The sequence below is a fragment of the Sorex fumeus genome, unplaced genomic scaffold (assembly GCF_029834395.1).
Source record: "Sorex fumeus unplaced genomic scaffold, SorFum_2.1 ptg000042l, whole genome shotgun sequence".
Taxonomy (NCBI): Eukaryota; Metazoa; Chordata; class Mammalia; order Eulipotyphla; family Soricidae; genus Sorex; species Sorex fumeus.
Genome location: NW_026606099.1, coordinates 7,138,192 through 7,280,651, shown reverse-complemented (window position 1 = coordinate 7,280,651; position 142,460 = coordinate 7,138,192). Strand labels below are relative to the sequence as shown.

The 142,460-nt window shown below is 49.6% G+C and overlaps 3 protein-coding genes and 1 non-coding gene across 4 annotated transcripts; all 4 read left to right on the top strand.

Moving 5' to 3' along the window:
• The first annotated feature begins 13,337 nt into the window (after window positions 1-13,337).
• Window positions 13,338-36,980, top strand: GALNT6 (polypeptide N-acetylgalactosaminyltransferase 6). The gene is made up of 10 exons (XM_056120203.1): window positions 13,338-13,828; window positions 15,575-15,747; window positions 25,657-25,806; window positions 26,753-26,987; window positions 30,636-30,753; window positions 32,127-32,327; window positions 32,762-32,893; window positions 33,314-33,415; window positions 35,831-35,983; window positions 36,847-36,980. Exons 1-10 carry the CDS (start codon window positions 13,338-13,340, stop codon window positions 36,958-36,960), a joined length of 1,869 nt encoding a protein of 622 aa, XP_055976178.1. The 3' UTR covers window positions 36,961-36,980.
• A 12,964-nt stretch (window positions 36,981-49,944) lies between these two features.
• Window positions 49,945-67,639, top strand: CELA1 (chymotrypsin like elastase 1). Its single transcript, XM_056120162.1, has 8 exons — window positions 49,945-49,984; window positions 50,622-50,704; window positions 53,793-53,893; window positions 55,050-55,175; window positions 55,923-56,059; window positions 58,035-58,180; window positions 66,735-66,884; window positions 67,502-67,639. Exons 1-8 carry the CDS (start codon window positions 49,945-49,947, stop codon window positions 67,517-67,519), a joined length of 801 nt encoding a protein of 266 aa, XP_055976137.1. The 3' UTR covers window positions 67,520-67,639.
• Window positions 67,640-71,686: 4,047 nt separating this feature from the next.
• Window positions 71,687-112,592, top strand: BIN2 (bridging integrator 2). The gene is made up of 12 exons (XM_056120161.1): window positions 71,687-71,778; window positions 85,519-85,599; window positions 94,668-94,722; window positions 95,297-95,391; window positions 95,931-96,026; window positions 97,870-97,977; window positions 98,511-98,596; window positions 100,738-100,813; window positions 102,216-102,298; window positions 103,823-104,609; window positions 110,317-110,391; window positions 112,418-112,592. Exons 1-12 carry the CDS (start codon window positions 71,698-71,700, stop codon window positions 112,445-112,447), a joined length of 1,653 nt encoding a protein of 550 aa, XP_055976136.1. The 5' UTR covers window positions 71,687-71,697; the 3' UTR covers window positions 112,448-112,592.
• Window positions 76,450-76,553, top strand: LOC130029377 (U6 spliceosomal RNA). The gene has a single exon (XR_008793330.1). It is a non-coding gene; the product is annotated as a U6 spliceosomal RNA (small nuclear RNA).
• Window positions 112,593-142,460: the final 29,868 nt, after the last annotated feature.

Sequence of the window (142,460 nt, the reverse complement as noted above, 5' to 3'; positions counted from 1 at the left end):
ACTAGTGATGGCCAAGGGTCACGGGTACCCGGGCTGTAGTGCTCCCTGGCAGTCCTGTGCGAGACTGCGGTGCTCACACACAGTCCTGCAGCGCTCACAGAGGTTTGCACTCCCTTAGCTGGGGCTCACACACACACTTCACCACACTGAATGGTTGTGGTACTCTCCAAGGGTCACTGAGGTGCTCTTATGAGTAATTACCAGAGGTCACACTTCCTGCCTGGGGTGCTCACTTTCTTCGTTAGTTGTAGCATCTGCTGGGGGTTCCACCCCTCTTGGTGGTGCCTACACGTGAATTCCTGTCTACAGAGCTGCCCGGGATCACACTTAACACATGTGGGGCACCAGGGATTTGGACTCATAACCAAACAGCTTACAAGGCGGGTGCTGTGAGCCACTAGCTCCCAGGGCCTACTGAGGGTTTGGGACAGATCACCTTAACCCTCTGGTTAACATTTCATGGGAGCTTGTGGGCTGTGGCTACTCTGAAACTTGCATTAGACTTTGCAGGCAATAAAAGAAGGTGAAGGTGAGAAACAGAAACGCCTCTAACAGCACCGTAGGCTGTGATGAGGCCAGAGCAGAAGCAGCAACAGGATGCTAGGAAGCGCAGGAGTGTGAGGTAGCCCTGACGCTTCTGGGAGTGGGGCTTAGCCGTAGTGGAAAATGAGAGCACATCTCTGACTTTCAGACTTCTGTGATTCCACCTAAGTGACAAAAACCTTTTACAATGAGACTTCGGGCCCATTTCCCAGTGTCAGTATCTCAACAAAGGTCTGAGGTCAATTTTATGCTTTATTCATGTCAGAAAGATGAATTCTCTACAGTGCCACAATGCACTGGGAACATAATCATGAAATTTCTTTTCTGTTTACTTAGGTTCATTGGGGTTTGGGGGCTCTCTTGGCTTGATATGTGATGTCCCCCGGGTGTCCCCAGAGCCATGCAGTGTCGGGAATCCAAATCCCAGGGCTGTCACATGCAAAGCATGCATTCCCGCATTTTGAGCCCTCTTAATTTCAGAGTCCTTGACCCCCTTAATTTAGTTGTATGCATTTTGAATTACAGACAATCTCATTTTAGTTTCGTAACAGGACATACTTTAGTGTGTTGAGGCTAATATTAAAATTAAAATGTTGGTGCTGGAGCAGTAACACAACACTTGCCTTGCATGTGGCTGACCTGGCTGAACCCATCAGGTCACCTCATCTCTGACACAACATATGGTCCCCAGAACCTCTCAAGGAGTGAGCACAGAGTCAGGAGTAATCCCTTCGCACTGCTGATGTGGACCCCAAAATTAAAATAAAATGTAGTACTGTAGCATTGTAGCACTGTCTTCCCGTTGTTCACCGATTTGCTAGAGCGGGCACCAGTAACGTCTCACAACAAATTTTAAGACTTGTTGCTACTGTTTTTGGCATATCAAATACGTCACGGGTAGCTTGGCAGGCTTTGCCGTGTGGGCGAGATACTCTCGGTAGCTGGGCTTTCCGAGGGCTGGAGTGATAATAGGTAAGGAGAGCGTTTGCCTTACGCGGCCGACCCGGGTCGATCCCTGGCTTCCCATATGGACCCTCAAGCACCACCAGGAATAATTTCTGTGTGCAGATCTAGGAGTGACCTCTGAGCACTGTCAGGTGTGACCCCAAAGAGAAAAAATATTTATTAAAACTAAGATAAAAAAATAAAAAAGGTATCCAAGATATGATAATTCTCTGCTCCCCATTATTAGAATTACTACTGTTTATTGGGGGAGTTGGTAATAAGAAAAAAATCATACTACATTAAAAACTAAGGTGTCACTGTATCACTGTGTCATTGTCATCCCGTTGATCGTCGAATTACTCAAGCGGGTGCCAGTAACGTCTCTGTTCCTCCCATCCCTGAGATTTTAGCAGCCTCTTCTTACTCGTCTTTTCCCAACGATTGGAGGCTCTTTCAGGGCCAGGGGAATGAGAACTGTTGTTGTTACTATATTTGGCCTATCAAATACGCCACGGGGAGCTTGCCAGGCTCTGCCCATGCAGGCGGGATATTCTCTGTAGCTTGCCGGGCTCTCCAAGAGGCATATATTTATATATTTTTCTCTATTATTTGTTGCTGACTATCTGAACCCCATCAGATATGGTGTAGTAATAGTGGAAAATGGATAGGAAGTGTCTTTAATGTGTCGCGTGGCCGCTTCATGGCTGCGCGGTACAGAAAGCGGCCTGGAGTGTGGCGGTGGTTGGGTAGTGGAGGTCGGCTGCTGGGGCTGGGTCCCTTGGGGCAGGGAGGGCTCTCACCCATCCCACAGCCTGATGCGAAGTTAGGGTAAGAAATAAAAATAAAAAACTAAGGTAGGAAATAAAAATTAGGGTATTCAAGATGTGACTCACTGGTAAAACACATGTCTTGCATGCATAAGACCTAGGTTTGATGCTTAGCTCCTGAAATTACATACATGCTGGAGCGATAGCACAGCGGTAGGGCGTTTGCCTTGCACGCAGCCAACATGGCCGACCCGAGTTCGATTCCTCCGCCCCTCTCGGAGAGCCCGGCAAGCTACCGAGAGCATGTCGCCCGCACGGCAGAGCCTGGCAAGCTCCCCGTGACGTATTCGATATGCCAGACACAGTAACAACAAAGTCGCCAATGGAGACGTTACTGGGCCCGCTCGAGCAAATCGATGAACAACGGGAGGACAGTGACAGTGACAGTGACAGACAGTGACACTGTCACTGTCACTGTCCTCCCATTGTTAATTGATTTGCTCAAGTGGGCTCAGTAACATTGTGAGACTTGTTGTTACTGTGTTTGGCATATCGAATACATCACAGGTAGCTTGCCGGGCTCTGCCATGCAGGTGAGATACTCTCGGTAGCTTGCTGGGCTCTCCGAAAGGGGAAGAGGAATCAAACTCAGGTCAGCCGTGTCGGCCACATGCATGGCAAACGCCCTACCCACTGTGCTATCGCTCCAGCCCTACCTATATACATACATATATATATATATATATATATAGTTTTGTTTGGGGACCATACCCAGCTGTGTGGGGCTGGAGCGATAGCACAGCGGGTAGGGCGTTCGCCTTACACGCGGCCAACATGGCCGACCCGAGTTCGATTCCTCCGCCCCTCTCGGAGAGCCCGGCAAGCTACCGAGAGTATTCGATATGCCAGACACAGTAACAACAAAGTCTCCAATGGAGACGTTACTGGGCCCGCTCGAGCAAATCGACGATCAACGGGAGGGCCTTTACCTTTACCTTTACCCAGCTGTGCTAAGGGCTTACTCCTGGCTCTGTGCTCAGAAATTACTTCTGGTAGTGCTTAGGGGACCATATGGGATACCAGGGATTGAAACTGGTTGGTCATGTGCAAGGCAAACGTCCTACCCACTGTACTATTGATCTGGCGCCTATATACATAATTTCAAATTTTGTTCATTCAAATTCTTTAGCATTTATATTATTAAAGATTAAAACTACACTAAGACATTTGGTGTACTTGATATATATCACTTAATCACTTAACTTCCCGTTAGTCGTCGATTTGCTCAAGCGGGCGCCAGTAACGTCTCCATTTGTCCCTGTCGCGTGCTAGTGTAGCCCAATGGCATCTTTTCGCTCCGGGAACATGGAGGGCCTCAAACCGATCGTTCATGACCTTGACAAAGAAGTCTGACCATCTGGTAGGTGGGCGGCCACGCGGTCTCTTGACATCCCGTGGAATCCAATCAGTAACAGCTCTAGTCCAACGGTCGTCTTTAAATCTCATTACGTGACCAGCCCATCTCATTACGTGACCAGCGAAACAATTCTTATCCATGTGAATGTGCTATACTTTGATATATTTTCTGTTTTGATATTTTTGGTTCCTTTATTATTATGGGGTGAAAGGGCACATCAGGGGCTGGAGTGATAGCACAGCGGGTAGGGCGTTTGCCTTGCACGCGGCCAACCCAGGTTCAATTCCCAGCATCCCATATGGTCCCCTGAGCACCGCCAGGAGTGACTCCTGAGTGCAGAGCCAGGAGTAACCCCTGTGAATTGCTAGGTGTGACCCAAAAAGCAAAAAAAAAGAAAAAGAAAAAGAGAGAAAACTTCAGAAAACAACTCTGTAGACAGCATATGGGACATTAATATTGGTAAGAATTGCTCTAATTGAGAATAAAGATAAACCACCATAATTATAATCAAACTTTAAAAAAAGGGCACATCAGCAGTACTCAGAAGTTATTCTTGGCTCTATGCTCAGGAGTCACTCCTGGCAGTGTTGGGGAAAAGCATGTGGTACCAGAGAGTAGAACCAGGGTTGGTAGGATGCAAGGCAAGTGTTTTAACTCCTGTACTAACTCTCCGCTCCCCATAATTATTATTGCTGTTTATTGGGGGAGTTGGGACCACACCCAGCAGTGCTCAGTAGCTAGTCTTTGTTCTGTGCTCAGGAGTGACCCCGGCAGTGTTCAGGGGGCCGTAGGCTCTACTGGGGATCGAGTGCTTTATCTCCTGTAGCTCTGGAGCACTGTCCTCCCATTGTTCATCGATTTCCTCGAGCGGGCACCAGCAACGTCTCCATTGTGAGACTTGGAGTTACTGTTTTTGGCATATAGAATATGTCACGGGGAGCTTGCCGTGTAGACGGGATACTCTCAGTAGCTTGCCAGGCTCTCCGAGAGGGACCTAGGAATCGAACCCGGGCTGGCTGCATGCAAGGTAAATGCCCTACCCTCTGTGCTATCTCTTGACCTGGCCTCAGAGAAAAGAAAAAGAAAGAAAGAAAGAAAGCAAAACTAGTCTAGTCTAAATCTACTTTACACAAGAAGGATTGTGTGAATTTAGCAGATTTTCCCTTCAAATTGAACCTAAGTAGAAATTCTTGGTTATCTGACAATAAGCTCTGTGAAAAGATTCTGAAAGAGATTCTGAAACCATAAAAATTTTCCTAACTAGATCTAAAGTGTTTCAAAATACAAAACTCAAATAGCATAATAGTATCTTCTGCTTAAGATAGTAAGATCTTTGTAAGATAGAATGATGACTTCTCTGAAGAGCCCTGGTGAACATTTGTGAATAAAATTGTTTCTTGGACATTTGGAAAACACATTAGTAAGATTCAGTAAAATTTAAAATTCTTTCATGGTGATGCCTAACTGCTTCTGTCGTCATATCAGGAAAGTCATGTGATGAGATAGATTTATACACAGTTGTTTCCGAATGAAGAATATATGTACCAAATGAAGAATTATTAAAAACTGAAAAAGATTACTTCCAACCATTTGAAATGTGAATGTGTTTCAAAGGAGCCTCATCTTCTGTGTGAAATTTATGGCAATAAGGCACTATTATAAAATTATGAACATCCTGATTGGAAGTAACATGAAAATACTCAAAGAATATAAATATATGAATCTAAATATTTTAAGGAATTAAACTAACTTTAGTTTTTCTCCACATCAGACTGATGAAAACCTATGGAAATACGCACCATGAAAGAATCTTATCTCCTGTATTTTTTCTTTTCTTTCTTGTGTGAATATTGGTTTACATGAGTGTAGATGGCTGCAATGTTAGCATACCGCTTCTTTATTTTTTTTTTAATTTTTATTAGTGAAACACCATGAGGTACAGTTGTAGACTTACACATTTTTGTGCTTGGGTTTCAGTTATACAATGATCCCTCCCTCCACCAGTGCCCATTTTTCACCACCACGGGTCCCAGTGTCCCTCCCACCCCCCAATTCCCCCATCCCACCCTGCCTCTGTGGCAGGGCATTCCCTTTTGTTCTCTCTCCTTTTGGGTGTTGTGGTTTGCAAAAGAGGCATTGAGTGGCAATCTTGTTTGGTCTATAGTATACTTTCAGCATGCTTCTCCCATCCTGGGAGGATCCTCCCAACACCCTTTATTTGGTGCTCCCTTCTCTATCTGAGCTCCCTTTTCCCCTAGCATGTGTGGCTGGCCTTCAAGCCATGGAGCAAAATTCCTGGTACTAATCTCGGCCACTCTTGGGTGTTAGTCTCCTATTTTTGTTACTTTATGTCCCCCAGATGAATGCACTCTTTCTATGTCTGTCCCTCTCTTTCTGACTCATTTCACTTAGCATGATACTTTCCATGTAGTACCACTTGTATGTAAATTTCATGACTTCGTCTTTTCTAACAGCTACATAGTACTCCATTGCGTAAATGTACCAAAGTTTCTTTAACCAGTCATCTGTTCTCGGGCACTCAGGTTTTTTCCAGATTCTGAAATGAACAATGAACATTCTGCAATGAACAAACAAGTGCAGATGTCACTTCGACTATAATTTTTTGCCTCTCTGGGATATATTCGCAGGAGTAGCATACTGCTTCTTTAAAGAATTTTTTCATGTTATATAAGTTTCAATTTATTTTACAATTCTATAATGGACGGTTATTAGCAGAGTGATAGACACTGGTCTAGATAAAGCTGTGATATACCAGCAGGGGAAGATAAATCAGTGTTCCCGCTAGCCAAGCCAGGAAAGCAGATCTCATTCGTTCAATCTACGAAGGCTTCCTGGGGGAAGAGGAATTCTGCCATCATTTCTAAACTGAAACCGGGATTATGGAGGTGCTGTGATGCCAAGAGTGGGAATGATTGCTCCGCTGTAGCCGGTAGACATGGGTGAGGGTGGAGATGGCACCTGCAGAGGAGTTGGAGGCCAGGTCAAGAGCACCCAAAGGTGTGAAAGCTGCACCGGGCGCTGGGGTAGGAGTATCATGTTAGGGGCTCCGCCTTCAGCTAACCTCCTCCGCCTGGCTCACCGCACTTCTGGGAACTGTGACCCACACAGAGACCAGGAACTGTCCACCAAATCATCCCGGCTCCCAGCGGACTAACTGCTCTCCCAGGGACTTCTGTCCTCCTGCCAGCAGCACACTGGGCAAACAAACTGGGAACAGAGTCCTGAGTCCCCATACTGGCAGGGACAATCGCTAGTGTCGCGTTTCATTTCAGGATGTAGTTAGTGCCTTGAGGAACTGCACACTTCTGAGAGAAAGCCCAAGACATGGAGGGTAGAGAAAGTAAATACCTGGGAAAGGACTCGAATTGAACCCTCTCTAGGAGAAAGAAAAGGAACAAAGGTGAACTCCACCTTTGAGGGACCCAAGTCTAAACACAGAACAAGGGACTCGGAGTCACCTGAGTGATTCTGAGTACTTGGCAGCTGCTGACAATGAGTCCATAACCATGCCTTTAGTTCTGAGTTCCCTCTTCCTTGTTGGAGTGGGAAGGCTAACAGAACGGATGGGGAGGACACAGCCTCCAGGAAGGCTCAATACTATTGTGGAGAACATTCCCCCCCCCCCCATGCTGTGACTTGTACTTAGCTGGGTCAGTTCCACCATCAAAGAGGGGCCTGAACTGAACAGAACCCCTGTATTGGCGGGGGTGCTTCAATCCAGGATACAGGATGACCTCTATCCACTCTCTCCGCCCCTTTTTTTTTGCAGGTGGGGGGTTGGGCACCCAGCAGTGCTCAGCGTACTCCTGAGTCTGTGCTCAGGGACCACTCCTAGTGGACTTGGGGACCATCTGGGGTTCTGGGGATTGGATCTGGGTCAGCTGTGTGTAGGCCAGCGCTCTCCCCGCTGTCCCCACAGCCTGCTCCGACCCACAGGACCCCTCCCCTTCATTGCTCCGCAGCCCCTAGGTCCATGGCCCGGTCAGTTGGTTGCACCTCTCTCTCCTGCCCATCACACCTCATCCTCCCGCATCCCAGGTCCCTCGCCCCTTCGTGTATGTGCTGTTCCCTCTGCCTGAAAGACGCGTCCTGCACTGACCCACTTCCGCTGTGGGTCGGTCTCAGTCCCAGCATCGTCCCTGTGAGGTGTCACAAAGGTCCCCCTCCCCACTGCTGCTGTGTTGTGTGCTCCCTCCCTCAGTACCTGAGGTGGCCTCTCCTGCGTGTCTTCTCCATGGGGGTCTCCCCGAAATAGCTGATCCCCCAGCAATGCGCTGGCCTCCAGGTGTCCAGAGGCACCTGAGCTGTCCTGGAGGAGGGACTGAAACTCCTCACCCTCGCTGCCTAGTGATGTGGGACCGACGTTCCAAGCAGTTGCGTCCCGTTGGGCTTGATGCTGCTGCTGAGCTGATATTAGGAAAGAAAACCACATTTCAGGCCCATCTAACGTGGGCCTGGAGACCGTGACCACGCGGTTCCCACACCCATGGCCCTGCCTTCTCCACAGACAGAAGCTTCTAGTTTTAGGTTTTGGGGCCACACTGGGCAGTGTTTGGGGATCACTCCTAGTACTGTTGCATGATGTGGAGCAAAACGCAGGCGTCCTGCATGCAGAGCATGAGCTGTCTCTCTGGCCTGGACGCTTGCTTTAAAAAATTCTTATAGGCAGGGTGGGATGGGGGGGATGGGGGGTGGGAGGGATACTGGGATCCGTGGTGGTGGAGGATGGGCGCTGGTGGAGGGATGGGTATTTGATCATTGTATAACTGAAACCCAAGCACAAAATATGTAAGTCTACAACTGTACCTCATGGTGTCTCACTAATAAAATTTTTTTTAAATTCTTATTAAAAAATTGAGGTAGCTTTAGAATATTTAGGCAGTGTTTACAATACTGCTAATGGTAGGGTTTCATGTGTGAAACATGCCAGCATCACACCCTCACCAGAGTGTCCACTTCCCGCTGCTGTTGTCCAGGTGTCTCCCAGCTTTTTCGCTCCCCCATGCCCCGCTGTAGTAAGCTCCCTACTATAGCCCAGAAAAGTTGATTTTTTAATAGCAGCATTCAATGGGTGAGCTAGAGTTACCTTTAAGTTACTTTTAAGAAAGACTTGCCATAAAGTGAGGCTGCAGTGATAGTATAGCAAGGAGGACACTTGCCTGCCGGTCAACCCAGGTTCGATCCCTGACACCCCACATGGACCCCCATGGCCAACAAGAGTGATCAATGAGTGTAGAGGCAGTAATACCACTGGGTGGGACCCCAAAACAAACAAACAAATAAAACCATGCCACAAGGTAGTGACTGTGGCTTTGGCCAAAGCCCAGGTGCTTAAGGAGAACTGCTGGGAAGCTGAGTGGGGAATTAATTTTACTCACATAAATCACTGATACCATTTATTGAGGACTTACATTGCCAGGCGTCCTGCAAAGTGTTTTATATACATTAGCTCCAAATCAAATCCTCACCCAGTCCTGTAACCACTTTATTAATGAGAAAATGGAGCCTAGGAGAGATTGTGTAAGGCTCATGGCTACTTATACAAAATTACATTTCTGGAATACAACAGTGTGAAGCTGCTGAGTTTTTTCCAGGAGTTACTTCACTGAACTCTATCCTTTATCTGGGAGGCAGGTTCTATTATGACTAGGAGGGTAGGGCTGAGATCTGTCCACAGTTCTACTGATCAACTTCCACAAAAAAAATGTTGCAAATATTTTTTCTCTTTGCAGTGGGAGCCCATGTTTCATGAGTAATCAAGCACAGTTCTGTCTAAAAGAATCTTACGTGGTCTGGGGCCGGAGCGATAGTACGGCGGGTAGGGCGTTTGCCTTGCACGCGGCTGACCGGGGTTCTATCCCCGGCATCCCATATGGTCTCCCCAGCACCACCAGGAGTAACTCCTGAGTGCAGAGTCAGGAGTAACCCCTGAGCATCACTGGGTGTCACCCAAAAAAGAAAAAAAATGAATCTTACATGGTCTTCTTCCTCTCTCCCTCCCTCCCTCCCTCCCTCCCTCCCTCCCTCCCTCCCTCCCTTCCTTCCTTCCTTCCTTCCTTCCTTCCTCTTTCTCTTTCTTTCTTTATTTCTCTTTTTTCTTCCCTTTTTTCTCCTCCTCCTCTTCCTCCTTCTCCTCTTCCTCTTCTTCTTCCTCTTCTCTCCTCCTCCTCCTCCTTCTCCTCTTCTCTCCTCCTCCTCCTCCTCCTCCTCTTCTTGTTCTTCTTGTTCTTGTTCTTGTTCTTGTTCTTCTTCTTCTTCTTCTTCTCCTCCTCCTCCTTCTCCTCTTCCTCCTCCATCCTTTTCCTCCTCCTCCTCCTTCTTTTCCTTTACTTCTTCCTCCTTCTCTTCCACCTCCTCCTCCTCCTCCTCCTCCTCCTTTTTTTTTTGAGCCACACCTGGTGATGCTTAGGGCTTACTCCTGGCTCTGCATCAGGGGTCACTCCTGGCAGTGCTAGGGCCCCATATGGATGCCAGGGATCAAACTTGGGTCAGCTGCATGCAGAGCAAGAGCTCCACCCACTCTCTTATCTCTCTAGTCCCAGAACCTTCCAGTTTAAAATTTTTTTTAAATTAAGATAAGTACATACAGAAGAATGTTTATGAAATACAGGCTAGGAACCAGGAGATGACTCAAAGGGTTGAAGCACAGGGTTTGCATGAATGATCTCTGGGTTTGCTGCCTGGCACTGAATTGTCCCCTGAGCACCACCAGGAGTGATCCTGGAGCATCAAGCCATGTGTGGTCCCAAAATAAAAACAAAAAAATGCATAGACTATAAAGAGTAGCAGTGTCACTAGCCTCTGCCACCCACTTTAAGAAAGAGCATTCTGGAGCTCAGAGATAGTACAGTAATACGGCGCTTGCTTTGCATTTGGCTGACCTGGGTTCTATCCTTGGCACCAATATGATTCCCTGAGCCAGAAGTAGGCACTGCATCTAAGGACCAAAAAACATGGGGCTGGAGCGATAGCACAGCAGGTAGGGCGTTTGCCTTGCACACGGCCAACCCAGGTTCGATTCCCAGCATCCCATATGGTCGCCTGAACATCGCCAGGGGTAATTCCTGAGTGCATGACCCAGGAAGGAGTAACCCCTGTGCATCACCGGGTGTGACCCAACAAGAAAAAAAAAAGGACCAAAAACAAAACCAAACTAAATAAAATAAAATAAAGGAAAATCACTTTCTCTTAAGTCCCACGTGCTTCTGTCCCCGTCCCTTTCCCTTCCTCTGAGGAAACTCTGATTCCGTTGTTCCCTGGGTTTCTTTACAGCATCACCACATCGTCATTAATCATTCAGCTCTGCATTAAAAAGGCATTCTATCATTTCATTTTACATGTTTTAATTTTTCGGCTGGAGCGATAGCACAGCGGTAGGGCGTTTGCCTTGCACGCAGCCAACACGGCCGACCCGAGTTCGATTCCTCCGCCCCTCTCGGAGAGCCCAGCAAGCTACCGAGAGTATCTCGCCCGCACGGCAGAGCCTGGCAAGCTCCCCGTGACGTATTCGATATGCCAGACACAGTAACAACAAAGTCTCCAATGGAGACATTACTGGGCCTGCTCGAGCAAATTGATGAATTTTTCTGCAAATGAAATCCTTTCCTCTGCCTTTTCTGAAGCACGGGCTGTACTTTTGTTTGTTTTCCGCCTTGCCTCTGTGCTGCTGAGGCTGCCTGGCCCATCCCTGACCTAGCAGATAAGTCCTCCAGGGTTTGGAAATTTCACACTCTATTTATGCACCTGCCAAAGAGGGACCTTTGGATGGTTCCTGGATTTTCTTTTATTCGTGAAACACCATGAGGTACAGTTGTAGACTTACAAATTTTTGTGCTTGGGTTTCAGTTAAACAATGGGATTTTTGCCATTGTAGTCAATGCTGCTAAGAACGTCCTGGCATGTGTCTCCTGGTTCATGTGCACGAGTTCATTCAGGAGTCGGAGAGGAACAGAGGGGAGGGGAGGTGCCTAGTGTGTGCGTATTTTTATATGGGGAATCCACACTGGCGGTACTTAGGGTTTACTCCTGGCTCTGTGCTGAGGAATTACTCCTGACAGTCAGTGCTCAGGTGACCATATGATGAGGATCGAACCTGAATCAGCCACTTGCAAGGAAAGCACTCTATCCACTATACCAGTTCTCTGGCCCTAGTGTACATTTTAGACTCCATCATGTCAAAATGATTATTTCAATGAAATCTCTTCGTGTAGAGTGTCAGTGTTCCAGTTATTCTAAACCCAGGAACGTCAGAGTCTTAGAGCAGCGGAATGTCAGAATCTTGCAGCAGAGGAAAAACACTGAGTCCAGGGCCAGAGAGCACATCAGGCTCATCAGGGGTCCAGGCTTTGCTTGGGGGAAGTCCAGTGTCAATAGCACCACAGGGTCCCCCAGCACCCTCGCCAGCACAGAGCTGGGTATAATCCCTGAGCACCTCGAGGCATAACCCCTTCTAGGAGACTTGCTCTTCAAGCCTGTGTTGTCCTTTGAACATGTAGCTCACTTGCTTGTCTCTATATTTTTGGTTTTTTCCTCTTTCTCTCCCCTCACATCTTTCTCTTCTTTTTCTTTTTTTTTTAAAAATTTTTATTAGTGAGACACCATGAGGTACAGTTGTAGACTTACAAATTTTTGTGCTTGGGTTTCAATTATACAATGATCAAATACCCACCCCTCCACCAGTGCCCATTTCCCACCACCACGGATCCCAGGATCCCTCCCACCCCCCATCCTCCCCATCCCACCCTGCCTCTGTGGCAGGGCATTCCCTTTTGTTCTCTCTCTCCTTTTGGGTGTTGTGGTTTGCAAAAGAGGCATTGAGTGGCGATCATGTTTGGTCTATAGTCTACTTTCAGCATGCTTCTTCCATCCTGGGAGGATCCTCCCAACACCCTTTATTTGGTGCTCCCTTCTCTATCTGAGCTGCCTTTTCCCCTAGCATGTGTGGCTGGCCTCCAAGCCATGGAGCAAAACTCCTGGTACTAATCCTGGCCACTCTTGGGTGTTAGTCTCCTATTTTGTTACTTTACCCTCACATCTTTCTAAGGAAGTTTCACTCAATAAAAACCATCCTGCTTTATAAAAAAAAAAAAAGAAGAAGAAAAGATAAAAAAAGAGGAAAGGGAGGGAGGGATGGAGGGATGAAGGAAGGAAGGAAGGAAGGAAGGAAGGAAGGAAGGAAGGAAGGAAGGAAGGAGAAGGAGGGAAGGAAGGGATGGAGGGAGGAAGGAAGGGGGAAGGGAGGGAGGGAGGGAGGGATGAAGGAAGGAAGGAAGGAAGGAAGGAAGGAAGGAAGGAAGGAAGGAAGGAAGGAAGGGGAAGGGAGGGAGGGAGGAAGGAAGGGAGGGAGCGAGGGAGGGAGCGAGGGAGGGAGGGAGGGAGGGAGGGAGGGAGGGAGGGAGGGAGGGAGGGAGGGAGGGAGTTAGTTTCGAGTGTGGTGGCTGTGTGGAAGAGGACACTCAGGGGCAGGCACTGTGAAGGACTGAGGCAGGGGCTGGTGCAGTTGGGAACAGCCTAGACACAGCCGCCACGTGTAACTCACCACACCTCTGCCCGGTGGTCCAGTTCATTTCTCTGCTCCCTTCTCAGGCTTCTGTGTGGCCGCCGCAGCTCCGAGGGCTGGGCCCAGTGCCCGCTGGTTCCAGAGGATGCGGCTGCTGGGCAGACGCCACATGCCCCTCCGCCTGGCCCTGGTGGGCTGTGCCTTTGTGCTCTTCATCTTCGTCCTGCAGAGGGACTTGAGCAGCAAGGAGCAGGCCCCGAAGAAGCCCTGGCTGAATTCCTTAGTCAACCAGAAGAATCAGCTCCTGGGCCTCGTGCAGGGCGCTGTGAACAACCTGCGGGACGGGAAGCCCAAACTCCAGATCAGGGCGCCCGAGCCCCAGGCCCTGCTCGTCTCCATGAACCACTCCTGTGTGCCTGGATTCTACAGCCCGGAAGATCTGAAACCCCTGTTGGAACGGCCACCCCAGGACCCTGACAGCCCGGGGGCAGACGGGAAAGCGTTTCACAAGGCCACGTGGACCCCCCAGGAGACCCAGGAGAAGGAAAAGGGCTATAAGAAACACTGCTTCAATGCCTTCGCCAGTGACCGCATCTCCTTGCACCGGGCCCTGGGGCCAGACACACGACCCCCGGAGTGAGTAGCACCGGCCGAGCCCGCCTGGGGGACTGTGCAGCCAGTCTCGGCCACATGCCAGCAACAGCTCAGAAAGGGGGTTATTTATTTATTTATTTATTTATTTGACTGGTTTGGGGCCACCCTCGGCAGTGCTGAAGGCTAACTCCTGCCTCTGCACTCAGGGAGCACTCCTGGCCAGCTCAGAGGATCATATGTGGTCCTGGGGATCGAACCCTGGGTAGTCACATTCGAGGCAAATGCCCTACCTGCTGCTGCACTATCTCTTTGACCCCTTTTGGGGTGTTTTGGGGACACACAGTGAGGCAAGGACTGAGGGGGAGACTGACCATCTGCATGCGTGAGGCTTTGAGTTTGATTCCCAGAGCTGTAAACAATGGGGAAAAAATCAATGAGTTAATGAAATAGAATAAGGGTCGGCATTTCCACCAAGCCCGCTCTTTCCTGACCCTCTGCCCTTCTCCCAGAACTGGGGTTCAAAGTCTCCTGGTCATGGACCAGAGAGATACTGCAGAAAATAAGGCACTTGCCTGGCAATCCCAGTTCACTCCCCAGCACTGCCAAGAGTAAGCCCCGAGCACCACTGGGTCTGGTCCCCTCCCCATCCACCAAACACGGGTCTCCTGGTCGGGCTAAGCTGATAGTGACATCAAGGGCTGAAGGTGACTCGAGACACAGGAGGGAGACTCATGGCCTGGACAGCTTGGTATAGGGACACGTGAGGGGGGCTACAGGCTGCAGAGTAGGTGGTCTTACCCCATGGGGGCCATGGGACCTGAATGCTGAGCTCATGAAAGGAACTTTACTCCAGTGGGCCAGGTGGTCAGGGGGGTCCCCACAAAGGCTCAGGGTTCCCTTCGTGGTGGCCCAGGGCTGTGCATTCATTCCAAGTTGTATTCAAAGCTACCCCTATGTTTGAGCCCCGGCCAGCGGCCCAGCACTTAGATCTCTGACCTGCAACCGTGTCCTCGATGTGGGCGTGTTCTTGCTATTCCCTGGCTAAGGCCTTTATGACTGTCTCGCTTAGGCCTTGTCCTTTCCAACTCAGGAGTCAGACCCGCCGTGGCGGCAGTCTCCACCCCCCTGGATCCTGGAGACAGAGTTCCTGTGCCCTTGGGCAGGAGCAGGCCCTGGACACAGCGGCCACAGTGAGGGGCTCGAGTCTCCCCCCCACCCCCAGGCTCCATGGGGAATCTCCGGCTGGCAGAAGCGGGCGAGGAAGGGGTGAGGGTGTTTGGGGCACGTGATTCCTCGAGATCCAGGATTCAGAGCCCCACTCCCACCCGACACAGGGTCTCCAGGGCGGGCAACAGAGAAAAAGGAGAACAGAGAAAAAGATCAGAGCAGACGTTGGGTCACAGGGAACTGCCACGGAGATGAGAGAGCTGTGAGGGAGCGCTGTCCTCCGCCTAGGAGCTGGTCCCAGACTCTTCTCTGACGTCACATTCATCACGGTCCCCTCGGGGGCCTCTGCCCTGAATCCTGCTCCTTGTGTGTTGCTGCCGGGCACTCCTTGTGATAAGGCCAGTGAGGGGCCAGGGCACCGACGGGAGGCAGCTCTGGGAACGGGCCTGAGTGGCCGAGTCAGCTGCAGACGTGGGGTGCTTGGGGAGCAGAGAGCATTTATTTGCGACGGAGAAGGACTCCGAGGAGCGGAGGGTGGTGATGGGAATCCGAGGACAGAGGCTGCTCCACCCCCGGAATGCCAGGGCCCTCCAGGCTGACTCTCTCCTTTCATCCCCGTAGATGTGTCAAACAGAAGTTCCGCCGCTGCCCCCCGCTGCCCACCACCAGTGTCATCATCGTGTTCCACAACGAGGCCTGGTCCACGCTGCTGCGAACCGTGTACAGCGTGTTGCACACCTCCCCGGCCCTCCTGCTGCGGGAGATCATCCTGGTGGACGACGCCAGCACCGAGGGTGAGTGGGAGGGGCCCTACGAAGGGGACAGGGCAGGCAGGAGCACCCCCAGAGGTCACCCTGCAGCTCAGGGGGAGCAGGGTGTGAGCAGGAAGGCAGCGCCCCGGGCCCCGAGACTGAATTTCTACTGTCTGGAATGGACATTTCACCATGAACGTGGCAGCTACTAGGACTCTTTTTTTTTTATTATTTTTTTTTTTTTTTAGCTTTTTGGGTCACACCCGGTGATGCACAGGGTTTACTCCTGGCTCATACACTCAGGAATTACTCCTCTCAGTGCTCGGGAGACCATATGGGATGCTGGGAATTGAACCTAGATCGGCCACATGCAAGGCAAATGCTCTACCCGCCGTGCTATTGCTCCAGCCCCCCCCCCTTTTTTTTAATTAATTATCTTTTTTCACACGTAGTTCAGTGGAGAAAGACCAAAAATCTTCACAATATGGTTTGGAATCTAGGCAGAGCAGGATGAAGTCTGACACTCACTTTGATCAGATTAACCAGCTCTTATCACTTGGTACGGCGATGCACAGGGGTTACTCCTGGCTCTGCACTCAGGAATTACCCCTGGTGATGCTCAGGGGACCATATGGGATGCTGGGAATTGAACCCAGGTCTTGAACCCAGGTCGGCCGCGTGCAAGGCAAACGCCCTACCCGCTGTGCTATCATCGCTCCAGCCCCGCTACTAGGACTCTTAAAGGAGTTGCCCATCCCGGTCCCAAGTCAGAAATGCTGAGAAGATGGGGCTGGAGAGTCCAGTGGGGAGGGCATTTGCCTGGCACAGAACTGAGCTGGGATCAGTCCCCGGCATCCCAGATGGTCCCTGACCCCCACCAGGAGTGAGGCCTAAGCACAGAGCCAGGAGTAAGCCCTGAGCAGCCAGGTGTGGCCCCCAACAAACACGAGTTGAGAATCCCGGGCCGGAGCTGGGGGTGGGCTTCCCGTTGCCCCCTCCCCCTTTCGCTCTAGCTGTTCCACCTGCAAAGGTCTTCATGGCTGTGGTTGGTTATGTTAGTGAGCTGCTCGCCCAGCCTCCCACCCTTCAGACCAGTCTCACCTGAGAATTGCCTGAGTGCTCTGTGTCTAGCCCTGACAGAGGACAAATACCACAGAGTTTCTGTGGGAAAGACTGACCCTCACAGGCCAGGCCAGAAGCTGAGTCAGACACAAAAAAACGTGGAGTGGACTTCGGTGTCCAGCACCCACCCAGGGTTCAGGCCCCCCCAGCTCAGACTCTCCGGATCCCCATGGCCTTGGACCAGGCCCTCCACCTCTCTCAAGCTATTTCCAAGATAGTGGACTCCCTCTTGTGGCTGGCCAGTGGCCAGACGGGTGGCCAAAGGGCTCGCTGGAGCTCAGCAGAGAACTTGGCATTGGGCAAGTTCTTCTCAGAAGCATCTGCTTAGCTCTGTTCTTTGGAGGAGAACAAAGTACTGAGGGTGGAGTGGCCTGCCCTGCCAGAGGACATGTGTCCATCTGCGTGCTGAGTCTGGGGCACTGCACAGCTGACATCCCCTTAGAGCCGGACAGGTATCCCAGGAGAGGGATATGGGGGCAGCGGTGTGGCCAGCCTGGAGGAGAGAGGATGAAACAGACGTAGGATAGGTGTGTTAGTGAAGAATAGAGAGCGTCTTCTCTTGTTTTGTTTTGTGGCTTTCAGGCCACACCCAGCAGTGCTCAGGGCTTTCTCCTGGCCCTGCACTCAGGGATCACTCCTGGCAGGGCTTAGAGGGCCATATGGGACCCCGGGGATCATACCCAGGTCAGCCACATGCAAGGCCAGCACCCTACCTGCTGTCCTATCTCTCCAGCTGCCCAGAGAGAGCTTGGGTGTGGCTAAAACGCTGCTTTGCTGTAGAAAATGACACTAAAAGGGTGATAAAATGAGGACTGAGGAAACGGTTAAGAGGACTAGAACCCTGCGTTGGGGGTGCAGGGACAGGGAGGTGCAGTTTGACCCCCAGCAGGGTAGGATGGTCCCCTAGATACCAAGCGAGAGATAACCCCATGTGCATCTTCTGCTGTGACTCCTGAGTCAAAACAAACAGAAAGATGTTGATTCTGATGCTGGCGTACCACAAGTATGTTTGCTCAGGAAAAGCAAGTGAACGTGATGGAAGGCTTGTAGGTGAGAAGTGCCCTGTAGGAATGCCAGTGACTCTGGCTGGTCCTGGCAACGGTTGGCCAGTGTGTCAGCTGCCCCCCCTCACGCTGACTCCCTTGGACCCTTGGCCCCCAACCCTACGCTGTCTGTCCCTTCAAAGTTTCTTCCCTTGAGGAACACATGGAAGAAATTCTAGCTGTTTCAAATTGTCCCCCAGAAGTGGGATATAGTCCCTAAGGTACACGCAGCCCATGGCCATTCTGAACGGTCACCCGGGCCAGCACGGGTAGCCTCTGTGGCTCAGGGACGTGCCCTCATCCTTTGTAGCCCTGAAACACAGGATTTTGTCTCTGGATGCCCCAGACACTTTTTCTGAAGACCATGGCCAGTGTCCCAGAGTCTCACCTCATTAAAAAAACCTGGACAGGGGACTGGAAAGGTAGGACAGCAGGTGACATACGGCCGCCCTGGGTTTGATCCCTGACACCATATAAGGTCTCTGGAGAACTGCTAGGAGTGAGCACAGAGCCAAGAATCAGCCCGGCATGACCCTCAAACCAAAGCCACAAAGAAAAGTCTCCGAAGTGCGTCCTCCTCATTTCTCGGGGTTTGGGCCTCCTTTGAAAAGATGGTCCAAGCGATGACCATTACCTTTGTGCATCTAACCCAGGGGATTTGTGATCCTCGGGATAAATCAGCCTACCTGAAGTCTTGGGGCTTTTTGATGAACTTTCAGCCACACATAGTTCAGCGGAGAAAGACCAAAAATCTTCACAATATGGTTGGGAATCTAGGCAGGACAGGATGAAGTCTGACACTCACTTTGATCAGATTAACCAGCTCTTATCACACACACAAAGGGCCTCACTGTAGTACAGTATCCATGCTCTGTCCTCCTGTCCAGGAGCCAGACAGATGCTCTGTGACCTTCAGTCCTTGGCTACTTGGTACTGGGAGTATCACGAGGCCCAGGGTCAGGCTGGGGAGCTTTTTCTCCTCCACATCCAAGTCTATAACCAGGCATGGCCCCTGGAGAGAGGCTCACAGGCTGAGTGCACGTTTGACATGCTGGATCCCGGTTCAGTCCCGGGCACTACTGGTCTCCCACCTCTGCTGGGAGTGATCCCTAAGTACTAAACCACAAATAGCCCCTAAGAATCAGCAGAGATGGCCCCAGAACAAATAGCACTGCCCTCCCGTAGTTCATCCTTATGCTCGAGCGGGCCCAGTAACGTCTCCGTTGTGAGACTTGTTGTTACTGTGTTTGGCATATCGAATACATCACGGGTAGCTTGCCAGGCTTTGCCGTGCGGGCGAGATACTCTCGGTAGCTTGCTGGGCTCTCTGAGAGGGGCGGAGGATTGAACCCAGGTTGGCCAAGTCGGCTGAGTGCAAGGCAAACGCCTTACCCACTGTGCTATCACTCCAGCCCCAGAACAAATAGAAATAACAAAAAAAAAATACCCGGTCAGACTTCATCTCTCTGTGGCGAAGTCAATCAAGCCTGGGCCTCCTGCATGCAAAGCATACACTCAAGCCTGTTAAATTATTTTTCTGTTGTCTTGGGGTGGGGGGGCCATACCTGGCAATGCACAGGGCTTACTCCTGGCTCTGTGCTCAGAGATCACACCTGGTGTGGTGTGGGGACCACGTGGGATGCTGCGGATTGAACCCAATCAGCCATATGCAAAATAAGAGTCTTACCCACTGTACAACCTTTTTCAGCCTGTGACCTCCTAAATTCTTTTATTGGTGGGGAGGGGTTGGGCCACACCCAGAAGTGCTCAGGCTTTATTCCTGGCCCCATGCTCAGGAACCTATCAGGGCTTGGGGGACTATATGAGACGCCGGGGATCGAGCATAGAGGTGGTAAAGCAGATTTATCTGTTGGAATACCATCACTGGAAGTTGTAATTCATCGAAAATCAAGAGTTTTGGACAATTTCTGATTTGCATTACTGGTACCTCTTAAGAATTCAGGAGTAAAAGTAAAGTAAAGGTAAAGGCCCTCCCGTTGATCGTCGATTTGCTCGAGCGGGCCCAGTAATGTCTCCATTGGAGACTTTGTTATTAATGTGTCTGGCATATCGAATATGTCATGGGGAGCTTGCCAGGCTCTGCCGTGCGGGCAAGCTTGCCGGGCTCTCCAAGAGGGGCTTGCCGTCTCGGTAGCTTGCCGGGCTCTCCGAGAGGGGCCGAGGAATCGAACTCGGTTCGGCCATGTTGGCTGCGTGCAAGGCAAACGCCCTACCACTGTGCTATCGCTCCAGCCCTAAGAATTCAGGAGTAAAAAAAGAAAAAAAGAATTCAGGAGGTTGGGACTGGAGCACTAGTACAGTGAATAAGGCACTTGCCTTGCATGCAGCCAATTCATTCCATACCTGGAACCCACATATGGTTTCACAGATCCTGCCAGGAGTGATCCTTGAGCACAGAGTAAGCCCTGAACATTGCTGAGTGGGGCCACACACACACACACACACACACACACACACACACACACACACACACACACCAAACATAGCAACAGACCTTGCTGCCTGCCCTGGTCACTATTGGGCCCCTGGCCTGCACTCATGAGATAAATGAGGAATCCTGACCCTGTCTTAATTTGCCCCTCTCATGGATTGCCCCTCCTCTTCCTTAAATTCTCAAAAAATTAAACAAAGAAAACCAGAAAAGGCTTCATTGTCACATTGTCAGAAGGACTCCGCTAATATTTTCTGGTTTGTTTTTGTTCTGTTTTCATGCCCATCTACGTTCTATTCAGCGCTGAATCTAACTGCAAAAGGGCATGTTTTCATAACTGATCCATTTGGAAAGATGAAAGGAGGAAGAAGTGTAACACCCTCTAATATTGAATTTATTCACTCATATTTGGATAACAGCCATAGTTTTTATGGTTTTTTTGTTGGTTTGTTTTTGGGTTTGGGGCCCACACTCAGCATTGCTCAGGGGCTATTCCTGGCTCTGTGTTCCAGGAGTGATCCCAGGGGTGCTCGGGGACCACCCCTGTGAGGGATTTGAATGGGGTCAGCAGCATGTAGGGCAAAGGACTTAACTCCTGTATTATCTCTGGTGTGTGTGTGTGTGTGTGTGTGTGTGTGTGTGTGTGAACCCAGGTCTCCTATATGTAGAATACCACTGGCCACTCTTTCTTTTCTTTTTTTAAAATTTCCCTTCCCCAGGGCCAGGAAGATAATTCAAAGGGCAAGAGAGCATGCAGAAGGTCTTGGGATTATTCTGAACACCCTATGTAATCCCCCAAGTAATGCCAGGAGCGACCCCTAAGCACCAGCTAAGAGTAACCATCAGCACTTCCAGATGTGGTACCAAAACAACCAGAAGTGCCTCAGCCCCCCCCCAGCCCCCCCCACACACACACCCGGCTTCCTTTGTGTTGGTGCTATGGCTGTGAGGGCCAGAATCCACACACCACCTCACTGAGCTGCCCTCTTCTCTTTGGTGCTCTCACACATGCTCGTCAGAGGATCTGGGAACTCTGGGTGCAGTGCTAACACCTCTTAAAATTTTTTTGCTTGGTTTTTGTTGTTTTTTTGGGAGGAACCACACCCAGCAATGCTCAGGAGTTATTCCTGGCTCTGTCTGTATTCAGGAATTACTTCTGGCGATGCTTGGGTCACAATATGGGCTGCTGAGAATCAAACCCAGGTCAGCCTTGTGCAAGGCAAACTCCCTACCTACTGTAATATCAAATCAGCCCCCTCTTTAAAAAATTATTTTTAAGGACTGGAGAGATAGTATAAGGGAAAGACCTTGCATTGCATGCAGCCTACCCAGGTTTTCTCCTGAGAACTACATCTGTTCCCTTGAGCCTCGCCACGAGTGACCCTTGAGCACAGAGCCAAGAGTAAGCCCTGAATACCACCGGGTGTGGCCCCAAAACAAGGAAAAAAAATTTTTTGGCCAAAGGGTCCACACCTGGCAGTGCCTTAGGACCACACCACATGCTCGGCATGCTATCTCTCTGGCCCAGACACTTTCTTTTTCAGTGCAGTACTCACAAGATATTAAACGTTCTGTGTGTCAGCAGAAGTCCCAAATAACAGATCTGCTGCCAGGGACCATGCCCTGCTCCAGACATGAGGATGTCACCATGGCCTTACGTTAACAAGGCAGGGATTTTTGCCACTAAGTCACTCTTGGTACCTGGGTCTTACCTTTTCAGTAGGAAAGGCAGAAAGTAAATAATTTAAAGTATGTCCCATGGGGGTCTGAGAGATCGTGCAGGGATTAGGGCATTTTCCTTGCACACATCCTTCCCCTGTTCAATCCCTGGCACCATATACGGTCCCCTGAGCACTGCCAGGTGGGAATAACAACGAAAATTTATCATCTCCACCATTTTATTTTAGTTTGAACATTAGGTACCTGTATTTGTCTAATGGGAAATGAGTTCACTGTAGTTGTTTGGACAGGAACAAACTCCTAACATGCCCACAGGTGCCCCCTTTATGCCTAAATTCAGGTAACTTCCAATTTTCAATGCAACTAAATACTATAAAGAGCTTATAATATTCTTAACATTTCTATATGGGCTTTTGTTCCTGAACTAGCAAATGTTTACATGTTTTTTGTCACTTACCCGGATATTCAGTCAAAAGATCAGTGACATTCCTGAGGTCACTGCACTGTTGTTCACAGGGTTCCTTGCACAAGAGCACTTGTGGGGCACTTGAGCCACCGAGGCTGTTGCTTCATTTGAAAAATGGGATATTAGTAACTTTAGTATCTGTCACTGTCCTCCTGTTGTTCATCCATTTGCCTGAGTGGGCCCAGTAACGTCTCCATTGTGACAATTGTTACTGTCTTTGGCATATCGAATACATCATGGGTAGCTTGCCAGGCTTTGCCATGCGGGCGAGATACTCTCAGTACCTTGCCGGGCTCTCCGAGAGGGGCAGAGGAATCGAACTCGGGTCGGCCGTGTTGGCCGCATGCAAGGCAAATGCCCTACCTGTTGTGCTATTGCTCCAGCCCAACTTTAGTATGTTTCTAAGAATCTAAAGAAGAAAATATAGCACATGGTTCAATGGCCTAGTGGCCATAGGCATTGTCCCCACGCTTGACCCCTGCAGTGTGGCCAGGGGGATTATGTAAGATCATGTGACAGCCATTCCCTCAGCATGGTGTAAGTCAATGAAAATACCAGCATTGAGCACACCAGCTTCCCTGGCTCGTGTCTGTAGTTTTCAGCCTGTGCTTAGAACCAGCCTGCACTTCACCTCTGAAGACACTGAACAACCCAGGCCCAAAGTGAGTCTGGAACCAGATCTGCCACTGAAGCTGTTACAGGGTCACCAAACATAAAGCAGAGACACTGGGAGGCTGGTGGCGTGAGGGTCCATCTTCACCATTTTAAAGTGTTCCAGGTGATCGCATTAAACACATTCATACTGGGCCAGAGGGGTGGTCCAGTAGGTAGGGCGCTTGCCTTGCCCGGGTTTGATCCCCGTCATCCCCTATGGTCCCCTGAGCAGCACCAGGAGTAATTTCTGAGAGCAAAGCCAGGAGAAACCCCTGAGCACTGCTGAGTTTGGTCCCAAAAGAGATCAACACCATGTACTGAGTCTGGGAGGTGGGACAGACTGGATGGAACCCTGGAGTCTCATCTCAGGCTTCAAAGATGCGTGGTTCTATGAGGCCTCCAAGTGAAGGGCGAGGCCAGGGAGCCCTCAAGCATTAGTGTTGTGTTTGACCATGACCTCGGGAACTGTGTACAGGGATCACAGAGTCCTGGAAACTCCAGGCTTAAAGAATGAAGCTGCCTTAGAATCTTTAGGTTCAGGTGCTAGATCAATAGTTCAGTGGGCAGGGTGTTTGCCTTGCATGCAGCCGACCAGGGTTCAATACCCAGCACCCCATATGGTCCTCTGAGCACCGCCAGGAGTGATTCCTGATTACAGAACCAGGAATAACCCCTGAGCACCACCAGATGTCACACCTGCCCCTCTTCCCCTGCAAAAAAATCTTCAGGTCCAGTCACCTGAAGTGAGGGAGAAGGGCTTTGTAGAGTTCTGAGGTTCACGGTTTGGCACTTTGCAGTCTCAACCCAAAATCCACTGCCTATATTTCTTCAGGATTTCCTCGGGGTGGGGTGGGGGGTATCTTCACCACCAGGAGCTCCTTGAGAAAACAGTCTAAAAATCATCTAAAGAGAAAACAGGGGAAACAGCAGCCACACTGCCCAGGTGAGGCTGTCAGTTGGGCCTCTCCTTCCTGTTGAGGCTGGCATGGGGCTGTCCATTGAATTAGGAGGCCAAGAGTGACTTGAGGACTGGGCAGGCAAGGCACCTCCCTGGCTCAGTGTCTGACACCTGGATAGTGTGACAGCAGGTGTTTGCTCAGCGAGTTCAGCTGAAGCGGCCATCAGAGGCTGATGCTGGCTTATAAGTATTGGGGGAGGGGGTTCCTGCTTGATCTTTTAATAAAAGAACATGTGACTCTGTGTGAGGCTACATGAGTCCATGTGTGCATGTGTAAGTTGATATGTGCGTGTGAGCACAGATGCAGCAAAACTACTCGCCAACTCCAGTCTCCGCAGCTGGGAACAGAATAGTAGAACAGACCAATCAAAATGCCACTTAATAAAACATTAATAAGGTTTGAAATACGTTTCCAGGTAGATTGCCTCAAAACAAAGCCGTTGTGAATGCACTGAGGTTCTAAAGGAGTAACCAAGTCATGAAGTATGCTTGCACTTGGGAGCTAGCAGCCCTGGGCCGCAGCAGTAGTACAGAGGGTAGGGCACTCGCCCTACACACAGCGACCCGGCATCCCATGTCCCTGAGCACCACCAGGAGTAATTCCTGAGTGCAGAGCCAGGCGTAACCTCTGAGCACCACCTGGCGTGGTCCAAAAGCAAAACCAGAAGGGAAGTGGCAGTCTCAGAAGAAACCCTGCCTACAGAACTCCCTCCAATGGCCTCCGTCTACGTCCATGGCCACTCTGTCCCACTGATGGCAAAACCCCTGTCACCCACCTGGCAATCTCCTGCTTCCCGGTAGGCAGCACCTGGTACATGTTTCTTAATTTCATTAAAAATCCACTTGGCAACTTTTCAGCTTCTTGAAGAAGTTCCTCTGCAGAGGATGAGGAAGGATGAGGAAGACTTCTTGCCGCTGGTCCCGCCAGCAATAATGAGCCTTTGTCGGTGTTCCATCGAGCTCCTTAGACTGGGGGCCACGAGCTCAAGGGGGCTGCAGTTGAAGGAGGGAACACAACAATGAAAGGATTCTTTGTTGTTGTTGTTATATTTATTTATTGAATCACTGTGGGAAAAGTTGCAAAGCTTTCAGGCTTCAGTTTCAGTCATGCAATCATCAAACACATTTCCCTTCACCAGTACTCATTTTTCACCACCAAGAACCCCAATAAACCCCCCTCCCACCCCTCCCAATGCCTGTGAGGCAGATGATTTCTACTTAACTCTCTCTCTCTACTTTGATTACATTCATTATTTCGACAAAAAATGCATCACCATTATTGCTTAGACTTTCCACCCAACAATCAGAACTGCTAAAAAGGCCTTGTAAAATTATTTGTTTTCTATAGCTGGTTATGAGAACCATATGATGCACGGCCGCGCGATTAACAATGAAAGGATTCTGGAGGCAAAATGACCAGCAATGAATCCAAAATCAGCGGCACAGTGAACCCGAGGCAAGGCTCACCCCTGCTGCATTCCTCGCCGCCCATCCCCTACAACTGGGCTTGGCTCTGGGGCCAGCCTTAGCTTTGCCACCAAGTGCTGAGCTGGCCACAATGACCTGCTCCTTCCAGGGTACCTAAAGGAGCCACTGGAGCAGTACGTGAAGCCGCTGAAGGTGGTTCGCGTGCTTCGGCAGAAAGAACGGAAGGGCTTGATCACCGCCCGGCTGCTGGGGGCCAGCGCGGCGCAGGCCGAGGTGCTCACCTTCCTGGACGCCCACTGTGAGTAAGCTGTCGCGGGCACCCGCTCCCGCCTCGCCCTCCCCTTCCTCATCCTAGTCCGCAGAGGCCCCACATCAGAGAGACCTCCTGTGAGTCCTGGGAACTAATTTATGGAGCTTTCCTACAAGGCCACTCGGGGTTAGAATGGTTTCCCCCAGAATACCCTCCTCCCCGCTGTCAAGATAAACCATGTACCCGCAAGTCACTAGGATAAATCTGGGATTGGGGCCCCTGGCTTTGTGGTCTGGGATCATTTGGGGTCCCTGGCTTACATGGTTTGGGGTCAGTTGGGGCCCCTGGCTTTGTGGTCTGGGGTGAGTTGGAGGCCCTGCCTTTGTGGTCTGGGGTCAGTTGGGGACCCTGGCTTTGTGGTCTGGCTGTCACTTCCTGGACTCCAGTTTCCTGTTTGCGAAATGGGGGTGAGGCACCCCACCCTACCCATCAAAGGACCCCAGTTTCCTGTTTGCGAGACGAGGTTGAGGCACTCCACCCCACTCACCTAACAGAATTACCCAGAGGGCCAGGTGAAGTCAGAAGTGCAGTTCATGGAGCATCTCACAGGGTCCCAATGAAGGGGCTGGCCACACAGCGCTGAGACTGGGACTGCCGGACCTCTGGCGCTGTGCCCACTTCTCAAACCCACACTTGGTGGCAAGGGCTGGGACAGCAGATGCCCTGGGCTCCAAAGACTCCAACCTGGGACCTCCCTGTGCACTGGGTCACCTGAGTTGACTTTGTTACCCTGGAGACCTCCATCCTCCCCTCCAAAACTGTGCCCCCTTTCCTCTCGGCGGGAGACAGGGAGCTGTGTGTTGGGGGTGGGGTGTCCCAAAGATCTCACTCTGCCTCAGACCAGGGAGTGGGTAGTGGGTTCCTGGGTCCCCTGGGTCGCCCCTGAGCGGCCTCGGGCAGGGCTGGGGACGACCCTGACTGTGGCCTCCCGCAGGTGAATGCTTTCATGGCTGGCTGGAACCCCTCCTGGCTCGCATTGCTGAGGACGAGACGGCAGTGGTGAGCCCGGACATCGTCACCATCAACCTTAACACGTTCCAGTTCTCTTGGCCTGTCCAGAAGGGCAAAGTCCACAGCCGTGGGAACTTTGACTGGAGTTTGACCTTCGGCTGGGAGATTCTCCCTCCTCACGAAACCCGGAGGCGCAGAGATGAGACCTACCCCATCAAGTAAGCACCACTGCCCGGGAGGCCTGGCCTGGCTCGTGATGCCCCCGCCTAGGTCCAAGTTTATTAGGCATGTGACACCTTTGACTGAAGCCCACCTGCCTTGAGGTGGGCACTGTGATGGGCCTGGTTTCTAGGTGAGGACACAGCGACTCCCCCAGAGGAACAGCTCGCCTCAGATGACTCTAGGTGGAAGAGCAAGGCCATTAGGCTGCCTGGCCATGCTCCTGGTGGGGCCCCACGCTGCCTCGGGCTATAGCAACTTGTCTTACCGCTTTCTGCCTGCCAGAAGCTTACTTAGGGCGTTATATATTTTATTTATTTATTTATTTATTTATTTTTGCTTTTTGGGTCACACCCAGCAATATTCAGGGGTTATTCCTGGCTCTGTACTCAGGAATCACTCCCAGAGGTGCTTGGGGGACCATATGGGATGCCGGGGATTGAACCTAGGTCGGCTGCATGCAAGGCAAACGCCCTACCCGCTGTGCTATCGCTCTGGCCCTTTTTTATCTCTTTTATTTCATGTCTACCCAGAGAAGGATGCAACCAGTGTTTCCAGAGGTATTGGAAGAAGGTGGGCAGAATCTGTGCCTCAGTGGCCTTCATGATCAAAGAGGTTGGCATGGACTCGTGCTCTTGGAAAGACTGAGAACAGAGCTGGGGGGTAGTACAGTGCTAACTCCCCAGTTCAAGTCCCCAGCACCATTTAAGGACCCCAAGGACGGTCAGGGCTCACTCTTTTTTATTTTTTTTATTTTTATTAGTGAAACACCATGAGGTACAGTTGTAGACTTGGGTTTCGATTATACAATGATCAAATATCCATCCCTCCACCAATGCCCATTTCCCACCACCACGGATCCCAGTATCCCTCCCACCCCCCTTCCCCCAATCCCACCCTGCCTCTGTGGCAGGGCATTCCCTTTTGTTCTCTCTCTCCTTTTGGGTACTGTGGTCTGCAAAAGAGGCACTGAGTGGCAGTCATGTTCGGTCCATAGTCTACTTTCAACATGCATCTCCCATCCTGGGAGGATCCTCCAAACACCCTTTATTTGGTGCTCCCTTCTCTATCTGAGCTAGGGCTCACTCTTAAGCCCAGAGCCAAGAATAACCCCTGAGCACCTCTGGGTTGGCTGAACCTCCCTCACCCCACCAACCCCCCCATGCCCCCCCACACACACACCACCCCTCATCCAAACACACAGAAACACACTAAGAAGAAGAAAAGATCGAGAACATAGTAAAAGAAAACGATTGGTTGCCAGTTGCCCTGAACTTTTTCAGTCACTGTCACACTGTCACTGTCCTCCCATTGTTCATCGATTTGCTCGAGCGGGCACCAGTAACATCTCCATTGTGAGAATTGTTGTTACTGTTTTTGGCATATGGAATACGCCATGGGGAGTTTGCCAGGCTCTGCGGTGCGGGCGGGATACTCTCGGTAGCTTGCCAGGCTCTCCAAGAGCAACAGAGGAATCGAACACTGGTCGGCTGCGTGCAAGGCCAACGCTCTACCCGCTGTGTTATTGCTCCAGCCCCTAGATTAATCTGGTGCAAATTTTTGCCTGTTATCCCCTGTGCCATGCTTTGAAACATCTCTTTAGTTTGTTGAAGCCAGAGAGATAGTACAGCTGATGGGGTACTTGCCTTCCATGTACCAACCCAGTGTTTGATCCTTAGCCCCCACATGGTCTGAGCCCTGCTGGGAATGATCCCTGGGCACAGAACAAGCAATAAGCCCTGAGCACCCCTAGATGTGGCCCAAAACCAAAAACAAGCAAAAAATACATGTTTGTTGCCCTCGGAGTCTTATAAAGCCATGTTAAATTTGACCCACCAGTTAGAGTTTGCCAGTTCCTCACCTATGAGGTGATACCTGAAAGTTCGTTATTTAGGGGCTGGAGTGATAGCACAGCAGGTCGGGCGTTTGCCTTGCACGCGGCCGACCCGGGTTCGATTCCCAGCATCCCGTATGGTCCCCCAAGCCAAGGAGTGATTCCTGAGTGCATGAGCCAGGAGCAACCCCTGTGCATCGCCGGGTGTGACCCAAAAAGCAAAAAAAAAAAAGTTATTTAATGTGCATCTGGGTTTGTCTTCTGATCAACCACCTACTCTATCCTTCTCTCTTGGGTTTAGGCTGGAGAGAGAGAGAGAGAGAGAGTCCCAAGACTGAGTGCATGTTTTGCAAGTGGGACGCCTGGACTCCACCACATGATTGGTCCTCTGAGCACTGCCTGGAATGACCCCTAAGCACAGAGGAAAGAAAAAGACAGAAAGATAGCAGGAAAGAAGGAAGGAAGGAAGGAAGGAAGAAAGAAAGAAAGAAAGAAAGAAAGAAAGAAAGAAAGAAAGAAAGAAAGAGGTTGGGAGGGAGAGAAGGAGGGAGGGAGGGGAAATTTGTGATTACAAACGCATTTTATCTGTTTGGGGAAGGGAGCCCATGCCCAGCAATGCTCAAAGGATTTGAGACTCTGTGCTAAGGTGGGCGATGGGGTGGGGGGCGTTGCTCTTGGCAGTGCTGGGTAACCATGAAGAGACAGGATGAAAGCCAGGCTTCCTCATGCAGACCATGTGCTCATCCCATTGAGCAATCTCCACAGCCTCGTGAGTTTTTTTTTTTTTAACAGCAGTCTGTCTCAGACTATCATATTGGATTGTGGCAAATTTAAACTGGCCAGGAAATGTATGATTATATATTAGGGATAAAGGGAACCAGAGGTTGGGGTACAGTGAGCAGAGATAAGATGGGAGACTTGAGAGGAGAAAAGGATTAATCTCTCTCTCTCTCTCTCTCTCTCTCTCTCTGCTAAGAAATGTACCCACAGGGGTCCAAGTGATAGTACAGATGTAGGACATTTGCCTTGCACATGGCCAATCCATTTCAATCCCTGGCACCCCATATGGTTCTCTGAGCCCCTCCAGGAGTGATACCTGAGCACAGAGCCAGGAGTTAGCCCTGAATACCCATGGGTGTGCCCTCCCATGCCCCCCCAATAAAGAAAAAAGAAAAAGAAATACACTCACAGGAACTAGAGCAATAGCACAATGGGTAGGACACTTGCCTTGCACACAGCCAACCTGGGTTCTGGCACCCCATATGGTCCCTCCCCGCCAGGAGAGATCTCTGAGTGCAGAGCCAGGAATAAGCCCCGAGCTCTGGGTGTAACCCAAGAACCAAAGGGAAAGGGAGACTCAGCTCTCATACTGGGCAGGAAGACTTGGGTGCCTAACACGAGGGTCTGTCTCATGGCGCTGAACAGCTGCTCTGTCGACCGCTGAAGGAGGAGGAGAAGCAACAGAAGGTGGGGGAGAAGAGAAGGCAGAGAAAGAGAGAGTGACACTGCCAGCTGTCCCTCAGCTTGTGGTTTGCAGGACAGCAGAGCCCCCAATCAGCAGCTGTAGCAGCAACAGCCAGGACCCAGGCACATGGGCACAGTGAGGATGGCTACAGCTCTCCCTGAGCTGGTCCCTCAAGGGGACGAGGACACCGTAAACCGTCAACATTGGCTGAGTGCATGACAGTCTGCCCTGAGCAGAAAAGAGGCAGCAGGATGGTGGTGGCCGGCTCAGCCTGCAGCTCCCATGTTGGCTGGCTGCCACCCCCGCCCCCCCCAGAAGATGCACATGCTTCTCCCTCTGTCTCTCCAGATCCCCGACGTTTGCTGGTGGCCTCTTCTCCATCTCCAAGTCCTACTTTGAACACATCGGTACCTATGATAATCAGATGGAGATCTGGGGAGGGGAGAACGTGGAAATGTCCTTCCGGGTGAGAGTGAAGAGGGCTTCTTGGGGGACCCACAGCTTCCCCAGGGGCTGCCCTGGCCTGTCTGAGGCAGCAACTTGCTCAGGGCTATCTCTTCTGCAACAGAAACTTGAAGGGTGACTGTTCCTGCCATGGCTGCGTGTGCCTGGCAGTGGGATCTGGGGGGACAGTTCGGGGAAACTGGGACAGGTTTCTGGGGGCTGGAGAGACAGTCCAGGAATTAGCCATAACTGACCTTGCATCCTGTCAACTCTGGTGCAAATTCTGGCACCACATCTAGTTCCCCAAACGCTGCCAGGGGAGACTCCAAGCACAGTGCTAAGAATAATTCCCGAGCATGACTGGGTATAGCCCCCAAACAAAACCAACCAAAACCAAAACCAGGCCTCTGGGAAGAACTCAGAGGGAAGGGGTTACCGGCAGCACAGGGTCTAGGGCTGCCTTTCATGAGATATGTAGGGAAAGGACCGGAAAGAAGAGGAAAAAGACAGGAGCAATCATCATTTTTTTCTGGAAAGATCCATTACCCCTTTCCGGCTCAGAGACAAAGTCTTTGGAGTTTCCTAAGCCTGTGCTCAGCCAGCCTCTCACAGCTGCAGAAGTCGGTGGTCCCAACTCCGATGGACCCCAGAAATTAGGTAAAATAGGATCAGGTTGGAAGAAAGAACTGAGTCTGTGAGAAGCCCAGAGGACTCCCCGTGCTGGGGGGCGTAGGAAACACTCAGGATGCCTGCTCCTTGGCAGGCCAAGGGCTGTGAGGACCATGTCTCTCTGAGCAACAGCACATGTCCCGAACCCAAAACCCTAAAGAGAAAGGACGCAAAGAAATGCCTTAAACCCGCCCAGCAGCATAGCCATTGGCTTATCCACCAGGGGTCGGCCTCTCTGCTCTTCCTCTGCCCCAGCTCCTTGAGGAAATGTGTAGAGGTCCAGAATCAGAGGCCCCTGGCAGTTGACCATTCTTGCTAGTGACCGGTGGCTGAGGTTCTGCGTGGGTCGCAAGACTGTCATGACTTGGGGAAACTTGAGTTTCCAGGGTTATAGAAACCCCATTTCCAGGTCAGGAAACCTCCAGGACTGGAGTCCATCCCAGACACAAAGTCAGGCTGCCGTCTTTTCCGTAGTGGACCCTGGTCGCTCGCGGGAGCGCGCACATTTCTGTCTGCTGGAGCAGCATGAAGCCACATCAGATGCTTGGTCAGGCTGGGGATGCTTAGTCATGGTCTAGGAGGACTGTTCAATGTGCTTCTGTCCAGACCAGTGGGTTTCCCTGAGTCCTTGGACCTGGGCTCTGGCATCCTGAGAACAGAACAGAGCCCTGGGGTAGAGGTGCCCCCCACAGGCTCTAAAGGCCCCTGCCCTCTCCTCTGCGGCAGGTCTGGCAGTGTGGGGGTCAGCTGGAAATCATCCCTTGCTCTGTGGTTGGACACGTGTTCCGGACCAAGAGCCCTCACACCTTCCCCAAGGGTATCAGTGTCATCGCGCGGAACCAGGTGCGCCTGGCTGAGGTGTGGATGGACGGCTACAAGGAGATTTTCTACCGGAGAAACCAGCAGGCAGAAAAGATAGCCAGAGAGGTGAGAGGAAAAGTGCTCGGGAGATGTTGGGGTGCAGAGATTCGCAGCCTCGGGGCAAGGACAGGGAGGTCGAGGCTCCCCACCTTGTCCACTCTCCAGCGTCTCCCTTCAGCCCTGGTGAACTTGAGAGAGTCAGAGGGAATGGCAAGGGCAGCCCTGTCGCTCCCTGAACTTTGGGGAAACTGGCTCAGAATTGGGCCGAAAACTGACAGGAAGTCCATGAGGAGTTGGTGGGAGGGTCCTGACGCTAAGGTGGAGTCTGGGCTCGATGGGGCGGCAAAGCCCCCGCCCCCCGCCCTAAGCATCGGTGAGCAGGAGGCTTGCCCTGGGAAGACATGGGCCCCCCGCCCCGAGCCCACATCCAGGGACCCTCCCCCCAGACAGGGAGGCTATGGCAGGTGGCACTGACCCTTGGGGTCTGGCTCGGTTGACAGAAATCCTTCGGTGACATCTCGGAGCGCCTGCAGCTGAGGGAAAAACTCCACTGCCAGAACTTTTCCTGGTATCTGAACAACATCTACCCTGAGATCTTTGTTCCTGACCTGACACCCACCTTCTTCGGATCAGTGAGTCTCCAGGGCCATCGTGTCCCCCATTTCCCCGGGCATGGCAGGGGCTGCTTTTGCATCCTTTATCCCAGAGGGTGGAGAAGCCCTGTGGGGGCTTGAAAGGAAGAAACATCAGAGCACCTTTCTGGGGTTCACTAGGAGAGGGGGACAGCCCTGGGTTCAGGGAGTCCTGAGAGATGGACTTTGGCGATTGAAGCTATTCGGGGATCTTCTGAGAGCCTGGCAGTCACAGGGTGCCCTTCCTGCCCTAGCCAGCTGCTGGGCTCTGCCTGCCATTTTGCAGTGAGCACAGACATCTGGGTGAGTGAGCAGAGGAGAAAATTCAGAGAGGGGCCCTGGTTCGCAGTGGGTCCTTCTGGGCCCCGCTGGTTTCCTTACTGACTTGTCCTGGTTGTTTCTTGGCTTACTGTGCTGCAGATCAGGAACCTGCAGATCAACCAGTGCCTCGATGTGGGGGAGAACAACAAGGGAGAGAAGCCCCTCATCATGTACCCCTGCCACGGCCTTGGCGGCAACCAGGTACCCACCCTCCTGCCTCAAGCCCACAGCTCCTCCCTCCGTGGCCTCTCTCCTCTCAGCGGTCTTTCCTGAGGTCCAGGGGGTAAGTCCACAGGCAGTGAGAGGGGCCCACTCTCACTGCACTCCATGCTGAGGAGGGTGTAGGACACAGACAGCCAAGATCTGGCTCTGAACGAGGTATCTTCAGGGGGTACTGAGTTTGGGAGGGTCTGGAATGAGGATCTTTGATGGTGAATGGGCACTTTTTCTTTTTTGGCTTTTTGGCGATGCTCAAGGGTTCCTCCTGGCTTTGCACTCAAGAATCACTCCTGGCGGTGCTTGGGGGACCATATGGGATGCTGGGATCCGAACCCGGGTCGGCCGCGTGCAAGGCAGACGCCCTACCCGCTGTGCTATCGCTCCAGTCCCCATATGTAACGCTTTTATTTTATTTATTTATTTTTTGCTTTTTGGGTCACACCCGGCGATGCACAGGGGTTACTCCTGGCTCTGCACTCAGGAATTACTCCTGGCAGTGCTCAGGAGACCATATGGGATGCTGGGAATCGAACCCAGTTCCGCCGCGTGCAAGGCAAATGCCCTACCTGCTGTGCTATCGCTCCAGCCCCCTGCACATGGTGTTTAATCCTTCCCTCCCCCCATCCCCATCACTACATGTGACCTCTGTCTTTGGTGCCTTGTGACCCGAGTACTCTACAGTGGCCCCCAAACAACCACCTGTTGACATCCTGGCATTTCCCTGAGGAATCTCTCACAGCTGCCTGTCTGGGTGTCTGAGCCTACCCTAACTATCCTGGGTCAGGAAGAGATGCAAAAGGAATTGCCTGGCATGCGGCTAATCTGCTACCCTCCCCTCGCCCCCCCCCCCCCCCGGAGTATGGTTCCCTGAACACCCTGGGACTGGGATGTAAATGCCTACTAGCCAACCAGATGATCCTAGGGGCTACAGGCTACATTAGTGAACTTGTGTTTGGGGGTGGGCACACCCAGCAGTGTTCAGGCTTACTCCTAGCTCTGTGCTCAAGGTCACTCCTGGTGGACTTGGGGGAATCATTTGGGGTGCCAAGGATTCAACATGGGTTGACCATGTGCAAGGCACTTGCCCTACTGGCTGTACTATCACTCTGGCCCTGATTTTTTTTAAAAATCTTAATCATTATCGTTATCAGCGGTAGGGCGTTTGCCTTGCACACAGCCAGCCCTGTCGAGCCGGGTTCGATTCTTCCGCCCCTCTCGAAGAGCCTGGCAAGCTACCGAGAGTATTCAACATGCCAAACACAGTAACAAGAAGTCTCACAATGGAGACGTTACTGGGCCTGCTCGAGCAAATCGATGAATGACGGGAGTACAGTGGACAATCATTATCAGTTAGCCAATTAAAAAATAAACAAGAGTCACCCGATTACACAGATTATGCTTCAAATGAGGTGAAATCAGAGGCCAGGGAGACCATGCGCAGAGCTGGTTCAATCTCCAGCACAGCCCCCTCAGCATCCTGGTGGCCCCCAAGGACCCCTAAGCACCCTGGGGAGGCCCCCCAAATGAGCCTAAAGTTTGATTTGAGGAGTATGCCAAGCAATGCCACTCCCACCTCCAGCAGCACCAGGCCAGAGGGGGCAGTGACGCAGAGCTGCTCCAGGACCCTGTGTGGGTGGGCCACACCCAGTGTGATCCTGGGGCACAGACCAGGGGCTGGCACATGCAAAGATACAACCCTGACCACTGAGCTATCTCCCCAGCCACTAATGAATGCCTAGGGGAAGCCACACCCGGCAGTGCCCATGACAAAGTCTTGGTCCTGTGCTCAGGAATCGCTCCTGGTACCCAGCCCCTACTTAATTTAAAGCCAGGGGGGTTGGAAAGGTAGTTCAGTGTGTGAGTAACTTGCCTTGTGTACAACCAACATAGACTCGATTCGCTGGCACCCCACATGGTGCCCTGAGCACAGCCAGAAGTGATTCTTTTTTTTTTCTTTTTGGGTCACACCTGGCGATGCACAGGGGTTACAATTGGCTCTGCACTCAGGAGTTACTCCTGGCAGTGCTCAGGGGACCATATGGGATGCTGGGAATCGAACCCGGGTTGGCCGTGAGCAAGGCAAACGCCCTACCCACTGTGCTATCACTCCAGCCCAAGGAGAGATTCTTGAGTGCAGAGCCAGGAATGCGCCCTCAGCATGACCCGGTGAGGCCCTCCTAAAAAAACGGACCAAGCATTCACTGTGATTCCCGTATAAACGGAGGCTGTACAGTCCACAGGGGGACCCTGAATGCTGCCGCTGGTGTGGCCTCCCCCCGCCCCACTCCCCACCTCAGAGCGTGTCACTGGCTGTTGGCATCTGAGGGCAGTGGCTTTGGCAGAGCGCGGGCACACACTCGGCCACTCCCCGACACCTCCTCTTGTCCCGACTTCTAGTACTTTGAGTACACGACCAAGAGGGAAATCCGCCACAACATCGCGAAACAGCTGTGTCTACACGTCAGCAGGGGCACCCTGCGCCTTCACAACTGTCACTTCACTGGCAGGAACAGCCACGTGCCCAAGGCCGAGGAATGGGAACTGACCCAGGTGAGCTGCGGCCACTGCTCCGCGCCGTGTTCCTGTCTCCGGTCAGAGAGGGAAGAGAGGGAAGGGTGGCCTCAGAGAAGCACTGTGTGGTGACTGGTTGGGAGGTGGCTGGGGGTGGCCGGTGGCTCCCCATTTGCAATTCACCCCAAGGTGAACTTGTCATCTCTGTACCAGCTGCCGTGTGCGTGCCAGGACCAGCTTTGCACTGACATGTGTGGAGTCAGGTTCAAGCAGACGGTGTCCTTGTGTCTAGAGACGGTCTCGTGATACTCAGCAGGATGGACACTGGCTCCCAACCTGTCACCAGTCATTGACAGGCCTGGGATGGCTTCTCTGAGCTCGTGCTGATCTGGGATGTCAGCACAATCAGGTCCCGAGCCAGACCTCCAGGGAGCAGCCCTGCCCTGCCTTGCAGACAGTGGGGGTTCGTGGGGGTCTGCTCTGAGACCCGCCCGCTAGAGGAGGGGCCACTGCAGTCCGACCTTGGCCTGCCTTCCTCTGCACCAACCACTCAGGGGTGAAGTTGGGGTCCCAGCCCCAACACAGACACAGACTCAGGAACACATCCCTCGGAGGCTCTGATGTTGGCAGTGGGTAGGGCACTTGCCTTGCACATGGCCAACCCTAGTCTGATCCCCAGCACCATTTATGGTTCCTTGAGCCTTACCAGGAGTGACCGGAGAGCAGAGACAGGAGTAAGCCCTGAGCATCACGGGGTGTGCCCCCCACACACACATCTCTGGATGTATCTGACATCTAGAGAAAGAACTCTCTGCCCCTTGTGGCCTTTGCCTTGTGAACCCCCTCTAGTAGCACTGTGGAACTTGAGGCCCAGGCTGACCCTTCATGGTATCATCTTTTAGGACCAACTCTTCAGGAACTCCGGATCCGGTACCTGCCTGACATCTAAGAACCAAACTCCAGCCATGGCCCCCTGCGATCCCAGTGACCCCCACCAGCACTGGGTCTTCAACTAGTCCTGGCCTGCTAGCTTTCCTGGCAGTCTAAGAGATGGACCACCCCTCCCCCGCCCCATGTCATGGTTGCTCAGACAGGACCTCCCTGCTCCCTGAGCAGCACTGGAACTGCTTTCTGACGCCCACATGGATGGACAGAGGGACCACTCGGACACGAGCTGCCTGGCCCGGAGCTTCCCTTCCATCGGAAAAGAGGAAACCTCCTCAGCACACTGGCCACTGCGGCAAGGCCTAGGACTACCATAATGGACTCAGGGAAACACCCCCCCAACCCCACCCTCCCGCAGCCTGACCTGAATTCCCTTCCAGCATAGCTCGACCCTTTCCTGCCCATAGCCCCTTCCCGCCTTGGTTCCTTCCTGTGGCCCCTTGTCCTACTGATTGCAGCCGGCCTTGTGCCCTGGTCCTCCATGAACACAATTTTCACCTGTAGTCCTTGGAGCAATATCCTGGGGGGTTCCACATGGCCCCCAGTTGAGAACCGCTGCTCTGTGGCACCCACAGAACCTAGTGGAGTAACATGTTCTTTTATTTTTTTTTATTTTTTATTTTTTTGCTTTTTGGGTCACACCCAGTGATGCTCAAGGGTTACTCCTGGCTCTGCACTCAGGAATTACTCCTGGCGGTGCTCGGGGGACCATCGGGGATGCTGGGAATCGAACCTGGGCTGGCCACGTGCAAGGCAAATGCCCTACCCGCTGTGCTATTGCTCCAGTGACATGTTCTAAAAGGAGGATTGGGAGCCTGAGAATGCTGGTGGGTGTTGCCTGAACTTTCTAGATTTTTTCCATTTACAGAAGCACTCTAAGAGGAACCCTTCATTTTTACCGCTTCTGCACAATGACAGAATCCCTTTTTACAGATAAGAAAGCTGAGGTAGGGATAGGAGATGGTATACAGGCTAGAGCATGGGCTTTGCATAGGCTAGCTCCGGCTTCAGGCCTCAGCCCCTCACGGGACCCCAAGCACCAAGCCAGGTGTAATCCTTTAGCACCACTGGGTAGCGCTGTAGCACTGTCCTCTCGTTGTTCATCGATTTGCTCGAGCGGGCCCAGTAACGTCTCCATTGTGACACTTGTTACTGTTTTTGGCATATCGAATACGTCATGGGGAGCTTGCCAGGCTTTGCCGTGCTGGCGAGATACTGTCCGTAGCTTGCCAGGCTCTCCGAGTGGGGCAGAGAAATCGAACCTGGGTCTGCCGCATGCAAGGCAAATGCCCTACCACTGTGCTATCGCTCCAGCCCAGCACCACCCAAAAAACAAAGAGGAGGGAGAGACAGAGAGGGGTCAAGGCGCTCGTCTGTTGTCCTGCAGATGGTGGACTGAGACAGGCTGGTGAAGCAGATTCTGGCACTTTCTGCTACGCTGGAGAGCGGCCACCAGTCCCCTGGCCTTTCTACCCTCCACCCTGATCCTTTCTGGCTGGCTGATCTCCAGTAAGCCTAGAACCCTGGAGGCAGGGAGCTATAAAGGAGACCACATTGGGGGTCCTAGAACATTAGAGAGGAAACTCATGGGCAGGCCGGAAGATAGCACAGGAACATACCTGCCTTATATGCAGCTGCAGTGACTGTGACCAAGGTTCAAACCCCAGTGCCACATGTGAACACTGCCAGGGGTCACTGCTGAGCACCCAGCCAGAGCACCGTGGGGTGTGTCCCAAACCCCCATCCCCTCCAAACAAGATTATTTTTTTGTTTCAATTCTGAGCCATACCCTAGAGTGCTTACTCCTTGCTCTGCACTCAGGGATCACTCCTGGTGGTGCTGGAAGGGATTGAACCGGATGGGCCACGTGCAAGGCAAAGGCCCTACCCATTGTACAATCACTCCATCACCCATCATATTTTTTCGAAATAAACAATAAAAGAAGCACATGGAGCCAGTGATTCTTGGGTCTATTCCGGAGCCTGTCCGTGACACATGTCTCCTAAGCAAAGTAGCCACGGAGGAGGAGAACACCCCTCTGCACCCGGTACTTCCCCAGGTCTCTAAACACAATTTTTAAATGTTTTTGGCTAACTCTTACCATTTACACATGAGGGGAAACTGAGGCCAAATGAATGATGCAGTTTGGACTGGCAGCTCCCAGGTGGGGTTCTCTGTGGAGGCCAGGAGAATGGCAGAGTGCGCGACTTGGCCTTGGCTAAGCTCGTAAGAACCCACACATGGTGCAGAACCAACACTCAGGTCAGCTGCCCTCCAGCAAGCTGGGCCGGGCCACACAGGTCAGCTGGCCTGAGTTAGAAGCCCAGGGCCCTGACAACTCAAATCCTTTCACACAGACTTCATACATTCAGGAGCAGGTTATCATCTTGGGCATCACCACGTGGGGGCGCCATAGCACCACAGCTGCCTCCTGATCCCCAAGAGGGACCGTGACAGTGTCTTGGCCCAGCCAAACGGAGCAAATAGGGCCAAGATGGGACCTGGGGTAGGGGGGTGAAGGGCTCTGCCAGAGTGGGACCTAAGAACCCAGTGGAAATAAGGGCTTTTGCGACTTTGGCGAAGCTGATGTGTGTTGGTCCCTCCTCCCTTGCTCTGCCCCTTGGCTGATGGCCCCTGTGGAGAATCGGTTGGATGGAGAGAACCACACACATCTGAGTCCTGCCACTTCGTTGTCTGTCATCCCCAGAGATCCTGTCTCCCACCTGGCCTCCACAGTGTGTGTGTCCAGCCTCTCCCGACGACATCAAGAATGAGGTCGTAGTCAGAAAGAGAGAGACAGACATAGAAAGATTGCATTCATCTGGGGAACATAAAGTAACAAAATAGGAGATTAGCACCCAAGAATAGCCGAGATAAGTACCAGGAGGTTTACTCCATGGCTTGGAGGCCAGCTGCACGTGCTAGGGGAAAGGGCAGCTCAGACAGAGAAGGGAGCACCAAATAAAGGGTGTTGGGAGGATCCTCCCAGGATGGGAGATGCATGCTGAAAATAGACTCTAGACCAAACATGATTGCCACTCAATTCCTCTTTTGCAAACCAAGCACCCAAAAGGAGAGAGAGAACAAAAGGGAATGCCCTGCCACAGAGGCAGGGTGGGATGGGGGGGTGGGGGGTGGGAGGGATACTGGGATCCGTGGTGGTGGGAAATGGGCACTGGTGGAGGGATGGGTACTCGATCATTGTATAACTGAGACCCAAGCACAAAAATTTGTAAGTCTACAACTGTACCTCATGGTGTTTCACTAATAAAATGTTTGAAAAAAATTTAATAAAAATTTTTTAAAAAAGAAAAAAAAAGAATGAGGTCATTCCCTTACAGGACTTACAGCCATGCTGGGAAGATAGAAGTGTGAGCAGGTCAGGAGGAAGCTGGGGCTATCTGGAAACACCAAGGCGGGAGGCACAATCTCATCCCCATGGAGGGGACCCAGGGAAGGCCTCGCAAAGACATGTCCTTTGAGCTTAGACACAGAGGATGAATCCTCCCATGGGAATCACTCCATAAGCAAAGCGATCACACAGCAGTCATCTAGCAGGAGGCAAGTTCTGGTCAGCTCAGTGGTAAAGGGCCTGCCCTGAAATGTGAGGCCTCGAGTTGGATCCCTTGCATCATCCCACATACCCAGGGGTTCACTATTTCCAGCGCCATTTTTTTAAAAAAAGTGAGCACTGGTGCATGGCAATGAAGTTCATGCTCTGGGTATCACAACCACCACCACAAACCCCCAGAAAGGGGAAGGGAAAAAAAAAAAGAAACTTCACAGGGGGAAAATGGTGCCAGTGGTCTGGAAAACCAAGAGGACCCTGGGGTTGTGGAAACTAGAAGTTCTGACTTTCCTGGGCCTATACACGGTTGCAGGAACCCTCGCAGCATCACACACTCACACCACACACTACTTCACACATACACACATTTTCATACATACAACACACTATATATTCACATACGCACCACATGCACACCCACTCTCACACATACAGACACACTCACATATATACACACTCTCTTACACACACACACACACACACACACACACACACACAAAGAAGTATGTTTCTAACCCCATGGGTAAAAAGGTGAATGTAAATCCAGGCTGGTAGTATTATTCTTTTTAAAAAAAAACCTTTATTTTATTTATTTATTTATTTATTTTTTCTTTTTGGGTCACACCTGGCAATGCACAGGGATTACTCCTGGCCCAGCACTCGGGAATTACCCCTAGCGGTGCTCAGGGGACCATATGGGATGCTGGGAATCGAACCCGGGTCAGCCGTGTGCAAGGCAAATGCCCTACCTGCTGTGCTATCACTCCAGCCCCGTATTATTCTTTCTGAGGCCCTAACAGAACCATGTCTCCAGGCTTCCTAGGGAAACCGGCCCTGTAGAACAGTGCACTGGAGGCCGACTGAGAAGGTATTGAATGTCATACTAATAAACAGGGTGCACTTTCGTGAGCCATTCTCTACCCCTGTCTCTACTCTTGGCTGCATGAAACGTTTCTCAGCCATTAACCGCTTACCATTTCGCCTCACTTCCTCCCTACCGCCTAGATCCCTATCCAAGTCCTGCCCTATGCCAGTGCCAGGGTTCCCCATCCCTCTCCCCAAACTCTCCAGACAGCTGAAAGGAACTGCCAGGGAGGGAGAGATGGGCAGAGGGAAAAGAGACTATAGACCTGCCTAGAGACTAGCTCGGGTCAGGGAGTCCGTGGCTAGAGAGTAGCTCAGGTCAGGGAGTTGGGGCACGAGGAAGGGACGTGGTGAAGAAGAGGGAGAAGATACTGATGAGTGGGGAAGAGACTCAGGAAACCAGCTTTGTGGGACCGGAGAGACAACACTGCGAGTAGGGCATTTGCCTTGCGTGCAGCCAACCCAAGTTTGATCCCTGGCTCCCCATTTGGTCCCCCAAGTCTGCCAGGAGTAATTCCCGAGTGCAGAACCCCTGAGCACCACCTGGTGTGACCCCACAGCAAAGGGAGAAAGGGAAGAAAGAGAGAGGAAGAAAGAGAAGAGAGGGAGGGAGAGGAGAGAGAGAGAGAGAGAGAGAGAGAGAGAGAGAGAGAGAGAGAGAGAGAGAGAGCAAACAGCTTTGGGCTGGTACAGCAACTCCCAGTCCATCCCTAGCACTGCATATGATCTTCCCCAGCACCGTCAGGGATCTCCGCTAAGCACAGGTCCGGGAATAGCCCCTGAGCACTGTTGGGTGCGACTTGAACATTCCCTCCACCAAGAAAAAGAAACCAACTTCTTCATACTTACTTGTCCCTTGGATAGAGCTGAGAGTGTTGAGCACCTGCTTTGCTGCAAAAAACCCAGTGGCGGTGGGTCCCCAGCTCCACATGGTGTCCCAGGCATGACCGGAAGTGTTTCCCAAGCACAGAGCCAGTACTACTGGGTTCGCACAAACCAAAAACAAGCAAGCAAGCAAGCAAACAAACAAACAAAAAATTATTACTTAGCCATTCTCAGAGCTGACCTGACTTGTTAACAATCTTGCTTAGGGGGCTGGAGCAATAGCACTGCAGGTAGGCATTTGTCTGGCACGAGGCCGACCTGGGTTCGATTTCCAGCAACCCATATGGTCCCCCGAGCACCACCAGGAGTAATTCCTGAGTGCACAGCCAGGAGTAACCCCTGTGCTTCGCCAGGTATAAACCAAAAAGAAAAAAGAAAAAAAAATCTTGCTTAGTCGGGGCTGGAGAGATAGTTCAGCAGATCAGGCGCTTGCCTTGCGTGAAGATGACCCGGGTTTAGGGCTGGAGCGCTAGCACAACAGGGAGGGCGTTTGCCTTGCACGTGGCCGACCCAGGTTTGATTCCCAGCAACCCATATGGTCCCCCGAGCACCACCAGGAGTAATTCCTGAGTGCACAGCCAGGAGTAACCCCTGTGTATCACCGGGTGTAACCCAAAAAAGAAAAAATCACTTAATCACTTAACTTCCCGTTAGTCGTCGATATTTGCTCGAGCGGGCGCCAGTAACGTCTCCATTTGTCCCTGTCGCGTGCTAGTGTAGCCCAATGACATCTGTTCGCTCTGGGAACATGAAAAGCCTCAAACCGATAGTTCATGATCTTGACGAAGAAGTCTGACCATCTGGTAGGTGGGCGGCCACGCGGTCTTTTGACATCCCGTGGAATCCAGTCAGTAACAGCTCTAGTCCAGCGGTCGTCTTTAAATCTCATTACGTGACCAGCCCATCTGATTTTCCGACACCTTGGCAAATGAGACAGCGTCCCTGATTCTTGATCGTCGACAGATGTCAGAACTCCGGATTCTTTCTCTCATTTGAGTGAAACGTGATGTTCCAAGCATAGCTCTTTCTATTCTTCTTTGGGAGACCTGAATAGCGTTCTCATCCTGTTTGCGTAGGGCCCAGGTCTCTGAGGCATATGTTAATGCAGGAAGAACAGTGGAATCAAAGAGATGTGCCAGGAGCCGGAGGTTCTTCGTCCTCTTAGCTATTTCTTCGACGTTCTTGAAGGCGTTCCAAGCCGCTCTCTTCCTCCTGCGCAGCTCGGGTGCCAGGTCATTTGTCATGTTGACCTCTCGACCTAGGTACACATAGCTGTTGCATTCGGAGATGGTCATTCCGTTGAGAGCGAATGGGGCGTCAGGAACAAGGCTGTTTCTCATAAACATTGTCTTCGTAAGATTCAGCTGTAGTCCTACCTTTCCACACTCACGGTCAAAGTCGGCCAGCATTTGTGCCGCTTGGCTGATGTTTGGTGTTATTAAAACAATGTCATCAGCAAAGCGGAGGTGGTGTAGTTGCCGACCATCTATCTTCACTCCCATTCCTTCCCATTCCAGTCGTCGCATGATGTTCTCGAGGGTGGCACTGAAGAGTTTTGGTGAAATGGTATCACCCTGCCGCATCCCTCTCTTGACATCAACGATCACTTCTTTGTAGAATGGTGAGATCCTGGTAGTGAATCTGCAATACAGCTCACGGAGGATCCTGATGTATTGGGCTTGAATGCCCTGATTGGCTAGGGCTTCAATGACCGCTTCCGTCTCAACAGAATCAAAGGCCTTCTTTAAATCAATAGAACGTTAGACAGAGCGGCATCTTGAACTCCCGAGAAACCTCAATGAGCTTGGTTATCGTGTGGATATGGTCGATGGTGCTGAATCCTTTGCGGAACCCAGCTTGCTCGCATGGTTGTCCTCCATCTAGTGTTCTGCCAATCCTATTTAGGATGACTTGAGTGAACAACTTGCAGATGACAGACAATAGGCAGATCGGGCGATAGTTGCCAATGTCATGGATGTCTCCCTTCTTGAACAGTAGTACGGTCCTGCTGGTTTTCCACTGGGACGGAACCTTGCATTCAGACAGGTAGCAAGTGAAGAGCCGAGCCAGTGTATTGATGAGTACTGACGGCAGGTTCTTCAGGTGTTCAGGTCTGACCTTGTCTGGGCCGGGTGCTGTTTGTTTCTTTACCGATGAAATGGCGTGTCGGATTTCAGAAGGGAGAACGTTGGGAACGACATATCCATCCTGTGGAATTTGGTATGTCGGCAAGTGGACATGGCTATCGAAGAGATTTGAGTAGAAGTCATGGATAATCTTCTCCATTGCCGTTCTGGAGGATGTGATGGATCCATCAGGACATCGGAGGGCAGTCATCTTGGTCTTGTAGTTGGCGAAGGACAGGCGGGCGTTACGAATACTTTTCCCGGCTTCTGCCGCATCTACCAGTACTTCTGCTCTTCTCTCTTTGAGGTCGATATGCCAAAACCAGTAACTACAACTGGTCTCATTCACCTGACCCTGAAGGCTTCACTAACATGGCAGCACTGAGAAGGATGAGAAAGGAGAGGCCGACAAAATCTCAAGGCCGACCTAGGCTGCCACAACGAAGGAAGACAAAAATGATCGTCTGTACTTTCAATGCACGTACGCTAGCATCAGATGCATCCATCGAGGACCTGATGGTACAAGCGCGAATGATCAAGTATGACATCATTGGTCTGACTGAGACAAGAAGGCACGAATCTCACCATGCCGTTTTCGACACTGGAGAAGAATTGTTCCTCGAAACATGCGATAAAAGAGGTGTTGGAGGTGTCGATGTCCTTGTCAACACAAACTTGGCCAAGAGCATTGATTCATTCGAATGCCTAACAACCCCAATCGGACGTTTACATTTGAATAGATGTGGCTCACTGCCTGCAGTTTCTATCTTCGTTGTCTACGCACCAACATCTCATTATGATGAAAGAGAAATCGAGAAGTTCTACATGGAGCTGTGAAGTTCTATAAAGAAGACCACACCTTCTACAAGATCATTGTGGGTGATTTTAATGCCAAGATAGGACCGAGAAGATCAGCTGAAGAACTTCACATCGGGACCCATGGCCTAGAATGGAACGAACAGGGTGAGAGACTGTCTGAGTTCATCATGTCGACCAAGACCATTCATGGTAACTCACAGTTCCAGAAGGCAGAATCTAAACGATGGACATGGGAGTCTCCCGGTGGACGATTCCACAACGAAATAGACCACATCATGTTCAATCGACGGTTTTGCCTGACTGATGTCGCTGTTGTCCCAAAATTTCGAATGGGATCGGACCACCGTCTCCTTCGTGCAAAATTCTACTTCACAGAGCGGGGAGAAAGGGCTGCAAAGTTCAAAAAGAGAACTCCCAGAATGACCACCAACTGGGAACTCTTTGGTACTGTTGCGGCAACATGGGAAGATGCCATTGTTGACAACATTGACGAGGAATACGATCGACTGGTTCAGCACCTCCATGAATGTGCGAGGAACGCCAAGAGAGAGATAGCCACAAAAAATCGCCTATCTTCGAAAACTCTTGAGCTAATTCGCCAGCGTGGTTTGGCGCATGCCTCAGGCAACCGCAAGCTAACGTCCGAGCTCGCAAAGCAGTGCAGAGATGCGATCAAGGAAGACCTCAAAGAGAGAAGAGCAGAAGTACTGGTGAAAAAGAAAAAAAAAAAAAGGACACAGTTTTGATTCCCAGGACCTGCTATGTTTCCCTGAGTCCCCTGAGCATTGCCATGAGTGATCGCTGAGTGTCTGAGTGTAGAGCCAGGAGTAACCCTGAGCACTGCCTGGTGTGAGTCCCACCCCCTGCACCCGCTGCACACCCTGAGCTGTCTCCTAGCTCCAGAGGCCTCTAACCTCAGTACTGAGGGGCTGATCCCCTCTGGAGATGTTCTGCCCTTGAACAGTATTGCAGTATTGGTGTCATTGCGCCCAAACAGTCAACTGTCCCCGACTTATTCTTCACTTCTTTAGAGTTGCAAATATAATGCTGTAGTAGGGCCGGAGATAATACTGGAGGGAAGGCCTTGCACATGGTGGAGCCTGGTTTAATCCCAGCACTGCATATGGTTCCCTGAGCACAGATCCAGGAGTAAGCCCTAAGTACAACTGGGCTTGACCCAAAAACCAAAACAAAACAAAACAAAATTCATTCGTAGACAACACAAAAAAGCGTTATCTGTAGAGTGGGGGTTGGATGTAGACAGAGAGTAGAGAGGTTAACTGCAGCTACAAGCCTGGTTCAAATCCCATCTCTGCTTTCCAGATGTGACCCTAAGCACAGAGCTGGGAGTAGCCCCTGGAAAGTGTGACATCCCCCTAAATTAAAAAAATATATATTTTTTAATGAATCACTGTGAGATAGTTACAGACTTAAAACTTTTCGTGATTGGGGCTAGAGAGCACAGCAGGTAGGGCGTTTGCCTCGCATGCAGCCGACCCGGGTTCTATTCCCAACATCCCATATGGTCCCCTGAGCACCGCCAGGAGTAACTCCTGAGTACAGAGCCAGGAGTAACCCCTGTGCATAGCCAGGTGTGACCCAAAAAGCAAAATAATAATAAATAAAACTTTCCATGATTTTTTAAAACATTTTTAATTTATGCTTTATTTTTTAAATGATAATCCCCCTAAATTTTTAAGTGCTACCTAGGGCTGGCATATCGAATATTCGATATGCCAAACACAGTAACAACAAAGTCTCCAATGGAGACGTTACTGGGCCCGCTCGAGCAAATCGACGATCAACGGGAGGGCCTTTATCTTTTTATCTTTATCTTACCTAGGGCTGGAGTTGTATCTTGGTGAGCTGAAACACCTTTTTTGCTCGTTTTGCCCCAGTTAGAATCACCAGCTCCATATGGTATCCTTATTATTGCCAGGAGCAATCCCTGAGCACAGAGCCAGGAGTAGCCACCAAGAACCACCAGATGTGGCCCCACATCCAACTCACAAAGTGAATATCTAGGGGACAGAGCAATTGCACAGCATGTAGGGCGCCTGCCTTGCATGCAGCTGACCCAGGTTGAATCCCTGGCAACCCATACGGTCTTCGAGCCTTGTCAGGAGTAGTTACTGAGTGCAGAGCCAGAAGTAACTCATGAGCACTGCAGGGTGTGGTCCAAAAACTGAAGAAAAAAAAAAGATATCTAGGGATAAGATAAGATATCTAGGGATAAAAAAGATATCCAGAGCAATTGTACAGCATGTAGGGCACTTGCCTTGCGTGTGGCTGACCCAGATTCCATCCCTGGCACCCCGTATGATCCCCTGAATCCCATATGGTTTCCTGAATCCCCTCAGGAGTAAGCCCTGAGTACTAGCAGTGCGGACCAAAAAGAAACAAAAAAGTGCTATCTAGCCTCACAGCAGTACCATACCTATAGATTATTCTCTAAAATAAGCTGTGGTGAGTTTGCAGGATGGTACCTCTTCGGTACCTATACACATACAAGTACGACGTTATTTGCAAGCAATTTGGTTTCTTTCCTTTTTTCTTTCCTTCTCTCTTTCTTTCATTTGTTTGGGGGCCACATCCAGCCGTGTTCAGGGCTTACTCCTGGCTCGCACTCAGGGATCATTCCTGGCAGTACTCTGGGGGGTTGGGGGGGGACATACAGGATATGGAATGGGACCAGGGTCAGCCATGTACAAGACAAGCACCCTACTCATTGTACTATTGCTCCAGCCTGACTTTATTTCATTTGTTAAGGATTTCTTTAACACACCTGGCAGTGCTCGGAAGCTACTCCCAATTCTGTGCTCAGGAATCCTCCTGGCAGTGCTCGGGAGAATGTGTCATACCTGGGCCTCTGGCACTCAGAGCCTGTCCTTGGCTCAGTCCATTGAGCTTTCTCTGGTCCCAGGGAATATTTTTTTTTAATCTCAATTCATTTAATTTTTCTTACTTTTTAATTAACTTTTTCTCTTTCCATCTTGTTTGGGGGGCTGGGGGCACACCTAGTAATGTCACTTAGCGCTTATTCCTGGTCCTGTGTTCAGGGATAACTCCTGGTGGGGTTTGGGGGACCACGTGCAATGTGGAATTCAACCCAGGTTGGCTGCCTGCAAGCCCCCCACCCACTGTACTTTCTCTCCAGCCCTCATTCATTTTTCTTGTCTGTCTGTTCTTTTTTCTCCCTCTTTTTCTTTTTGTTTGTGGTGCTGAAAATCGAATTCAGGGCTCACACGTGTAGAGCAAGCACACCCCACCTCTGGGCTCTGCCCCTGGCCCTGACTCATTCTTCCATAAATCGCTTAAATTCTATTGATTTGCCCTTCCCCTATTAATACTTGCTTTTGTGATCAAGTTGGTGACAAAGTACAATAAACTAAAACATGCTTGCAGATTAGTTGCCATGCTCGCGTCTGTTATGAAAAGATGAATTTCCAGAATGAGAATGACTTCATCAGAAGAAATAAGAGTTCTTGGAACGGAAGCCAAGTCTGTGACCCCCAAGAGTGGGGCCCCCAGAGGCCCCAAGTGAGGCTGTGGTGCCACCCAGATGCCCACAGAGGGTCTAAGGCTTGTCTTGAACATCTTCTCTGGAGGAAGGTGGTGCTGGCCTTGCCCCGAAAGGTTCACCGTAGGGGTTGTAATACAGGAGATCCCAAAGGCCTCTCTTAAACTCCACCTGCTGGAGTCCTCCCTGGGTCAAGGGACTGGGAGTGGGCAGGACAGAGGAAAGAGACTCTGGCTTCTGGCTGCCCCAGCCACTTCCGGAGGCCTCGTTAGAAATGCAGTGACCAGTGGAGGAGTGGAGGAAGGTGCCCAGGTTTCCCAAGCATCACAGTGCAACTCCCCGGAATAGCTCAGAAAGCCCAAAAGTAGGGTTAGGGAGAGGACCAGAGGGCCAGAGCATACACTGCACGGGGTCAATCCCCAGCACCTCACAGTCCCCAGTACTAAGCAAGGTGTGGGAGTGACTCAGAAACAAAACAGAAGCAAAGGCCGGAAAGGTGTTGATCTACACCTAGATCCTGCCCACAGCCGTTCCTGGCCGGCTTCACACCTGCGGCCACAGCTTGACTTCTGGGAGGTGAGACCAACAGCAACCCTGGGGAGGGGGGGGGGGGGACGGTGACTTTGCTGCAGCCCTCAGCTCTGGGGCCTGCGGGAAGGATGCTCCCAGCTGCCTGGTCCCTCGGCCTGGCCCGCACAGCCCCTCGGGCTTTCCCTGCCCCACCGTACCAGCCCTCGCCCGTTCTCCTCCCTGGGATCAGTCTCTCTGGTCTGCATCTGACTCTGCTTCTCAGAAAACACTGGTCACCAGAACCCTCAGCCCTGACAGCCACTCGGCTTTGGTCTCCACGTTCCCACCACATCTGTGTCCTGTGGGGACGGCCACCTACCTCCGGGCAGGAAAGGTGGCCCTGAACCCTTTCTCACGCCACCACTCTCCCCGCCAGCTCTGGGTGCAGGCAAGGCTGTTGCCCTGCCTCGGGCAGACCCAAACCGAGGGGAGCGTGCTGAGGGGAACCCTCGGTCTTGTTTCTGAGAATTCCCTGGGTGCTTTTCAAGAGAAAGCAGATGATTAATTCCGGCCTGGCCTTGTTCTGTCTTTGAACAACAGATAAATGAGTTTACCTGAAAAGAAACTTTTGCATTTGTATTTCCATGTCACCTGTGACTTTCCCTGCCCTGCACCACTGCCCTGCCAAGAGGCGGCTGATAAGCGGAGTATAAAGAGGGCTCGGCTCTAGGGCACAGGGATCGTGGGCTACTTTGCCGGCAAGATGCTGCGTTTCCTGGTGTTCGCCACCCTGGTCCTTTGCGGTAAGGGAGTCACCCGGCCCAAAATCTCTAGGGATAGGGAGCTGAACGGGAGGGTGGGGAAGCTGTCCCTGGGCCCAAGTTGCCCCCAGTCCGAGGGCAGGCAGCGCCCACCATGCTCCCGAGCCAGTTCCCCGTGTGTGCAGATGCCTCCATGGCAAAGCCTCTAAGTCATGAAGTTGAGCGGGCAGTGAGCGGAAGCTCCCTCGGGCGCCACAAGGCCCCTGGGCAGGGAGTCCTCCCCGCGGGTCCCTGCTGAGATGCACACAGCTGCCCCCAGAGAATCCTACCGGAGCACAGTGGGCATGGGGGACACAGGCTAAGGGGTAACCGCAAGCACAGCTGAGAGCCAAGCTGGATGTTCTGTGTTCTGTGTCTCGCCAGAGTCCTCGTGACTCCAGGGAAGCAGATTCTGGGCTTCCACAGGCACCTGGAATGCTTAGCCGGGCCCCTCAGCCGCTGGGTTAGAACTGGGATCTGCAGACAAAGCTCCTTTAACCAGCCCACACACACACACACACAAACACACACGCACATGTACACACACATGCACACACACACGCACAAACACACATGCGCGTGCACACACATACAGTGACCTGCACTCAGTCATCATTCACTTTTCTTCTCATTCACAAAGGACACAGTGCAGAGGACTTTCCCGAAACCAATACCCGGGTGGTTGGTGGAATCGAGGCACGGAGGAACTCCTGGCCCTCTCAGGTGAGTGTCCCTCTCAGCTCCGGCCTTCCACAAAGTGAGTCACCTGTGCATGGATACACAAACTGCACCAAAAGTGTAGATTCTAGATTTTAAGGGTGAATGTGTGTGTGATTTTGTGGAGCCCGAGGTGTGAGTGAGGCTCATGGTCTCTCTGGTGCTGGGAGTGCACACAGATGTGTACGGGGCTGTACTGGGGTGTGTGCCTACAAGAGAGTGTGGTTGGTGTGTGAGTTCCCTTCCTCTGAGCCTTTTGCACTTAGATAAACCACCTGCATTTGGTTCCATTCACCCTTAAAATCTAGAATCTACACTTTTGGTGCAGTTTGTGTATCTGTGCCTTATTTGGGGGCACATAAAAACCAGCTCCCGGAAGTGCGTGGCCGCATTTACAGCCGCGCGACATCTTATTGTCTAGTTCTTACTCTGGAGAACCCGGCAGCCTACCGAAAGTATCCTGCCCACACGGCAGAGTCTGGCAAACTCCCTGTGTCGTACCCAATATGCCAAATACCAGTAACAATGAAGGGTCTCATTCTCCTAACCCTGAAAGAGCCTTGAATGTGGCACTTTCTAAAATCTCAGGGCTAGGACAAAGGAGACATTACTGGTGCCTGCTCGAGGAAATCAATGAACAACAGGATGACAGTGACACAGTGATTTGGGGGAATAGAAGGTTGAGCCCGATTTCCCCACATCTGGCAATGCCCAGGGCTTACTGCTGGCTCTGCACTTAGGAATTCCTCCTGGCAGTGCTCAGGTGACCACATGGGATGTTGAGGATGAAACCTGGTTCAGCCAAATGCAAAGTAAGCTTTATACTATCACTCACCGGCCCCTGCCCACCAGTCCCCATGTTGCTTATTTGACAAAAGAGTTTCCACTTTCCTAACGAGGCAGTTAGGCTCCAATTTAAACAATACAAAATGTGAAACTGGTGATTAAATTCGAAGTTGTAGTCCCGGTTTTCAGCAGTAGAACTCGTTGCTCAAAGAGGCAAAAAAAAAAAAAAAAAAAAACAAGCCACTGGAGAGTGATTCTGAGTCTTCCCCAAGAGGGGGCTCATACCCGAGCATCTCGGAGAGGAGCTCTGGGAGCCCATCTGTGGTGCTTCGGTGATGGAGCAACTCGGTGCCTTCTCTTCCTTCCCATGTGGAAGTAGAGGTTGAAGGGCCTGATCCTAGGCAACAGCCTGGAGGAGGCGTGTACAGCCCCCGTCACAGACACCCCCCACCCACGCGGGCCTTCCCTCACCTGCTGACAAGTTGGAAAAGTCTTCCCTGCTGATCCTTCTCCTCACTGCTCATCCACTGCCACCAGTCAATCCTTTGTACTTGATGGGTGCTAGGATGAACCGTCTTTGCCATGAAACATCTATGGCCCAGAAAGCTGGAGAGGTTTTTTTTTTTGCAGGATGGCAGGAATTTAAGGAGGTAACATGTGGGCGCCAGAGAAATAGTACAGTGGGTCGTCAGTTTCATGTCAACCCTAGATCACGAGGGTTGATCCCCCAAGTCCGTCAGGAGTGATAGCTGAACACAACCAGGAGTAAGCCCTGAGCACCACCGAGTGTGGTCCCAAAACAACAACAACAACAAGGAAGCTTATAATGTGGTTCTGGGCAAGACCTTTTAAGAAACACCACTGCGGGGGAGAGGGGCACCGGGGAGAGTCATAGGGTGCTTGCCTTGCATGCCACCGACCTGGGCTTGATCCCCGGCATTCCATATGATCCCCTAAGCCTAGTCAGGAATGATCCCTGATTGCAGAGCCAGGTGTAAGCCCTGAGCACTGCCAGTTGTGTCATATTCCCCCCCCCATAAGCACACAAGCACACTCATACACACACACACACACACACACACACACACACACACACACGCACGCACCATTAGGGGCAGAGAGATAGCACAGCAGATAAAGTGCTTGCCTTCATGATCCAGAGACACACAAAAGAATCTCTGAACCTAGCAGCTCGCTGCAGAGATGCCTCTGGACTTTAAGCCAGACCGACTACACCAGGGTGCCTCGAACAGGGGCAGGCGTCACCCCTTCACCTGCCCCCTAAAAACCCTGGCGGTCGCCAACTTTCCGAACTCAATATAGAAGTGCAGGCTCATGGGTTCAGTTTCAGATGGCAAACTCCAGGTGTCAAGGGACAGAGGATGGGCTGGTCCCTCTCATCCTGGCTGTCACCATGGGACCCTGTGGAGGTCACGCCCACAAACTGCCTTCAGATGCTACTTAAACTCCTTAAACGCCATAATCCAGAGACACACAAAAGAATCTCCGAACCAAACAGCTCGTTGCAGAGATTTCTCTAGGCCCTAATTATCTAAGATTTTAGAATTCCAGGAGTACACAGCTGCTCTTGAGGCCCTGCGACATCTTATGCTATTCATAACAAGCAATACAAAAGAGAGTATGGGGGAGACTGTCTGCCATAGAGACAGGGGGAGGGGTGGGATGGGGGGGATACTGGGGACATTGGTGGTGGAGGATGTGCACTGGTGGAGGGTTGGGTGTCCGCTCATTGTATGACTGAAACTCAAACATGAAAGCTTTGTAACTGTATCTCATGGTGAGTCACAAAAAATAAAAAATAAAAATAAAGTAATGTGGAGTTCATGCCCAATTCAATCAGTTTAACCAATGGCTGAATAAATAAATAATTACTCCTACATTTAAAAAAAAAAGTGCTTGCCTTGTACATGGAGGGCCTAGGTTCAATCCCCAACACCATATTCAGTCTCTGGAGCACTTCCTGGAGAGCAGAACCAGGAGTAAGCCCTAAGCACCACTGGCTGTGCCTCTTCCCTAAAAGAGAATAAAGAGAGGAGTAGGAGTAATAGTTCACCATGTAGGGCACTTGCTTTGCACACGGCCAACCCGGGTTCCATCCCTGGCATCCTATATGTTCCCCCAAACACCTCCAGGAGTAATTACTGAGTGCAGTGTCAGGAGCAACCCCTCTTCATTGCTGAGTGTGACCCAAAAAGCAAAAAAACAAACAACAACAAAACCAAAGAGAGAAGGAAAAGAAGAGAAGAATAAACACTAAGCTACGCCCCGTCTCCTTCTCCCCATCTAGATTTCCCTGCAGTACCTGTCCGGAGGTAACTGGTACCACACCTGTGGAGGAACCCTCGTCAGACAGAACTGGGTGATGACAGCTGCTCACTGCGTGGACAGGTGAGAGAAACCACCACCCGCCTTCCTGAGGCTTCAGTGGGGGAGGAGACCGGTGTCCTGGCGGGATGTGACTTCTTGACCTCCCTCCGCGAGATGCCTGGTGGCTTGATAGGGCACTGTGGGCAATTGGAGGATGTACTGGAAAGGATCAATTTTGGAGCTGGGCAAGTCAGCCTCTTCTGGCTATGTGAGCTCGGGCAACTTCACTTCCCCAAGCCCTCATTCTCTTATCTCTCAAGAGGGATAACAACCGCTTTGTAGAGTTCTTGTGAGAACAAAGTGGGTAAATATTTAAGCGCCGAGTCAGTGCTTGGCTGAGAACCGTCTTGCATATTTGTCTTGAAATGGTTCTCAAATGTGTGCCGGCACTTGAATCTCCTGGAAGGCCAGCCGCTGGCCTGCCTTCGTGAAATTGCCCATTTGACAGATTCAGGGCCAGTAACAAGCCTTTCTAACACGTCTCCAGCTTCTCCTGCGGCTACTGGTCTGGGACCCGTGATTTAGGACCCAAGGGCCCGAGCCTCTCTGTTCCTCCAAATCCATTTGTGGCTGGGAGCCACGGTTTTATTTGTGCTCACCCCACCTCTTCCAGGTTATGAGATATTAAGTCTATGATGTTTAGTGAATAAACAGGGGAAATGGGGCCAGAGAGATAGTAACAGGGGTTAAGGCACTTGCCTTCTATGTGGCTGACCTTGATTGGATCCCTGGTACCACAGATGGTCCCCAGGGCACCACCGGGAGTGACCCTTCAGCACCACTGGTTGTGACCCTAAATCCAAAAGCAAATTAGGGGGGCTGAAGAGATAGCACAGCGAGTGGGGCGTTTGCCTTGCACGCGGCCGACCCGGGTTCGATTCCCAGCATCCCATATGGTCCCCTGAGCACCACCAGGAGTAACTCCTGAGTGCAGAGCCAGGAGTAACCCCTGTGCATCGCCAGATGTGACCCCCCCAAAAAAAAAGCAAATTAGGTTGGGAATAAAGGAAGAGTGGTTGCATTCACCCCACCCATGAGTCAGTCACGAGGGAGAAAGAGCACGTTACCCCTCTGCCTGGGCCCAGTGAGGGCTCCTGACATGTGAGATGGGCTCCCCCCTCTCTCCGTGGGGGAGAGAAGGCCGGAGCCCCTCACTTGGGCTCCTTTTCTCCCACAGCAAAATGACCTTCCGTGTGGTGGTGGGCGACCACAACCTGAGCCAGAACGACGGCACCGAGCAGTACGTGAACGTGCAGAAGATCGTGGTGCATCCCTACTGGAACTCCAACAACGTGGCTGCCGGGTAGGGCCCTGCAGGCTGCCCAGGACTTTAGGACTGGTTTGACCGAGGCTATTTTGCACGATTAGGTCACTCCTCTATCGGATGTCATTTTTTTTTCGGTTTTTAATCACTATTTATTATTATTTTTACGGAATAGATTCCAACCTAAATTTCTTAAAATGACCCTTGTACACACCTGAAATGGGTTTAATCCGCAGCACTACAGGAACGCTGATCACTAGGCGTGATCCCAGAGCACAGAAGCAGGCGCAAGCCATGATCGGGCATGTTCCCCAAACCAAAAAAAGAGAATAATAAAAATATAATGAAATCTTAGACAACTCCTGCAAGACTGAGGCCTCACGTTAGGAAGGGAGTAATTAATACAGTGATCCAGTCTGTAGAGTGCGGCCCAGGGGCGGGTTCAAGTTTTGGGGAGGTGTTTCTGTAGCTCTCTTCTTTCCATTCTTGTTCTTCTTTTCATTCGTGTTCTTTTCATTCCTCACTAGCTCTTTCTCCGTTCTGCGTTCAGGACTGAAAAGAGGGAAGCGCCACTTTGTGGTGCAATACCCAGATGTTACCTGCAGGTGGTGCTGTTCAACACACCTTGTCCCCAAATCCAAGCCCGTGAACTTGGAGGTGGGGCGAGTCAGCCCTCTCCTCCTTCATTCAAAGTCCTTAGCTTCTAGTCTCTGGGGACACCACGGTCTCCAGGGGGGCGTCCTTGGATTGGCCTTGAGTCGGCTGCCTTCTTTCCCCCCACCGCAGCTATGACATCGCCCTGCTGCGCCTGGCCCAGAGTGTCAGCCTCAACAGCTACGTCCAGCTGGGAGTTCTGCCCAAGGAGGGAACCATCCTGCCCAACGACAGCCCCTGCTACATCACAGGCTGGGGCAGGACCAGAAGTAAGTCGTCCTCGTGGGCACCTTCCACCATGGGCCTCTTGAGAAGTGGCTGAGCTACTGGGGAGGTTTTTCAGTGGGTCCTAGGACTCACGGTCAGAGACTAGGAACCAAGGGGAAAAAAAGATGCATGAAATCAGGCTAAGAACGGAATCGTTGAGAGCCGGGGGTGGGTAGCTCTGTGGTAGAGCACCTGCCTTGCATGTGTGAAGCCCTGGGTTTGATTCCTAGCAACAAAAGAGCAAGAATGGAATAGTCAAGTCGAAGATTCATAAGCTGTGACCAGAGTGATATACAGCCGCTAGGGTGTTTGCCTTGCATGCGGCCGACCACCCTGGCATCCCATATGGTCAACAGAGTAGTGCCAGGAGTAATTCCTGAATCCAGAGCCGGGAGTAACCTCTGAGCATCTCTGAGTGTGACCCCCCCGCAAAAAAAATCAAACAAACAAATAAACAAAATATTCATAAACTCTGGGGGCTGGAGCAATAGCAAGCGGGTAGGGCGTTTGCCTTGCATGTGGCTGGACCTGGGTTCGATCCCCGGCGTCCCATATGGTTCCTCCAAGCACCGCCAGAAGTAATTCCTGAGTGCAGAGCCAGGAATAACCCCTGAGCATCGCTGGGTGTGACCCCCCAAAAAGCAAAAATATATATTCATAAACTCTTATAAGTTAAAACAAGGGGTCAGGGCTGGGGCAATAGCACAGCGGGCAGGGTGTTTGCCTTGCATGCAGACAAACCAGGTTCGATTCCCAGCATCCCATATGGTCCCCTGAGCACTGCCAGGGGTAATTCCTAAGTGCAGAGCCAGGAGTAACCCCTGTGCATTGCCAGGTGTGACCCAAAAAGCCAAAATAAATAAATAAAATAAAACAAGGGGTGGAGGGGGGGTCCTGGATCAGTAGTACTGCAGGTCATTTGCCTTGCACATGACTGGACCAGTTTCAATCCCTGGCACCCGTATGGTCCTCCGAGTATCAGACTAAGCACAGAGCCAGGAGTAACCCCTGAGCACCATAGGGTGTGGCCCCCGAAGAAAACATGTGGGAGCTCCAGGTAAGAGCCCCAGATTGGGGCTGGAGCAATAGCACAGCGGGTAGGGCGTTTGCCGTGCATAAGGCCGACCCGGGGTTCAGCATCCCATATGGTTCCCCAAGCACCGCCAGGAGTAATTCCTGAATGCATGAACCAGGAGTAACTCCTGTGCATCACCATGTGTGACCCAAAAAGAAAAAAAAAGAGCCCCAGACTGCAAGGTCCCCTGGGCACTGAGCTGGGAGTAGCCTCTGCAAACTGTCGGCATGCCCCCCCCCCCAAAAAAAAAGGGGGTTGAGGCTCAGAGATATTAAGATCTGTCACAAAAGTTTGCCAACAGTACTTGGATTGTGGAGGAAAGACAAAATAACCGGAAGAACCTGGAAAGAGAGAGAGAGAGACCCACTTCTAATCTACCTGTAGTCTCTGCTCCCTTAAGAGCACTGGGGTTCGATTTCCTAATCTTTAACACAAAAGGGTTGTTGTAAGGACCTGAAGAAATAGCTTGTGGGCTTTGAAAAGTCCAAAGCGCCCGATAAAGGAAAGCTGCAAAGAGCTCTTAAGAAAGAGAGACAAGGGTGCCCAGTGCCAGCTCTGCACCCCAGTTTACACTGTAAAAAGGAAGCAGAGTGGCCGATAAGTAATCAACAGAAAAGACCATACTGGTTACTTAACAGCCATGAAGAAAAGTGGAGGCGGGGGAAGGGAGAACAGCAGGAGCAGGATCGGGGCCTTGAAGCCTGGGAAGAGTCATCAAGGAGGACTTCCTGAAGGAAGGGACCTCTGGCTTCCCCGGAAAGAGAGCACAGATGAGGGGCTATGACAGCAAGGGGCAGAGAGAGAGAGAGAAGCTTGCCGAGTTCAGCTTTCACTGGGGCTTGGGAGGCTTTTTCTCGGGAAAACGACTGAAGCTAATCTCTGCTCCTCTGTGCCCTACGCAGCCAACGGCCAGCTGGCACAGACCCTGCAGCAGGCCTACCTGCCCACCGTGGACTATGCCACCTGTTCCAGCCCTTCCTTCTGGGGCAGCACTGTGAAGAACACCATGGTCTGCGCTGGTGGGGACGGAGCCCGCTCTGGATGCCAGGTGAGCCTGCTCAGGCCATGCCCACCTTCCACCCTCACCCTCGCCTGGGCCCGACTCCACACCTGTGGGCCTTATTCCCCCCCCCCCCCACCCCATGCGGCATCGGCAACGGTCGGTCGACTCTGGTCTGAATGAGGAAGTTTCTGGGCTGGCAACCTCTAGACTCAGAATCTCAAAATTGAACAGGGGGGGCTGGGACAATAGCACAGCGGGTAGGGCGTTTGCCTTGCACGTGGCCAGCCCGGGTTCGATTCCCAGTATCCCATATGGTCCCCTGAGCACCTCCAGGGGTAATTTCTGAGTGCAGAGCCAGGAGTAAACCCTGTGCATCGCCGGGTGTGACCCAAAAAGAAAAAAAAAAAATTGGACAGGGATTTAAAATCCAAGGGGCCTGAGCGGTAGCACAGTTTGCCTTGCATGCAGCTGATCCGGGTTCAATTCTGGCTTCTCATATGGTCCCCTTGAGTACTGCCAGGACTGATTGCTGAGTACAGAGCCAGTAGTAAGCCCTGAGTATTACCAAGTGTGGTCCAAAACAAAACCAAAGAAAACAAACAAGCAAAAATTCATCTTGCCTAAACCCTGCACTTAAAAATTTCAGTTGCGGGGCTGGAGCAATAGCACAGCGGGTAGGGCGTTTGCCTCTCACTTGGCCAACCCGGGTTTGATTCCCAGCATCCCATATGGTTCCCTGAGTACCGCCAGAGGTAATTCCTGAGCGCAGAGCCAAGAGTAACCTCTGTGCATCGCTGGGTGTGACCCAAAAAGAAAAAAAAAAGTTCAGTTGTGGGGGCTGGAGTGATAGCACAGCGGGTAGGGCATTTGCCTTGCACGCAGCTGACCCGGGTTCGATTCCCAGCATTCCATATGGTCCCCTGAGCACCGCCAGGAGAAATTCCTGAGTGCAGAGCCAGGAGTAACCCCTGTGCATTTGTCAGGTGTGACCCAAAAAGCAAGAAAAAGAAAAAAGTTCAGTTGTGGGTCAGGACCAGGAGAATAAGGGAGACTGCTCCCCAGTTTCACCCATGCACCCCTGAAAGTGTTTACAGCTGGGCTGGACTGGAGGTTCCCTAGTGCTGCTGCTCAGGCCCTTTGGGAGTAACCCTAAGCATCCCCAAACCAAAGCCCCCAAAACTGGGTAGTGACCCAACATCTGCGTGTTGGTGTGCACAGCTGTTCTTTATTTATTTAGTTTTGCTTTTTTTGGTCACACCCGGCGATGCACAGGGGTTACTCCTGGCTTATGCACTCAGGAATTACTCCTGGTGCCGCTTGGGGGACCCTATGGGATGCTGGGAATCGAACCCGGGTCAGCCACATGCAAGGCAAACGCCCCACCTGCTGTGCTATCGCTCCAGCCCCACAGCTGTTCTTTTTTTGGTTTTTGGGTCACACCCGGCGATGCTCAGGGGTTACTCCTGGCTCATGCACTCAGGAATTGCTCCTGGCGGTGCTCGGGGGACCATATGGGGTGCTGGGAATCGAACCTGTGTCGGTCATGTTGGCTGCGTGCAAGGCAAACGCCCTACCCGCTATGCTATCGGTCCAGCCCCCACAGCTGTTCTTTATAAGTTGTAGCCTTGATTGTTTACATTGTGGGGCTGGGCCTAGACTGGCGGTGTGTGAGCAGCTCCCGCCCATCAAGCCAATGCCCCCTCCCACACACACACACACACACACAGACACCCTTTACCCCAGCAGTATTGACAGAGCTACGTGCAAGTGAATACGGCAAGGGAAGGAACTCAGAATTATCTTATGAGATAAGATGATGAGATGATTATCTTATCTCATAAGAGAATTATCTCAGAATTATCTTATTATATTATGTGCAGAGTCTGCACGTAGAATAACAGAATCCTCTTACGGATGTCTTACTGTAGTTCAACCCATGTTCTCGGTTATCAACTGCATGCCAGCCACTGTGCTAAGTGTAGGGATCCAAAGGTGAACTGAGGGGCTGGACAGATCGTGCAGCGGGCCAGGTGCTTGCCGTGCCTGCAGCCCACTTGGGCCAATCCCTGGAACCCACTATTGTGCCCCGAAGCAAGCAGGAGTGATCCTTGAGCACTGTTGGGTCAATCCCTGGAACTCATTATTGTGCCTTAAAGCAAGCAGGAGTGATCCTTGAGCAGTGCTGGGTGTGGCCCAAAACTGAAAAACCAAAAACACAAAGATGAAGAGAAGCCATCATCCGGAGGAGGAATGTGTTGGGGCGAAACTTTGAGTCCACACAGGGGTGCAGAGTAGTTTGACGTTCCGATGGACACGTGCAGAGGGTGATGAGGACCCCGAAGGGCCCGTGTAAGACTTGCCTTCCCTGACACCATAGCATTGTTGAACAAGAAAAAGAGGCAAAAAGAGGAACAGATATTCTGCATCAGGAAACAGCCTAATTAAAGTCATTTGCCAGGAAAGAACCAGAAACACACAGGGAGCGTTGCCAATAGCTAGAGTAGTGGTCAGAAGCCAAAGCCAGCCAACTTTCTGTTTTCATACGTTTCTGACTTGGGGGGGGTGGGGGGTGGGGTTCCCGAGTGCTGCTGCTCAGGCCCTTTGACCACCAGTGCTGTTATGCGACATAGGGAAACAAGGGGATCAATCAACTGGGACAGACTCCATGCACGGCATGTGTCTTAGCTTATCATGAATCCAGACCTGTCACTGCATTTTTTTCAATGGCTATGAGGAAATGAGGGGGGAGGGGAGGAATGTTGGGCCAGAGAAATAGCTCAATGGGCTGCGTGCGTGCTTAGCATAAGGGAGACCCGAGTTTGACACCCAACACAGTTTCCCCAAATATCTCCTGGAACACTGACATACTGTTCCTTTACGTTATTGTTAGAACTGCCTTTGCAGAGCTCACCAACAGCCACAGTGATTATTTGGCCTGCAAAGTCTAAGATACAATTTGGTTCTTATTCACACCATTTTAGGGGCTGATAAATAATGAGGCAGGAAAGCGCTATCAAAGTTAGGGCTTCACAGTGCCATATTTGTTGAGAACTTTATTTATTTATTTATTTTTGCTTTTTGGGTTATACCCGGCGATGCACAGGGGTTCCTCCTGGCTCATGCACTCAGGAATTACTCCTGGCGGTGCTCGGGGGACCATATGGGATGCTGGGAATCGAACCCGGGATAGCAAACACCCTACCCGCTGTGCTATCGCTCCAACCCCTTGTCGAGAACTTTAAACAGGCGAAGAGCAAGGTCAGATTTGCCTTTTAAAAGTATTCTCAGATGATAAGGTACGCACATTTTGGAAGAGGACAAGATCAGCAGGAGAGAGATTAGCAATTATCGAGGCAAGAAACATGGATGCATGAATGAAGGCAGAGAGGAGGAAGAAAGAATTGCTTCTAGACTTTGGGGTTCATGGATGTTATGGAAGGGTTTCTCACCCCAGATGAAACAAGACATGTGGGATTTGGAGGGGGGGAATAAGTATAGTCTTGCACAAGCTGTGTCTGAGATCCCACTGGGATATTTGAGTCTAGCTAGCCAGTAAGAAATTAGATCTAGGGGCTGGAGCAATAGCACAGCGGGTAGGGCATTTGCCTTGCACGCGGCCGACCTGAGTTCGATTCCCAGCATCCCATATGGTCCCCTGAGCACCGCCAGGGGTAATTCCTGAGCACAGAGCCAGGAGGAACCCCTGTGTATTGCCGGGCGTGACCCAAAAAGCAAAAAAAAAAGAAAATTAGATCTCTAAGAAGGCTGAAGAGATAGTGCAGCGGGTAGGGCCCCTACATTGCACGTAATTGACCTGGGTTTGATTCTTAGAACCTCATACAGTCCCCTGAACGCTGCCAGGAGTGATCTCTGAGCACAGAGCCAGGAGTAAGCCCCAAGCACTGCTAAGCATGGCTCAACAACAAAAATTAAAATAATTAGATATATGAACGGGAAGGACTGGCGAGATAGCATAAGAGTTCAAGCACTTGTCTTGCATGCAGCCAACTTTTGCTCAATCCAAGGCACCACATATGGTTCCCTGGGCAACACAGGGGATGATCCCTGAGCACAGAGTGAGGAGTAAGTCCTGAGCAGCCCCGAGTGTGCCCTTTCCCCCCAAACGTCGAGTAGGTTTAAGGAGAATGACATTTCACAAAGAGAGAAGGTGTTAGTAGTCTGAAAGGAAGGAGCTGTGGCCTGGGAGAATGGGAATCGCGAATGGTACAGGTCCCAGAGGAGGAAGAGATGGAACGAAGAGCACGCAGGGAGGCACCCCAGAGCGTATGTGTGGCCGGAGAGATAGTACAGCAGGTAGAGCGCTTGCCTTGCACGCAGTCAATCCGGGTTCGATTCCCAGTATCCCATATGGTCCCCTGAGTACAGCCAGAAGTGGTTCTTGAACACAGAGCCAGGAGTTACCCATGAGCGTTGCTGGGTGTGGCCAAAAACAAAACCTAAAAAAACAAAAAAACCCAGAATGTGTATGGATGTGAGCACTGTGCTGCAAATCCAGGTGTTCTTCTATTTACCCATGAAGTGGGAGACTTGGGTGTCCAGGTCTGGATTAACTACAGTGAATGGGAGAAGAGGCTCATCGGAGGGGTTAGAGACCACCTAGGACCTAGTCAGTAGAGAATTCATTCTATTTTTGCCCCAAAACCCAGTTGAAGGAAATGGGTTAATCAAAGACTGGGTTTTCCTGCATTATTGAGACAAAAGGACAAGACTGTAGATCATACTCAAGGTCCAAAATAAATAGAGGAGGAAGAGAAGTCAGCAGGAGGGTGCGTGTTTGGCTGAAATAGAGTCAAAGGATTCAAATGACTTTTTTGAAGGCAAGGAGAATCAAGGGAGTGATGATTTCATCATACCAGTTTGCCCCAAACTCAAACCTAAAAGTTGAGTTGGGGCTGGAGCAATAGCACAGCAGGTAGGGCGTTTGCCTTACACGCGGCCAACCCGGGTTCGATTCAGCATACCATATGGTCCCCTGAGCACCGCCAGGGGTAATTCCTGAGCGCAGAGCCAGGAGTAACCCCTGTGCATTGCCGGGTGTGACCCAAAAAACAAAAAACAAACCAAAAAAAAGTTGAGTATACTGGGACCACATGCAAGCTGGTGAGGAAGAGGGCAAGAGAGGACAGAAAGAGAGAGAGGAGGGAGGAAGGAGATATTAGGGCATAGAGGCAGCTCTTTCTGAGTCCTCTTCAGCCAGCTTCACTAGAGCCTTCCATTTTATTTCGTTTTGGGGCCACATTGGGTGGTGCTCAGGATTTACTCCTGGCTCTGTGCTCAGGGATCACTCCAGGTGGGCCTCAGGGACCACAAGGGGTGCTGGGAATCAAACTCATTCTGGCTGTGTGCAAGGCAAGTGCCTTCCCCTCCACTATCTTTCCAGTCCAAGCTGTTAAGGTCGAATATTTCTCATTATTTTCCCTCCTCTCTCCCAAGACCTTGCGCTAAAAACCCAGAGTGCTTTTCTTCGGGCTGTCACTCCAAAAACAATTCTCGGAGGCAGTCGTGTCTCTCAGTCCCTGCCCACTGGGATTTCCTAGAGTCATCTGGGTTATAGACTTCGGAGCCTTCACCCAATCTCAGAGGAAATTCTCTGAGCTCACCCCCAGCTCACCCAATCTCTCTGATCTTTTCCAGTGCACCCCTCGGCCCTGCTCACACCCCCCACCTCTCCTGTAACTCCTTTTCTTCCGCATCAAGAGAGTGGTATTATTCTCAAATCCCTCTTTAAATTTGGGGGAAGGAAATTTAGGTTATTTGTTTGTGTTGAGTATAATAATATAATAAAACCCCGAGCACATAAGAAGTAGTTGGGGTGGGGTACAGATAGTTCCTTTTCACAAGAACCACCCCCAATTTGAATTTTTTTTTTTTTTTTTGCTTTTTGAGTCACACCTGGCCATGCACAGGGGTTACTCCTGGCTCTGCACTCAGGAATTATCCCTGGCGGTGCTCAGGGGACCATATGGGATGCTGGGAATCGAACCAGGGTCGGCCGCGTGCAAGGCAGACGCCCTACCCACTGTGCTATTGCTCCAGCCCCCCAATTTGAATTTTTGGTCTTTTTCTCTAATTCTTCTTTTTTGCTCGAGCGGGCCCAGTAACGTCTCCATTGGAGACTTTGTTGTTACTGTGTCTGGCATATCGAATACTCTCGGTAGCTTGCCGGGCTCTCCGAGAGGGGCGGAGGAATCGAACTCGGGTCGGCCATGTTGGCCGCTTGTAAGGCGAACGCCCTACCACTGTGTTGACACTATACGTATTATATTGAGTCACATTAAAACTCTGCAACTTGAAAATGGAAACGAACAGTGATTGTGTTCTTATATGCCTGGAGGTCTCCTGCCCCAAATGCAGCCACTTCCAACCCTTTTGAGCTGATTCATTTGGTGACCATCTCCAACTCTCTGAAAATATATACTTAGTTGCTACCTGATTTTTCACTTCAGGTATTAGGAAGCTGTGGAACTCTCTCTTACACTTTATTTGGGGGAGTTGTGTGGGGAGACCACGCTATGCAGTGCTCAGGGGTTACTCCTGCCTGGCTCTGAGCACAGAGAATTGATCGACTGTTCAGTACTCTTGGCAATACTCAGGGGATCACAGGGGGTGCTGGGAATCAAACCTGGCTCGACCACATGCAAGGCAAGCACCTTACCCACTGAACTGTTGCTCCAGCCCCACCTTTATTTTTGTGTATGTGTCTTTGTTTTAATCTTTATTTTTCATCCACGGCTTTTATCAGATATGGGGTAGCATTGACCCTTAGATGAAGTTCATTGATGGCTCTGCCAGGTGGATCTTCCAAGCCACTGCTCTGGGGTCCCCCCAATGTCTTTTGAGGTCTTTCCTTCTTTGCCGATCAAATTCTTCAGAGAATTATTATCTCATTTTATGTCTGGAATTACAAAACTGGGAACCTGGGTGCTCTCAAATAGAAGAGTTTCAAAGCCTCATTTATGACCTGGTTCCTCTGATTCGGAGCCCATCACTGCTCCCCAAAGCATCATTTTATCTTCTCACCATTCCTGTTTAGTCTAATCGGTGTCTACCTGCCTAAATCGAAGTTTAATTTAAAATGCTGGGGGTAAAAAATACGTATCATTAGAACACTCAGTTCTTCTACTTTTAGTCAGTAAAAGCTATTGGGCTTAAGCAGTTGGAAGCGTTGGAAGCTGGGGCCAGAGTGATAGTACAGCAGGTAGGGCTTTTGCCTTGCACACGGCAGACCCGGGTTCAATCCCCGGCATCTCATATGGCTTCCCCAGCACCGCCAGGAGTAATTCCTGAGTGCAGAGCCAGGAGCAACCCCTGTGCATCACTGGGTATGTCCCAAAAAGCAATTGATCAATCAATAAATCAATAAATAAGAACAAAAAAGGGGAAAATAATCCTCAAATTTTAAAAAATAAGCAAGTTGGAAGCTCTATGCTAGCACTGTGAAAAGAAAAAATATTAATAATAGGGGCCAGAGTGATAGTAGAGTGGGTAGGGTTCTTGCCTTGCATGTGGCCAACTTGGTTGATCCTTGACATCTCATATAGTTCCTTAAGCACTGCAGGGGGAACTATATGGGATGTAACTCCTGAGCACAGAGTCAGGAGTAACCCTTGAGCACTGCTAGGTATGGCCTAAAAACTAAAAAAAAAAAAATCAATAGGACATACTTCCTGTCTTGAGAAGTTCATGGATATGTGTAGAAGGTAAAAACAAATTGTGAAACGGAAACTACAGGGCAGAATATGACATGAATAGTACAAAAGTACACGATCATTTAGAAAGGAAGAAATTCATCTGGATGCGAAGCTGTGGAGGAAGTAGGGCTTTGAATCGGAGCTTTGAAACTACAGGACTATGGAGAGATAGCACAGTAGGTTATCTTGCATTTGCCTTGCATGTCGCCAACATGAGTTTGATCCCCAGCATCCCATGTGGTTCCCCAAGCCCACCAGGAGTAGGTTCTGAGCACAGAGCCTGGAGTAACTCCTGTGCACTGCTGGTTTGACCCCAAAACAAAACCAAGACCAAAAAAAATCTATGGGTCTGTGCCTACCTGAGGCAGGGTATGGGGTGGAATAGACAAAAAAATTTTTTTAACGAAAAACTGGACTTTAGAAACATTGATGGATTTTACATATGAGATACAAGCTAAAGCAAAAAACTTAACTATTAAAAGATTTTGATAGGGGGTCGGAGTGATAGCACAACGGGTAGAGCGTTTGCCTTGCACGCGGACGACCCGGATTTGATTCCCGGCATCCCATATGGTCCCCTGAGCACCACCAGGAGAAAATTTCTGAGTGTAATGCCAGGAATAACCCCTGAGCATCGCGAGGTGTGACCCCCCCAAAAAAATTTTGATAGGCCAAAAAGATAGTACAGCAGATTGAGCATTTGCCTTGCATGTGGCCAATCTGGGTACAATCCCACCAGCTCAGCACCAGCACCCTGGCACCCAAGCACTGCCAGAAGTGAACACAGAGAGTCAGGCGTAAGCCCTGAGCACAGTCAGGTGTAACCCCCAAAACTGAATAAAACCAAAGAGATTTGAGTTTCAGGACTCTGTTTTTCTTTCCTACAGGGTGACTCCGGAGGCCCTCTCCATTGCTTGGTGAATGGACAGTACACTGTCCACGGAGTGACCAGCTTTGTGTCCAGCCAGGGCTGCAATGTCTCCAGGAAGCCTACTGTCTTCACCCGTGTCTCTGCCTACATCACTTGGATGAACAATGTGAGTCCTCTCAAAGGATGGGTTTAAAGGGTCCCCAGGACAATGGCTGGACAGGGGAAACCACCATACTCCCCACACTTGGCTATGTATCCCTTCCCTGGCCTCTTCTGTCCACTTCCCCTGAGTTCGCTTTCACATACCCATAAGCGGGTTTCACCATATTGGCTGAATCACTTACTCAGACCATAACAATTTGAACAAGCCACTTATCAGGCTATGGGAAAGTGAAGAGATAATAACAGCCACTTTCACAAGCTCTTTCTAAGAGCACTGTGCAAATTTGATCTACGCTTTTACAATAAGCTGTACACATCCTTGAGGGTTAGGTAAGAACTACCTGGACTAACCTAGTTAGTGGCAGAAACACAATTATCCCACCAATGCCTTCGGCAAATACACTCTGGAGTCTCGGAGTGTATTTGGCTCACAACGGTTTCCAAGTCTATCCCTGTCATTAAGTCCTGGGCATGTTCCTATGTCATTGACTTGTTCTGACAGTGGAGACCCACTTCCTGCCCCACCTCTCAACTCTTCACAAAACCATCAGAGAAAACTGATGAAAAAGAAGGCAGGTGAATCTGAGTTACTGGCTTTGAAATAACTGTTTTTTTCTTTAGGTCATTGCCTACAACTGAACATTTTCCTGAGAACAGCGGTGGTCTTCCCAAGAGGATTTTAGACTCACGGCAGGATTTGGAACCATCAAGGAAAAACCATTTCTAAGAGACCACTGAGGCAGACACAGAAAATAAAGCTTGAAAATACATCCTCGCCCTGTGTTCGTAACTAAACCCTCTCGCCCTCATTTATTTCTACAGGAAATTCAGATAATTCAGAAATTCAGGCCCAAATTGGATTTCACCACTTTTCTGAACTGGCTCTTCCTGTTGCTGCCACTTTTATACTTCACAAACTAAGCAAAGCAGGAGTGCATTTTCTTTTTTGAATTATTCTAGGACCCATCTAAATGTATCTACCCATTAATGTGCTTATCTGTTGGCTGCTATATTCAAAGGCCAAAAATCATTGCAAACCATCCCAAGTGTGATTCCCAAGGATGTCAAGTCTTCCCCAAACTAAATGTGTCCTGACTCTCTAGGAAGACTGTGGCAGCATTCTTTCTGTTTGGTTTTGGGCCACATCCAGTCGTGTTCAGGGTTTACTCCTGGCTCTGCACTCAGGGTCTGGTGGGTTTAGGGGACCATATGTGGTGCCAGGGATTAAGCTGTATCACTGGGTGCGAGAGAACAATCCTACCAGCTGTCCTATGGCTCTGGCCCCATCTTTTATTTTCCTTTAATTGCCTACCAGGTGGGGGAAGGGGGCTCACACCAGGGTTCCCGGAGTTGTCAGCAGGATTATGTGATCAGATGGAAGGTGAGATACCAGGGGACAAAGACAATGACAAATTTCAAAGGAGGCTAGAGAGGAAAGAATAGAAAGGAGGAGGGTGTGTGTGTGGGTGGGGGTGGGGAACACTTTGAACAAAGGAAGAAAAGTACTGAGAGAAAGAGGAGAACAGAGGGAGAGGAGACAATATGGGTGGGTTAGTGTGAGTCAGCACTTCCAGGTCAGCCCTTAATTAGGCAACCGGATCCAGGGTTCTATAAACAACAGAGAACCGTGGGGCTGATGATTCTGCCCTATCTTGCCCAAGGCTCTGTGTGTGTGAGAGAGCCCTGAACTGAACCCAGAGGGAACTGAAAGGAGAAGTTAAGAGAATGAGCCGCAGACTTTCATGGCAGTGACTGAGAACCAGACAAGACAAGAGCCCCGGGGTGGTGAAGACTGGAGCAGAAGAAACAGGCGAAGAGTGGGGAGAATTTATAGGTTCCTGTGTCAGCAGCGGGCTGGAGTCAGGATGCGTGGCCTCACTCCTCACTTCCACCACCCTGAGCAAGTTGCCCGCCAGCTCTGGGGCTCGGTTTCTTCCGCTAGTCAACCTCTAAAGCTGGTCCCTGTTCGAAAACGACCTGTTTTAGTGACAGCAAATTTCGGTTGCCAAGAGAAGCCACCAAAGGCAGTGGCTGGCCTGCATCGTAGAGGACACTGTGGGCTCAGGGGAGCGACACAGTCTCCTGCCAAAGACAGAGCTGCTGGTGTCACTTCTCCCTGTTTCCGCTTGGCTTTCCTCTCAGATAACCAACATCAAATATTTCCATTTTCTTCACCCTGCCCTACCAGACCATCCCCACAGTGAGCATCCAAAGTGAACCCCCGAGGGGCTGGAGCAATAGCACAGCGGGGTAGGGCGTTTGCCTTGCATGCAGCCGACCTGAGTTCAATTCCCGGCATCCCATATGGGTCCCCTGAGCACCGCCAGGAGTAATTCCTGAGTGCAGAGCCAGGAATAACCCCTGTGCATTGCTGGGTGTGACCCAAAAAGCAAAAAAAAAAAAAAAAAAAAGTGAACCCCCCCCTCCCCAAGCTAGGGAGAGAGGAGGTGGTGATAGTGGTAATAGTGGGAGTGGTGGGGTGTGTGGGGAGGGGGCTGCAGAGGGGAGAGGGGTGCAGTAAGGATCGAACGCCTCCTTTGCATACAAGAGCCCTGAGTTCAATACCCAGCACCACCGGGTCTAATCCCCCAAGCAAACCTCACACACACACAGAAAATGTATTTTGACCCTCTCCCACTCCTTCAGTGTGTTTTGCCTCCACTGTAAAATCCTTGAAGAAGGGGCTGGAGCGATAGCACAGCGGGTGGGGCGTTTGCCTTGCACGCGGCCAACCCGGGTTCGATTCCCAGCATCCCATATGGTCCCCTGAGCACCCCCTGTGCATTCATTGCCAGGTGTGATCCAAAAAGAAAAAAAAATCCCCGAAGAAACGGTTCCTCTTGACCTAGTGCACTGATTCCATCTCTCCCCTCCCACAGATAGGGAGTCATTTCCTTGTGGAGACCTTTTCCCTAGAGAAGCAACAGCTGTAAAGGCGGCAGCCACGCCCCAACTTGCACAAGCCTGAGTCTGTTTTCCCATGTCCTCACTACTCCAGGAAAACAGCCCCCCGGTCACCAGCTTCCGCTCTCTGCTCCTCGGCCCTTTGAAAGGAAGAGGCTTTCCTCTCCCACGTAGCCCGTTTCTTCCTCTAGCTCGGTGGCTCCTTTCAACGCCACCCTTGGAGGCCTGTCTACCTTCTGCCCTCTGTTGCTACGATTTTGAGGCTCCCAGCCCTCTTGGCGGAGGTTTTCTTGTCTTCAAACAAACAAACAACAAACCCTCAAGCTGGGTCCAGTGCAAGTGGGTAGGGTGTTTTCCTTGCACGCTGTTGACCTGCGTCTGATCCCCAGCATCCCATGTGGGCCCCCAGAGCACCGCCAGGAGTGATGAGCCAAGGTAAGTAAGCCCTGAGCATCACCGGGTGTAACCCCCAAAACCAAACCAAGAAAAAGCTGCGAGCTGAGACAGGAGCTATAGTACATTGGGTAAGGGGCTTGCCTTGCATGCAGCCAAGCCGGGTTCAGTCTCAGACATGCCAGATAGTCCCCCAAACGCCGCCGGAAGTGATCCCTGAGCACAGAGCTAGGAGTCAGCCCTAAGCACTGCCAGCCCCCAAACGAAACTACAAACCAACCAAAAACAAAACCCTGGCAAGCTGGGGAAGAAACGTGGTCTATTCAGCAAACTGGTGTCCATACTAAGAGAAACCTGCAGCTGCGATCAACAAACAAGCTCTCTGAGCAAGCATCACCCACCCTTCCTGATGGACCCAACAGGCACCTCAGTCCACGTGGGGAAAAGGCTTTGTGTGGGGACGGCTGCTTTCAATGCTCTGCAGTGACCCTTGAAGGGGCCACGCCTGAGGGCAGGCCGGTGGCCTCCTAGCCAGCTCCTGTTGGGCCCAGAGTCTGGGGTGGGCGTGGGTCCCTGCAGGCCGGGGGTAGTCACGGAGGGGGACAGCGGGGTGGGCTTGGGTGTGAGTGCATGCAGGAAGGGGTGGGCCCCGGGGCCAGCAGAGTGGACGAGGGTGTGGGTGTGTGCAGGGCGTTGTCCGAAAAGGGTGTGGGTGCGTGCAGGGGGGTGTTGGCCGAGGTGTGGGTGCGTGCAGGGGGGGGTTGGCCGAGGTGTGGGTGCGTGCAGGGGGGGTGGCCGAAGTGTGGGTGCGTTTGGGGGGGTGGAGGCGGCGGCGGTCTGGGTGCGTGCGGAGGGCGTGGCCTTGGCGTGGGTGCGTGCAGGGTGGGGGGGGGTGGCCGAGGTGTGGGTGCGTGCAGGGTGGGGTTGGCCGAGGTGTGGGTGCGTGCAGGGGGGGTGGCCGAGGTGTGGGTGCGTTTGGGGGGGGTGGAGGCGGCGGCGGTCTGGGTGCGTGCGGAGGGCGTGGCCTTGGCGTGGGTGCGTGCAGGGTGGGGGGGGTGGCCGAGGTGTGGGTGCGTGCAGGGTGGGGTTGGCCGAGGTGTGGGTGCGTGCAGGGGGGGTGGCCGAGGTGTGGGTGCGTGCAGGGGGGGGTGGAGGCGGCCGCGGTCTGGGTGCGTGCAGAGGGCGTGGCCTTGGCGTGGGTGCGTGCAGGGTGGGGGGGGTGGCCGAGGTGTGGGTGCGTGCAGGGGGGGTTGGCCGAGGTGTGGGTGCGTGCAGGGGGGGAGGCCAAAGTGTGGGTGCGTTTGGGGGGGTGGAGGCGGCGGCGGTCTGGGTGCGTGCGGAGGGCGTGGCCTTGGCGTGGGTGCGTGCAGGGGGGCGGCCGAGGGTGTGGGTGCGCGCAGGCCGGCGGGGGCGGCCCCGGGAGGGGCGTGGGGGCGGCGCGGGGCGCGGGGCACGCCGGGAGGCCGCACTTCCCCCCTGCCCGCCAGAAACCACAGGGCGGTGGCGGGGGCGCCGGCAGGATGGCCGAGGGCAAGGCGGGCGGCGCGGCGGGCCTGTTCGCCAAGCAGGTGCAGAAGAAGCTCAGCAGGGCCCAGGAGAAGGTGGGTGCCCGGGAGCCGCGGGCGCGGGCGCGGGTCCCGCCCGCCCGCCCGCCGGGGGATGCTCGGGCGCGGGTCCGAGGGGGCGGCGCGGCCGAGGCGCGGGCACGGGGGTCCCCGGGAAGGCGGCGTGCTGGGGGGCCCAGGCCCGGGCCGGGGGGCGCGCAGGGGCGCGCAGGGGCGGGCAGCGGCGGCCGTTGGCCGGTCGAACCCGGGCGCTGACCCCGACGGCCCCTGACCCCAGGCTGGCCGTTTGCCCGATGCCCAGGACTCCTCCGGCCTCGAGGCGGGCGCGGGGTGGGAGTGTGATTTGGGGGGCCGGGGTGGGGGCACACACCCAACGATGCGCACGGGAGACTCCTGACTCTGCGCCCAAGGGTCACCCCGCAGTGCTCGGGGGCGGTGTGGGAGGCGGGGACCCCCGGGTCGCGCTGCCCACTGTGCGCTCTCGCCACGCTGGACACGGGTGTCGCCCCAAGGCAGCACTAGCTTCAGGCAGGCTGGTCCCCCCGGAACTCACCCACGGGGTCGACAGCACCCACACCCCTCTACTAAGCGTTTTCCAGAAAATCCGCATCCGTCCTCCTGGTAGATGAGCTGTCACACGGAGATGGTCAGCCCGGAGAAAGGGGCGGAGGGGGACAAAGGCCCTGGGGTCCAGTTTTGGTTTTCTAAGGGGCTGTGGCCTTCGGAACATTTGGATGAACCCCGGATGCTTAAGAACTGAACTATTCCTATCATCTTCCAAATGCAGGCCGCCAGCCCCCCAAATTGGGAGACCCTACAGAGAATGGATAGATGGTAGGGACAATATATTTAAGAAGACTGTGGAAGGGGTGTGTGTGTGTGTGTGTGTGTGTGTGTGTGTGTGTGTGTGTTTTTAAAAAGAAAAAAAAATCTGGGCTGGAGCAATAGCACAGCGGGTAGGGCATTAGGTTTGCATGCGGCCAACCCAGGTTCGATTCCCAGCATCCCATAGGGTCCCCTGAGCACCGCCAGGGGTGATTTCTGAGTGCAGAGCTAGGAGTAACCCCTGTGCATCGCCAGGTGTGACCCAAAAAGAAAAAAAAAACAACAGATAAAAGAAAGCTCTAAACACTAAGTTGTGGATAATAGTTTTGGTTTTTTTTTTTGCTTTTTGGGTCACACCTGGCGATGCACAGGGGTTACTCCTGGCTCTGCACTCAGGAGTCACTTGGCGGTGCTCGGGGGACCATATGGGATGCTGGGGATCGAACCCGGGTCGGCCGCGTGCAAGGCAAACGCCCTCCCCACTGTGCTATCACTCCAGCCCCCTATATATATATATATATATATATATATATATATATATATAGGTAAAGGTAAAGGCCCTCCCGTTGATCGTCGATTTGCTCGAGCGGGCCCAGTAATGTCTCCATTGGAGACTTTGTTGTTACTGTGTCTGGCATATCGAATACTCTTGGTAGCTTGCCGGGCTCTCCGAGAGGGGCGGAGGAATCGAACTCGGGTCGGCCATGTTGGCCGCGTATAAGGCAAACGCCCTACCGCTGTGCTATCGCTCCAGCCTTATTTTTTTTTTTTTTAAGAACACATTTTTCTTCACTCTTTCATGACCTGTTCTCATCTAACCTGTCATTAACACTGTTTCCGTACTTTGAAATTTTTCTTCTTTTCTAAGCATGGACTCCGAAGTCTTGGGGAAACAGCGTGCCTGCCCTTGGTTTCAGATTCTGCATCAGTAAGATTAGAGAGTTGGGGCCAGAGCGATAGCAAAGTGGGTAAGGCCCGTACTTGCCTTGCACCTAACCAACCTGGGTTCAATCTCTGACACCCCATATGGTCCCCTAAGCACTGCCAGGAGTAATTCTTGAATGCAGAGCCAGGAATAACCCCTTTCGGGTGTGGCCCCCCAAAAAAACAAACAAGCAAACAGAAAACCTCAAAAGATTAAGAGAGAGTTGATGTTCAGTGATTTGGGGCATCAGAATGGTGACAGACTGAAGTGAGATGGGGGAGGGGCAGCAGAGGAGGGTGGGCCCCTTCAACTCAGAATCAGTTCTTTCCGAAGGGGAGAATCAGTTACCCAGATATTCCCAATACAAAAAAGCAAATGCAGAAGACGCAAACAAAAGAAGGACTAAATTCAAATTTACCCAGGGGAATTCCCACGTTGTGGCAGAGGACTAAGTTCTCAGAACTCAGAGAGGCACGAGCCTGGTGCATGCAGCTGGTGCCCTGCATCCCAAAAAACAAAACCCAAAAAACAGAACAAGAAAAAAGGACTTCCTGGGACATTTCACAATTTTTTTTCTTTTTGGGTCACGTCCGGCGATGTTCAGGGGTTACTCCTGCCTCTGCACTCAGGAATTACTCCTGGCAGTGCTTGGGGGACCATATGGGATGTTGGGAATCAAACCCAGGTCGCCACGTGCAAGGCTAATGCCCTACCCGCTGTGCTATTGCTCCAGCCTCTCATAATGTTTTTTCTAGGCAGTTGGCTGTAATCATCTGAGTAGCATATAATACTCTGTCAAATATCAAGTGCCTAATATGAGAAACAGGAATATTGGTAAGACAAAAATCTCTCTGTTATGGGGCTGGAGCAATAGCACAGTGGATAGGGTGTTTGCCTTGCACGCGGCCGACCCAGGTTCAATCCCCAGCATCCCATATGGTCCCCCGAGCACCGCCAGGAGAGATTCCTGAGTGCAGAGCCAGGAGTAACCCCTGTGCATCACTGGGTGTGACCCAAAAAGGAAAAAAAAAGTCTCTCTTTTTGTGGATTCAACATTTTCATGTTATAATCTCACTTTATCTTTTCTTTCTTTGGGACCAAATTTTGCAAGGGTTAGAGCTTACTCCTGGCTCTGCACTCAGGAATCACTCCTGGCTGACTCTGGGACCATGGGGTCACTGTCGCACTGTCCTCCCGTTGTTCATCGATTTGCTCGAGTGGGCCCAGTAACGTCTCCATTGTGAGACTTGCTGTTACTGTCCCATGGGGTATTAGGGATTAAAGCTGGGTCAGCCGTGTACGAGGCAAGCTCCCTTTCCTGCTATCCCATCTTTCCAGCTCCTTTATCTTGTCAAGCCCTTAAACATCTTTTTGTATCCCAGTTTTGGAAATGAGGAAACAGGGCTCGAGTGAAATTGACAAGTGGCAGGACTGTCACTGAAACCTAAGTGAGTCCTGCCTTTGGGCACCAAGCCCAGGCTGCTCGCTTCATGGGGTTCTGATAAATCGAGCAGATATCTGCACCTCCACCCTTCCTGCTATGCCTCCCCACTTCCTGCTGGTGTCTCAGATCAAAGCAGGGTACAGAGACACCTTTTGCTCACGTCTCAAGTTCAAAACTCCGAGTATGGGGCTGGAGAGATGGTAGAGCTGATGGGACACTTGCCTTGCCTGCAGCTGACCGGATTTGACACCCCGACCTCCTCCCCCCAGCCCTGCCCCTGTGATTCCTGAGCACAAAGCCAGAGTAAATTCTGAGCACAGCCTCAAAACCAGAAGAACAAAACAAACAGAGAAGAACCAGGAGTAAAGGTCAAGTTAAACACCATGAAGCTTAAGTATTTGTCTTGTTTCATTTCTAATTCCCACTCTGGACTCAACATGAGGTTTCTTCCAACTGACTTTATTGTGTTTTTACAGTGTACTGGAGCGATAGCACAGCGGTAGGGCGTTCGCCTTACAAGCGGCCAACATGGCCGACCCGAGTTCGATTCCTCCGCCCCTCTCGGAGAGCCCAGCAAGCTACCGAGAGTATTCGATATGCCAGACACAGTAACAACAAAGTCTCCGATGGAGACGTTACTGGGCCTGCTCGAGCAAATCGACGATCAACGGGAGGGCCTCTACAGTGTGCTACATCTGCACATTTCAGACCAGGGCTTGTGCCATTTTTTTTTTTTTTGCCATCTCTCAATGCCAGGCCTCTCAGAAGGGCATTGCTTATTATTATTATTATTATTATTATTATTTTGCTTTTTGGGTCACACCTGGCAATGCACAGGGGTTCCTCCTGGCTCTGTGCTCAGGAATTACCCCTGGCGGTGCTCAGGGAACCATATGGGATGCTGGGAATCGAACCCCGGTCGGCCGCGTGCAAGGCAAACGCCCTACCCGCTGTGCTATTGCTCCAGCCCCTGTTTATTATTCTTTTACTGATCTTTTACTTTGTTGCCTTTGGGGGAGGATTCACACCCCCAAGGTGCTCAGGGGCTACTTCTGGCTTGGTGCATGGGGTCAATCCCACTGGTGTTGGGGTGCCATGCAGTGCCAGGGATCAAACCAGGGCCTCCCAAGCTCAAAGGAACACACGCCAGCCCAGTGAGCTATCTGGGCGCCTCTGTGGACTTTTAGCCAGCTGATATCTTAGTGAATATTCAGTGAATATTTACAGAAAAATTCCTTTGTCCAGGATACAGGAGCCAATTTAGAGACGAATAAGAGAAATTCTTACCTGCTAACAGAAACACCATCAAAAAAGACTAAAGTGGTGGGCCAGAGTGATAGCATATCGGGCAGGGTGCCTGCCTTGTAAGCGGCGGACCCAGGCTCCAGCCGCAGCACCCCAGTTGGTCCCCAAGCTGGCCAGGAGTCATCCCTGAGTGCAGAGCCAGTACTAAGCCCTGAGCACTGCTGGTTGTGGACCCCATCAAACAAGAACAAAAATAGAAAGTGAGGCTCATTTAGGCAGCACATATGCTAAAAAACTTAGAGTGATACTGAGAAAATTAGCTGGCCCTTACTCAAGGATGACACGCAAAATCATGAAGTGTTCTGTATTTTAAAAAAGTAAAAATAGGGGCTGGAGAGATAGCACAGCGGGTAGGGCGTTTGCCTTGCACGCGGCCGACCCGGATTCAATTCCCAGCATCCCAGATGGTCCCCTGGGCACCGCCAGGAGTGACTCCTGAGTGCAGAGCCAGGAGGAACCCCTGTGCATCGCCAGGTGTGACCCAAAATGCAAAAAAAAAAAAGCAAAAATAAAGTGGGCCAAGTTTGTACGGTGGTAACGCACATACTTTGCATATATGAGGCCCAGGCTAACTCATTCACATACACACTCACACCCAGAAAATAAACAACCTAAAGATCTGCATAACTACAAGAACTTGGAGGACAGAAGGTTTGGGAGAATCGAAGCAGGTTTTATAATGGAGGCTGTACTTAAGAAAAGAACTTGAGAAGGACAAGGACGCTTCCTCAGGCCAGCGGTAAGAGAAGCTTCCAGCTGAGATGGACCCTCACGAACTAGGAAAGGAGTCTGGAAATTCTCTTCAGCAGAATAGTGAGAACTACAGCTGAACTAAAGCACAAGGAGTAACGGGGGAAAGGCTGGATGTTACATTAGGGCCATGTTAAGAAGAATTTACTTGCATATAATCTTAAAACAAGACTTTCTTATATAACTGTAGTTTCACACCTGAGAAGAATTTACTGAATTATAGTACGTGATTTTTGGCGAGGACCTGTAAACTTCCAAACATGGGTGCAGGCCTTTTGTTGGCCGACCTTTATCCTTCCACCCCAACCTATACCAACATTTAAATTGGTCAGTGAGCACTGGGATATTGTACCGATCAAGTCTTCATATTTTATCCCATTTTCTTTCTCTCTTGTCCTTTTTATGTAGTCTTAACTTTTCAGTGGTCATAATAGGCCTACTGGGTGCAGCACACTCAAAGATTTAGAAATTGGCATTGGCTGGGCTTTCATTTAGAAATAATCCTGGAGTCAAAGGTTCTCATTCTTTTGGTGACCATCTGTGCACTATCTGGGATGTTCCTTCTTCAAGGGACCCTGGTTCATGTGCAGTGTGTGAAGTTTGACATGTAGTCCTGTTGCTTTTGGCAACAGATAACTTGGGGCCCAGGGTAACTTGGATTATGCTTCAAGGATGGGAAGACACCCCTCTTCACTTTCAGAATTGAAGACGGGAGTGTCTCAACATACACACACACACACACACACACACACACACACACTCACAAACACACATCCCTCCAATCCATTTTCCCTTGATTCTTTTGTGAACTGGGGAGATTGATTGATCTGCCCTTGGCCGTGCCACATTGACGCTAACAAGAGTTGATTTCTAGCCTTTCAAGTCGCTTCACCTAAGAAGAACCAAATCTTTGGCAAAGGAAGGGAGGGGTAGCAGGAAGGAAGTGAGAACTGCATTTACATCACACAAGGTAGTTTTGCAACTGTATAGGAGACGGGAGTGTTTCTGGGGGGGGGGATGGGGAAACCAGAGAAGGAGTTGGTGTTTCTGGGGGGTTGGGGAAACCGGAGAAGGAGTTGGCTTCACACAGAGAAGGAGAAGACAACACACTCAGAGTCCAGTGTTGAGTGAGATGTTGTCTAGAAACACAGACATATGTGGGGTAAACTGAAAAGTGAATAGAAATTTATTTGTAGGGAAGGAATTAGAACTAGATCAAAAGGCAGTGGATTTGTCTATTTTACTCACTGTAGGGTTGTTCTGTGAAAGCAATTTACATGTTTAATATATTTAATTATCCCCAACTATTCCAGAAGATAATATCTTTACGCAGTGGGGGAAGATGAGTTATGCCTACTGAGGTTTAAGTAATTTGCCCAAAGGCTTATGGGCCAAGATGGGGCATATGTCGGTCTGATTCCATAACCTCTACTCAAGCATTATTCAGAGACCTCTGAAAATGAGAGATACGAACTCTAGGATTAAGAATGGAAGACTTGGGGCCAGAGAGGCAATGCAACGGGTAAGGCAGTTGCCTTACAAGTGGCTGATGCGGGTTTGATCCCTCACTCCCCATAGGGTCTCCCAATGGAGTGATCCCTAAGCATTAGAGCCAGGAGTAAACCCTGAGCCCCCAGGTGTGGCCATAAATCGACAGTAAGAAGGTGACTCGAGACCTGGGCAGGAGACATAGTACAGGGTTGGTAAAGCGCTTGCTTTGCATGTGGCCAACTCATTTGATTTCTTGCACCACATATGGTTCCCTATCACTTCAGTGTCGTAATAAGCCCTGAACACTTCTGGGTAGGGCCCCCAAATCAAACCCAAATAAAGGAAGATAGATAGTAAGGTGCTTGCCCTCCTTCCAAGTGGCTGACCCCGGTTTGATCCCCAGTATTGACCCTGAGCACAGAGCACCCGAGTACACCAAAAAAAAAAGGGGGGGGGTGGGGAATGGAAAGAATATAGGTCCCCCTGCTGGGGAGATAGTTTAAAGGGCTGGAGTGCTTCTCTGCTGGAGCCCACAGGGTTCCCTGAGCATGGTGGCCCCCCCAAGCACACCAATGTGGGGGCCAAAATCAAAGGCCCCAGAGAAAGAACTCAAAGGCTTTGCGTTTTCAGAGTCATACATTCAATCCTGAGCATGGCCCAGAGCCGGCTGGGGGCCAGAATGAAGGACCAGGGATATAGCTCACAGTCAAGGAGGTGCTTGGATCAGTTTCTGCAGAAAAATCTTCCTCACTCACAAGACTTCGGACTGTGCTTGGTTTAGTAGCACTCACACTGAGTCACTGATCTCCACCTAACTCCCTTACCCACCATGCCCATAGCACACCCCTAAGCAGATGTGCTGAGCCTTCTTGTGAAGCTGCAGGTGGTGGTGTTTTTTTCTTTTCTTTTTTGGGGTCACACTCGGCGATGCACAGGAGTTACTCCTGGCTCATGCACTCAGGAATCACTCCTGGCAGTGCTCAGGGGACCATATGGGATGCCGGGAATCGAACCTGGGTCAGCTGCGTGCAAGGCAAACGCCCTACCGGCTGTGCTATTGCTCCAGCCCCCCTGCAAGTGGCTTTTACATACTCCCGTGACTGTGTGCAAGTGGTATGCCTGGAATTCGTTCGACCCCTCTCACTCCTTACACTGTATTCCCATCTAACAAAATTTCATTTCAAGTCTCAGTCCATTATTTATTTTTTATCAGTCTCCCCTTCCTGTTGTAAGAGTGAAATGTTTTGGATACTGTGACATCTATGTCAGTAAAACAAGTGCCCAGCTACCAAGGAGCTCACAGTTAACTTTTTTGTTTTGGGGACACACCCAGTGAGCTCAGGAACTAGCTGTGTACTCCTAGCTCTGTACCTCGGAGTTGCTTTGGTGGTGCTCGAATGTTCTCATAGTGTGGAGGATTGAATCTAGCAAGGCATGACCCTCTATGCTCACCTCTTTGCGCCATCTACTGACTCCAAGACCTTATAATTTTCAAGGACTCAAAGAGGGACTGAAGAGAGAGTACTGGGGGTAGGGCACTTTGCGTGCTGCTGATCCAGGTTCAATTCTTGGCACTGCTTATGGTTTGAGCACTGCCAGGAATGATCCCTGAGTGCAGAGCCAGGAGTAAACCCCGAACACATCTGGGTGTGGTCCCAGGGAACAAAAAGAGATGTAGATAAATAATAAAAGTTTTAGATAAGTGGCTGGAGCGATAGCACAGCGGGTAGTGCATTTGCCTTGCACGCAGCCTGCCCAGCCAAGCCGAGTTCGATTCCTCCGCCCCTCTCGAAGAGCCCGGCAAGCTACCGAGAGTATCTCGCCCGCACGGCAAAGCCTGGCAAGCTCCCCGGGACGTATTCGATATGCCCGACACAGTAACAACAAGTCTCACAATGGAGACGTTACTGGGCCCGCTCGAGCAAATCGATGATCAACGGGAGGACCGTGACAGTGACATAGATGCGGGGCTGGAGCGATAGCGCAGCGGGTAGAGCATTTGCCTTGAACTCCAGAGTTATTCTGTTAGGGTCCGAGCTCAGGACAGCCTCACCTGTCAAGGAAAACTCTGAGAGACCAAGTCCATGAGAAATCAAGAGGTTTATTCGAGCATGCTCAGGCTCACAGCATGACTGCAAACCGTCAGTGACTGAGAGCCCGGAGCCTCTTCAAAGGGGGCTTTTTATAGGGCATCTTCCCGCGCATTTCAGAAAGCCCGCGCACAAATCACCCAATACATTTGAATTTTCACATTAGATGCTGCACGCAGGCAGCCAATCATTTTGCAACAAGCCATCAGCACCAGCCACTCTCTTCTGTACCTGTCACCAGGCCCTCCCAGCGGGCAGTCAATTAGGCCTTTTCATTAGGCCTTCTCCGGCCTTGTGGCCTTATCTGGCGAATTCCAGGTGCAAGGAGGAGAGGGAGGTACTTGGTGTTGGGCCTTGTTAGGTGGATTCCAGGACAAGGAGATGCCTCATTAGGCCTTCTCCAGCCTTGTGGCCTTATCTGGCGAATTCCAGGTGCAGGGAGGATTTGGGGGTACTTGATGTTGCTAGCCTGCCGCAGCTGCAGGACGGGACATGGGCTGGGACTTGCTTTGCTAGGGCCCAATTGCCATGGGTCTCTCTTTCAGTTCTAATAGTGGCATAGATCCCCATTGTTTCCCGTCTAGGGGATTTTAGAAAAGACAAGTGCGTTCAATATGGTGTATTTAGAACATGATATTTTCATTTTGGTGGGTGTCCCATTTATACTTCACCCCATTTCTTTAGTCCTAAGGTTATGTTCCTGTTTCTAGAGTTCAACGGTCAGTTTCATTTAGACTCTCAATTCCCAGAATAAACACAATGTCTCAGGGCAAGCCCAGGGTCCCTGGCTTACTAATATCACAGATTTACCCATTTTTTTGTTGACATGGCTTTTGTCTCAGTTTTTGCTTTTATTTTCTGGCAGATAAGTCAGGCATTTTATTGGGCATTTTAGATGTTCTACAGAGGAGGAACTTTATCTTTGATTCCCAGCATCCCATAGGGTCCCCCGAGCACCGCCAGGAGTAATTCCTGAGTGCAGAGCCAGGAGGAACCCCTGTGCATTGCCAGGTGTGACCCAAAAAGCAAAAAATAAAAGATAAAAGTTATAGATGTATATGTTTGGTATAGAAGTTGTATCTTAGTTAACAGAATGAATAAATGTCTTAGTCACAAGAGATGTACAGAGGAACTGGGTGGTTTTAACGTTTCCCTGAAAGATAAGGTGGCAAGGGGCTGTCCAGAAAGAGAGAACCCCATCCGTTACAGACAATGCTGTGGCTTGTCTAGTAACTAGAGAAAATGTCAAGGAGGGCAACCGGCAGGAAGGAGGGATAATGGGAGCTGAGGCTTCCTGAAGGGTGTGCTTAAGGAGACCTATTGTGTGGTCCAGCTTGAACTATAATTTGCAGCTACATAATGGCATTTATCAAAAATGTACGGATTAGGGCTGGAGAGATAGCACAGCGGGCAGGGCGTTTGCCTTGCATGCGGCCGACCTGGGTTCGATTCCCAGCATCCCATATGGTCCCCTGAGCACCGCCAGGAGTAACTCCTGAGTGCAGAGCCAGGAGGAATCCCTGTGCATCGCCAGGTGCATTGCCCAAAAGCAAAAGAAAAAAAAATGTACGGATTAAGCGAATGGGGAAGATCATCAAAAGGTTGTGTTTGGTTGCTTTGTTTTGCTGCTCTGGGATCCATACCTGTCTGTGCTCAGGCTGACCCCTGCTCTGTGCCCAGGCATCATTCCTGGCAGTGCTTGAGGCATCATGTGTGGTGCTGAGGATTCATCATGCCTGGATCTGCTGCATGCTGGGCAAGCCAAGTCCCTCACCCACTGTAATATCACTCTGCCCTCATCAAAAGCTTGTGCGCTCCAGTGTGGGGCCAGGAAAGATAGCTTGGAAAGCTGGAGTGCTGGCTTTGCATGTACAAGGCCCATGTTGGATCCTTGACGCTGATTTTCCCCAGCCTCTCTGGGAGGGTCTGCTTAAAGGAAAACAAGAACCAGACAGTGGATAAAGAAGTGATGGTACATCTACCTCTATGGAATACTATGCAGCCATGAGGGGGGAAAATGAAAGTCATGAAATTTGCAACATGGATGGACATGCAGAGTGTCATGCTGAGTGAAATGAATCAGAGGAGATGGACAGACGTTCATTTGTGGGAAAGAAACACAGAAGGAGACTAATACCTAAAGACTAGAAGAACTAAGGCCAGAAGGACTGGTCCTTAATAGATAGCTTGCCACGGTTGGGGGAGGGTGGGTAGGTCAGAGAAGTAATGGTGAGAAGTGATCGCCCTGGACCGGAACTGAGTGCTGAGCTAACACTCAGTAACAGTATTGTAAACTCCAGTGCCTAGAAGGAAGAAAGAAAAGTGCCTGCCCTAGAGGCAGGCTGGGGAGTGGGAGAAAAACTGGGGGCATTGGTGGAGGGAAGTGGACACTGGGGAAGGGATGGGTGTTGGGATGTTGTATAACTGAAACTCAAGCATGAACAACTTCATAATTCTGTATCTCACACTAGAATTCAATCAAGTTTGTAAAAAAAATTTTTTTTTCTTTTTTTGCTTTTTGGGTCACACCCAGCTGATGCTCAGAGGTTACTCCTGGTTCTGCACTCAGGAATCACTCCTGGCGGTGCTTGGTGCTTGGGGGACCATATGGAGTGCTGGGAATCGAACCCAGGTTGGCCGCATGCAAGGCAAACGCCCTACCCGCTGTGCTATTGCTCCAGCCCCAAAAAAATTTTTAAAAAGCAAAAGTTTGGCAATAAAGCAATAAGAGGTCCATTGGAACAAGCCATGTGAGAACAATAAAGGCCCACACTAAAACTACAGCAGTGGGACTGGCGAGCATCAGTGGGAATAGTGAGGGATTTGATGGAGGCAGGTGAGGGCAACTCCTGGGATTCTGACTCACAGGACTCGGGGGAATGGGGGAACGAGAGTCCCTTTTTCCAAAAACAGCTTACATGTAGAAGCATTGGGAGTTTGTTACTATGTTAAATCGTTTGTTTATAAGTGATTGTTCCCTGTGAGAGCAAATACTGGATCTTCCTCATTTCCAGGTCTTTTGCGTTGCACCAGGATCCCGGGTGGAGAGGAAGTGGACATGGATAGCATTTATTTTAGCTGAGATTCAAATATCAGGACTTGTCAGCGTTTCCCATAGTGGCCTGTCTACGTTTTGTTTGGTTTTGGGCCACACCTCGTGGTGCTCAGGGGTTCCTCCTGGCTCCGTGTTCCTTGCCATGCTCGGGGGACCATGTGGGATGCTGAGGATTCAACCTGAGTTGGCACCTGCAAGGCAAGCGCCCTCCCCACTGTTCTGTGGCTCCGCCCCCTCTAAGAGGTTTCTGCCCAGCTCTCTAACGTAACATTTTATAGAGGAATTTGCTGGAACACCTGCAAGTGGGTTTCAAGTGAGACATCACTTCAAGTCCCTTTTATTGTGTTTGGTTTGGGAGCCACAGCTGGCTGTACTCAGGCTTACTCCTAACTCTGTGCTCAGGGACATTCCTGGTAGTGCTGCAGGTATCGTATGTGGTGCTGGGAATCAAACATAGGTCGACAGTATGCAAGGCAAGTGCCTTACCTGCTGTACTGTCTCTCCAGCCCCTGCCCCCATGGGTGTTTTTATTAATTATTTTTTAATTTTTTGGTTTTTTTTTTTTGCTACACTTGGCAATGCTCAGGTGGTAACTCCTGGCTCTGCGTTCAAGAATTGGGGTCAGAGTGATGGTACAGTGGGTAGGGCATTTGCCTTGCACACATCTGATCCGGGTTCAGTCTTCGGCATCCCAGATGGTTCCCCGAGCACCGCCAGGAGCAATTCCAAGAGTAAATTGGGTAAATTTGGGTCACACCAGAGCATCACCAGGTGTGACCCGAAAAGCAAAAAAAAAAAAAATGAAATAAAAATTATTCCTGGAGGTTCTTGGAATTATTCCAATATAGTGGATCCTCTGATCCCTCTCTCCCTTGGGAGACCAAAGGGATGCTGGGAATTGAACCTGGGCCAGCCACGTGCAAGGCAAGCATCCTACTTGTTTTTTGTTTTTTATTTTTTATTTTTTGCTCTTTGGGTCACACCCAGTGATGCACAGGGGTTACTCCTGCTTCATGCACTCAGGAATTACTCCTGGCCGTGCTTGGGGGACCATATGGGATGCTGGGACTCGAACCCAGGTCAGGCTGCATGCAAGGCAAACGCCTTACCCTCTGTGCTATCACTCCAGCCCCGCTTTTTATTTTTAAAAGCCAATATACATTTTACATTCTTCTTATTATGCTTCATTTTACGTGGCATTCCCCTCCCCCCCTCAAAAAAAAGAAAAGCCCCTTGTCAATAATACTGCATTCCAGGAAAATCTACCATGTATTTTCGGAACCTTTTATATACTTCCTCACATTCTGCTTCATATCCCTAAAATGTCCTCAATGTGAAAACAACCACTAAACGTTATTTTTCCCCCAACTAAGCGTTAATTTCTCTTTTTCCCCCTCCGTGTTGGAGGCTTGCTCATACCTGGCAGTACTCATGGGCCCCTCCTGGCTCTGTGCTCAGTGGTAGGAGACTTGCAGCCCCAGGGATTGAACCTGGGCTTCCTGTGAGCGAGGCAAGTACTTCGCCCACTGAGCTACCTCCCCAGGCCACAGTGTTGCCTTGCTAATTATGGAAGGCTGATGCAACCATGGCCTTCTGTTCCTTTCGGTCCCTTCTAAAACTCAGGGCCATGGGACTGGAGTGATGGCACAGCAGGGAGGGCGTTTGCCTTGCGCGCAGCCAACCCAGGTTCAATTCCCAGCATCCCATAGGGTCCCCCGAGCACCGCCAGGAGTGATTCCTGAGTGCAGAGCCAGGAGTAACCCCTGTGCATCGCCAGGTGTGACCCAAAAAAAGGCAAAACCAAAGCAAACATAAAACTCAGGGCCTTGTGATGCTGATCGATGGGAGAGCCTTGACTGTAACTTACGGGACTTTCTGACTTACATCCCAGGTACTGCAGAAGTTGGGGAAAGCTGTGGAAACCAAAGATGAACGCTTTGAACAAAATGCCCACAACTTCTACCATCAACAGGTAAATCGGGAGTGTGGGGAAGGGCTGCTTGGAGGCGGAGAGAAGATACTGGCTAAGTGGCAGGTGGACAGAGGGTTCTGCAAACCAGCCAGCGACCCTGACTCACCCTTCCTCAGGGATCAGGGCCCAGGGCGACTTTCTGCTCTTTCCTACCTTGGGGCCAGAGAGACTCTCTTTTCCTGTTCCTGCTGACTTGAGTTTTGAGTCTGTCACGTGTCTTCTCCTAGTAGTTCCCCAAGATACAGTGACACCCTAACACTTCACTGTCTGTCACTGTCATCCTATTGTTCTTTGATTGCCTTGAGCAGGCCCCATTAACATCTCCTTTGTCCTAGCCCTGAGATTTTAAAAGTACTACATTCGAGGCTTCTTCAGGGTCAGGAGAATGAGATCCATCATTGTTACTGGCTTTTGGCATATTGAATACACCACAGGGAGTTTGCCAGACTCTGCCGTGTGGACAGGATACTTTTGGTAGCCTGCCAGGTTCTCCAGAGTAAGAACAGATAATAAGATGTCATGTGGCTGCAGATGTGACCGCGTGCTTCCGGGAGTAGGGTTTTATAGTCTCTGGGTCTTGGCTGTTGATGGGATCACACAGCACCGGGGACAGTTGGTGGGTGTAATGCCTACATACTGGAAGATGGGGGATCTGGGTGGAGGAGGCCCCAGTCCCGATCCGAGCAAGCTTGGAGATCCGGATCCCGCACACCTCGGTTACTCTGCCGGTTCCTTCACGCGTGAGGCTCATCTGAACATGTGGAGAGTGGTCTTAAGCATGGCTTTGGCTGGGTCCCGGAGGTCTTCAGCTGCTGGGGCTCTGCTCGGGGTGGGGAGGGAAACTCAACCCACCCTCCTCCAAGGGACCCCGGTGAGGATAGCCAGGTACGGAGGCAGGAGACTCTGCACTGTTCTCTTCTAACACTTCATTGTGAGCAAATTCATTTCCTGCAGGGCCCTCCTCCTTCTCCAAGGGCTCTTCCTATCTCAGCCACCTTGCTCTCTCTGCTTCCCATGCTGCCTCTCCGTTGACATTCATCCTAAAGTATTACCTCCATTGTTCACCTGTCACTCTCATCACACACCTATTCTCACTTTTTTCCCCTCCTATTCTCATTCTTTCCTTGATTTGCACTCGACTGTCACTGTCACTATCCTCCTGTTGTTCATCGATTTGCTCAAGTGGGCCCAGTAACATTGCAAGACTTTTTGTTACTGTATTTGACATATCCAGTACACCACGGGGAGCTTGCCAGGCTCTGCCGTGCGGGCGAGATACTCTTGGTAGCTTGCCAGGCTCTCCGAGAGGGGCGGAGGAATCGAACTCAGGTCAGCCAGGTTGGCTGCATGCAAGGCAAATGCCTTACCCGCTGTGCTATTGCTCCAGCCCTTGCACTGGACATCAGAGGTAATTATATATAAAATATTTTACATGGTCCTCCAGGCTATCAGTGGGGAAACGTTACTGCAAAGAAAAAGAAGTAGGTAATTGGCAATGTCTATGCCAAAACAGCAGCAAGAGAATGAAGTTATCTCTTGGGCCTGAGCAATAGTGTAGCGCATAGGACTTGCCTTGCATGTGGTTGACCCAGGTTTAATCCCTGGCACTACAGATGGTCCCCTAAGCACAGAGCCAGGAGTAAGCCGTGAACAAAGCCCACAGTGGCCCAGAAACATAAATAAATAAATAAATAAATAAATAAATAAATAAATAAAGTCTTCTATCTGCTTTTTAAAAAGTGGGAGTGTGGTGAGATAGGACAGGGGTTGAGGTGCTTGCCTTGTACATAGCTGGGCTGGCACCACGTATGTTTCCCCAAAAACTGCCGAGAGTAATCCCTGAGCACAGAACCGGGGTAAGCCCTGAGCCCTGCTGGGTATTCCCCCCCACACACACACACACATACACACATTCGTTATTCCATCTCCATATCTCCATGTGCCTGACACGCATTTCTTCTATCAGTCCTAGATGTTGTGATCCTCACTAGAGAATTATAAACTTACCCAGTTCCAGGGCAGTGATTGCAAAACTGACTTCCCAGAGTCGGGTCCCATTTCACAGCACATCCCTCACTGCTTCACTTCAGACACCAGCCACTAGCTCCAATTCCCAAATCACCAGCTTGCTACACATGGAGCTAGAAGGCCCTAAACTGCCATAAGTTAGGCTTTAGAAAAGCCCATCGTTACCATGGTAATTGCATTAGAAAGAATTCCAATTCATATCAGCACATGAAGGAACAGTGGAGGTGAAATCTGGGAGGATCCGCATTTTTAAAAATTATTTATTTATTTATTTATTTATGTTTGCTTTTTGGGTCACACCTGGCAATGCACAGGGGTTACTCCTAGCTCTTCACTCAGGAGTTACTCCTGGCGGTGCTCAGGGGACCATATGGGATGCTGTGAATCGAACCCGGGTCAGCCGCATGCAAGGCAAACGCCTTCCCCGCTTTGCTATCTCTCCAGCCCCAGGATCCGCGTTTTTAGCACTTCAACCTTCCAGCACACTTACAACCTTACAGCTCACCATGCAGGGGAGACATTGAGCCTGGCTGCGATCTCCTTACACAGAGACTCTGTTTGTTTTAGGGCCACACCCGAAGATGCTCAGGGGTTTCTCCTCTAGTGGTGCTGGGAGAACATAGCGGATGTCAGGGATCTAGTCCCCGTGGGCTGCATGCAAAGTGGAAATGAGCACCCTCCTGGGTCTACCATCCCACAGGTCTCCTTGCTCCAGTGCTCACAAGGTTGTCTTCACAAGACCAGCCTCCCTCCAGAGGAGTCATTTGTTTAGGGACCGCCTATGAATAACAGAGACACCTTTATTGCTCAGAAAAATCCAAGGATTTACATTTTTTATTATTATTATTATTTTTTTTTTTTGCTTTTTGGGTCACACCCAGCGATGCTCAGGGGTTATTCCTGACTCTGCACTCAGGAATTACTCCTTGCAGTGCTGGGGGAACCACATGGGATGCCGGGGATTGAACCCAGGTTGGCTGCGTGCAAGGCAAACACGCTATCTGATGTACAATCGCTCCGGCCCTGGAAAGTAATTCTTAAAAATCATAATAATATTAGCTATCATCTAATTCAGTAGCTGACTGATCAAAATCATGGGTGGGGTGGTGGGGGAGTGGGGAGCGGCCCTGCTCACTGAACAGTCTCTCTAAATGAGTATTTGGTTTTGGGGCCACACCCTGTTGTGCTCAGGGTTTATTCCTGGCTTGGTGCTTACGGCAGTGCTGGGATTTATCCAGGACTGGCCACGTACAAGGCAAGAGCCTTTCATCCTGTACTATCTTCTAGGCCTTCTAGATGACTTTTAAAATATAATCGCAGGGCTGGAGAGATGGCTCAAAGAAGGCATTTGCCTTGCATTCAGACCTGGGTTCAGTCCCAGTTATGGTCACTCAGGCAGGTCCAGGATTGATCCTGTTGGAGCAGGCACAGACATTCAGGTTCTTGTCCTCCAGCAGTCAAAACTGGAAGCAAAGGTCTGGAAGACAAAGTTTTCTGTAAAATGAAGAGCAAGTAGCTCTTTAAAAGACTTCAGGGGAAAAAAGGAAGGGAGAGTAAGGCTCGGATGATAGGGTCTCCAAAAGTAGGATTTAGAAGAAGGTTTTCCCTTTTATACGTTTTTAACAAAAGTGGGTGGGTGAGTATTTCTTTATCAAGCTCTAAGAATGTGGGCCATTAAAACTGGAGAGAGGGAGGCTGGAGAGATAGCACAGCGGGTAGGACGTTTGCCTTGCACGCGGCTGACCCGGGTTCGATTCCCAGCATCCCATATGGTCCCCTGAGCACCGCCAGGAGTAATTTCTGAGTGCAGAGCCAGGAGTAAGCCCTGTGCATTGCCAGGTGTGACCCAAAAAGCAAAAAAAAACCCCATAAAACTGGAGAGAGGATGCTGAGATGATTCTCTCCTGGTGTCTAGAAGGGTTTCCATCACCCAGGTTACCAGGCACCACTAGGCCTCCTTTGCAGCCTTCCAGACCAGTGATGACTTTCTGTGAAGGACCATACAAGGATTAACCCCCAAGCGCTGGCAGATGTGGCTGCCAAACCCAAACAAACCAAGCTAAATAAAATAGAACCATGGGCTGGAGCGATAGCACAGCGGGTAGGGCGATCGCCTTACAAGCGGCCAACATGGCCGACCCGAGTTCAATTCCTCCGCCCCTCTCGGAGAGCCCGGCAAGCTACCGAGAGTATTCGATATGCCAGACACAGTAACAACAAAGTCTCCAATGGAGACGTTACTGGGCCCGCTCGAGCAAATCGACGATCAACGGGAGGGCCTTTACCTTTTACCTTTATGGTACAACTTATGCCTAACTTGTGCAAGGCCCTGAGTTTGATCCCTGGTGCCATGTGTCCCTCCAGACACTGCTGGTGTGATCCTGGTCATCCTCTCTGACACCACCCCACCCCTGAGCTGGGTCAAGCTCTGTTCCAGAGTGGTGCTGGGTTTGCAGCAGTAGTGGGCACGGCCCCTGTAAAAGGAAACAGGCTGGAATGATGGAGCCACTGGGTCGGAGCACACACTTTGAATGCCTGAAGCCTTGATCTGATCCCCACTGCTGAGTGGTCTCCTTAGAAGTGACCCCTGAGCACCAAGCCAGGAGTAGCCCTCAGCACTGCTAGGTGTGGCCCCAGAACCATAAAATAGAACCTCAAGGCCATTGTGATACCTAAAACTAGCTTTTCTACTCATTCCAACAAATCGGAAAATCACGATCACGATCACGATCATCCTGTTGTTCGTCGATTGCCTCGAGCAGGCACCAGTAACGTCTCCTTCGTCCTAGCCCTGAGACTCTAAAAAGTGCCACATTCAAGGCTCTTTCAGGGTTAGGAGAATGAGACCCATCATTGTTACTGGTATTTGGCATATTTAGTATGCCACGGGGAGTTTTCCAGACTCTGTCGTGTGGGCAGTTTCCATTCGGTGCCCTGACAGGTTGTCAAAAGCAAGAATGAGATAATAAGGCATTTGCGGCCGCGCACTTCCGGGAGCTGGGTTTTATAGTCTCTGGGTCTTGTCCGTTGATGGGATTACACGGCCCCAGGGGGCCAGTTGGTGGGTGTGACCCCCGCCTACTGGAAGATGGAAGATCTGGGTGGAGGATGCTCAGCCCCGATCTGAGCAGGCTTGGAGATCTCAGCCGCGGGACCCACATGCCTTTGTTCCTCTGCCGGTACCTTCATGCGTGTGGAGAGTGGTCTCAGCATGGTGGTGGCTGGTTCTGGAGGTCTTTGACTGCCGGGCCCTGGTGAGGACAGTCAGGCACGGGGTAGGAGACTCTACTTTGTTCTCTTCCGGGAGCTTAGTGTGATAATCTCTGGATCCTGGTCGTTGTTGGGGTTACAAAAAATCATAACCACAACCATCCTGTTATTCGTCAATTGCCTCGAGCAGGCCCCAGTAACGTCTCCTTCGTCCTAGCCCTGAGATTTTTTTTAAAAAGTGCCATATTCAAGGCTCTTTCAGAGTTAGGAGAATGATAAGATGTCACGCGGCCGCAAATGCGGCCGCATGCTTCCGGGAGCTGAGTGTGATAATCTCTGGATCCTGGCCGTTATTGGGGTTACACGGCAGTTGGTGGGTATAACTGTCTAGCTACTGGCAGGTCCAGTCCCAAACCGCGCAGGCTTGGAGATCTCAGCCCCGGGTCCCACACACCTGGGTTCCTCTGCCAGTTCTTTTATGCGTGAGGCTCATCCAAGTGTGTGGAGAGTGGTCCCAGCATAGCCTTGGCTGGGGCCCGGAGGTCTTCAGCTCTTGGGCCCTGGTGAGGACAGTCAGGCACAGGGTAGGAGACTCTGCCTTGTTCTCTCCCAGGAGCTGAGTGTGATAATCTCTGGATCCTGGCCGTTGTTGGGGTTACACGACAGTTGGTGGGTGTAACTGTCTAGCTACGAAAAATGTAATTGGAAAATATACCAAGAAAAAATGGAATTAGAAAGCTGGACTGGAGCGACAGTATAGGGGTAATACCTTGCACTGGCTGACCCCAGTCTGTTCCCTGCACCACATCTAGCCCACAAGCATCACCAGGAGTGATCCCTGAGCACAGCCAGGAGAAAGACCTGAGCACTGCGGAGTGTGCCCTCCCCCCCAGTTAGTCATGGGCAGTGACCCCTGAGCTGTGCAGGAATAGCTCCTGATCACCTGGGGTGTGGTTCTAAAACCAATTAACAATCACTTAAAGTAAGCATTTTATACCCTCTCATGCTCCAACCATGTTTTGGGTTTTTGTTTTAAAGCTTTATTTCTCATTCATTTTTTTCTTTCTGGGTCTCACCCGGTGATGCTCAGGGATTAGTCCTTGCTCTGCACTGTTACTCCTGGTGGTGCTCGAGGGACCACATGGGATGGCAGAGCTCAAACCTGGGTTGTCTGCTTGCAAAGCAAATGCCCTCCCAGCTGTACTGTTGCTCCAGCCCCTCTCCCATTTTTTTGTTTTGTTTTGCTTTGGGACCACACTGGGCAGTGTTCAGGGGTTTGATCCCCACAGGGGATTAAACCTGAAAGTCACCTGGGGGCAAAGTCACCTGCTCAGCCTACAGAACTCTCTTTTTCTCTCTCTCTCTCTGGCCTACATTCACAATTGTGTTTTTGTACCCCTCAAAGTAATTTTTTTTTTGCTTTTTGGGTCACACTCGGCAATGCACAGGGGTTACTCTTGGCTTATGCAGTCAGGAATTACCCCTGGCAGTGTTCGGGGGACCATACGGGATGCTGGGGATCAGACCCAGGTTGGCTGCATGCAATGCAGACACCCTATCTGCTGTGCTATTGCTCCAGCCCCAACTCAAAGTAATTTTTAATTAATATTACTTTCAGAACTTCCTAGTGTTGGACTGGAGAGATGACTTAATGGGCTGAGCACATACTTTGCATGAGAGACGCAGGTTCAGTTTCTAGTATCACATAGTCTCCTGGACATTGAGTTGGAACCCATGAGCACAGAGCTGTGAGGCTCACTGGAGGCCGCAACACCAAACTTTCTTGGTCTGATTTCACAGTCTCGCAACTTAACTCGGATCCTGATCAAAGTTCTCTAGACAGTGTCTTTTTGGGTGCTCTGCTTTCATTTTCTTTTCCTTTCCTTAAAACCAAAATTGTGGTTTCTTTTTTTTTTTTTTTGCTTCATTCTGCTTTGGGGACACACCCAGCAGTGCTCAGGGCTTATTCCTGGCTCTGTGCTCAGTGATCACTCCTGGTGGGCTTGGGGGATCATTTATGGTGCTGGGGATTAAACTGGGCTGACTTTGCAAGGCAAGTACCCTACCTGCTGTACTATTGCTCTGGCCCGCCTATAGTACTGTAGATTTTAATATTATATAAGAAAGAGGGTTCATTTATCTATTCTTTTTTTTGCTTTTGTTGGGTCACACCCAGCGATGCACAGGGGTTACTCTTAGCTCTGCACTCAGGAGTTACTCCTGGCGGTACTCAGGAGATCATATGGGATGCTGGGAATCGAACCCGGGTCGGCCGCGTGCAAGGCAAACGCCCTACCCGCTGTGCTATCGCTCCAGCCCCTCATTTATCTATTTTTTAATACAAAAGTTTATTGAAGAGTAGAAGGGAAAGAAACTCCCAAGTCAGGGAGAAACTTAGGACTATGGTAATGTTGCCTGTGGCTCAGTGGAGTGGGGAGCAAGGAAGGGAGGGAGCACTCGAGAAAAGAATGCTTCGGGGCTGGAGCGACAGCACAGCGGGTAGGGCGTTTGCCTTGCACGCGGCCGACCCGGGATCGATTCCCAGCATCCCATATGGTCCCCCGAGCACCGCCAGGAGTAATTCCTGAGTGCACGAACCAGGAGTAACCCCTGAGCATCACCTAAAAGCAAAGCAAACAAACAAAAAACCCAACTCATTGGCTATAAACGTAAATCTTGGAGCCAGAACAATAGTATAGTGAATAGGTCACTTGCCTTGTGGATTCAATTCCCAGGCAACCCCCATGGTCCCCAAGTGACCCCTAAGCACAGAGCCAGGAGTAAGCCCTGAGCATAACCAAGTGTGGCATATATATATATATATATATACATATATATATATAAAATTCCATCTTTCCCCTCAGATCTCCATTAGTTATATTTATTTCGCTAAGTATGAGTTGCTTTGAGTTCATTTTTCTCCAGCAAGTAGGGAACCCCAAGACAGGGGCCTTGTGCATTTTCATACCCTCATGTCTCGACATAGCTCAGCTCAGACTAGCTGATTGCCGAAATTTTCAGAGTGAGTAGCTCCTTAACTAAAGGCTATCGTATTTGTAGAATGGGTGGACTAATTCAGACTTGATGCTGCAGACAAAAATTTGGCAAGAGCTCAGAAAAAATGTTGATTAAGAAGCATAAGATAAAGAGGTAGAAATAGCCTTACCTGGTCCTCTACATTCAAAAATGAGAAAACTGAAGTAGACTGGTAATATAAACAAGTTTTTGACTCTCAGACAAGTGTGAACTCTGAATGCCACATCTGTCAGTCAGGAAGACAGATGCCGGGTGACTCAGGCTGGAGAGATTCCAAATGAAGTTAGAGACATAAAATGACGGCTGGAAAGATAGTACTGCGGGTGGGGTGCTTTGCATGTGGGGAGACTCTGAGTTCAATTCCTGAAACCACATGGTCCCCCAGCACCACTGGGGAGGCCCCCCAAAAGAAGACAAAACAAACAAAAAATTGCCCCCAAAGAGTCTGTAACTTATTGATAAAAAATAATAGAGGTTCATTTATAGCATTTGCAGATCTTTGGAGGAAACTCAGGATTCATTTCTGCTTTTAAACTATGTCTCGGGCTGGAGAAAGAGTACAGGAGGGAAGATAACATGCTTTGCATGTGGCCACAATGGCTGCAACCCTGGTTCAAGTCTCCAGCATCTCATTTGGTCTGAACACTCCTGAGCACAGAGCTAGGAGTAGCCCCTGAGCACTGCTGAGTGTGGCCGCCAAACCATAATTAATTAACCTCTGTTTCTCCTTTGACCTCCAGAGCATCTTATCAAGTGTATTTATCTCCTTAGTCACCATGGCACTTCTCTTTCAGGCAGAGGGCTGCAAGCTGTACAAGGACCTGAAGAACTTCCTTAATGCAGTGAAAGGTGGGTCTGTAGTACAGGAGAATGCAGAGGAAATTCATGTAGGTACTAAGAGTCTGATTAATGCGGAGAAAATGTCCATACTCAGACTTTATATCGCTCACCCACCCCTAGGCTTGTGGACTAAGCAGCACTGTAACACCATCCTCCCGTTGTTCATTGATTTGCTCGAGCGGGCCCAGTAACGTTTCCATTGTGAGACTCGTTACTGTGTTTGGCATATCGAATACGTCACGGGTAGCTTGCCAGGCTTTGCCGTGCGGGCAAGATACTCTCGGTATCTTGTTGGGCTCTCTGAGAGGGGCGGAGGAATCGAACCCGGGTCAGCTGTGTGCAAAGCAAATGCCCTACCCGCTATGCTATCGCTCTGGCTCCAGAAAGAGGGGCAGGAATGACGGCCCCTAAGAAAGAGTAGCTTTCCCCATTCCAGCCCAATGTCGCTTCCCTCACTGATAACTCATGCCTTCTGAGAGGGTCGTGATGAATTCATGACGGGCAGATTTGTCTGTTCCCCTTGAGGTCTTACTGGACTAATTTTTGGAGATTTTTCTAGTACCACTGAGTTCTCTTCTTTCAGTGATGCACGAAAGTTCTAAGAGAGTATCAGAAACTCTGCAGGAGATCTACAGCAGCGAGTGGGAAGGTCATGAGGAACTCAAGACCATTGTAGGGGTAAGAATTTTCTGGACAACACGTGACTGTCTTCAGCCTTTTCTCTGTCCAAGCAAATAGGAAAACAAAGGCACCCGTTTCTGCTGTTTATTTATTTGCCTCAGTCCTGAGTGGTAGGAAGATGATGGATGGAAGAAGGTGAAAACGGTCTTTCCAGTTTCTGAATTCCTTTGGTTTTGAGCCTCTTTTCTTCATTAAGATCCCAAGAAAGTTTTGCCTGCACAAAACCTTGTTGGTGGTTTTAAGAACTGGCTCCCTGGAGTAATTTCCGCCCCAGACCTCCCTGCCCTTCACCCTCGAGATTCTAAGACTGACCTGTTCTTCCACTGTTCCTATTCCCGGAATGTGTCCTGACTCCTGGGGGCAGTTCCTTGGGGGAAGGGATGTTTTTGCATTCATCTCTCTCCCAGGCTCCTACATGCTGTTCTGAACACAGTGCTCCACTGCTAAAGTCTTGTAGTGGAGAATTTGCGTATTTCCGGGATATACAGTGTCTAAAAGGGAGCACCCAGCACACACTTCCGGCCTCTCTCCCATAGAACACTGACCTCCTGTGGGAAGACTATGAAGAGAAACTGGCTGACCAGGCTCTGAGAACCATGGAAAACTATGTTGCCCAGTTCACTGAGATTAAGGTACTTGATTTACAAATCAGTAGTGGTTCACAGTGCGAGAACAAGTGGGTGAAACGTAATAAGTAGAATGAGACCCTGTGGTAAAGAGTGAAGTAATGTAGGTTAAGAAAAGGATTGGGGGGCTACAGCAGTAGTGCAGCAGGGAGGGCCGTTGCCTTGCGCCCCATGTTGTCCCTCTGAGCACCACCAGGAGTGATCCCTGACCACAGATCAAGGGATAAACCCTGAACACAGTGAGCTGTGACCCCCAAACCAGCAACAACAACAAAAAAAGGATTAAGGGAATGGAGAGATAGCTCACAGGACTGAAGTCCATGCTTTGTTATGGGGGAGTCCTGGGCTTGATCCCCAATACCATATGGTCCCCTAGTCACTACCAAGGGAGACCCCCTGCGGTGAGCTGTGAAGAGCTCCCCCATAGCTCCATACCACTCATGGAACCAGAAGGCATGGTCCAAAATCACAACCAGGGAGAGAGTGAAGGTAATAAGACCAAAGAGATGGCTCAAAGGACTGGCGGTTCTTGGTTAATTTATTTACAGACTAAGAGGTAGTACAGGGATTAATTGATGCACTTGGCTTGCATGTAGCTGACCCCAGTTCAATCCCTGGTCCTGCATTTGGTCCCCTGAACACCTCCAGGAGTGATTCCTGAGCCCAGAGCCAGAAGTAAGCCCTGAGCACTAAAGGGTTTGGGCCAACAACAGAAGAAGTTGGGTTGGGTAAATAAACATGAAGATTCTTTCAAATTCTGTGATTAAGAGAAAGAGACAGAGGCCAATTTCAGACGGGTATAACTTGTAGGTTGCATGAGGTTTCTCTCAGTGCTTGTAATTGTTTAGTATTTTATGGTTCTTTCGGGTTTCAAAACACTTCCCAGTCAGCATTTGATCTTACTTGGTTGTTGTTGTTTTCATGGTGCTAGGGAGTGAACCCGGAATCTCACACATGCAAGGCATGTGCTGCTTCATAAAAATGATAGATGAGACCACGGAGGCCCTAAAGGAGATGGGCCTTGACTTAAGGAGTAAATTCCAGAACTCCCTCTCTCTTTCTCTTTCTGAGAGTTGTAAGCGAGGGGGACTTGGGAGAGACACTGGGGCATTGGTGGAGGGAAGTGGACACTGGTGGAGGGTGTGGTGCCACAGTGTTTCATGCATGAAACCCTGCTATTAACAGTTTTGTCAACCACACAGTACTTAAAATAAAATTTAAGAAGGAAGAAAGCAAGTAAAGGAAGCAGGCACCCTGATAGGATAGAGGAACAGCACTTATTTTAGAAAAAGGAAAACATGTAACCCTGCAGAGAGTGGCGTAGCCAAGGGAGGAATACCCAACCCCCAAACTCTTGACTTTGGTTTTGAATTTAAGTTTCTTAGGATTTTTAAACACCACTTCGGCTAGATGCGGCCAGTTGATAGTGGATTCATAGAAAATACTAAGACTCAAATTCTGTATATTCTGCAGGATTTCACTTTTTTTTTTTTTGGACGGGGGGGGGAAAGGGGGAGGCATACAGAAGATTCTGATGGCTCGGGGCCTATTTCCAGCTGGCTCTGGGGAACATGACATGCCAGGGATTGAACTGAGCTTCCGGCATGCACATCCTGCATGCTAGCCCTTTCAGCCATCTCTGCATCCCCCAGATCAGGAACTCTCACCGCCTGTGGAGAATTTTGATTCTTTTTAGATAGTGAGGGAGATCATTCGGGCACAAAACCCTTCCAGAATGTGACAATTGCTAAAAAGTCCCAGGAACAGTGCTTTCTGTTGATATGTTTCCCGGCATCCTTCCTGTCCACTGAAAAATGAGTATCACGACCCTCTCTCTGACCTGGGTTAGGAGAGAATCGCCAAGCGGGGTCGGAAACTCGTGGACTACGACTGTGCCCGGCACCACTTGGAGGCTGTGCAGAACGCCAAGAAGAAGGATGAGGCCAAGGTGGCCAAGGTAAAAAAAAAAAAAGAAGAAGTAAAAACCTGATGAAACCTTTCTACCCTCCCTTTCCCACATGGTGGCGGGCGGGTCGCTCAGGCTGGGCTTGGGAAATGGTAACTTCAGCCTCCAGGGTCCGGAAGGAAATCCCGTTTCCTGACCCGAATGCACTAAGGATGGTCAGAGACTCCAGGGGGGAGAGGCCATGCAGCAAGGGAGGCTGCTGTGTGGCTCCGAGCGAACTGAGTGGCCTGGGGGACGGCTCCATGAACTAAGCATGTGCTTTACACAGAGGTGATCTGAGCTAGACCCCAGCCCCCCACAGTGCCACGAGCACACCCAGGAGTGATGCCTGAGCACCCCTGTATGTGACTCAGACAAATAAGCAAAAAAAAAACCCAAAAAACTAAAAACAAAAAAAAAAACACCCAGAGAAAAAGAAAATGAAGAAAAACCTAGTAAGCCTAGTTCCTGAAACAGGCAGAGGACAGAGGAGCGTCTAGCCTTGGGCTCAGAGTGAAGGGGATTGTCCTGTCTCTCCTATCTAGGCAGAGGAAGAGTTCAACAAAGCCCAGACTGTGTTTGAAGATTTGAACCAGGAACTACTGGAGGAACTGCCTGTTTTTTATCATAGGTAACGAGTGAGATCCCTAAAAGGCGGGGCCAGGAGCCCCTCAGAGAGGCCATTTCCTGGGGAGTGCCCTGGGAGGGGTGGGGTGTAGCCTCGCCCTGCCCCTGACTTGCTGTGTGGTATTGGGCAACCTACTTCATTTCTCCAGACCTCGGTTTCCTCATCTGAAAGGAGAGATCACCATCCTTGCCCTGCCAGCTTTTCGGGTTTAAAGACCAGATGATTCTAGGATAGGAGAGTGAAAGACTGTCATCAAGCTTATTAGGAGTATCAGATTCCATGCTTAAGTGCATAGGGCATATTGTTTTAAACAATCTTGCCTTGTGAATATCCATATTTACATAAAGATAAACCATGGATAATGAAGATACTATTAATGAAGTTTGTTTTTTTTTTGTTTTGCTTCTGGGTCACGCCTGGCGATGCTCAGGGGTTACTCCTGGCTCTGCACTCAGGAATTACTCCTGGTGGCGCTCAGGGGACCATATGGGATGCTGGGAATCGAACCCAGGTCGGCCACGTGCAAGGCAAATGCCCTACCCACTGTACTATCTCTCCAGCCCCTAATGAAGATATTTTTGTCCAGAGAATTAAGTAAAAGTATTTTGTTTCTTTACTTAACGTTGGGTTTTGGGACACGCCCAAATGTACTCCAGGCTTGCTCCTGGCTCTGAACTCAGGGATCACTCCCGGTGGGCTCAGGGGACCATATAGGCTGCTGAGGATCAAACCCAGGTCAACCGCGTGTAAGGCAGACACTTCACCCACTCTTCTGTCTCCAGCCTCAGTTAAAGTATTTTAAGTTTTAATTTTTACATTAAAAAATGAATCTGAGCAGAGATTCTACTTGTAACAGGTTTCTTTTTGTTACATTTTTTTTTGCTGCCCTGGCTGGATCCCTAGCACAGTGGGTAGGGAGTTTGCCTTGCACGTGGTAGAACCCGGGTTCGGTTCCTCCGTCCCTCTCAGAGAGCCCGGCAAGCTACCTAGAGTATCCCGCCCGCATGGCAGAGCCTGGCAAGCTCCTCATGGCATATTCAAAATGCCAAAAACAGTAACAACAAGTCTCACGATGGAGACGTTACTGGTGCCCACTCGAGCAAATCGATGAACAACGGGAGGACAGTGCTACAGTGCTACCATTTTTACGGAGGTGCCTGGATTTACAGTACTTCTCCTTATACTATTCACGCATACCTCATTCTCTCACCACGCCTTCACTGCTCCTCCTGGGTTCCAAGGCCCCTCCCAGCTCCCGCCCCCGCCACCATGTAAGCTCATTTCTATAGACAAAATCTCCAGTTCTGATGACTTTGGCCATTTGTTTTGTTCCCTTACTATGTTTCTTTATATCCCACACATGAGAGAGAGATTTATTTATTGCGGAGGTGGTGACATTTAGATGATTAAAGTGGAACTCCTGGGGCTGGAGCAATAGCACTGGGTAGGGCGTTTGCCTTGCACGCGGCCGGCCTGGGTTCCATTCCCAGCATCCCATATGGTCCCCCGAGCACCGCCAGGGGTAATTCCTGAGTGCAGAGCCAGGAGAAACCCCTGTGCATTGCCAGGTGTGACCCTAAAAAGCAAAAAAAAAAAGTGGACCTCCTGAAATTCCACAAATTCTGCTTTGTTCCTTAATGACTTACCCTGTTTAATGGCCGTGTATATCCTAAAATATTATGTGACTCTTAATTTAGATAGAATTCAAATGCAATAGTTTCCATAAATGTACACTTCTCCAGTTCACTTATTGAAGAATTCCACTAATATGTACACAGCCTCATAGGAGTGCAAGTTTTGCATGAGAAAGAATACTTATTATAATAATTGTAAATGTAAAACCTCTTATTTATATAGCACTTCAGAACACTTCACCTCAGTCTCTGGACCCGCATCATATAACTTCAAGAACTGACACATCTCAGCTTGGGTGCTCGAGAGTGTCTGCTTTGACTTCTAAGAATCAAGCATGCTTCTGACCAGCTCTGATTTATTTGGGTCCCAGGAAATCCTTTGTCTGGGATTGGAGTTTTTTCTCTGGGGCCTTGGTGGTAGCTGGCTTTAGCTCAGTTCCTACCTTGTATTTCCAGTGTAGACCTCTTCCACATTCCTTACTGTGGGCTTCGTGTTTTCTCTCCCGATAGTCGTATTGGCTGTTATGTGGCTGTCTTCCAAAACATTTCCAATCTGAGGGATATCTTCTACAGGGAGATGAGCAAGGTAAGTAGCATGCAGTCAATTTAGAAATGCGGGTGGGTTTAATTTGGCACCACAGTGTTTTCTCGGCACTTAACTGTGCCAAACTGTGTGTGAGCACATCTAAGTGATTTCAGAGGGCCCTGTCCCAGGGAAGAGTGTCCAAGTTAAACTACAGACGAATTAAGGAAGTCAGGTCTGTAGAAGGAACAACTCAGACAGGGAACTGGGTTGTGAAAGCCTTGTCTTTTATTGCTGAGGCGGGAGAGAGCGGTGTTTGAGCAATTAGGGCACTTAAGGTAGTAGTTAAGGAGATGTTTCCTTTCTCGGGTAGTTGGCCTTGAACAGCATCTATCGTATTCAGTGATACACAGCTGTAGAACATGGTGTACTGGTGTCTTTTCTAGTCCTAAGAGTTTAAGATATTCTATTGTAATATTAGTTATGATACCATACATACTCTTCTGTAGTTCTTGGGCAAAATTATGGTTTCGCTACATAATATATATATATATATATATATATATATTTATTGAAACATTGTGAGCTACAGTTACAAAGCTTTGATGTTTAAATTTCAGTCACGCAATGATTGAACACCCAACCCTCCACCAGTACTCATTTTCCACCACTAATTTCCCCAGTATCCCCCCCATCCTACCCCTCCCCCTGCCTCTATGGCAGACAATTTCCCCCTTACTCCCTTTTGTATTACTTGTTATGAATAGCAGAAGATGTCGCACAGCCACGAGAGCAGCTGCACACTCCTGCAATTCTAAAATTTTAGATAATTAGGGTCTGGAGAAATCTCTGCAGTGAGCTGCTTGGTTCCGAGATTCTTTTGTGTGTCTCTGGATCATGGCCCGTTAAGGAGCTGAAGTAGCAGCCAGAGGCAAGTTCATGGGTGTGACCTCCAGGGCCCCACAGGGACGAGGAGATGAGAAGGACCGGCTCATCTTCTACCCAGTGAGGCCTGGAGTTTGCCATCACTGAACCCATGTACCTGCTCTTCTCATTGGGTTCTGAAAATTGTCGGCCACCAGGATTCTTAGGGGACAGGTGGAGGGACGACGCCTGCACCTGGTACAATCAGCTTGTCTTAAAGTCCGGAGGCATCTTTGCAGCGAGCTGCTCGGTTTGGAGATTCTTTTATGTCTCTTCTCGACATAATATTGCACTGAGTCTTCATTCACTGAATACCTGATTGGAGCTGTCAGTGATGGACCCTTGAGAGCTGGTGACAGAACTTAATACAGGCAGGGGAAAGAGTGATTGAATAGGACCCTGGACACTTGTAGTGAAGAAATGAGGAAGAATTTTATTGTTCAGAGTTGAAAGGGTGGGATATTTTATTGGGGGGAGCTAGATGGAGGAGGGTCCCCAGTTCCTGTGTGGCTAGCCCACCCTTCTTTCTTGCTGACCCTAGCTGAACCACACTCTCTACGAGGTGATGAGCAAACTGGAGAAGCAACATTCCAACAAAGTCTTTGTGGTGAAGGGACTGTCAAGGTGAGCGGTTCTGTGACTTTTTTCTGCTTTTTGTTGTCCTCTGTATGAAATATTCCCCACCAAAATCAAGCCTTTGTATTTATGTTGGTGATACTCTTTGCCTCTAATACTCTGCACCTGTAGAGATGAATGAATCATGTAATGAATCATTTTAGCCCTGATTAAATGTATAAAAAATATAACAAACAGCAGTGTACCTGCCACCAAATTTAATAAATCAGCTAATACATATATATTTGGGGCAGGGGGGAGAAACACCTAGCGGTACTCAGAGTTTATTGCTGGCTCTACACGCTCGTGTCTCTACGCTAAAGGATTACTCCTGGTAGGGCTCTAGGGACCATGTGTGGTCACAGAGGTCACACCTGGGTCAGCGGTGTGCAAGGCAAGCACCTAGAGCCCGGGCTGTTTCTCCAGCCCACCAACTGTTATATAAAATTGAAGCTTTTGGGCTAGGTTCAATCTTGGCGTGTGGTCTCCGAGCCCCACCAGGAGTAAATCCTGAGTGCAGAGTCAGGAGTAACCCCTGAGCACCACCAGGTGTGACCCCAAAACAAGAACAAAATTGAAGTGTCTAGTACCCTATTCCACTTAGTTTTCCCTTCCTCCTGCCACCAAAGTTAATCACTATCTCCAGTGTTTATTCTTGCCATCGTGTCTTTTTTTTTTTCTTTTTGGATCACACCCAGCAACGCTCAGGGGTTACTCCTGGCTCTGCACTCAGGAATTACTCCTGGCGGTGCTTGGGGGACCATATGGGATGCTGGGAATCGAACCCGGGTCGGCCGCGTGCAAGGCACACGCCCTACTCGTTGTGCTGTCTCTCCAGCCCAGCCATTGTGTCTTTACTTTCATAATACATGTACATGCATACATTGGATTATATTGTTGTATTCCTCTGCAACTTTTGTTCTCTTAGCATTATATGTGATATTTATCCTTGTTACATATCACTGGTCTTATCTTTCCTTTTTATAAAATTATTTTAGGGGCCCACACCAGGCTGTGCTCAGGGATCACTCCTGGTTCTGTGCTCAGGGGATTATACGTGGTGCAGGCCATGGAACCAGGGTTGATTGTGTGCAAGTCAAAAGCCTTAAACCTTGGAGCTGGATAGATAGGGCAGTGAGTAGGGCACTTGCTTTGCATGAGGCTGACCCGGGTTCAATCCCGGACATTCCATATGGTCCCTCCGAGCACTGCTGGGAGTAAGCCTGAGCATCACCGGCTGTGGCCACAAACAAACAAACAAACAAACAAACAAAAGTTGGGGCCATGAAATGAACTCAGTGTCATCATGCTGGCCCACGAACCCAATATTTTATATTTTATTTTTATATTTTATATTTTATTCACTTCGCTACACAACAGGCATCACTGCAGTGATACAGACTCTGATATCACTCCAAGTCTCTTTGCTTTGTCTCACGGTTGCATTATCGAATGCATTATTGCTGACGGGGTGCATGTCGAGGTAGCTGCCAGTTCCAACTCCTGTCACCGTGTTTGCTTTGCCCCTTCCAGCAACAGCAGGCGATCCTTAGTCATCTCTCCTCCGGTTCGAACCTCTTCAGCATCCAGCTCTCTGACCTCCCCGACCAGTGTCTCTTCACTGTGCCTGAGGAGCGAGATGGGGTCTGTCTCAGCAAGTGAGGACGAGGTCATGTCTGAAACAGCCCTGGAGGAAGACAACTCTGAGACCAAAGCAGAAATGGAGGAGGAAGGGTCTACCAGCTGCTCCTCCCCCTCCCCCTCATCCTCCTCATCCTCTGCCTCCGCAGAATCCTCCTCCTCTGCCTCCGAAAAGTCTCAGCTCCTCTGCAGTGGCCAGACCCAGGCCCAGCCCTCTCCCCCGAGTAAGGGCAGGGAGATCCAGGAGGAGGTTTTCTCTGGTTCCCCAGATCCATCACCAGACAAGGCTCTGATCCCCACAGAGCAGCCTTCGTCTGGGCCTGAATTAGTTCTCCGAAGCCGCACCTCAAGCGAAGGATCGGCACAGCAGAAGAAGAAATCCTCTGTCCAGAGGTCCTCAGAGCCCCCTACTCGGCCACCTCCACCCAAAGCTACTCCCAGCCCCAGGTCCTCCTCTGGAAACGAACCCTCCAGCCCTCCAGCAGAGGAAGAGGATTCACCCAGCAGCCCGAGGGTGCTGTTGGGGACTGGGACCCTCAGTCCCAAGACCTCCTCAGAGGCCCTTCCTGATGCAGAGTCACCAGAGAAGCCAGTGGAAACACCTGAGGTCAGCGAAGAGAAGGATGCTAACCATCTGGAACCAGAACTTTCTGCTTCCCCTACCTCGGTGAATTCTCAGGTGAGGATGGGTTTGTTGGCCTGACTCCCTCACTGTGTGTCCTCATTACACAGTCAGGTTGTTCCACAGTTGGTCAGATATTCTGTCATTTTATTAATCTTAAAATATTCTTGGGCATCTTTTTTTTTTGGTTCTGGAATTCGCATCTTCATAACCCTGAATTTAGTATCTACTCTATGCTAATCGGCCTCTCCATAGGGCTTCTCTCTAATAATATTACAAGTGAATTCTTTCTTTCTTTTCCTCCAGTCCTAGGGATTCTAGATATAGAGAAGCTTCATCCCTTAATCATGATCCCTAACACCACAAAAATGACTCCAAGGGAGGCCCATGGTCAGTCCCCGGTGCTTCAACTCTCTCTCCTCCAAAGGAAGCTACAATCAACATTCTGAGTTGTACCTTTTTATGGGGATCAGGGAGCAAGGTCTCACAGTTTGTCATATTGATGAGCATGGTAAAAAGACCCCATGAGACACGTCATCAGCAAATTTCCAGGGTGTTCCCCAAACTTTGCATCACCTCCCCCCAAAATGAAAGAATGTAAACAGGGGTCATAGAGATAAGACAGCAGATAGAGTGCTTGCCTTGCATGTGGCCAACCCAGGTTCAATACCTGGCACCAGGTATGCCAGTCAGTTTTGTGGGTGGTAGATATTGCCATGAACAAAGTATAAAAATCACCTCCTTGCATCACACATTCTAATGGGAGTAGGGAGAACAGAAAAGAGAAAAATGAAATGACAATTTAGTGGTGACGAGCTTTCTCTTTTGAGGTACAGGAAGACACGGAGGTATGAGTCAGCATTTCCATTTTTTGGTATATTTGGGGGCCACACCCGGTGGTGTTCAGCGGCTGCTCTCTGAAAAGCCCAGGAAGCTATGCCGTACCCGGGTAAACCCAAGAAATTTGCACAAAAGGGTGCACTCAGCCCAATACACCATTTCTCGGGCCTTGAATAGAAATGGTAGGGTGACAAGATGTGATGCCAGGGATCGAGCCTGAGGTCAGTTGCTCACAAGCTGATGTGTTACTCTCTGTGCTGTCTCTCCAGCCCAAGCCCGACTTCTTTTTCTACCACCCTGATTCTGTGGATTATTAACTTTATTTTAGATAGTGATTTTAAAAATTTACTTGAGGGGTTGTGATTTACAGTACTGTTACCTACAGGATTTTATGTAATGTCCTCCGCCAGAGTGTCCGCTTCGTTTGTCTCTGTGTCTGTCAACCTGCTGTCCCTGTCATCTTTTTGTGCTGTGCTACAGGTGAGACAGTGCTTCCATCTTGTCTTTTCATAATGATATGTGTCTTTCCTTATGTGTGATTTCTGTTCTTTACACTCTCAGCACTCTGATGGTTTCAAAAAAAGGTGATTTTGTAGGTTAACTTTTCCTTGTTGTTTTTTTTTTTGTTAAATGTTTTTTTCCTTTTTGGGTCACACCCAGCAATGCTCAGGGGTTACTCCTGGCTTTGCACTCAGGAATTACTCCTGGCAGTGTTCAGGGGACCATATGGGATGCCGGGGAGCAGATCCAGGTCAGCCATGTGCAAGGCAAATGCCCTACCTGCTGTGCTATCGCTCCCGCCCCAACTTTTCCTTATTTTAAATGGTGTTGCTCTTTCAGCTTTTAGTATTCTGTGTAGAAAAGGAGGTCTAGATATTTTCTGACCCAAAATCTATGTGGTAGACAAAGTATGTTGTTGCTGGAATGCTTGATATTATCCACAGATTTCTAATGTTCTAGTATCTTTTAGCTTTTTATAATTTATAATACCTATTTGCACTCATTTGATGTTTTCTGTTGATATTTTGGCAAGCTCCCTGTGGTGTATTTGATATGCCCAAAACAGTAACAACAAGTCTCACAATGGACACGTTACTGGTGCAAATCGATTAACAATGGGAGGACAGTACTACAGTGCTACTGGTTAGAGGGTGTGAATCACACCTGGTGGTGCTCAGTACCTGTTCCTGGCTCTTGGCTCAGGAGTCACCCCGGGTGGTACTCAGGGATTATATGTGGTGCCAAGGGTAGAACTGGGGCCGGCCATATGCAGAACTGCAGTTTTTAGAGAGTGTCCAAAGAAGGCATCACTTGGGCAGTGATGGACGCCAGGACATGAGTCTGTGAATACCTGGGAATATGAGCTACCTAGTGCCCTCCAGTCATACTGCACTGCCTGTACCTAACTGAAGTTGCCCCCTGCCTTAGGAGTCTGTCGCCCACTGAGGAGCCAGACCAAAGCCTGCAGGGGAGCAAGCAAGGAGTGAAGGAAACAGACCTTCTCCCCAGTATCCACTGTGATCCTCAGCTTTTTCAGAGTCTGACAAGGAAGATAAGAACCAGGAAAACAAGCTGTCTTAACTGACTTCCCAGAGTATTAAAATCAAAGCCACCAGCATCTTTTTTTTAATCGAATCACCATAAGATATATAGTTATAAAGTTGTTCATCATTGCGTTTTATCATACAGTGTTCCAACGCCCATTCCGTTCCCTTCACTAGTTTACCAGTGTACCCATCTGTCACCAATGTCCCTGGTTTTTCTTCCCCTGTGCCTCTATGGCAGATAGTTTTCTTCTTTTTTCCCTTTTTCTTTTTTCCTTTCAGGCACTGTGGTTTACAGTGCTGTTTCTGAAAGGATATCATGCATATTTCAGCACCCACTTCTTTTTTTTTTTTGTCATAGTTTTATTTTTAATTTATTTTTTATTATTTTTAAAAATTTTTATTAGTGAAACACCATGAGGTACAGTTGTAGACTCACAAATTTTTGTGCTTGGGTTTCAGTTATACAATGATCGAGTACCCATCCCTCCACCAGTGCCCATTCTCCATCCCCACTGATCCCAGTATCTCCCCCCCCCCCCCATCCCCTCCATCCTACCCTGCCTCTGTGGCAGGGCAGTCCCTTTTGTTCTCTCTCTCCTTCTGGGGCAGCACCCAGTTCTTGTTCTGAGTTCATTTCCGACTATCACTGCTATAGTGGTCTATATAGTGCTCTTTCCTAACTTCACTTCCCCTGGATCTGGTTTCTATTGTCTTTGGGTATTATTCTCATACTGTTTTTTTTTTCAATATCCTGCAAATGAGTGCAGTCATTCTATGTCTGTCACTCTCTCACTCGTTTTACTCAATTTCATGACTTAACTTTTTCTAATGACTGCGTAGTATTCCAGTGTGTAGATGTACCAATGTTTATCTACTCATCTACTCTCGGCACTTGGGATTCTGGCCATTGTGAATAGTGCGGCAGTGAATATAGAGGGCAGATGTCTTCTCTGCTATGCTTTTGGGCCCTTGGGATATATTCCTAGAAGTGGAATTGCTGGATCATATGGAAGCCCAATTCCTAGTTTCTTGAGGAATGTCCATATTGTTTTCCCAAAAAGACCGGAGCACTCGACATTCCTACCTTCCTCCACCATCCCCCACCCCCATCTGCACCAGCACTTGTTGTTATGTTATTATTCTGATAATTAGTGATAAAGAACATTTTTTTTCCTGCTTGGGTCACACTTGGTGATGCACAGGGGTTACTCCTGGCTCTGCGCTCGGGAATTACCCCTGGTGGTACTCAGGGGACCATATGGGATGCTGGGAATCGAACCTGGGTCGGCCGGGTGCAAGGCAAATGCCCTGCCTGCTGTGCTATTGCTCCAGCCCCAAGAACATTCTTTTTTTTTTTTTTTGCCAGGTGTTATTTTTATTGCTTTTTTTTTTTTTACAGTTGTAGATTTACAATTTTTTGTGCTTACCAAGAACATTCTTGATAAGCCTTTTTGACCATCTGGATTTCCTCTTTGAGGAAGATTCTGCTCTTCTATTCTCCCCGTGCCACCAAATCCTTATGTTCTCAGTCTTTTTTTTTTCTTTTTGGGTCACACCCGGTGATGCACAGGGGTTACTCCTGGCTCTGCACTTAGGAGTTACTCCTGGCGGTGCTCAGGGGACCATATGGGATGCTGGGGATTGAACCCGGGTCGGGCCGCGTGCAAGGCAGACGCCCTACCCTCTGTGCTATCTCTCCAACCCTCTCAGTCTTTTTTTTAAAAAATTATTTTAAATTTTATTTCCATAAAGTTGTTCACAATAATTGGTTACATTCAATATTTCAACACCAATCCCACCACCATTACACTTTCCCACCAACATTATTCTGACATTTCCCACTACCACTCAAGCCTGCCCCACAGGCAGATGCTAGATAATTTATTCTGTATTACTTGTTATGAATAGTATAAGATATCCGTAAGGGTCTGTCTCACAGGGATTCAACAAGTGAGCACTGTGGGCACTGTCCTCCCGTTGCTCATCGATTTGCTCGAGCGGGCCCAGTAATGTCTCCATTGTGAGACTTCTGAGACTTCTGTTACTGTGTTTGGCATATTGAATACAACACGGGTAGCTTGCCAGGCTTTGCCATGTGGGCAAGATACTCTTGGTAGCTTGCCGGGCTCTCCGAGAGCAGCGGAGGAATCGAACCTGGCTCGGCCAGGCCGGCTGCATGCGAGGCAAACACCCTACCGCTGTGCTATGATGGCCGAGCGGTCTAAGGCACTGCATTCAGGGATTCAACAAAAGAAGCAAAAAAAAAGAAAAAGTAGTATGAGATAGTGCGCAGCTGCTTTTGCGGCCGCACACTCCTGGAATTGTAAAAATTTAAATAACGTGGTTCGCAGCCATCCCTGCAGTGGGCTGCTCAGTTCCGAGATTTGTATGTAAGTCTCTGAATCCTGGCCGTTAGTGTGCTTAAATGGCACCCCAATGCAGTTCGTAGGCATGACTGCCAGAGCCCCAGAAGGGCAGGGAGATGGGAAGGGATGGCCCAGTCCTGACCCTATGAGGCCTGGCATTTTCAGTCACTGGTCCCGTCTCTTGCATGGGGGATGCCCTCAGTCTTGATTCACATAAGACACTAAGAGTCGTGGTAGAGAGAGAAACACCATTTCTTGACAGGCTTCTAGCTGGAAGTAGCTGTGTCAGTTGAGAGAGCCATGCAGAGCATGTGGATATGTGCGTAAGACCAGGTCAAACATACAACCTTGAGTAGATGAGGTGGAGTCATTTCGACTGTTCTTCACTGAAAGGAGCTACTCCGTGAACTGAAAAGCCCAAGCCTAGTTTGATTTGACTTTGCAACATATTCCCTGGTTTTAGCAGCTATAGCAAGTTTGCATTCTTGCAAGAATCTTATTGCAGGGGAGCTTCTGGAGGGTTGAATGCTTTCTGACTAGTGTAAATAATAGGCTGTATTTGGCATCTACAAATGGGGTTTTAATTTTCTTTGTCGGTGGTTTTCGTTGTCGAGGATCGAACCCAGGCCTTCCGAAATCCAAGGCATGCACTGTGCCACTAAGCAGCTTCCTCGGCTAGGTGGTGTTTCGAGATGTGTGTTTCTCTCTTCACTGACTCTCGCATGTATCCACATACAGGCTCATGCCATTCAAGTCCCACAGTGTTGTAGCCCAAAGTCCTACTTTCTTACCCCAACTAGTCATTTCACCTTTTGAATCTGGGTTCCTAGATTCAAAAAGGATGGTGACAATAAAATCTTCTTGGTGACTTCAGGCTGTGGTGAAATATTGTATGCTTGCCTTTTGTATTAACGTTGACCCCTGCAAAGTGTAAAGCACTGAAGACCTGTCTAAGGCTGAAAGGCCGAGGAAGCTGAGCCACCTCTCACTGGCAGAACTCTTCTTTTGTAGAGCGAAGGTCCTCAGCCTCCTGACCCTGTGGTTCCAGAAGAAAGCAGCGTCGTAGCACCTGAACCTCAAGAAGTGGTAAGGACAAAAGGGTCTTAAACATTAGCACTGCTGTAGCATGTGAACTTAAAATACAACAAATAAAGAAGAAAAGTAGGTTACAGAGCAGTTATGAAGAAAAAAGAAGACAAGGTTAGGAGTCCTGATACACAGGAACAGAGACATGATAAAATTGGGCATCTGCTGGACAAAGATTTGCCAAAGACAGGACTCCTTATCGCAGGCTACTTGCTCTTCACTCTCTGAGTAGTGGAGAGAATCTTAGAGCAGAGTCAAGCAGGTGCGAACCAGAGGACTCAAGAGCATACTGGGACTTTGGTTTCTTTGTGCCTATTTCCAAACACATTTGGTCTTGATTCTTTTTTTTTTCTTTTCGGGTCACACCTGGTGATGCACAGGGGTTACTGCTGGCTCTGCACTCAGGAATTAACTGAGGTGCTCAGGGGACCATATGGGATGCTGGGAATCGAACCTGGGTCGGCTGCGTGCAAGGCAAACGCCCTACCCGCTGTGCTATCGCTCCAGCCCCTGGTCTTGATTTCTTGACCTCTCAACCCGACCCAGTCTGTTAAGTATTTATTTCATTATAGCTGAACTTATTTCAAAAGGGAGTTAAGAGACATAGGAAAAGATAAACATATACAATATAGCAAAACTAAATCGAAAGTCTGCAAGCCACATAAAATGAGGCCATGAATTAGGCAAGTGTAAAAATATATATATGCAAATATAAAAATGCGTTACAAGTAACATAAAATGAAGCGATGAATTAGGCGAAGTATAAAAATGCATTCAGGGGTTGGAGAGAGAGTACAGATGGCAGGCAGCACAAGCATATGACTGACCTGGGTTCAATTCCCAGCACCCTGTATTATGCCCCAATCCCACTGGGAGTGATCCCTGAACACCAAGCCAGGAATAAGACCTTATTCCTGAGAACTGCTATAGATGAAGCCCAAAAACTAAAAAAGAAAAAAAATCGATAATATAAGCTTATGTCTCGGGCTGGAAAGCGTGCAGGAGGCCAGTCGCTTTTCCTTGCATGTTGCTAAGCCAACTGCCACCTTGGTTCGAATCCCTGGCACCACACATGGTCCACTGAGCACTGCTTGAGATCACTCTTAAGCACAGAACCAGAAACACCCCTTGAGCAGCAGTGCTGGGTATGGCTCAACTTCCCCCTCCCCACCACCCCCTAAAAGAGAGAAGCTTCTCAAGGATGGGCACAAATCAGTTTAGGACTTTGTGATATCCAAGAGAAAGATCTGACTATTAGTTCATGTTGCCTATTCTTTTGTTTTTGAGTCACACCCAACAGTGCTCAGGGTTTACGCCTGTCTCTGCACTTGGATCATCCCTGGTGGGCTGGGGATGCTGGGGATCGAACCTGAGTTGGCCACACACAAAACAAGCTCCTTACCCACTGTACCATCCCCCTGGCCCCAGTGATGCCCATTCTTTGAGAGCAGATCCTGTTACCAAGATTAAAAAATTCTCCATCATCTTCTAAGGAGATAAGTGATATAGAAAATAAAATTTGCGGGGCTGGAGCTATATAGCACAGCGGGTAGGGCATTGGCCTTGCACGCAGCCAGCCTGGGTTCGATTCCCAGCATCCCATATGGTCCCTTGAGCACCGCCAGGAGTAATTCCTGAGTGCAGAGCCAGGAGTAACCCCTGTGCATTGCCGGGTGTGACCCAAAAAGAAAAAAAAACAAAGAAAAGAAAATTTGCCACGAGTCTTTACAATAATCTTATATTAGGGCTAGAGAGATAGTATGAGTGTAAAACATTTGCCTTGCACATGACTGACCTGTGTTTGATCCCCAGTACCACCTATGGTCCCCTGAGGACTGCCAGGAGTAAGCCCAGAGCATGGCTGGGGATGACCCTCACACAAACTAAAACACAGCAAAAGCTTTCTATTGCATGCAGTTGTTGTCTCCAAAACCAGTTACATTTCAACCCCTTTGAGGGGTAGTGGGAGGTCAGATGTAGTCTGGTGTCTACACTGGTGTCTGATGCAGTCACGTTTATTTTCCAGGCATCTGCAACTCAAAGTACTGAGCCCTGAAGAGCAACTGCTGTGGCCTCAGCATCCATACACCCCGTGAAGCTCCTCGGCCAGAGGGTGTATGGGTTAGAGCGCGGACCATCGTTCTTTTCTAGGTTCTCAACGCAGATGCTGCTGGTCACTGAAGAGCTAGCGTTACTGGAGACTGAGGAGCAGATGGGCGGGGGCGGGGAGAGGGAGGGGGAAGCAGGCTTGAGAGGAGAAACTGCTTGACTCAGGGAATTCAGTTTTCAGCATATCCATTAAAGTGGAGCTAAAATGATTATAAAGAAGCGTCAATAGACACTTGTCTAAGAGACACGTATCACGTGGACACAAGTGATACCAAACGTGTCTTTCGCTTGCCCTCATTTTATAAGATTTCAAGCCAAAAGAACAGGTCTTTGGAATGCTAAATAAAGCGTTGCTCTGGCTATGGATGGAGTCTTTGACACAGGTTTTTTTTTCCTAGCCTGGTTGCTGTTTCTGCCGCATGTTCAGGAAGCTTCGGTAACAACCCAGGCCTGTGGCCACCCCACTTCTGGCGATAACTGTTCAATGATGCAGGCTCTGCACCGTCCACACACTAAAGCCGCCTACTCCAGCTGTGGCTAATACCCTTGGGAAGGGGTTCAGTCTTAAAAACGTACCTCGGGCTTATAACCTTGTATCACTGTGTCACTGTCATCCCGTTGTTAATTAATTTACTCAAGCAGGCGCCAGTAATGTCTCTATTCCTCCACGCCCTGAGATTTTAGCAGCCTCTTCTTACTCGTCTTTTCCCAATGATTGGAGGCTCTTTCAGGGTCAGGGGAATGAGACACATTGTTGTTACTAGTTTTGGCATATCAAATACGCCACGGGGAGCTTGGCAGGCTCTGCCTGTGCAGGTGAGATACTCTCAGTAGCTTGTTGGGCTCTCTGAGAGGCATATATTTATATAATTCTCTCTATGATTTGTTGCCTACTGTCTGAACCCCACCAAACATGGTGTAGCAATTATGGAAAATGGGTAGAAAGTGTTCTATAAAGTGGCGTGGAGTGTGGCAGTGGCTGGGTAGTGGAGGTCGGCTGCCAGGGCTGGGTCCCTTGGGACGGGAAGGGCTCTCACCCACACCACTCTGGGGTGCCCCACGTGAAAACAGCCTGGTGGCATGGCCATGGGGGCCTCATTTTATACTCCCGTCTGGGAGGAAGCAGCTGTGAGTTCTGGAGGATGGCGAGGAGGAGATTATCTGGTGCCCGCAGGGTGTGGCTTATGGGTGTGATTCCTGGGTCACTGGAGACTGGGGAAAGCAGGCAGAGTGCTGGACCAACTGACAGTCAACAGGTCAAGAGGGAAGATGAGGATCAAAGAAACTATATGCAAGTGGTTGAGAGGGCTGAGTTCTCGTGGAACAAGAGCATTGATCTTTATTTCAGGCAACCTCTTAAACATCTCTGTCAGGAACTTGGCAGGTAAAATCATCCATTGTAATTGCAAAAAACATATTCCCAAGATTGTACATTTTCTTGATCATAGTAAATACAGAAAGCATAATATAATGACAATACTGTTACTTAGATCAATAACTGGAAATAAGAACAAAGTGAAAATAATAATAACAAAGTACATTGAAGAACACTGACCATTCCTGTATTCTTTATGTGATTTGCCAAAGGTGTAATTTCCTACGTGTGCCACAAAATTACAATACATCCATTTCTCATTAACTTCTCTTGCAAACTGAGGATGGTGAAGTATTAACTTCTCCGTAGGCTTGGGTTGGCGACATAATGACCTCTCCACGTACTAGGGGTGGCGGGACAGAGAGCTATGCCAAGTACACTTGGCCCTCTGAGTGAGGCAACTCCCAGGGCTACGTCCACTTACGGACCCTGCATAAGCAGGCAGCTCCCCGCAGCAGAAGATCTCTGTTCCCGGGTCCCTTTGAGTCCAGAGTCCAAGGTCACAAAGTTCTGCATTACCTGGGTCTGTGGGACTTCATGAATGAGGCTCGGCCCGAGCATCCAGAAAGTGGCCTGGAACGTGGCGGTGGTTGGGTAGTGGAAGTCGGCTGCCGGGGCTGGGTCCCTTGGGGCGGGGAGGGCTCTCACCTGCCCCACTCTGGGGCACTTCGAGTGAAAACCTGGCGCGGAGTCCCTATAACCTTGTACTAGGTATAAATAAAGGTCTGAGCAGGATGGAAGAAATGGAACCCTCAGAAGATAAATGGTGCAGAGTATAAAAGTGTAATAGAGGAACCCAGAAGAGGTAAGTCTCCATAGCCTGTCCTCACCAGTGAGCCAACTAGTTCCATCCCCAGCATCAGCCCACATGTCATATGCAATGCCACTGACACAGCAAATTGTGAGTCTCTGGAACACTGCAGACAGGTGTGTTTCCAAGCACCGCAGTGGCAGTTTATGGTGACCACTGGTAGCCAAATGTGCAAGCATTTCAGTTAAGTGTTTAACCCCAATCTTCACAACAAAGAGGGGAAGGGTGAATTATTGTAATAATAACAACAGTAGAAAGGGAGTCAGAAGTCCTGGTTTCAATTCTTTTTTCTTTTTTTTTGGCTTTTTAGGGTCACACTCAGCGATGCTCAGGGTTTACTCCTGGCTTTGCGCTCAGGAATCATTCCTGGCAGTGCTGGGGGACCATGTGGGATGCCGGGGATTGAACCCGGGTCGGCCGCATGCAAGGCTTACCTACTGTACTATCGCTCCGGCCCTCTCGGTTCTTTTTTCAATATTCATTTAAAAAATTTTTTTGAATTTAAATACTGATTTATAAAGTTGTTCACAATGCAGTTATTTCAGGTATTAAATATTTCAACACCAGTCATACCACCCAGTGTGCCCTTCCCTCCACCAGTATCCCAGTTTCCTGCCCCCACCCCCCAGGCTTTAGGAGGCACAAAATAATTGACTTTATATTGCTTTTGTTGTTACTGTGTCTGGCATGCTTTTGTTAACAACATGTATCTCATAATGACATTGCTAAAAGTCATGGCCTGAAGATCTCCTGAGCTGTTAGTGGGAGTTGAGCCTTCTGTGTTAGCTGTTTTCACTCCTTGAGCTTGGTGGGCTTCTACCCGATTTTTTATTTTATTTTATTTTTTTTTGCTTTTTGGGTCACACCCGGCAATGCACAGGGGTTCCTCCTGGCTCTGCACTCAGGAGTTACTCCTGGTGGTGCTCAGGGGACCCTATGGGATGCTGGGAATTGAACCCGGGTTGGCCGCGTGCAAGGCAAACGCCCTCCCCGCTGTGCTATTGCTCCAGCCCACGGCCTGATTTTTTAATCTAATTTTCTTTGCTTCTACTTGGCTGTCAGTTCTGAAGTTTGAAGGTGTCACAGAGCTGCATATGTGGCTGCATGCTTCAGGAGCTTTGGAGCTGGGATGATCTGCAGCTGTTATTTCTGATACAGACCAATTATGAGCCATTTGTCTGATAGCGGCAGGAGCTGCATGTGGGTGGGTGGAGCGCTGGACCTTTGGCAGGGCAGGGACTCCATCTGCCTCCATCCTACTAAGTCTCCAAAGACCGGGGCCCAGTGGTGCTCAGGCTTACCTGCTGAGTTATTTTAGATACCTCAAATAACTCAGCTGCCAGCATCTCTCCGAGATCAGTAGTGAAGATCCTGATTCCAATTCTTAATTTTTTGTTTTATTTTGGGGTCACACCTGGCAGTGCTCAGGGCCTACTCCCAACTCTGTGCTCAGGGATCCCTCCCAGTGGTGCCCAAGGGATGATGTGGTACTAGGCATTGAACTACCAGGTCTTTGTCACTTCCGCACACTTGGTTATGGTGCTCGCAATTGTGCTCACAACTGTGCCAGAATAACCAAAAATGGAGCACCAGAGACCAAATAGCCTAGCTTCTGGGATATTTCATGAACATGTAAACTAGTGCTAGGGATCAAACTTGCAGCCTCACTGACATCTTGCAAGATAGGCACTATACCTTTGAATTATTCCCAAGCCTCCTAGATTCAATGTTTTTATTTTATTCTGAGTTTTGGGCCATATCTGGTAGTGCTCAAGGATCCCTCCTGACAGGGTTCAGGGACCACATCAAGTACTAGGGATTGAACTCAGGTTGGCCATGTGCAAGGCAAGTTCCCTACCCTCTGGACTATCTCACCAGCCCTTCCATTCCTTTTGTTTTGTTTTGGGACCATACCCAGGGATTCTCAGGAATTACTCCTGACTCTGCACTTGGAAGTTACTCCTGACAGTGCATGGGGGACCATACAGGGTGCCAGGAATTGAACTGTTGGTTGCACACAAGGCAAGTGCCCTATTCATTGTGGCTATCTCTCCATCCCCAGCCCCTCAGTTCTTATTTGCTTCAGTGAGAACATTGAAGACTAACTTTGAAAAGCAAGAGCCATAGTACAGCAAGTAGTTCACTTGCCTTGCATGTGGCTGACCCGAATTCAATCCCCAGCACCCCATATGATTTCCCTCAAGTCCTATAAGGAGTGATCCAAGACTCCTTCAGACTCTTTCAGACCCTCAAGTCTGAATTTTTAAGAAATTATTCAGATTAGATGTGAGAGACTAGAATTTGATGATACTATTTCTTGAAATAGTGAATATAGGAACAAACACATGGTACATGGTTAGTAGTACTAATTCGGCACAATTAGAATGTAAAGAAAGTTTAGGGTACTTAAGCAGTTCACAGAACTGAAAGGAGAAGCAGACTGCAAAGAATAGAGTCAGCCCATGGACACCTGCAGCAGGCAGTTGTCATCGAAAGACTCAGTTTCAGTCACCTGTCACGTCCTTTTCATGTCCAGATTCCCAGGAGAAAGAATCTGACCAGTTTTGTTTGTTTGTGCTGGGGTGGGGTTTACACCCAGTGATATTTGGGGTTACCTGGCTCTGCACTCAGGAATTACTCCTGGCGGTGCTTGGGGGACCATATGGGATGCCGGAGATTGAACTCAGGTCAGCCTTTTGCACGCAGCCTTTCTCACTCTACTAACTCCAGCCCTGAATCTGCCCAGTTAAGAGATGGAAGACCAGAGTGTCTACGATGACAGGAAAGTAGACGGTGATGATGAGGAATGTGGATTACAAAGAACTATGAGGAAAGTTTGGGATGAAAATATCCATTGTTTCTGTTGTAGCAGTAGCTTCGTGGGCGTATAAATATGTCAGAAACCAAGTTATGTTCTTTATGTGCAGGTTGCTGGGAGCCGCAAACTTCTTTTTTGGACACGAGAAGCTTGAGAACTTGCAGGACTTTGCAATAGAAAGGTCCATTAGGGAGCTGAAAAAACATGATTGTCTTTAGGAGTCAAATTGCTAAAATCTAATCCTGTTACTCTTTTACTGAAAATCTTTCAAAGGATCTGTGCTGCTGTCCTGGAGAGGTTTGCCTCCCTAGAGAGGATTACTTTTCAAAATCTAGAAGCCTGACTGTCTGCATTTTAATACCTCTCCTAGAAGGCATTCCACTCCTTGGCATTCTGAATTATTTCTGGGTGTGATACGCTCCTGGGGTGTTGGAACGGTGGGGGAAATGCTGACAATACGCTCCCCGAGATCCTTGGAGATCTGCACTGAACATTCGTCCCACATTCCTCTGGCAAAATCCAGTGGAGTCTTTTCCTCTGCAGGGCTTCCCATTATCCTCAGCTCCTAGAAAACTGATCCTCTCTGGGGAATGTACCAGAGAAGATTGCTAGAGACTGTGGACTGGGAGAGACAAGTCCCTAAGATCACTGCAACAACAGAGGCACAACTGATTGTGGGAAGTTTATGAAATTGTGACACTGACATTTCATTTGCCTCTGGCCCTGCTGGAGGAAATGCAAGGGCTGCATACATGTGCTGGGCATGAGGGCCAGTGTGCTGGGTGTGGATAGAAATACATAATTCCACAGAGCAATCAAGTTGTTCACACTGATTCAAAAAATGGCAAAGCTCTCTGGACCACTGTGGTGGCAACATAAGAAGGGTCTGAAAGCCTGTAACATTGGGCAGAGATGAGTACTTTTTATTCCCTGTCTTGAGGCCCACGGAGGTCTAATGACCAAGGATGGCAGCTTATGTTTCTAGGGTTGAAACAATTCGTGGAGAATTGGTAGTTACCACAAAAGAGGCTTCATTCATTGTCTATCTGTATCAATCTCTAGGTGGCACAAATTGGTGGTGGTGGGGGGGGGGGAAGCACCCAGTCCCTGCACTAAGGACTTGAAGGACTATATTGATAGAGTAGGTAAGAAGTCCAGAGAACATCAGAAACACAACACATCCAGAATAAACAATATTCACCAAGAACAGAGTATACATTGTTTAAAATACTCCTTAATTGATGCTGAATAGGGTGCTGAGTTTTTGCATGGTTTTTGGGCCATACCTGGCACAGCTCAGAGCCTACTCCTGGCTCAATGCTCAAGGATCACTCCTGGCAGACTCAGGTGACCATATGCCATGCCAGGGTTTTAACCCAGGTTGGCTGCATGCAAGGCAAGTGTCTTATCTGCTGTACTATCTCTCTGACCCTGGATTTTCTTTTTCTAATCGTTTATATTTTTAAGTGAATGGCATATGTCTTATTTTCAAAACAACACCGTGACTTATCAAGTTGTTTATAATAGTTGTTTCAGACATCAGATGTTCCAACAAAAATCCCATCACCAGTGTGACCTTCGCTCCATCAGTGTCCCCAGTTCCCCATTCCACCCCAGCCTGCCCCCTCCCACACACAGATTTACTTCATACTGTTTGTTACAACACAAAGGCAAATGGAATTATCAAAACTTAGATCAGTAAGAGTCAATTTGTGATCACTGTTTCCACACTGGTGTTACTGAAGTCATTTTCTGAGGACCTACTGTGCTGGTTGGTGCTACTTGAGCTGTCTCTGTTACTGTTCACCCTCTTTGAGTTGGATGGTCATTGAGCTTGGATGCAACTTCCTCACCAGATTAGCGGTGATCTGGGGCAGCTGAGACAACATAGTGGGTTGTGCGCTTGCCTTGAACATGGCTAACCCGGGTTGAATCCCCTGCATCCCCTGGTCCCACGAGCACCACCAGTAGTAATTTCTGAGTACAAAGCCTGAGCATGGCTGGGTGTGGCCCAGAAACAAACAAAAAAGATCTGCAATGATCTTACTGGACTGAGAGTATTAAAATTTGTAAGTGTCATGGCAACATAGTCCAGGAGCTATAGAACTGGAACATTTTGGTGGCTTAGCAGTCTGATGAGGTCGAGTTATGGAGCTGGGCCATTTCTGTGTCGGAGGGTATCAGGTGTTACTGCAGGCATAAAAGGGAATCTGTCTGTCCCCATCGCAAGAAGGCCCCAGACTTGTCAGAATGGCATATGCTTAAGGGGAAAGCATATAGCCCCAACACTTTATTTATTTTATTTATTTGTTTGTTTATTTTCCTTTTTGGGTCACATCCAGCAATGCTCAGGGGTTACTCCTGGCTTTGCACTCAGAATTACTCCTGGCAGTGCTCAGGGGACCATATGGGATGCCAGGGATCGAACCCGGGTTGACCGCATGCAAGGCAAATGCCCTACCCACTGTGCTATCGCTCCAGTCCCAGGTCACTTTTTTAAAAAATATAGTTTATTTATTTATTTATTTTGGCTTTGGGCGGGGGGACTTACACCTGGCAATACACAGGGGTAATTCCTAGCTCTGCACTCAGGAGTTATTCCTGACGGTGCTCAGGGTGACATTTGGGATGCTGGGGAATTGAACCCGGGTTGGCCACATGCAAGGCAAATGCCCTACCCACTATGCTATGCTCCAGCCCCCCCAGGTCACATTTTTAAAGAGAATAAATGTACTTCCTTTTTTTCTAACAATCTGCAATGACTAAGTGGGTAATACTATGGGTGATACCCATTGAGACTTAGAACAAATCTCAACCTGTCCTAGAAATTATGGTTAACCTGTTAGTAAATGCAGCAATTGTCCATCTTTGGAATCTAACCCTTAAGCATTTGAGTTCCCTTTCTCTTAGATATTTGATTTGATGACAGGAAAGCCTGTTATCTTTTTTAATTTATATATGCATCTTGCCTACAAGTGCCTTTCTTGGTTAGACTGGCAATTTTCCCACACATGGAAAAACCATATTTAGGGGGTTGAGAGACAGTACAGGGAGAAAGACACTTGCCTTGTCTGGGTCCACTTCAGTCATGACTCTGGTTTGAATGTCTGGTATCACAAGCAGTGATTCCTGGTATCCCCTGAGCACTGCCCCAGAGCATAGAGCCAGGAGAAGCCCTTGAACACTGCCAGTGTGGCTTAAGCTATCCCATGCACGTATACATGGAGAGACGGCTCAAGGGGCTAGACACAGGCTTTTATGTGGGAGCCCCAAGTCTGATACTTAGCATCACATGGTCCCCTTCAGTTCACCCTTCACACACATTAAATATATATATATATTTATATATCATATATATATGAGAGAGAGAGAGAGAGAGAGAAAGAGAGAGAGAGATTTAAGGAGCTACGGATTCAGGTCAAGAGTTGAATGCAGGGGCTGGAGTGATAGCACAGCAGGTAGGGCGTTTGCCTTGCACACGGCCGACCCAGGTTCGATTCTCAGCATCCCATATGGTCCCCCAAGCACCGCAGGAGGGATTCCTGAGTGCATGAGCCAGGAGTAATCCCTGTGCATCACCAGGTGTGACCCAAAATGCCAAAAAAAAAAAAAAGTTGAATGCAGGGGCTGGAGTGATAGCACAGCAGGTAGGGTGTTTGCCTTGCATGCTGCCGACCCGGGTTCAATTCCCAGCGTCCCATATGGTCGCCCAAGCACCACCAGGAGTGATTCCTGACTCAGAGCCAGGAGTAACCCTTGAGCATTGCCGGGTGTGACCCCCCCAGAAAAAGTTGAGTGCAGCTTCACCCGTATGGGGTGCTAGGGTCTGTGTTAGAGTCCAAGAGCTAAAAATACATATACTTAGTAGATTTTCCCCCTGTTTTCTCTCTTTATTGGGGAGGGGAGAAGGCAAGAAGAGCTCTACCACCAAGCCACCCCCCTGCCCCTTCGTTTGGTTTGGTTTGGATTCTTGAGAGGATCCACTCTGAGCAGTATTCAGGGAACTATGCCGTGGTAACTGCAGCTCCTGTTCCATGCCAGCCCTTTGAGTTATCTTCCTGGCCCGCCTTTTCTGTTTGTTTGCTTTTTTTTTTTACCAACCAAATAACATCTTTACGAGATGAAGACAACTACTGACTCTTTTTTATATCTGTACTTTCTTTCCCTTATACTCTACCTTTATTTTCCAAGATTTTGTTTCCTGCATGAACACAATACCTCTCTCTATTGATCAGTGTGACTGGATGTTTTTTTTTTCCTTTTTGGGTCACACCTGGCAATGCACAGGGGTTCCTCCTGGCTCTGCACTCAGGAGTTACTCCTGGCGGTGCTCAGGGGACCATAGGGATGCTGGGAATTGAACCCGGGTCGGCCCCGCGCAAGGCAAATGCCTACCCGCTGTGCTATCTCTCCAGCCCCTATAACTGGATTTTTAAACTAGAAAATTACTCATAAGCAGCACAGGCATTTGTGTCACTGGGAAGGCTGGCTATAGCAGTCAGGAGGTTCTAACCCTAAATAGAACAATAAAATAGAATGTATCCAGTAGAATACTGTTTATTATAAACAGTTGTGGCCACAAAGGTAGCGCAGCAGGCGAAGGCATTTGCCTTGCACGTTCCTCACCAGGATTCGATACCCTGCACCCCAAATAGTCCCCCAAGAACCACCAGGAGTGATTCCCGAGTGCTGAGCCAGGAAGCCAGGAGTAGACCCTAAGCACCACGGGTATGACCGCAAAACGACAACAAAACAGCTCATTTAGTAAGCACCTAATGTGTGCTGGGCGAGCTTTAATTTTGTTTCTGAAGTAAAAGTTTTCTCTAGAGAAATATGCAGTCAGGTGAAAATTACGGGTTCAGGAAAGAAGGACTTCGCCTGAAGGGCGGTGCAGGGCGAGTTCTGCCACAAAGGATAAGAAGTGAGTTCCAGGTCTCAGGTGGAGATGCCCAGACGCCAAGATGAGCAGCGCGCCCTCATGCACGTTTTCGATGAACTCATCACCCTGTTCCCCCCACCGGGCCCACATTAAAGGACGCCCCCGGGATTCCCCCTAAGATAACCGAGACCCAAGGACCAGGTCCGAGATGACGCAGCCCAGAACCAGAGCCGGCTGCCGCCTGACTCAGGGGGGTGCCGGTCCAGGGGAACTTCTCTGCCCTAAAGAAGGGAGTCAAGACTCACTTCTGCAGTCTGGCGCTGACTCGTCATCACACTGAGGCATCGCCCACGTGGCTTCCCAGCACCGTCCCGGGCCCCACTGCAGAACACGGTCATTGGCCAGCGAGGGGACCGCCGGGCGGGCCGTCCGTGTCGCGTCCAGGGGGGCTCCGGGCCGCCCCCCAACCCGCGCGCACAGTTCGGGCTCCCGGAGCCGGACCCGGCGGCGAGAAGGGATGTGTCAAGGCCAGTCCAGGTGACCGTCCACATCTGCCGGGGAGTCGAACCCCACCCCGTCCGGCTCGGGAAGCGCACGGACCCCGGGGAGGACGCGCGTCGGGGGCCGCCGAGGGCGGAGGCGCTGCTCCTTCCGTCCCACCCGCCCGGCTCTCGGGCTGCCACGCTGTCCCGCCCCCGGCGGGTTCAAAAGGACGCGCGGCGCGGGCCGGGCCCGGCACCCGTCCGACTGGTCAGGTGAGCACGCGGCGCTGAGCACCTGGAGCCGCCGCCGCGCCGCCCGCGCCCGCACCCTGCGCCCCGGCCGCCGACGGAGCGCTCGCGCGGGTAACGCCGGGACGGGGGGCGGCCGCGGGGGTCCGGGGGGCCCGGGTGCGCCCCGACGCGGGGACCCCGGGTCGGCGGGCGGGGGCGGGGGCGGCGCAGGGGGGAGGGCGGCGGGCCAGACCCGGGCGATGCGTCCGATGAGACCCCCCTGCGCTCCCGTGCCGGGCTCCCCGCGCTCCCCGGGTACCTGTGGGTGGCCCCGTCCCGGCTCCCCGCCGCCACCCGCCTGGTCTCGGGCGCTCGGGCCACCCCGGGGCAGCAGCTGGTTGGCGACCCGGCGCCACCGACCGTCTCGGGCCTGGGAAAGTCCAGCCCGGTGCGGGGACGCGGGCTGGAACGTTCCGATCGCACCGTCCGCGCTCGGCAGCGCCGCAGGGACCCGCGGCCCCGCGGCCCCCGGTACCTGCCGCTGGAGGAAAAAGAGGGAGAAGCGGGGACGGGCTCCGCGGGAAAGGTGGGGAGAGGAAACGGGGAGGGGACGCAGGAAAACGTGGACCTAAGGCTTTCCTGGGATTTCCTGTCCCCTCCAGCCCCGGGCACTGGGCCACCCCCCTCATTCCTGTCTTTGTCCCCTTCCTGCAGGTCCGCTTCCCCGGCGCTGTGCTCATCGCCAGGGGCAATGACTAGCCTCCCGCCCACTCCTCCTCCCGGAGGTAGGTGACGGACCTTCCTAATGCAAGGGGACAGGGGACAGGGGACAGGGGTGGGCGCCGGGGGGACGTTTGTTCCATACACCCGCCGCGGCCAGCCCTGCCCTGGAGTTCTCTGAGGTCCCAGCCGCGTTGCGCTCGGCCTGTCCACACCCCAGAAAGCCCAAGCAGGAAGCAGAAGGCCAGTGACTCTAGTTACTGTTCCGTGCAGTTTGAATCGGAACTCTCTGGAACCGTGGCAACTCCTGGTCTGCCTTTCAGGATCTGTGACCTTGAGGGAGCTCTCTGACCTCCAGACTTCTAGTTGCCGTGTTTTCTGAGGTTATTTGTGAGCATCAAGTGAGAAAAACTGTGTTTAGGACCTCCAGCACTTTCATCTGCTGTCATCTGCTCTCATAACATTGGTTGTGTTGTTTTTATTATTTACTGTGCTTGTTTGAAACCCACCTTTTCCTGGAAAGGAATTATGCCTGTTTATATGTTTGTTTTTGTTTTGGGACCACGCCCGGCAGTGCTCAGGGGTCACTCCCAGCGGACGCGGGTCATCATATGGACTGCTGATTCTGAACCCAGGTCTCAAGAGGCATTCCCACTGTACTATCTCTACAGCCTCTCTGCCTTCTAATTCCACTTTTCTGATGATAAATTCTAGTATCAAAAATCCACTGTTACCTGAAAGTATACTCTTGTTTCCAGACTAAGACTATTCTTTTTTTTTTTTTTCTTTTTGGGTCACACCTGGCGATGCATAGGAGTTACACCTGGTTCATGCACTCAGGAATTACTCTTGGCGGTGCTCGGGGGACCATATGGGATGCTGGGAATCGAACCCCGGTCGGCTGCGTGCAAGGCAAACGCCCTACCCGCTGTGCTATTGCTCCAGCCCCTAAAACTATTCTTTAAATAAGAACTCTATTCCCTTTGATCCCTAACCCCTGGCAACCAACATTTTTTTCTCCCTTTTTTTTTTTTTTTTTTTTAGTTGTTGTTGGGTTTTGCTTTTGGGCTATTCACGCAGCTGTGCTCAGGGTTTACTCCTGGCTCTGCACTCAGGGATCAGTCCTAGCGGTTTTTTTTTTGGACTATATGTGGTATCTGGGATCAAACCAGATTGACCCTGTGCAAGGCAAGCACCCTACCCACTGTACTATTGCTCTGCCCCCCTCTCTCTTTTTTTTAGAAAAATTAACTTTTTCCCAGTTAATCTATAATCTCTTTTTTTGAAAGGCCACACCAGGCTGTGCTCTGGGCTTTCTCCTGGTGGTGTTTGGGGGAGCATAAACTGTGATGGGGATTGAACCAGTCAGTTGATTAGAAGGCAAGCACCTTAATCATTGTTGAGTATATACTACTTCACCAGCCCCACATTCTCTTTTTCACCTGTACCTTGTATGTGGAATCATATTTAATTTTTAAATTTATTTATTTATTTATTTGCTTTTTGGGCCATACCCGGCGATGCACAAGGGTTGCTCCTGGCTCTGCACTCAGGAATTACTCCTGGCGGTGCTCGGGGAACCAGATGGGATGCTGGGAATCGAACCTGGGTCGGCCGCATGCAAGGCAAACGTCCTACCTGCTGTGCTATCGCTCCAGTCCCAGTATTTTTCCTCTTACATCTGTCATGCTATCCCTGGTTTGTCCATGTATGGGAATTCCCTTCCTTTTTAAGACAGTAATACGTGTAAGCTGTTATACTATTTTTGTTTTATTTTTCTTTGTGTGTGTTTTTATTTTGGGTTTGCACAATCTTGGTTATCTCTTCATCCATCAGTAGATCATGGGTTGTTTTCACCTCTTAACCATTGCAAATAATGGTTCTCTTTGAACATGGATGCACAAATATCTCTGAGTTTCTGCTTTCATGTCCTTTCACAACAGAATTCCCACAGATGTAGCAAGATGTAGCAATATCTAGGGAATAACTCTGTCTAATTTTTAATTTTTCAGAAAGAGCAATTTTGGCTTCCCGTAGTTGTGTGTACCATTTTTATATCCACCATTATTGCACCTTTTCCACATCTCTACACTTCTTTCAGGAGTCTTGGGGGGTACTGCACCCTGCAGTACCTGGGGCTGCTCCTGACCCAGTGCTTGCTTGGTGCTGGGAGAGGTGTCGTCGCAAGAGATGCTTGGGATCCAAATTCAGAGCACTTGCTTCAGCTCTGTGGGCCCTCTCCCTGGCCCTTTCAGTTGGTGTTTTAAATTTTTATAGTAATATAGTTAATAGGTATGAGTTGTTAGCTCATTGTGGTTTTGATTTAAGTTTACCTAAGGAATGATTAGTGACAAATGATTAATGATGTTGAACCTCTTTTCATTTGCTTATTGATCATCTGCAGCTCTTCTTTGGAGAAATATTTACTCAGAGTTTTCATTGTTTTTTTAATTGCCCAGTTGTTGGTTTCTATTTACAATCTTGAATGGAGAAAAGAATCCCAGAGAATTACTCTGAAGGAAGAGGTCATTGACGGTGGTTAGCTCTTTGCTTTCACTGTTCTCTCATTTCTCTTCTCCATCTCTCTATTTCTACCCTGTACATCCCTATTTCCAGTTAATCTATAAGTATTTTATTTGGGAATGTTGGAAGTGAGATTCTCTCATGACTAGACATACACATATATGCATCATACAGTATTTATTTCTATCTTATACCTGTGTTGGTATGAGGAAGAATGAAATATTAATATGTTGTTAAAGTTATATTATAATTAGCAGTCACATAATTATTATTTCTCTGACCTAGATATTTTTTGGTGGGGGGATTGGGTCACACCAGGTGATGCTCAGGGGTTACTCGTGTCTCTAAGTCAGGAATCACTTCTGGCAGTGCTTGGGGGACCGTACAGGATGCCGGGATCGATCTATGGTTGACCGTGGGCAAGCACCTTATCAATTGTGCTATCTCTCCAGCCCCTAACTTAGCTAATTTCTTTACATACACTTTGCGACTGGTATGTGTATGCTGGGAATGGAATCCGGAGCCTCACTCATTGGAGGCACGTGCTCTACCACCGAACCATATCAGTGTGTTTCATTTCATTGATTTCTCATTACATCCTTGGGGGTATGCCTTATTTTCATTTTACAGAAAAGCAAAAACTGAGGTTCAAGAAAGTTAAGAAACTTTGGGGTTAGGAAATTCTCCCAGGGTCATGTGTCCAGTAATGGCAGAAGCGGGATTTGGAGGCAAGTGTGAGTTACTCCAAGGCCAGTGTTCTTTCCATCTCGTCATGGTCTGCTCTCAGAGGCTGACTCCACCTCACCTGCTGGGCCCATGAAAGGAAGGAAGGAAAAAGGGAGCAGAATCCCAGGGCAGTGCCCACGGAAAGGCAACTGGGGAGCCGCCCTTTGTTGGGCAAGTCTAAAGCAAATAAGTAGGTTGGCTGACTCAGGTGGCCAGGGATCTGATGCCAGTGATAAGAGATTTCGCCTGGGAACAAGAACCTCAAAGAAACCACCAGTATCTGGGTTAACACCAGAAGGGATAGGGGGATGTGAAGCAATAAACATCTTGAAGTTCCTTTGTTGGTGGTTAGGACTTTGGTGGAGCTGTAAACCTTAATGGTCCTCTGGGCCAGACTCATAAAGAATAAAGGTGCTACAGCTGGTGCGAGCCTGAGAAGGAAGAGGGTGACACTTTTATAGACTAGGAGACTAGGAGCAAAATGGGCAGCCACAGGAGATGACAGGAATAAAGCTATAAGCCATTTCCCTATTTGATGGCAGGCTTCCTGGATTCAGTTTTATTGTTTTCATTAAAGCTATATGACAGGATCGTCATCGTGGGTCAGTGGTAGAGCACTTGCCTTCTAAGTGTGAGGCCTTGGGTTTGATCCCCATCACTGAAAAAAAGATAGAAGGCATTCCATGCCTCTAAGGGAATAAATTTCTAGATGTTTTCTCTATACTTCTAGACCGTGTGTGTGTATATATATATAACTATATTCATAGTTTTAATTTACATTTTAAAAACAAACATGTAATCACATTACACAAGCTACCCTAGCAATTTGCTTTTTTCATCTAACCATATGTCCTGACCCAGTAATTGTGAATCTGCCTCAATCTTTTTAACAACTGTATAGTGTTTCCAGAAGGCCTGGCCTGTAATTGACTTAGTTTCCTTCTCAGGAGATTCAAATATGAATCTGTTACACACAGAGATACAGAGGACCCCTGTCCATCTGTACTAAGACTCAGGCACTAAGGGACTGGAGTGGTAGTTCAGCAGCTGGGTAAGGCAAATGCAAGAAATCAAAAAAAAAAATGGGGCTAGAGCAATAGTACAGTCAGTAGGGCGTCTGCCTTGCATGCGGTCGACCCAAGTTCGAATCCCAGCATCCCATATGGCCCCCTGAGCACTGCCAGGAGTAATTCCTGAGTGCATGAGACAGGAGTAACCCCTGAGCATCGCCAGGTGTGACCCAAAAAGCAAAAAAATAATTAAATAAATAAATTAGAAATGACTCAAATATCAAATCCTCTTGGAAACATACAGAATGTTTGGAGATAGAGCAGGAAAATTGGAGAATTGGTGCTATGTGGTGGAACAGAATGAAGAGACAGATTTGAAGCCTGTCTCTGCCAATGGCTGAGCAACCCCTGGCTGGTAGCTTCGACTTGCCAAGTTCCCTTTGCTTTCTGGTTTGGGCATTGTGACAGTCCCAGCCCTGCTATATCACATTCTTTGTGGCAGGATAAGAATATAAAATTATCTATGTTTCAGGCCAGTGAGCTAGCTCAATAGGCTGGAATATATGCCTTGCATGCAAGTGGTTCAGGTTTGATCCCTGACTCCTTATGGTTCTCAATGACTGCCTGTAATCAGGCACTGAGCTGGGAGTAGCCCCTGACCACCTCTGGGTGTGGCCTCCTCCCAAGACCAAAATAAAGAAATAAAAATAATGTAGGCGCTCTTCCCTTCTGTGGCCATCACTGAAGTGGTAACAGCCAAAATGAAGTTCCATCCTTTTGTGACTTCTGACAGGAGCAAGAAGTGTAAAAGGCATTTTAATGCACCTTCCCACATTCTCAGGAAGACTATGTCTCTCTCTCTTTCCAGAAACACAAAGTGTGATCCATGCACATCTGAAAGTACTGTGAGGTTCAGGTGTGGGAGGCTGCTAAAAGGTCTGCGAATTAACAAAGTAGTCCAGGTTACAGGAAGAAATATATCATCTACATTGAACGAGTATGTGTGGCATTCACCCTAGTAATGTGGTTATCGCTAGACTAAATTTGGACAAAGACCACAAAAAAGATCCTTGAGTGCAAAGCCAAATCTCTAAATAGGAAAAAAAAAAGGCAAATATAAGGAATAGACACTTGAGAAGATACAGAAATAAAATTTTCTTATATACACCTTGTTGGAGAGATAATACAGGAGTTAAAATGACCTGAGCACCACTTAATCTCTTGGGAGTGACCCTGCAAAAATAAAAAAGAGGGAAGGAAAAAGGAAGGAAATAAATGCTTTATCAATGGTCTCTATCACAAATAGAGGTTATAGTTCTGTTACCTAAAGCCTGAAGACCCTCGCTCATTAACTCCCAGGATGCTCTTTGATCTTTAGACTGTAAGGTTCTTTCGTGTAAAATAGTTCGAAGGTTACCTCTATTTTAAATTTTTGTTTTGTTTTACTTGGGCGACCACACCTGGCAGTGCTCAGGGCTTACTCCTGGCTCTGTGCTCAGGGACCACTCCTTGTGCCAAGAATCGAACTGGGTTGACCACAGGCAAGTCAAGTGTCTTAACCACTGTACTATTTCTCTGGCTTCTAAAGAAGCGGTAGCACAGCGGTAGGGCGTTTGCCTTGCGTGCAGCCAGCTCGGCCGAGCCGGGTTCGATTCCTCTGCCCCTCTCGGAGAGCCAGCCAAGCTACCGAGAGTATCTTGCCCGCACGGCAAAGCCTGGCAAGCTATCCGTGATGTATTCAATATGCCAAACACATTATCAAGAAGTCTCACAATGGAGACCTTACTGGGCCTGCTTGAGCAAATCGATGAACAACAGGACAGTGTTTGTGTTTGTGTTTGTTATTTCAGAATAATTTTACATCGTACAGAGACAGGCTGGAGCGATAGCACAGAGGGTAGGGCATTTGCCTTGCACGTGGTCGACCTGGGTTTGATTCCTCCGCCCCTCTTGGAGAGCCTGGAAAGCTACCTAGGGTATCTCGTCTGCACGGCAAAGCCTGGCAAGCCACCCATGATGATGTGATGTATTCAATATGCCAAACACAGTAACAAGTGTCACAATGGTTACATTACTGGACCCACTCAAGCAAATCTATGAACAATGGGAGGACAGAGTTTGTGTTTGTGTTTGTTATTTCAGAATAATTTTAGATCGTACAGAGGTAGGCTGGAGCGATAGCACAGAGGGTAGGGCCTTGCACGTGGTCCACCTGGGTTTGATTCCTCCACCCCTCTCGGAGAGCCTGGCAAGCTACCCATGAGGTATTCAGTATGCCAAACACAGTAACAAGTGTCACAATGGTTACATTACTGATCCCGCTGGAGCAAATCGATGAACAATGGGAGGACAGTGACAGTGACAGTTTATTTCAGAATAATTTTAGATTGCACAAAGTTGGGCTGGAGCAATAGCACAGATGGTAGGGCATTTGCCTTGCACAGGGCCGACCTGGGTCCGATTCCTCCGCCACTCTTGGAGAGTCCAGCAAGCTACCGAGAGTGTCTCGACCACATGGCAAAGCCTGGCAAGCTATCTGTGATCTATTCCATATGTCAAAAACAGTAGCAACTAGTCTCACAATTTGTTGTGAGAAGTTACTGGTGCCCTCTCACGCAAGTCGATGAACAAGGGGAGGACAGTGCTACAGTGATATACAAAGTTACAAAAATAGTATTGAGTTCCTGAATACCTTTCAACCAGGTATTTTTAACTGTCATTATTTTACATGCATTTATGGAAACTAAGAAATTGATGTTGGTACAATATCTTTAGTTTTGTTTTACACTGGCTGTGTTCATGGCTTACTCCAGGCCCTGTGCTCAGGGATCATTCCTGGCAAGATTGCAGGATCTTATGGGGTGCTGGGAGGTCACATGCAAGGCAAGCACCCTATCTGCTGTTTCTGTATCTTTCCAGTCCAATATCCGCACTAAACTACAGACTTCAGTGAAGTTTTGAAAGTTTGATTTTGAAAATAATTCTGGTCGAACACTTTTAATTTTAAAAAATTGCAAAATTAAGGGTGAGAAAGCTCTGAGGTTCAGCTGGTTTAATTGCTCGTTCTGTTCTGGAATGTTCTCTCCAAGCCCCAGGAAACATTTGGCCCCTAGCGGAGACCTCTCTACATGTCTTTAATTGGCATATTATTTGAAGACATCAATCAAGTCCTAGGCTCCCCAGTGTTTTCTCTGATTTTTTTTTCTTTTCTTTTTTCTTTTTGGGTCACACCTGGCCATGCTCAGGGGTCACTCCTGGCTCATATACTCGGGAATCACTCCTGGCGGTGCTCGGGGGACCATATGGGATGCTGGGAATCGAACCCAGGTTGGCCATGTTGGCTGCGTGCAAGGCAAACACCCTACCTGCTGTGCTATTGCTCCAGCCCCTCTGGCTTTTTTCTAACAACCTTTATCTGCCCTGATTTCCTCACTGTCAGTGTCACTGTCCTCCCGTTGTTCATCGATTTGCTCAGGTGGGCCCAGTAACATTGTGAGACTTGTTACTGTGTTTGGCATATCAAATACATCACGAGTAGCTTGCCAGGCTTTGCCGTGCGGGCGAGATACTTTCAGTAGCTTGCTGGGCTCTCTGAGAGGGGCAGAGGAATCGAACCTGGGTCGGCCAGGTGGTCTGCGTGCAAGGCAAATGCCTTACCCGCTGTGTTGGTGTCACACCTCAACATTGTGAACCCCAACTACAACTTGATAGTCTAGGACTAATGTGAAGTAGGGCCACAGTGTCACCTTTGTCTTTATTTCTTTGTGCTCCACATCCAGCTGTGCTCAGGGCTTACTCCTGGCTCCCTGCTTGGGAATCACTCTTGGTGGGACTCAGGGAAACATCTGTGATGCCAGAGATGAAACTTTTGTGGGCCCAGTGCAGGAAAGTGCCTCACCTGCGGTACTGTCTCTCCAGTCTCTGGTCTCATCAGTCTTTAAATTGAAGTATTAGGATAGGGAGTGGGGTTGGAGCTATAGCACAGCGGGTAGGGCGTTTGCCTTGCACGTGGCCGACCTGGCCAGCCTGGGTTCAATTCCTCGGCCCCTCTCGGAGAGCCCAGCAAACTACTGAGAATATCCCGCCTACATGGCAAAGCCTGGCAAGCTCCCATGACGTATTTGATGCCAAACACAGTAACAAGTCTCACAATGGAGATGTTACTGGGCCCGCTGGAGCAAATCCGTGAACAACAGGAGGACAGTGCTACAGTGGGACAGGATAGGGAGCACGCCTGCACACGGGAAACCCTGAGCTGGGTGTGTTGCACCATATGTACACATTTCCCTTCCTCACGCACTGCCACTGTGTGACCCTGGTGGCCCCCAAGTAGCACCGTCTATGGACCTGAACACCAGAACACATAGTCAACCAAGGATCAACACAGCAGCACCATCTATGATCTGCTGCTTATAGACGGTCAAGGTCAAGGATCACCACAGCTGCCCTGTGCTCCCACCTCTGAGGAGCCCACCCCCCCACAAAAACAAACAAACAAACAAAAAGCCTGTTTGTTGGTGTGGCAGTGCCATAATTAGATTAATAGAGCTAAAATTACAACAGGCGTTGAATTTTTTATGATTATAATATTTCTTTGAAAGAAATTTGGAAGAGAGGGCTGGAGCGATAGCACAGCGGGTAGGGTGTTTGCCTTGCACACAGCCAATCCGGGTTCGATTCCCAGCATCCCATAGGGTCCCCTGAGCACCGCCAAGAGTAATTTCTGAGTGCAGAGCCAGGAGTAACCCTTGAGCATCGCTGGGTGTGACCCAAAAAGCAAAAAAAAAAAAAAAAAAAAGAAAAGAAAAGAAAAAATTGGAAGATGGAGTAGAACACATAGAAGAAAACAAAAACTTATCCCCAATTCTGTGATTTAGTTAGCATTCCAACTGTTTTGGGATATGCCCTTCCAGTGCTTCCCAGCGATCCCTGTCCATCTTTTTTTTTTTTTTTGAAGTGGTGGCTATTTTGGAAGGTTGGGTTTTAGGGCCACACTAGACAGTGCGCAGGAGGTCACTCCTGGCGGTGCCTGGAAGGCTATCACATGCAGTGCCAAGATCAGCCAGAGTTGGCCACATACAAAGCGAGCCCCTTAAGTTCTGGTTCCTGTCCCTCTCTTCCGTCCCCTACGGCTGAGCCTGTGCTGGTTTCCTGGACTTAAGAGCACAGACTCTGTTAAATGCTCATCTGGTTCAATTTGTCCCCATTTCCCAGTCATTTGGAATCTGTTTATTGCTTACTTGTAACCCATCTGTTTTTTGTTTTGTTTGCTTTTTGGCTCGTACCTTGTCTGTCCTCAGGGCGTAGTCCTGACTTCTGCTGATGGTGCCTGATTCTGGAACCATATGTGATGCCAGGCGTCAAACCCTGGTATAAGGCTGAATTATCAGCCTTACCCACTGAACTCTTCAGCTTTCATTTTGGTTTTATTTGGGGGCTGGGAAGGACAACAAGGACCAGTCTCAACAGTGCTGAGATTTGAAACTCTCAGTTTTCTTTCGGGCCCTGCCCATCTGGCTTTGAATTTTTTTTTTCTTTTTGGGTCACACCTGGCGATGCACAGGAGTTACTCCTGGCTCTGCACTCAGGAGTTACCCCTGGCAGTGCTCAGGGGACCATATGGGATGCTGGGAATTGAACCCTGGTCAGCCGCGTGCAAGGCAAACGCTCTACCCGCTGTGCTATTGCTCCAGCCCCTGGCTTTGAATTTTTAATACAGGTCTGCAGAGGGCTCTGAGCTCTTCACACTTAGTCCATGTGCAAGGCATAGCTCAATCAGCTGGAGCACTTGCTTTGCCTAACCGGGTCCCAGGTTCGGTATCCAACACTTCATGGTCTTCCAGACACTCTCAAGTGCGACTTCTGAGTACTAAGCCCTGAGTACTACCTGCTATGACTTAAATACCCAAACACAATCCCCTCCTCCCCCCCCAAAAAAAAACGGAGAAAGATCTTGCAAAGAAGCTTGATATTAAAAGAAATTAATAGGGCCAGACAGATAGTACAGGGGATATGGCACTTGCCTTGCATGCAGCTGACCCTGGTTTGATCCACGGCACCACATGTAATTACCCTGAGCAATTCTGGATGTGACTCTCCTCCCTGTCACTCCTCCCAACCCCTCCAAAAAAAAAAATCCACAAAACATTGTGTCACTGTCAGTTGTCATAAGGAAACAATAACACTGTGTACAATGGCCCTTCCATATCTATGGAAATGAATTGGAAAATCCCCAGTGAATCATGGATTATACTGAATTTTATATGTGCTGCGTTTTTCCCCCTTGTATATGTTCCTCAGATAAAATTTAATTTATAATTCAGGCACAATAAAAGTTGAACAGTAATGATAAAATGAAGGGATCAGAGACCTAGGATAGGGGTTAAGGTACTTTCTTTGTAGAAAGTTCCTCCCCATTTGGTCCCTGCCACTGCATGGTTCCTGAACCCCACCAGGTGTGATTCCCAAGCATAGGATCAGAAGTACCCCTGAGTACTGTGAGTGTGGCCCCAACATAAAAAAATAAATAAAATGAAGCTATTATAGCATTATACTAAATTTGAAATCATGTGAATGTGGTGGGCTGGCGTGATAGCACAGTGGGTAGGGCGTTTGCCTTGTACGCAGCTGACCTGGGTTCGATTCCTCCGCCCCTCTCAAAGAGCCCGGCAAGCTGCTGAGAGTATCTTGCCCGCACGGCAAAGTCTGGCAAGCTACCTGTGACGTATTCGAGATGCCAAAAACAGTAACAACTAGTCTCACTATTTGTTGTGAGATATTACTGGTGCCCGCTCGAGCAAATCGGTGAACAACGGGAGGAGAGTGCTATAGTGCTTCAGTGAATGTGGTATCTCTCAAAATACCTTTTGTTTGTCTTGTTTTGTTTTGGAGCCATACCCAGCAATGCATAGAGGTTACTCCTGGCTCTGTGCTCAGTAATTACTACTAGTGGTGCTCAGGGGACCATGTGGGATACCAGAGATGGAACCCAGGTTGGCCTTGTGCAAGGCAAATGCCCTAACTGCTGTGCTATTGCTCCAGCCCTTTCAAATATCTTATTGTACATATTGTTTGAGTGCTTTGCACCAGGGGTAATTGAAATCCCAAAAAGTGGAAACATGGAGAAAACTTATATCTTTCTTATGTCTTAATTTGGAAGGAGGGTTTGGGTCATGCCTGGCAGTGCCCAGGGCCTATTCCTGGCTCTGTGCTTAGGATTGGTCCTGGTTGGCAGTGCTCCAGGGACCATATTTGGTACCAAAGATTCAAACCTGTGTAGGCAGAATACAAGACAAATGTCCCTATACTATTCCCCTGTCCCTTTAAATATTTTAAATTCTGAATTACATAAAGGCCTTAATTTGGCCCTGCCCATAATATTTACAAAAGAACATAAACCCTAAAAAGAATGAAGGGGGGCTGGAGCGATAGCATAGTGGTTAGGCATTTGCCTTGCACGTAGCCGACTCAGGTTCAATTTCCAGCATCCCATATGGTCCCCCAAGCACCACCAGGGGTAATTCCTAAGTGAATCATACCAGAAATAACACCTGTGCCGGGTGTGACCCAAAAAAGCTAAAACAAAAATCAGTTGATCACTTGACATCCCATTACTCATTGATTTGCTTGAGTGGGCACCAGTAATGTCTCCATTCATCCCTGTTGCGTGCTAGTGTAGCCCAATGGGGTCTGCTCGCTCCAGGAACACGAAGAGCCTCAAAACCGTTCATTCAAGGTCTTGACAAAGAAGTCTGACCATCTTGTAGGTGGGTGACCACGTGATCTTTTGACGACCCATGGAATCCAGTCAGTTATGGCTCTAGTCCAGCGGTCATCTCCAAATCGCATTATGTGTCCAGCCCATCTGGACACCTTGACAAGACAGCATCCCTGATTCTCGATTGTCAACAGAGGTCGGAACTCCGGATTCCTTCTGTCACTTGAGTGAAGTGTGATACTCCAAGCATAGCTCTTTCGATTCCTCTTTGGGAGACCTAAATACCATTCTCATCGTGTTTTCATAGGGCCCAGATCTCTGAGGCATATGTTAATGCAGGAAGAACGGTGGAATGGAAGAGATGTGCCCAGAGCCAGAGGTTCTTCATCCTCTCAGCTATTTCTTTTTTTTTTTTAATTTTTATTAGTGAAACTCCATGAGATACAGTTGTAGACTTACACATTTTTGTGCTTGGGTTTGAATTATGCAATGATAAAGTACCCATCCCTCCACCAGTGCCCATTTTCCACCACCACGGATCCCAGCATCCCTCCCACCCCCCATACCCTCCACCCCCCCGCCTCTGTGGCAGGGCATTCCCTTTTGTTCTCTCTCTCCTTTTGGGTGCTGTGGTTTGCAAAAGAGGCATTGAGTGGCAATCACGTTTGGTCTATAGTCTACTTTCAGCATGCATCTCCCATCCTGGGAGGATCCTCCCAACACCCTTTATTTGGTTCTCCCTTCTCTATCTGAGCTCCCTTTTTTCCTAGCATGTGCGGCTGGCCTCCAAGCCATGGAGTGAACCTCCTGGTACTTATCTCGGCTATTCTTGGATGCTAGTCTCCTATTTTGTTCCTTTATGTTCCCCAGATGAATGCAATCTTTCTATGTCTGTCCCGCTCTTTCTGACTCATTTCGCTTATCATGATACTTTCCACGTAGTACCACTTGTATGTAAATTTCATGACCTCATCTTTTCTAACAGCTACATAATACAGTCATCTGTTTTCGGGCACTCGGGTGTTTTCCAGATTCTGGCTATTGTAAACAGTGCTGCAATGAACAAAAAAGTGCAGATGTCACTTCAACTATACCTTCGACTATACTTTTTTGCCTCTCTGGGATATATTCCCAGGAGTGATATTGCTGGGACAAATGGGAGCTCAATTTCTAATTTTTTGAGAATCGTCCATACTGTTTTCCAAAAGGACTGAACCAGTCGGCATTCCCACCAGCAGTGAAGGAGGGTCCCTTTCTCACCACATCCACGCCAACACCGGTTGCGTTTGTTCTTTTGGATGTGGGCCAGTCTCTGCCGTGTGAGATGGTATCTCATTGTTGTTTTGATCTGCATCTCCCTGATGATTAATGATGTAGAGCATTTTCTTTCGTTGCCCCATTTTTTGATGGGGTTGGATGTTTTCTTCTTGTGGAGTTCAACCAGTACTTTGTATATCCTTGATATCAATCCCTTGTTGGATGTGTTTTAGGCGAATATCCTTTCCCTTTCTGTAGACTGTCTTTGTATTTTGGTCACTGTTTTTTTTTTTTTTTGAGGTGCAGAAGCTTCTTAGTTTAAGATAGTTCCATTTGTCTATCTTTGTTTTCACTTGCTTGGCCAGTGGTGTGACATCTTTGAAGATACATTAGCTTCAATGTCATGGAGGGTTTTGCCAACTTTGTCTTCAATGTACCTTATGGATTCCGGTCTGATGTTGAGGTCTTTAATCCATTTTAATCTTACTTTTGTACATTGTGTTAGGCAGAGATCTGAGCCCATTTTTTTGCATGTAGCCATCCAGTTTTACCAGCACAATTTGTTAAAGAGGCTTTCCTTGCTCCACTTCACATTTCTTGCTCCCTTGTCAAATACTAGATGTTCATATGTTTGGAGGGAGATTAGCTATTTCTTTGATACTCTTGAAGGCGTTCCAAGCCACTCTTCTTCCTCCTGTGCAACTCAGGTGCCAAGTCCTTGGTCTTGTTGAGTTCTCGACCTAGGTACACATAACTGCTGCATTCAGAGATGTTCATTCTGTTGAGAATGAATGGAACGTCAGGAATGAGTCCATTTCTCATGAACATTGTCTTCGTGAGATTCAGCTGCAGTTCGACCTTTCCACACTCATGGTCGAAGTCGGCCAGCATTTGTGCTGCTTGGCTAATGTTTGGTGTTATTAGAATGATGTCATCAGCAAAGCAGAGGTGGTGTAGTTGCCGACCGTCTATCTTAACTCCCATTCCTTCCCATTCCAGTCATCGCATGATGTTCGCGAGGGTGGCATTGAAGAGCTTCGGTGAAATGGTATCACCCTGTCGATACCATTTATGTCTCTATGTTGATGATCACTTCCTAGTAGAATGATGAGATCCTGGTAGTGAATCCATAATACAGCTCACAGAGGATCCTGACGTATTGAGTTTGAATGCCCTGTTTGGCTAGGTCTTCAATGACCGCTTCAAGTTCCGTCCCAATGGAAAACCAGCAGGACCGTTCTACTGTACAAGAAGGGAGACATCCACGACATTGGCAACTATCGCCTGATCTGCCTGTTGTCCGTCATCTACAAGCTTTTCACTCGAGTCATCCTGAATAGGATTGGCAGAATACTAGATGAAGGACAACCATGCGAGCAAGCTGGGTTATGAAAAAGATTCAGCATGCTCGACTATATCCAGTAACCAAGCTCATTGAGGTTTCTTGGGAGTTCAAGATGCCGCTCTGTCTAACGTTCACTGATTTAAAGAATAAATAAATAAATAGAATGAAGTTTCCTAGAAAGCTTGTACACTCAGCAGGGGACTTCTTGTAAGCTGTTGACCTGCGTAGATCCCTGGCATCCCATTTGGTCCTTCAAATATTGCCAAGAGTAAGCCCTAACCACTGCTGAAAACCGAAAACAGACTAAGGTCAAATTCCAGTGGAAGAGTCTCTGCCTAGATTGGCACCACTCCACTACTTGGCAGCCAACTACCACCTCAGTCCTTTGGGAACCTGCATTTCTCCACCAAGGACATTTTTTTTAATTTATTTATTTTGCTTTTGGGGAGGGGAAGTCACACCCAGTGATGCACAGTGGTTACTCCTGGCTCTGCACTCAGGAATTACCTCTGGTGGTGCTCAGGGGACCATGTGGGATGCTGGGAATCGAACCCGAGTCAGCCGCATGCAAGGCAAATGCCCTCCCCACTGTGCTATTGCTCCAGACCTCCAGCTTATTTTTGTCTGCGTGGCATCAAATATGGTATATCCTGTACTTCTTAGGTATTGTTTAAATTCATCTTCCTCCTCTCAGCATGTGAGCCTGGGGATGTACTCAGCAGGAAAGGGCGTGCCAGGGGTGTTTGGGCCCTGGGTTCATCCTTGGCACCATGGGACTGGGAGTTGGTGAGAGAAGAGTATGAACAATGGGTGTCTATTCCTGGTGGCAAAATTATGTAGAATATAAAAGTTGCCATTTAAAGTTGTCCCTTTGTTGTTGCAGCGCTAGGGCTGCTCTTCTCTGCAGTGCTCTCTGGGGCTCACACACTTGATTGTGGTCCTGGGGATTGAACTTGCAGTCTCAGTCTGTAAGGCCCTTGCTCTGGGAGATAGTCCCAGACCTCTGAATTGTGTTTGGTTTCTCATCTGGGAACCACACCTGGGAACCACATCTGGGAACCTCCTTCCTAGTGGTATTCAAGGGTCCATGTGGTGTCAGTCAATGATTGAACATCTCTTTGCCCCTCCCCTCACTTAGCAATTTTAAATATACAGTTCAGTGGCATTAAATACATTTACAATGTTAGGGGCTGGAGAGATAGCACAGAGGGTAGGGCATTTGCCTTGCACGCGGCTGACCCAGGTTCGATTCCCAGCATCCCATATGGTCCCCTGAGCACCGCCAGGAGTGATTCCTGAGTGCATGAGCCAGGGGGAACCCCTGTGCATCGCCAGGTGTTACCTAAAAAGCAAAAAATAAGTAAATAATACATTTACAATGTTAGCTAACTATTATCACCAGCATTCATCTCTAAAACTTTTTCCTCATCCCAGAGCAAAACTCTATAGCTGTCACACTGTGACTCTCTCCTGTATTCTAGTATCTGATGGCCATCATTCTATTTTCTCTTTGTGGATCTAACTATTCTAAGTACCTGTTTACGAGGAATCGTAAAGTTATAATGTGTTATGACTGGCCCATTCATGTGGTAGCTTGTGTCAGAATTTCCTCCTGCCCTTTTTTTTTCTTATTATTATTAATATAGGAACCTCTCCCAGTGATGCCTGGGAACCTAGAGGCCACTGCCAGAAGGGCTGAGGAGGTGGGTATGTGATGCCAGAAATCAAACTCAGTGTTCCACACAGTTAAGCATCATGTTGTACAACCATCTCACAGTCCCTTCCTTCCTAAGGCTGAATTAGTCAATTTCATTTTGTTTCTCCAGTCATTCAGTTGTTGATGGACATTTGAGTTGTCCTCCTCCCCCCACTTTTTTTTTTCTTTTGCACTTTCTCTATTTTCAGTGCCAGGGATCAAACCAGGGTCTAACACAGTGCAAGTGCTTTGCTGCTGAAGCACTCTGCAGAGAGTTATTTCATGTGTTTAGCTCTTGTGAATAACGCTGCTTGAGTTTCTCCTTCCCCTTGTTTTGGATGTAGACTCTGAGGTAGAATTTCTGGGGATTCTGCTTAATATTTCAGGGAACTGCAGAGACATGGAATTTCTGCCCCTTCTGGTCTGTGTGCCTAGAACAGAGACTGACACACCGCGAACACTCAGTGAACATCTGCTGAATTAACTTTTGAATTTCTCTGTCCTGTGGACCTGAATCTCAGTCTAAACTGTGCCGTTTGCCTGAACTACTTTCCTAGTGGCTCCGTATTAGCTCCTAATGTTCGCTTCACGCTCCAGGTCCTAATGACACTGCTTGGAGCGATCCCATCGCACGTTCCTCAGTGCTTTGGCTGTCATCAGCCACGTTCCTTTTCTGATTAGCCTCGTGCTTTCTGAGTTGCGTCCCTTCTCTCAAGTTCACATCCCCACACCACCAAGACTTCGGCTACCCAGTGCATGCAAAATAATCCTCTTTGAAAGAACCAAGGGTAGGTGGGGAGTTGTGATTTCTTTCTTACCTCCAGTCTGCTGGCTTCAGGCCCAAGCAGCTCTTTCCAATGCCTCTAATAGGCTTTTATTATTATTTGTTTTTATGGAATGGGGCTCAGTTTAGGGTTCTACATTCAAGGTCTACACTCCAGTGCCAAACTACATTAATTTGATCAATGAAGGGACTTCTAGGAGTTTCCCAGGGGGACCATGGACCACTCTCCACATTTTCAGCTAACGGCTGATGGGGGCTGGAGTGATAGCACAGCGGGTAGGGCATTGCATGCAGCCGACCCAGGTTCGATTGCCAGCATCCTATATGGTCCCCCGAGCACCACCAGGAGTAATTCCTGAGTGTATGAGCCAAGAATAACCCCTGTGCATCGCCGGGTATGTCCCCCCCCCAAAAAAAAAGAAGAACAATAACCTGGCTGGCAGATGAGTGTGAATGAGGGTCTGAGGATGTAGTATCGTGAGGGTGCTTGGTGCCAGGGGCATCTCACGCTGTTCGGGGAGCCACACCTGGAGTGGCTCAGGGCTACTCCTGGCTGTGCTCGGGGATCACTCCCAGCGGTGCTCAGAGGATCATTTGCAGTGCCAGGGATTGAAAGCAGATTAGCTGCAATGCATGGCAAGTGTCTGACCCCATACTGTCTCTCTGGCCCTTTATGTGAGTCTTTAAAGGACTTGAATTATGGGGCAGAAGGAATTTAAGTGATTGCCTTGCTTGTGGCCAACCCCAGTTCAATCCCTGGAACCACATTTGGTTCCCTGAACCCTAACAAGTGTGACCCACTTCTGCGCTTTCCTCCAAAAAGACTCATATTCTGAAATCACTTTATTGAAAACAGTCACAGAAGAAGAAAAGGGTTTAATCAGACCACTCAAAATTTAGGGAACTTTCTATCAAGAACCCTGAAACTACAATGTTAATAAAAAAACAATCTTGGTCTCAGTTTCTACCAACATTTGAGCCTCAAAAGTCAGCACTCAACCCCCCTGTGCTCTCTGGGGTGTGGCTGGCTTCCTTTTAGTAGTAGACTTTGAATAACCTTCCTTCCCAACTCAAGATCATTTTCTTCGAAAATAGAAAATCTGGGATGCAGAGAAGACAGAGGGTAGGCACTTTTTTGCATGTGGCTGACTCCAGTTCAACCCCCTGCACCATATATGATCCCCTGAGCTCCGCCAGGAGTGACTCCTGAGCAAAGAACAAGGAGTCAGCCCTGAGCACCGCTGAATGTGACCTAAAAGCAAACAGAGAGAGAGAGAGAGAGAGAGAGAGAGAGAGAGAGGAGAGAGGAAAAGCAACACAGAGAGAGGAGAGAATTAAAGCAACAACACAGCACACAGAGAGAGATAGAAAATTAAATCCTCCTTCATAAATTCATTGTTTTAGAGGCTGCAAAGATAGCATGTGGGCTGAGGCACTTCCTTTGCATATGGTCTGGTTTAGTTCCCCAGCTCTAGCAGGTATGATACCCTCCTCCACCCCAAAACTAAACTTGAACCCCTTATTTTCCTATAGAGGTTAATGAGTTTGGACATCCTTCATTTGTACTTCATGATTTCTCCAGGTGA

Coding starts and splice junctions, on each gene's coding strand:
- GALNT6 (XM_056120203.1), top strand. CDS start 13,338: ATGCGGCTGCTGGGCAGACGCCACATGCCCCTCCGCCTGGCCCTGGTG. Junction 30,754..32,126: donor ACGTGGAAATGTCCTTCCGG/GTGAGAGTGAAG, acceptor CCTCTGCGGCAG/GTCTGGCAGTGTGGGGGTCA. Junction 32,328..32,761: donor CAGAAAAGATAGCCAGAGAG/GTGAGAGGAAAA, acceptor CTCGGTTGACAG/AAATCCTTCGGTGACATCTC.
- CELA1 (XM_056120162.1), top strand. CDS start 49,945: ATGCTGCGTTTCCTGGTGTTCGCCACCCTGGTCCTTTGCG. Junction 53,894..55,049: donor GCTGCTCACTGCGTGGACAG/GTGAGAGAAACC, acceptor TTTCTCCCACAG/CAAAATGACCTTCCGTGTGG. Junction 55,176..55,922: donor TCCAACAACGTGGCTGCCGG/GTAGGGCCCTGC, acceptor CCCCCACCGCAG/CTATGACATCGCCCTGCTGC.
- BIN2 (XM_056120161.1), top strand. CDS start 71,698: ATGGCCGAGGGCAAGGCGGGCGGCGCGGCGGGCCTGTTCGCCAAGCAG. Junction 102,299..103,822: donor GTGGTGAAGGGACTGTCAAG/GTGAGCGGTTCT, acceptor TGCCCCTTCCAG/CAACAGCAGGCGATCCTTAG. Junction 110,392..112,417: donor CACCTGAACCTCAAGAAGTG/GTAAGGACAAAA, acceptor TTTATTTTCCAG/GCATCTGCAACTCAAAGTAC.